This window comes from Pinus tabuliformis, chromosome 9, assembly GCF_031772625.1.
Source record: "Pinus tabuliformis cultivar Carrire ecotype Pingquan chromosome 9, CPIR1, whole genome shotgun sequence".
NCBI classification, from domain to species: Eukaryota; Viridiplantae; Streptophyta; class Pinopsida; order Pinales; family Pinaceae; genus Pinus; species Pinus tabuliformis.
In genome coordinates, this window is record NC_142307.1 from 124305129 (window position 1) to 124449307 (window position 144179).

Below are 144179 nucleotides of genomic sequence, written 5' to 3' on the forward strand. Positions count from 1 at the left end.
CAAGGCTGGTATCTGGGATTTTTGCTCCACGATATAGGGTCTAGGTAGTTTTGGAGGTGGTGTTGGTTTGGTTTGGGCTTCATCCTTCCCTTTGACCGCATCTTTAAAAGATCTTGTGCCCTTTGAGATGGTTCCAGAGCATCCACCATGCAATCGCAGATTGAGGATGATGGTCGAATCTAAGGCAATGCCATAATCTTGTAGTGTGTGATTATCCTGCAAAATTTGTCCTGAATAATTCAAGCTTTGCATACTTGCTAATATGCCTAGATGAGTTTAGATTTCACACTTTAATTCTTGAATCCACCTCCCCTTCTAGATCCGCTTGCAGATAGTCCTTCCTTGCAAAGTTTTGATAAAAAATTGTATAAGATCCAGAGCTGTGTGAGTGGATCTGTCCGTGACAGAGGTCGATCTGCTGTAAGAGACTCTGGATCTGATAGATCTGGTTGAAGTGGATCCCAATCCATTGCTTGAATCACCGATCTGGGCCAGCATAATCTTGCATCATGGGATCATGAATATACTCTATTTGTGCTTGTTTTCTGCCAGGAGGGGAGGCATTGGAGGTTTCTTATCACCCGATCTATAAAGTCCATCATCATGTCCAGTCACAATGCTTTTTGTTGTTTCTTTATGCTTTCGCTTGTTTTCGGCCTAGTGGGGACGTGGAGAAAATTTCTCGTTGCCATATCTAGAGCGGTTATCATCAAATCCAATAGCATAGACTTGTGGTTTAGAGATCAGATTCACGAAATGCATGAGCAAGCCATTGGAAACAAAGATAGAAGAGGAAAGTTCCTCCTCAGCGAAGCTCTATCCTTTTTCGGCTGATCTGTGCTAGATGATAGATCCAATGAAGGTGGTGATACAAGGGCTCGATCCAGAGTAGGAGGTGAGACGTAAGCAGACCTTTAGATCTAGCCAGAGTGAAGGCCGATTGCTTTCTGTGAGAGCGGATTTGTTAGATCTTTGTCGGATCTGTAAAGGAGCACGCATTTAGGAGGGGGAGGGATTTTCCCAGATTCAAACAGAAACTGTTCAATTGATGGGAACTCGTACACTAGTTCATGAGAAGAAAGCATGGGTAATAGTCTGGACGAGATCACAATGATGATGACAGATCTGATGTGTAAACAATCAGATCCTGAGCTCTATGCATCAATGTTGCCTAGGAGGCTAGACTGGGAAATCGCATGCAATACTCCTGAAAAAATCCTCTTTTCCGCCATCGAGATCGCTCCACAATTTCTAAGTTACTCGGTTGCATAATCCTTGTTTCAAGGATTGTTTCTCCTTCTAGTATGATTTCCTCCCCTTCATTTATCTTTGGTACACTTCTCGGTTGCAAATGAATGTAGAAATTTTGAATAATATGATACATATTCACAGAGATTATCTTGATTATACACTTATAAGTGGAACATGCATAATACATAAGCTCCTCTATGTTTATCATCAATTTATAGAAGCAGAAACATTCACAGGCATACATAGAAGCATCAATCACACATATCAACACAGTATTTTCCTGGGGAAAGCATCTCGCTAGAAAACCCCAACTATCTGTATATTATAGTGATTGAATCATGTAACAATACATAATACAATACTCCTCACAAGTACTCAGTACTATCTCCACATGCTACACACAATACAGCTAAGATCTGATCTCCAAATCTCCCCCGCTGCTTGCTTGCCTCCACAGCTAAATACCTGCTCAAGAATGAATGAGAATGGCTGAACCAAACTCGTTTTTACCTCAAGAGAATCACCCACACTGGGAATCACGTGATTAGAGGCTATATTCACTTGGTATTGGCCCCATACTGTGCAATTTTCATTGGCATTACTCGATCCATGCATGTGCAAAATCTCATGCGCAACTGATAGCAATCTCAACCTCTAACACCTGTCTCCACTGAACTGTACATGCACTGAGTTAACTGATGTATTCTTCAGTTGCATTATGAGTTAATAATTAGTGAATTAATTAATAACTAATTCACACAACTCATCACTTAGTCTATTGATCAGTTAGACTAAATACAACTAGTTCAACTAAGTCAAATTGAACACAACTCCATCAACTCTACAATCAACTCCACCAAACTCAACTGGTTGAGTTCTAACTGAAGTCATGCATGCAACAACTCAACTGACCCACAAAGAAATCATACTTCCTTCTGACAGCTGCATGTGCCACATCTGTAGCTCAAACTGAAGTGCTCCAAGAGAATAAGATCAAGTTTATAGTCCAAATATTATTATGAGACAATAATATTTGACTTTTCTATTTTTGACAGCCAGTCTAAAAATAGACTTTGATCACTCCTGCTGTGATCACTCCTGTTGTGGTCACTCCTGTTGTGATCATCCCTGCTGTGGTCACTCCTGCTGTGATCATCCCTGCTGGGATCCAAAAATAGAACTTGCACCATAATTTTCCTACGGGCCCACTTAGTGAAGGCGACTCCTTTCCACTAAGCTCCATCATCTTGTTGCATTCTCAACAAGCATTTCTTGTTGCACACTTTTCAACACTCCCTCTCAACAAGAAAGGCTTCCTCTCAAACTGGATCCTGTAACTCTGGAATGTTCTCCATGCAACACATCTGGCTGGTCCACTTGCTATGTCATCAAAGTCTCTGATTGCTATTGCCTCTGTCGACTGAAAACTCTGCATCTCTGTGCTCTTCAGTATCTGACTGCTCTAGCCTCTGTCACTTTGATCTCTGACTGCATCTGTGCTGCTGCTAGTTCTATCTCCCAGCATTGCATCTGCATTGCACCTCCCAACTGACATCCCTATTGGGCTAGAAACATCCTCTGATGCTGAAGCTCTACCTGCTGCTGACAAGTGCTCCCTCTCTGACATCTGCGCTATTACAACATCTCCATGCATCTCGCACCATTGCACACCTATCTGTGCTACCTAGCATTGTGCAAAACACTTGTGCCTCTCGCATTGCTGCAGCCTGCTAGCTATGCACTGTCTTGGGATTCCCTGCACTGTCGCTCTCTCTGCCGCTCCATCTGCATCTGTCTCTACCCAATCAGTCAGTTCCTGCTACTACACATCAAGGCTCCTGTAGCAAGTTCTCATCCAAGAGGTTGGGTACCTCAAGGACCCTGCCCCTCCTCCTTGGGACGATCAATCCACATCACCCCACCTCCTACCTGAAGGTATGGCTGCATGTGATCCCTCAGCCCACCTGGCTCAAATTTTCCCCCTACTAGAGGTCTCTGCATGAGTAGATGTCTCTACTTGATCTCCTCTCAACTTCCCTTGTTGTGGCTCCTCCAGAACCTCCTGAACCTGCTGCACCAATCGTGGCTCCTCCACATTCGTCTGAGACTTCTTCTGGCTCTACATGTTGAAAGGTAACATACCTTCCCTCTCAACCACCAAGTCTCCATCAATTGCCTCGCTGCTCAAGGATTTGCATGCATCTTAAACCTCAAGAGCATACATGTTCTTGACCTGTGAACCCTCCTCATGACAACAAAAGCATCGCACTTTCAATTTGTCAACCTTCTTCCCACCACTGAAAGAACTGGATTCGGAAAGAGAACCCTTCTCCTTCCCCTTCTTCACCTTACTCGCTAAGGCACAGTTCTCCTCATCCTGCATGGATGAAGAACTGTCTCTGGTGCTCCGTCTAATCTCCTCCTGCACAAGATCCAACCAAAGTCTCTCCCATCCTGGCAGTTTCTCCCTTCCATTCACCGAGTCCTGGTAGCTACGCCAACTCTTAGGAAGGTCAAGGAGTGTTAGACTCACCATACTCATCCGACAGTCACCCCCACACTTCCCAGCTCATCCCGGAATTGGGTGAACTGCGTGAGATACTGGGGCATACTATCTCCATTCTCACACTTAATGTTTCTGAGTTTTATCTCTTGCTTTGGAATTAAATTCGAATTCCACCAGCTCAAAAACTCAACCACTTCCGATCTAGAATTCGTGAGAACAAATTATTTCTTGTACAGAGATTGACTGTCTGGGCATTCACCGGATATCTCACCTTCCAAAGGAAGGATGAATCCAGAGGCTACCTGGCCCGATTACAGACTCTGCCTGAAGAAATAGAATGTAAACACTTCCTGAATAGTAGATCAGATGATCAACAACTCCGATACCATGTAGACATTTTGAATAATATGACACATATTCACAGATATTATCCTAATTATACACTTATAAGAGGAACATGCATAATACATAACCTCCTCTACGTTGATCATCAATTTACGGAAGTAGAAACATTCACAGGCGTACATAGAAGCATCAATCACACATATCAACACAGTATTTTCCCGGGGAAAGCATCTCGCTAAAAAACCCCAACTATCTGTATATTATAGTGATTGAATCATATAATAATACATAGTACAATACTCCTCACAAGTACTCAGTACTATCTCCACATGCTACACACAATACATCTCAGATCTGATCTCCAAATCTCCCCCGCTGCTTGCCTGCCTCCACAGCTCAATACCTGCTCAAGAATGAATGAGAATGGCTGAACCAAACTCGTTTTTACCTCAAGAGAATCACCCACACTGGGAATCACGTGAGCAGAGGCTATATTCACTTGGTATTGGCCCCATACTGTGCAATTTTCATTGGCATTACTCAATCCATGCATGTGCAAAATCTCATGCACAACTGATAGCAATCTCAACCTCTAACACCTGTCTCCACTGAACTGTACATGCACTGAGTTAACTGATGTATTCTTCAGTTGCATTATGAGTTAATAATTAGTGAATTAATTAATAACTAATTCACACAACTCATCACTTAGTCTATTGATCAGTTAGACTAAATACAACTAGTTCAACTAAGTCAAACTGAACACAACTCCATCAACTCTACAATCAACTCCACCAAACTCAACTGACCCACAAAGAAAGCGTACTTCCTTTTGACAGCTGCATGTGCCACATCTGTAGCTCAAACTGAAGTGCTCCAAGAGAATAAGATCAAGTTTATTGTCCAAATATTATTATGAGACAATAATATTTGACTTTTCTATTTTTGACAGCCAGTCTAAAAATAGACTTTGATCACTCCTGTTGTGATCACTCCTGCTGTGATCACTCCTGCTGTGGTCACTCCTGCTGTGATCATCCCTGCTGTGGTCACTCCTGCTGTGATCATCCCTGCTGGGATCCAAAAATAGAACTTGCACCATAATTTTCCTGTGGGCCCACTTAGTGAAGGCAACTCCTTTCCACTAAGCTCCATCATCTTGTCGCATTCTCAACAAGCATTTCTTGTTGCACACTTTTCAAAAATGAATAACATGGTCATGATCTCGATTAGGTGGAAGACTGTTAGGGTCCCACCATAACCCCCTTATTTATGTCATGGGATCACGTCATAGTCAAAAGTCAATAAAGCCCATATTAATATTTGTAAGTGGTTAACCCGCAATTAATGACGGGACCACAGTTAGTTGCAAATGGGCCATAGTATTAGATAGATGGTATTAATAAAACCCACGGTATTGGCCCATGGTATTGCATGTATGAGTCATATATAAAGGATAGAGACTCCCTGCGAGGAGCATTGTGTCTTATTTTGTAGTCGAGCTCTGCTCTATTGGAGGTTGCCCCCTCGAAGAGGCAAGTGAGCATTACTCTCTGAATAATAAAATCATTGCTATTCTGTGTTCTGGGTATCTTTTCTTCGCATATTCTGTATTTGGGTATCATTGTGTAGGTTAAGAGCATAACAAGTGGTATCAGAGCACTTTCTAGGGCCGGTGGGATCTCCAATTCTTAGCAAAAAAAAAAATTCGGCTAGAGACGTGTTCCGACATCTTTAAACCACGGGATCTGTCGTTGAGCGCATAAACCTGTGGATTTGGGGAGGCATGCACGCATGAAATACAAGAGGTGGTCACGTCTATTAGACTCCCTTGTAACCCCTGTGGGTACCCCTTCGAGTAGTAGCGCATTAGATAGAACCGCGCACAGACTGTCTTCCACGTACCCTCTGGGTATATCGGAAGCCCCCTAGGCTCCCTTGAAACCTCGCCATAGATAAAACGTCGGCCGTCTTGTGGCTACAGTACACCGAGAACAACACTCGGAGAGATTACTCGCCCGTATGATAGGGAAGTCGGGTTGTACGGCTAAGGGTACGGTCGATCCTCCTTAGTTAGAGCCCTGAAACATTGGGCCGAGTACTACTACCAGACCCTTATGTATATTGCGATCTGTAGCACCTGACACTCCTCACGACCACAGTTTCCTTTTCTATCGGGGGATCACACATCATCTATTCCTGATCTGTGTGTGCAAAGAGGTGCAGCAACAGCAGACATCAGTCCCGCAGATCCATCAGATCCGCCGCAGCAGTTGTTTCGCCATTCAGATCTCTCAGACCCACCAGATCGGAGTTGTTGTGAAGGGTTCCTATACCGGGGTATACTTTTCATAGGACTTTTGGCAGCATTGACATTTTGAGGATTTGGCGACTGCAGTATTGATCAAGAATGAGTAAAACTCTGTTAGGAGTTTTCAAAAAAAAAAGTCTGAGATCTTCCGGGGCGCTTATTGGTGATCTAGCCCATCAGAATCAGGACGACGAGCTGAGCAAGGTGGTACCATTCAATTTATTAGTCAATTTTTTTCGGCGGTCCCAATTTTTCATCAGGTTGGTGTATGGTAGAGACTAGAGCTCAAGTGATGGCAAATGAAAGGATGGACAAACTGGAAGACTCCGTGCAATCCCTCAAACATGAGCTTCACAGACTAAGTATCCAGATACAACAATTACTTCCGAAGGGCAAGGAGCAAGCCCACGAGGAGGCGTATAATGGAAATGAATACAATGAGGGTGAGTCTAGCCACTCTCCTCACGTCTGGCACACCCATCCACCACCTAGTCAGCGACCTCCCAAGTTGGATGAGCATAAATTTGACGGTTCTCACCCGTCCGCATGGCTAGCACAAATGGAGCAGTATTTCAAATTGAATCATATCCTAGATGATGCGACTAAGCTTATGTTGGGGAGCATGTACTTGGACAATGAACGGTGGCAATGGTGGGAATGGCATCAACGTTGCAATGGACCTTTTAGGACTTGGACCCAATTTACCGAAGCTCTTCGAGATCGCTTTGAACAGGAAGACTCTTTTTTGGGTCGTCTCACTAAGCTCCGACAGACTGATACAGTGGATGAATATATTACCGCTTTTGAAGCCTTAGCCTTCCGCACTAGGGGTCTCACTGATGAGTTCTACATGGAATGTTTTATCAGTGGTCTTAAAGAAGCCATCAAAGCTCAAGTTCTACTTCACCACCCTCCCACGTGGACGGAGGCTTGCTAGGTAGCTTGTAAGGTGGAACGTGCATTAGCAGCCCAATACAGTCGCCCAAATTTCCCCGCTAAAGGTCGTCCCCCACAGGCTCACAACACGACTCAAACACTTAAGGTCCAAAAGGTGTCACCTGCGGAAATGGCCGAAAGAAGGAAGCAAGTACTATGTTACTACTGTGATGAAAAATACTCCCAGGTCATAAATGCAAGGAGCCCAAATTTTTTCAAATAGATGCCACTGACTACAGCTCAATAGAGGAAGATCCACCACTTGAGGAACATGAGGTGCTAGAAGAAGACAACCCAAAGGAGAATGTCTCTGACGAACTAGTTATTTCGCTGCATGCGTTGGCAGGGATTTCTTCCCCTCAAACTCTCAAAATCCGGGGTTTCCTTAAAAATCGCCCAGTAGTAGTCTTGATTGATAGTGGAAGTACCCATAATTTCATCCATCAAAAAATCGCAAAAGCAGCGCATTGTTTTGTACGAGCAGTTTCTAACTTCCAAGTCAAAATTTTGGATGGGGGCACAATGAAATGTGAAGGCCGCTGTGAAAATGTCAAACTTCAAATGGGGGATTATCGGTTGAAAACCCACATGTTTGCCATACACATGGGGGGTTGTGACATTGCCCTCGGCACTGAATGGCTTCGCACTCTTGGGCCAATCACAATGGATTTCCAGGAGTTATATATGAGTTTTAAGCAGAACAACTCCACACATACCCTCCGTGGACTCCAGGCGGGAGCCCCCTCTATCATCAGCTCGCATAGGATGGAAAAATTGTTAAAAAAGGGCCATCATGGAGTAGTAGCTCAATTTAATGCCATCCAGGTAGTCGAAACCATGTCTCTGCCAATTCATCATGAGATGCAACAGATTTTAAATAACCATCGGATGGTCTTTGACAAGCCTCATGAGCTTCCACCCTTGCGAGGGGAACATGATCATAGCATCACCTTGGTTCCAGGGGCCCAACCCCCAAATGTGTGGCCATACAGATATCCGTTCACCCAAAAGAATGAAATAGAAAAAATCATCAAGGAACTGTTGGAAGCAGGTGTCATTCGTCCCAGCATTAGTCCTTATTCATCCCCAGTGGTCATGGTGCTAGAGAAAGATGGGGAGTGATGGATGTGTCCCGAATTCAGGGCCCTCAATAAGTTGACAGTCAAAGATAAATTTCCCATCCCGGTGGTTGACGATTTGCTGGATGAACTCAATGGGGCTCAATTCTTCACTAAGTTGGATCTTCGCTCAGGCTACCACCAAATTCGCATGAAGGAAGTCGACATTCCCAAGACGGCTTTTAGAACTCATGAAGGCCATTATGAGTTCCTGGTCATGCCATTTGGTCTTTGTAATGCCCCCTCTACTTTTCAGAGCCTTATGAATCACATTCTCAAACCATATCTCAGAAAATTTGTCCTTGTCTTCTTCAATGACATCCTCATCTATAGTGGCACTTGGGCTGCACATCTTCAGCATGTAGATCTACTCTTGCAACTGTTCCGCAAGCATAAATTATTTGTCAAGATGTCCAAGTGTTCGTTTGGCATGGAAGAAGTTGAGTATTTGGGCCACATTGTGGGGCGTGAAGGTGTCAAGGTGGACCCCAAAAAGATCCAGGCAATGCAAGAATGGCCTCAACCTAAGACCTTGAAGAGCTTGAGAGGATTTTTGGGTCTCACAGGCTATTATCGTAAATTTGTCCGCAACTATGGCCGCATAGCGAAGCCCCTCACTCAAATCCTAAAGAAAAATTCCTTCTTCTGGAACGAGGAAGCACAACAGGCATTTACCGCTCTCAAAAACGCCATGTGTTCCACTCCAGTCTTAGCACTACCTGACTTCACCAAATCCTCTGTCATTGAATGTGATGCTTCGGGTACAGGTATTGGGGCGGTCTTAATGCAGGAAGGGCGACCGTTGGCCTTCACAAGCCAACAACTCAGTGGGAGGAATCTGGGCCAATCTACCTACGAGAAGGAAATGATGGCCATCTTACATGCAGTCGAGACCTGGCGACCTTACTTATTGGGGCGACGTTTCCAAATCCGCAGAGATCATCACAGTCTTAAATATTTTTTGGAGCAACGCCTATCCTCCCCACAACAAAATAAATGGTTAGCCAAAATGCTGGGATATGATTATGAGATCATTTACAAGAAAGGGAAAGACAATAGTGTAGTAGATGCATTATCCCGCCAATTTGAGGAGGAAAGTACTCTGCTCGCAATTTCCCTCCCCATTCCAGACTGGATTGAAGAGGCTCGCAGGGAATGGTTTTCACACCCCAGGCTCTCCCAACTCATTTCTCAATTGTAGGTAGATCCTAATTCCACCAAGGGCTACTCGTGGCAGAATGATATTCTTTGCTACAAGGACAAAGTCGTAATCTGACCAACATCCACCCTCAAAAGTCGCATTTTGGTAGAATTGCACTCATCTCCCATTGCAGGACATTCGGGTTTTCAGAAGACGTATGCTCGCACTAGAAGATCATTTTTTTGGACACGCATGAAAAGGGACATCCTTACCTTCATAGCAGAATGTGAGGTCTGTCAATGCCACAAAGGGGAAACCGTCAACACACCAGGCACATTACAACCATTGCCCATTCCGGCATCAATTTGGACGAAGGTTTCTATGGATTTCATTACAGGTCTTCCAAAGTCAGGGAACAAGTCAGTCATCATGGTGGTTGTGGACCGACTGTCGAAGTATGCTCATTTCTGCGCCCTACCCCACCCGTTTACACCAACTTTGGTTGCTCAATCTTTCATGGATCAAATCTTCAAATTGCATGGCATGCCCACTTCTATTGTGTCCGACCGCGACCCGATCTTCACCAGCAATTTTTGGCAAAAACTCTTCAGAATATAAGGCACTCAACTCAAACTCAGCACTTCATATCATCCGCAAACAGATGGTCAAACCGAAGTCTTCAACAAATGTCTAGAAACCTACCTTAGGTGTTTCACTTCAGAAAAGCAACACCTTTGGGTACAGTGGTTACCTCTGGCTGAATGGTGGTATAACACCAACTATCATGCCACCACCAAAATGACTCCCTATGAAGCAGTATATGGTCAACTTCCGCTTTCCCCTACTTCTTATCTCAAGGGGTGCTCCAAAGTACAAGCAGTGGATCAACTCCTACAACACTGCGCAACCATGCTCGCCCATCTTAGAGAGAATCTTCATCAAGCTCAGAACCGCATGAAGCAACAGGTCGACCAGCATCGCTCAGAGCGCCAATTTCAAGAAGGGGATCAGGTCTTTTTGAGGCTGCAACCATATAAGCAAACATCACTCAAAGACAAGGGTTGTCAAAAGCTCTCTCCAAAATTCTACGGACCATACCAAGTACTTCAGCGCATTGGAGAAGTGGCTTACAAGTTGGCTTTGCCACCTACGACAAAAATCCATCCAGTTTTCCATGTATTGTGCCTCAAGAAAGTGATTGGGAACAATTGCCGAGTTCAAACCAGTCTACCTGAATTGGACGAAGAAGGGTCAATCTAGCTTCAACCCGAATAGGTTCTAGACACACGAGACAAGCACCTGCGCGGCCGCATGATTAAGGAAGTCCTCGTCAAATGGAAAGACACCTCTCCGGAAGATGCAACTTGGGAACCAGCCACTATTCTTCAGCAGTTTCCGCAGCTTCAGCCTTGAGGACAAGGCTAGTCTTAAGGGGGAGGGCATGTTAGGGTCCCACCCTAACCCCCTTATTTATGTCATGGGATCACGTCATAGTCAAGAGTCAATAAAGCCCATATTAATATTTGTAAGTGGTTAACCCGCAATTAATGACGACACCACAGTTAGTTGCAAATGGGCCGTAGTATTAGATAGATGGTATTAATAAAACCCACCGTATTGGCCCGTGGTATTGCATGTATGAGTCATATATAAAGGATAGAGACTCCCTGCGAGGAGCATTGTGTCTTATTTTGTAGTCGAGCTCTGCTCTATTGGAGGTTGCCCCCTCGAAGAGGCAAGTGAACATTACTCTCTGAATAATAAAATCATTGCTATTCTGTGTTCTGGGTATCTTTTCTTCGCATATTCTGTATTTGGGTATCATTTTGCAGGTTAAGAGCATAACAAAGACCCTTAGGTATCAATCCATATACCTAATTGGGATGATTGTTGACAAATTTATGGAGATCCCTTGACATAAATGATATTGATGTTTGAACATTTAATGAACATAATTGTGTCATTTCACTCTATGTCCCTTTTGAGTAATTTTGTCATTCTATTAGAGCTTATCACTTTAGAGGTTTTCCCTTGGATACCTCTACGCTCAATTTCCTTTCCTTCTGAGTTAAATATTATGAATAGATATTGAAAATTAAAGGTCATTGTTTTCAATGACTAATCATTGGAATCTTAATAAACATCAACACCACCCATTTGTATTGCAATCATGGTATTGTCCAACAAATACTCCCCCATATTGAGCTCAATATAATGACACTTCCTTCACCAATTTATGGTGCCTCTATCTACAATCATTACTTGAAACTCTGGTGCAGGATATATGAAACAATTGAGAATTTTTAGTAATTTGTAATTGATGAATTTATGGGTATTTCCCTAATCAATCAACATTGTTACCTTTTTATTTTTGATATATCCTTCTATCTTGAGGGTTTGTGGAGTATTGATGCTAGCTAATGCATGCCAAGATATCGTTGGAGTAGTCTCTTCTAGCTCTAGATCTTGTGACGATTCCAATTCTTGATCTTATTCCTATTCAAAGTCTGTGTAGAATAATTTATTTTCACTAAATTTATGACCCTTAGTGCACTTGTTGTCATAGTTGAAAAATAGTTTGTTTTCTCTTCTTTCATCCATTTGTTGAGGAGACAACCTTATCGATTTAGGAGAGGAAGCATGCTTCACTATAATTAGTGGTAATTGATTTTATAATGACCATAATTTTACTTCAACTTTCCTTTCAAGACTAAAAGAATGCTCTAGAAATTTAGGTTCAAAGAGATGCAACTCATGTTGTATCCCTTACTTTAAATTTCCCATAAATAGGTCGAACAAATTATCCTCTAAAATATTCTCTACTCTAAGACTCGACTTTTGGAATTGTTGAATGTGCTTTGTAATTAGACCCTTTTTTTGAAGATTTACCAATTGAATAAAGAATGCATTGCTCTTAATATCCCCATAATTTGTTATCAATTCTTTTGTAAAACTGGACGATGATATAATAGAATCATTTTTCCTTTCACAAAGCCATTGATACCATACATGTTGGTCTTATTATGAAAATAGGGATGCAATATTTACCTTTTATAAATATTCCACTTGGGTTAGATCAAAGTATTGCTCCATCTTAAATATCCATGTTACAAGATCAACACCATCAAACTTCCTCATATTGATCTTTGGAATGTAGTAGTTGCTCGGTGCTAATGTGAAGCCCTAATGATGAGGATCTTGCATTAAAAATTCATGATTAGGGTTTTGTGATTCGATATTTTTGCTCTCCAATTGTGATATCATACTCCCCCTATGAGAGTTATTCTCAACAACCTGCTTCTCCTTATATTCATGATTTCCTTGGACCTCCACATCCACTTTAGGAAGCCTAACCAAGACAATATTTTCCATGGAAATCATGGATTTTTTTCTTTCTTCCTTATTTTCATTCATCTTCTTTTCCATTTATCTTTTAATTTTTTCTTGAGAACCTAATAAATCCACCTTTTTCAACATATTACCATCTATTTCATTAACTTTCTTCTCTAATTGAGATAACCTAAATTCCGAGTCTTCACTTTCTTCATGATTCAAGGACAAGCCTTCAATATATTTAATTGGTGTAGTAGATTTATTTGGAGGCATGTTAGAAAATTATAACAATACTCTTCTTTATCATGCAAATTATACAATGGTAAGTTGGTACATTATCTTTCAATTTGGGTCAGTAGACTTATGAGGCACCATGTGTTGAAAATCTGAATTGTCCTCATTTTTACAATCCATTTTGCATTTTTCACCCATTTTGTTACACATTTTCATTTCATTCCATCTCATTTATGAATTAAAGGTTATCCAAGTGTTGTGGCCACCAACAACCCCCCTCCTTATTTAGTATTAGCAATAACACTAAGTAAGTGGGGACCCTTAGTAAAAAATTCAAAAAATTCAATTAAGGCTTATGTATTCTACTCCTTAAGAAAACATCGCATCGCAAAGAAGATAGGATATTTCCTTATGAGTAAAATGATAAACTATGAAAGTGCGACGCGAATTCCATCGCATCGCATACATGAAGAAACACTCATATTAGAATAACCTTAAAAAATCGTCGATGGCCGATATGCGATATCGCATATCACAAAATTGCATAAAAAACACACATAACCAGTTAACGATTGTAATAATCTACGATCTTGCGATAACGCGACAGTGCAATCTGCGATCACGCGACAGTGTGATAAGCGCGATCTTGCGATCGCGCGATACAACAATCTGCGATTTTGCAATAAGCACGATCGGGCAACCCTGCGATAACACATCTTAATGAAAATACGATAATGTGATACTGTGATGATGCGATGCGAATCACAAAAATTGTCCATCGCAATTTTTCCCCCACTCAACATTCAAGAAAAGTTGTCCATAAACCAAAAATTGGATACGCGCTTTAATGAAAATTAATGAATCATACGCCAAGTGTTAATGAAAGACAGTTTTGTGTTTTTCGAAGAGTTAGTTCACGTCAGGTGGCATGTTTTTGTACATCCATAGAGCTCAGAGCTTTCTTGTCGATTTTTATTATCATTAATCTCTCCTCATGTGTGAACTGCAGGAATGAAAAACAGAAACAACATGAAGCAATGTGCAGAAAGCAATTAAGGAAAAGGGTAAAGCTCCAAATGCTCAGAAAATAGAGAAGAGATGCCCTCATGAACGAATATCGCATGCAACAGAGCCAAAAATTCCAGAGCGCTGTTGAGCTATCCATTACAGATCTTTCAGTCAGAGCCATGGTTGAATGGATAGTTGAACAATGCTGATATCAACAGGCGATTTAACGCTCAAGGTCAGAAGCTCACGAAAGCAATATGTTTACAAAATTTTGAAGCTTATACCGGGTGAAGGAAAAGGCGCTAAAGGCAAAAAATGCACCAGAAAGGCCCGGATCAAAGAACGAAGGCAGTTTCCGCTGCGCGATTAGTGCCTAGCGCTAATCGTGCATCGCTGAGAAAATTGCTCAAAAAGCAAAATCCCTAACCGCTCAGTCACTCATAAGCCCCGAAAACGCAAGAAAGCAAAGGCAGAGGCAATTTGAGGATTAACCAAGTGGAATTTGGATTATTACTGAGCATACACAGTAAATCCACATAGCCAGAGGATGGTTCTCAAGTATATCTTCTATATTGCTGAAAATATGGTGCCAACTCTTGCATTTCTGTTTACTTAGCTCAACCAAAAGCGGAAGATAGTCAGCCGAATCTACCCAGGCAAATTTTGAATGCTCGCAACATTAAGGAGCAAATGCAGAAATAGTTAGATATTAGATTTAATTTTTAGAAATAGTTTTGCTTAGAAAAAGGGCGGTCATTTAAACTGTATCCTGAATTTGTGTAATTAAGTTATTTAGTTAGTAGTATTTAAACCCTTCTCATGCAGTTAGAGAAGGGTCCAAAAATTTATCAAAAACTTGTCCTCAGAACATGCACTTTTGCACCCTCGGAGGAGGTTTTGGTGAATGAATGGATCAAGATTTTTTGATGTTTGCATTTGATATCTGCTACTGATGTTGCACTTTTGTACTCTTATTAGATGTTAGAGCAAGGAGAGATAAATCATTATTACTTTAAGCTTATGAGTAGGACCAGTCATAAATGGTACTTTTATCTCTTGACCATTTCTGCTTATATGTTAAAGCGATATACAATTTTTAGTTGTTTATATGTTATTGCATGAATGTTTGAGTTATCATTTGGCACTTTTTTATGGCGGTAGCTATTTATTTATGTTTAATGTATGAATAGCTTATTATGCGATATGCTGTTCACAACTGTTTCGCCTAACTTTTTATGCGTTGTGGTTCATCTTAATTGATTTCCTTTCTTATAATCGTTGAATGATCTTTATTACCAGTTGTTATTTGAAATCTCTTTAGATCGCATAATAGAAGAATTACATCCCATGTTAGCATAGATTAGATGTGTTGTTTATTAGATTAAAATAGCATAGAATTAGATTAAAGTTTGAATTAGAATAGCTTAGATAGGAACTGTTAGATCAACAACATCCAATTCTACACACACACACCCATAGATTGGGAGACTGGTCCCATTATCCCCAGTCGGACCCGCTATACCAAACGGATAAGGAGCTGCCAACCAAGGTCCGGACCGGGCGGGTATCCCCCTTGTTGTCGACCCGATTTTCGGGGCTTCAACACCAAGTAATGTAGATGTCAATAAAAAGGTAATCATCCATAAATAGCTCAAAGTCTATGTTTTCTTTATGAAATTGGTTTAAACTATGCTATAGCTACCAAATTATGCATTTTCTGCAGCTAACTTGAATTTCCACAACCAAATCCTAAGTTCTACAGGTTCACATGTGTCAGAGGACAACCAAGACACATGAATATTTGCTAAATGTCCCCTAAATGAACATCCACATACTAGTCACAACTGGAAGCTCATTGGATGAGCGAATCTCATTGGTCAAACTTGAATTCAACATGGCTATGGAATACTGGTTTTGCGCAGAGTGTCAAGGAACCAACTCTACCATCAAGTGAGCATGGGAAATATCGGGCGAGCGAGATCTGGAAGACTATGATTTCAGCTTACGATGTACCAATAAAGAGCTCTCTCACGATTCACTCCTTTAGTAACAAATCACGAGAGAAAAAATCATATTTTCATTTAAAAACTTAGATGTCAAAATCAATACTCCTTTCTCGACATTAGTTTCTTAAAGTTGTTAATCCTGAAGACGTTATAAAAATGCTTCATTTTGGAAGAAAAAGGCATCAAATTAAGTTCAACACTATTATTATTATCATTTGTAAATTTTGTTTTCACATTTGAAGTAATTCAAGCTCTGTTCATGGCATATTCGTGATTATGTTGTGATTCAAAGTCTTATGATTTGAGGATTTAATATCTCGCACTCACCAGGAGGGCCCCCAGAGGCTGTGTGAGAGATAATATAGTTGTCTTTCGTTGTTTTTATTTAATTTCTATCGCTTTGAAACTAGATTAGAGTTCATTTCCTTCAGTTATTCAATTCAGATAAATGCTCTGTCTTTTGAATTATAATTTCACTTATTTTCCTTTGGTTCTTTAAAGGTCGAGCGCTTGAAAATAAATAAAAAACACTAAAAAAACATTTCATTTATGCTTAGTCCCATATTTATACTGATTATGATTGATTCTGGTTTTGAATACACATATTAGTAATTTTTGGATGCTTTTGCATTCAAACTATTGTTAACGGTTCATTGCTTTTCGATCACTGCTTTCTAGAATAGTTTTAATTTTAGGAATAGCGTTGCTTTTAATTTGATAGTTAGATTGCCTTTCCAATCTCTTAGATTAAATTTGTTTCAAAGTTTCAAAATATAATTTCTTCAAAGTTCTAAAGAATAAATTTCCTTTCCAAGCATGATAGAATAAACTTTATTTCTTGTTCAATAGAATAATTTTCAATTCTTTGTTCAATATAGTAGATTTCGAAGCTTTCATATTAGCATAGTTTACTTTGAATTCATTTAATTTCCAAGTTTTGAATTTGATCTAGGCCTCTAGGATGAAACATGTGCGTATCTTTACTAAGATCTTGTCATAAATATGTTAATTTTCATCTTGCAATTAGAATAGTTTCTTTCCAATTAAAATTTGATTGCCTAACATATATAGTACAAGTGTACTTTGCAAGTTCACAAACCCTGGATTGATGATTTAATGTAAGTAATTTAATTGACAATTAAGTTACCCAACATTTTGGCATCGTCGTCGGGGAAGTATGCATAAGTGTCTACTTTTAATTTACAATGCCCTTTTCATTTAAACATTTCTATTTATAGGGAGCGATAAGACGAGAGGTAAGAACTTACACATCACGATTGTGGGGTTCTCTCTAAATTAGAGCGTTGCAATTGCATTTCATAATAGTTGCATTCATTCTTTAGATGCATAATTAATTCATATTAAAATCATTTTGGATGCATGTATAGAGAACGAGATTCTAGGGGTAGATTTGTAAGTAGAGGATGTAGTTCAATACCAACATCACCAACCACCCGCGCTAGACCACATAGTGCCACTTATATTCCGACACACACATTCCATCATTTACATGTAGAACAAGACTTCCTGAAGTGCATGTTAGTCCTTACAATCTCTTAGGCTGAAAAGGAAATCGACAAGGGTAACCTCAAACCACTTCAACTCGGTAGCTAGCCCTATTGAGCATGAGAGGGATCTATCTAAGTCCCTTATTAGTGATATGACTTTAAAGCAAATGAATTTTAGGCTAGATACGTGTATTTTTTTGTGAAAATTTGGTTTTTTAAGGATTTGCTGAACTTAGGGTTTGGAGCCCCAAGTACGTCTAGGCTGTGGGAATACGGGAGCAAACATAAGAAGGAGCTAGATGTTAGAAGCCATGGTGTAATTTGAGTATTTGTCAGTGTAGTATAGAGGATATAGTGTGGAAGAAACTAATGAGCATAAATAAACATGATTTCATTAGCTTAGGAAGATAAAACACATAACTATGAAAACCAGATAACAGAGCTTGAAAAACAAGAATTTTGAGTATTTTATCACAAGGCATTCATAGAAAGAAGAGATATAATGTAGATAAAGATGTTTAGACCATGGGAAAACAAAAATAATGAAGTACAAGCACTATGAACTCATTGGGATAGAGTTCCTTGAAAATAGCTGCACCATGTATCTGTATTAGCAGAAAGATGATTACAATGCAAGCCTCCTTCACAAAAAGTTCAACCCCCTTCTCCTAAAGTGAAATGATACTTATAGAATCTCCTAGACCACTTTCCCACCTTCAGGAGTCAAATTCCTTGGTGGAGGAACTGACTCCAAGATTCTCTCAACCAACAGGTGAGAGTGAGAAGGTGCAACTCAAACACCTCATGAAGAGTTTGTTTAGGAGTTTGCTTCTTTTATGAGGCCTAATAAACATAAAAAACAACCTATGATATACATTTATTCATGCCTACATCACCTAGCCTCGTAACTTGTGCCATTACATAGAGAAGCTTAACTTTGACCAAGTCATATTAGAAACTAGAAATTTTACACAGTGAAATTTTTCAAATAAAAACACAGAAAGTGCAGAAGCACAACGCCAACTTTGAGCTGATTTTCAGGTGCCTTCCAGGGGTCAAAATGAAAATTTGAGAGAACGGTCAACTATCCCTTCAAGTCTAGTTTCCATAACAATTTGAATTTCTGAATTTTGAGCATGGGAAGACCTTCAAAAGTCCATTCTCCCAAGGTCACTCCAGAAGCGCAACGCCTATCAAAAAATGGTCCAGAATGCTAGTTTTTTGCCACTTTTTTGCACTTTTCTCCAAAACTAAGCCACCTTTGCAAAATCTGGGAAAATGGGTTTTTATAGGATGCCAAGACCTTTCCAAAAATGTAGACCTTTCCTCAAATGGATGCTTGAGGAATAAAGGCCAAATTTATGAATTTAGACCAAAATTTGCCAAAAAAACTCAAAATGCTCAGAATTAGCTCAAAATTGGAGGGAAGGTGTAAAAATGAGTTTTTTATAGCTTCATGGATGCTTCAGAAAAATCTCCAAATTTCCCTTATCCTTTTGATCTTTTTTGGTCTCCTTGAGCTTATTTTTAAGTTGTTTCACTTTGACATTGGCGATCATGTTTTGAGCTTGATAATGATGCGCCATGTGTCTGAGCATTTGATTATCTCTGTTTGCCTTCTCTAGGAGCTTCTCTAAGTGTTCATTTACCCTGTTGATCCAATATTCTTTATCTAGATGTACCTCTAGGGAAATCCTTTCTTCTGGGTCAAGGTCTTCATTAAGCAATATTTGTTTTTGTTCCTCTTGCAAAGATTCCTTGAGACCTTTGGTTCTTGGTCTTTTCCTTTTCCCTTTCACCTGTGATGCTTCAGGCTCACTTGATGTCATGACCTCCTTACCTTTGCCAATTTGTTGCATTAACTTAGTTTTTTCCTTTTCTAGGATCAACTCTTTTGCTTTGAGTTGACTGTTTTCTTGTTCAAGGAATGATATAATGTAATTTTCCCTTTCCATATTTATTGCCAGCTCCTTGATTTGGTAGTATTTGTCCTTGATAGTTTGTCTCATAATTGAAGTCTCATCTTCCTCCTCTAAATCAATAATCTCAAATTCGTGCTCCACTGTATCCTTATCCTTTGCAAAATTCCAAGCAGTGAAACATCCTCAAAGCACTGTTTGATGAAAGGACAGGAGTTGATTGTGTTGCAGTCTGATGGTTCATATTTGAGAATCCTCCCTCCTTTGTGTTGTCTCTTTCTTTTTGTGAAGATTCAGCCTCCATGATGACACGAAGTCGTAACAGCAGGAAGTGAAAATAGATGTCAGGTGTGAATGAAAATGAAGTGATATGTAGGAGACTTTGACAAAATGATGGGAGGGGTTTTATGAAAGATGAGGTGACTTTGAAAACTGATGGAAATGAGTGAAGAAAATAGTGAAAAGATGTTGTTTCTTGCAAGTGAGACCAAGAAGGTTTATAATGAAATTTGCCCAAAAGAACTCTAGGAATGAGCTAGGGTTTTGCTTTTTCATTGTTTAAACTTTGTTTGGAGGTGAATGAACTAGTCAAAATGACTCATCAAACATGTGTGCAGGTGTAGGATATCAATTTACATGTTTTTTAGATCAAAAATTATGATGGCCATTTTCACCCTAGCATTTCCCATGTAAAATTTGCTATAAACCCTAACTTGGAGAATCATTGACATGAGATGAAATTTGGAAAGCAAAAGATGGAAGATGATGGTGTAATTACTTGTCCCTTGGCTTAGAAGTCAATAAAATCAAGCTTTCAAGTGAAAAATTGAGATTTGGGAGAGTTTTGAAGGATTTCTGGGCAGTCTGTCTTGCGCACAGCGTAGTGTTCCTACGTGCAGCGCAGTTCATAGAAGCGCAACGCCATCTTCCAAACCACTTTTGGAGGCATTAAACTACTCCAAGTTGAGAGCTTGATAGTTCGTTGGAAATATCTTGAAGTCTAATATATGATGGACACTTCAAGCATGTAATTTGGACACTCCATGAGGGAGAAAATTTGTTTTTTCCAAGGCCACTCCAAAAACTCAGGGTTTCTTTGACAAAAGAGAAGCTCCAACTTGCAGAGCACTTTTGGATGCCTTTCACTAATCCAAATCATGATCTGAAGGTACCATTGGAAATATTAGGATGTCTACTACACAGCAAATTCCTTAAGAATTGCCAAAACCTGCTACAAATCCTTGAAAAACTGTCTTGAAGTCAAGTTGTCCAGAAGTGCATTAACTCTCCCGTAGCAAGTGTCTTTTGTGAATTTCATTCCAATCATAATACTTGTGCATAAACTGAAGGAGGTTTTTTTTCCTTGGACTATAATGAACAAAAACCTATTTCACTTCTGTAAAATTATTCTCCATTTGGTCAGAAACATATTTTGAATAAAACATGTTCCTATGAGGAATGATGAGGCGAGGTAGTGTATTGCAACATTGTCTTATTTGAAATTAAATATTAACTTTACCTTTATTTTTCTTTCCCTAAGCTGATAACTCCCTTTAGCCACTGAATCACATGATGGACATGTTTTGTTTTGACATATGGTATCATGATGACAAATGGAGTGAAACCTTAGACCATGACCTAAAATGGGGAATTTAACCATTTCATGACCCAAGACACTTAAATGAAGATATGATACCTCAAAGAAGACAATGACCATGATGAGTGATGAAGACCATGAGTAAGTGAAGGGAGCAGCAGTGACCTAGACACAACAACTAGTGACCAAATTTTTATTTGAAGACTCACTGAAATGACAAAAAATTGACTTGACACCCTAACACACCTTGTAAGAGCATATTTGATCACTGGTGACAAGCTGAACTAACTGATGCTAACAATGCATAGGTATGGAATTTAACCTAGGGACTCACCAACTTCATCCACTGAAGTTGCGGTAAAAGAACCTACATCCCCAACTGAAGGAGTCATATTAATTTCTTCAATAGGTGAACAACTCATAGGACAAGAGTTAGCGGTATCGAGTGAAGGAGAAGAGGAAGATGAAACCTTACTAGAGCAACCATTAGTAGAAGAACCATAGGGAGGGGAATTTAGTGATGATAATTGTATTATAGAACCCTATATAAGATTTGAGGAATCCATAATGGCAGATGAAGGGGAAGTACATAATGGAGAGGGACCTCAAATTGGTGGAGGAAGTAGAATAGGAGGAGGTGGTAGAGGAGGTTGAGGTGGGAGGGGAGATGATGGAGATTTCCATGAAGAGGATCCTTTTGGATTCCCTATTTTAGATACTGATACCACTTCTACCGTGAAAAATATTTCCCCATCTATCCTCCCTAATTTCCATGGGCTAAGAACCGAGGATCAAGAAACTTTTTTTTTTGGGTTTGAGGTATTGTGCAGATCATACGACTATCTACTCGATACTCAAGAATTGAAATTAGTTCCTACTACTTTAAGATATGGGCCTCTTAAAGGGTTCATGGGTCTAATCACACTCTATAAGGACACGGGATGATATGAAACAAATATTTTTAGAAAAATACAAAGATTATTGCATACAAGGTGATTTTAAGGATATATTTTTTAAGATGACCCAAAAAGAGGATGAAAGCCTCGAAGATTTGGTGGAGAGATTTGTCTATAATGTCAAAAGAGCTAAATTGCATAATTTAGAAGAAGACACATTAAAAAATCTCTTGCTAAAATCCATAAGGGATGAATGGATTGATCTTCTCAACCTGATGGGTAAAGGAGATGTTTCTCAATTGTCATTTCAAGAAATTTGTGAGTTATGCAAACACATTTCAAGAGGAAAATCAAAATATGGCAAGAATCTAAGAGATCTAATCATGTCAAGGGTAAGAAAATCTACATATGGAAAGGTAAGTAGAGCATAATTAGGTAATTTGCTTGATAACTTTAAAAATGATATTCTTGGAAATCTTAGTGAACAACTAGATATGTTAAGGATACAAAACAAGAAAAAAGTTGAAAATGTCGCATTGTCTATTTTTTGTCCTAGATGTAGGAAAAAGCATGCATTACAAGAATGTCCTATTGATAGTGTTGAAATATGTGTTATATGTGCAAAAAATCATGCTATAAAGGAGCACACTTAAATAATTTGTCTTAAAGTTGTTTTCCAAGAAGAGGTTGGGACAAGTCAAATTGAACTACTTTGCTATGTTGCTCCCAAAATACCTTGGCAACCTTGGCAGACATGTATGATATAAGATCCCAATGTATAATATCAAACTTATGCATAACCACAAATTAATTAGAATACACCCTTACCGTGGAAAACTTGGCCACCTCAGCCACCTAACTCATCTTGGTCACAAGGATGGCAAGGTTCTTATGGTAGGAATTCTTAGTACCCTCAAACTTTTCAACAACCATATCCTCAATACCAACCTTAGTATTACTCTCCTCCCCAACCACCACAACCCATTCAACCACAATTCCAACTTCAATTGACTTAAAGTCAACCCCTTCCATTACTATCCACTCCATTTCCTTAATAACCTAATTAACTACCTACACAACCACTCCCCAATCCAAATAATAAAACACCTCGACAACCCATCTACAATTTTAAAGGTCAAAATTTTCAAGCTTGTATGATAGCTCCTTTAGGTCTAAATGATGTCCAACTTAGATTTGGTCTAGTTTTTCAAAAGAAAACACCACCAATTATCATCCAAGAATATAAGGAGGATAAAATTCCTGAAAAGGAGACATCTTCTGATCAATAAAAGACCCCTGTAAGGAAGATATTCTTATACATTAGATGACAGTAGAATAAAATCAAGTCCTACAATTCCTATAGCTGAACAACCTTTTGTTTCCTCATAAAATCCTCCCTTTTTTGAGAGACTTCAAATTGATAAAGGATTATAAAGGCAAATAATTTTACCTGATTATAACATGTTAAATGAATTAAAAAATATTTGCATTAAAATTCATTTTCTTCAATCTATAAAGGACACTACAAGAAAAATACCTTCTAGTAGAGGTTATAACAGAGGTTTCTAGTGCTATAAAATTGGCAAAACTTGTCAAAAAAACCTTTGTTTGTGGTAGTGGATGTTTTAGTAGAGATTATAATGGAACTTCACCAAAATTGAAAAAATTTGGGTGGTCGAAGGTTTTAGTGAATGTTTTATTTTAGTGGTGTGCTTCATGGAAAAAGTAGTGTTCGTGCACTACATATATAAAAGCACCAGGGTTACATACATAACTAAAAGCACCGAGGCATTGAATGCAAAGAACACTGGTCCCTGAAGTGTATACTACCCCAGTGCATATATATCAAAAAATTCCCTGAGGAGTTCTTTTAAGGAACGACATTGGGGCAGGCAAAAAAATATTGTAGATCTCCAGTGCTTTTATTTAAACTCGCAGCGTCGATGCGTATGATTTGTATAAACACACTGGTGCACTAAGGATATAAAAGAACCAATGCTGTTAATTTTAATAATGCATCGAGACTGGAAATAATATTTTGTAGCACCGGGGCATTAGTTCTATGAAAGAAATGGTGCTTTAAGAACTACAATGCACCAGGGCATTAATTGCAAACAATATCAACAATTGAAGAACTAAATGCCCTGGTGCTATTGTTTTCCGAAAAGGAACTGATCATGCAAAAAAGATGTCGTGACGATGCTTTTATATAACATAACGCATCGGTGCATGTTTATGCCATGGACGCACCAATTTTTTGTATGATATTTTCTCTTTTTTGGAAACATTGACCTGTGATAGTGTAATTGTTATGATTTTTTAAAATCTGTTATTCCTTAAAAAAATCAGCATATATCTTATAACAATATTCATATAAATTAAAATTTGATTAGTGCATTTATATATGATGTTTCGATTAATTCGTTATATTATTAGATTTCGCATCTCTTCTTTATAATATTTAATCATCCATATATTTAACGAGTGGTGTAACATTTCACAACGACATTGGATAACACATTAGAATAAATTAAAATGTATTTTATTATATACCAATAGAAGACTCTTTGTCATATAAAATGGGATTGTTATTGGTAACCCCTTGTCTTCTAATTGTGACACTATGTCCATTATATTAAACAAAATGTTTGATTTTCACATACAATTATTTCAAAAAATACAATAGGTTGCATTGATATCCAAGTAGATCATCATTCTTCGTTGGAACTGCTGTCAGTGCTTGAGCTACTTCCATGAATTGGGTTATTTGGACGAATGTTTTGTTGATTGCATCAATTGTTTTCATCTTCTTGATCTTGTTTCATCTGCAAACATAAAAATAAAGTGTAATGAGTTTATCTACATTGGTGAGAATAATGAAAATTGAAATAAATAATATACATCAATGTAAATTGAATAACAATGTACCATAGCAAGAAGTGACTCATAAACTGTACACATGGTTTCAAAACCAAGTCTCATGCCTTGTTGCAATAAGTCTTCAGCTTGCGTAATTCCATACTTTGTTTCCTGCATGTTTTAAACCTCATTATAAATCATAGATTTAATATAAAGGATATTTTTGTTCTATTAATTATAAACTCATAGAAGTAAAACAACATAGATACTTACAAATTCCACAATTATTTTTTCATATGCCAATATATACTCACAACCCATATTTAACTCAATATCAATCAATTCTTCTGATGGCTCTTCTCTGTATATTAGTGTTGAAAATTGCAACAAGAAATGTTAAAAATAACAACAAGAAATTCCAATTTAATTTGTCCTTGAATTAAATCGAAATTCTATTCTCATAGTAATTTGTAATAGTTAACTAAGTTAAATTGACTTAGTTGACTTAGGAAATTCGAGTTGGAAGTCTATATAGAGTCATGTAGAGTGATCCCTAAATTTCGAAATTCTATTCTCATAGCAACTTGTAATAGTTAACTAAGTTAAATTGACTTACTTGACTTAGGAAATTCAAGTTGGAAGTCTATATAGAGTCATGTACAGTGATCCCTAAATTTTAGGGGCCCAGGTCGAGTTCTTTTGAGTTGTAATTAATTAACTCAGTCTAATTAAGTTATAGTCAGTTAAACTAGTTCTAACTGTTGGAGGAACTAGTAGGAGGTCTAGTAGTGGGGACAGGCACTAGTGCATCCTTAGTGCCACACCAGTTAACTGAAGATTCACTTGTAAATAACTCATGCATGTCAGTTCAGAGGAAGACCCGGTTGAGATTAGAGTTTAGAGACAATGTACTATCAGTTGTATAATTTTTCGAGTTGTACAGATGGTGCAAGCAATCAATAGAAGGCCTATGGATGGATTGCGTAGTTATGGAGAGTTGATTTCCCAATTAAATACGAGCTAATTATCTCAGGAATTGTGCAAGGAAGTGGGGGCTTGTTACACTAAAAAATGTCACCATGACCACTTACAGTTAGTATGGCTCAAATCAACAGTCATGCTACCCTCTTAGGCAAGTCTTATGCCTCTGCTATCCATCTCAAACTCAAAGAAGAGAGAAAGTCTTGTAAAAAATATGTTATATCTCTGGGGACGCAGGTTCTCTCTAGCCTTACCTGCGGGGACGCTCACCATGTTCACAAAAGCTGCGTCCATGGACGCTCTGTATGTTAAGGGACAGGTGCGTCCTTCTGTAAAAGGCAAAATGCGCGAGTTTCATCTTAAAAAAGTTACTTGTGGTTACTTCTAGAACCTTCTAGAGGTCGGTTTGATGAAATGGATGCGCCTCCAGTTGGTTCATGTATCTCTATTAAGGGGGAACTTATCCCATCAATAAGGGAGCTATCCCACCCAAAGAGGGGGATTATCCCATTGATGGTGGACCTGAATAACCTCTTTACAACACTATAAATAAAGACATTGAGCCAGAGGGAGGAGAGGTTAGAGCTATACATTTTCTTTGGGTAAACGCTGTAGGAATTAGGACTCCCATTTAGAACCTTGTGAGGAGAGATTGTCTTTGCTTGATTTTACTTGGAAGTGGGTGAGCTTTGTCAAAGTAGAGGAAAACCCTTGATGGACCCTGGGAGGAACTTGCACAACACCAAGGCCAGGTTGTAAGAGTTTCTTTGTTTCGTTATTAATACAAACTGGTTTATTTTTCTCAATAGCTTGTGTTAATGAGTTATTTCATGTGTTCCTTGGTCTGCATGTTGAATATATGTTTTATTATATGAAATACAAGTGCTTGGTAATTGTTTGATTGTTTGTGGTTGCAGGAATTGACATGAAGGAGGAGCTCATCCGGATCGGCAAGGACGGACTACAACAACAGCGTTTTGGAATAAGGTAAGCCTAAACTCTCGTAGTTTTCATATTGTAAAAGGTATATTTAGAGAAAGATCACTCCATTTTGTCTTGTTTGTCGCTAGAGAGTTTAGACTCCTAGGGAGGTCAGTTGTGTCCGCACAAACGACTTTTTCCGCCACGACAAATTGGCGACTCCACTGGGGAATCCATTAATGAGAGAGTCTTTTCCTTTGTGTGAACTTTGCTCTGAGAAAATCATTTTTATTTTCTGGTTTTTGACTGTGAGAATTAGTATTTGGGTGACTTAGCTTTAGATTTAGTTAGATTTGGTTTTTCTTCATTTTTCCAGAAGGACGCACCCTCTGAGTACTGCAAAGTGCGTCTTTGGACGCGCTGTTGCCGTTTGCACAGAGCGGGCCCGCACCTGTTATAACGGGTTGCCTGCGTCTTCCTGTAAAATTTAGGAAAATTCCATTTTTGCTTTAATTGCTTTTAGATTTTGATTTTTCTTAGTGTTTTCTGCCCAGATCCTTTAGTACCCTGTCAAAAATTTTCACCTGAACTTGTTTTGTGAGCTTTGAGTGTTTTAGTGGATTTCAACGAAGTTTAGACCTAGGGTTTGATTTTTGGATAGGTTCTGTAGTGACTTTGACAGTAGAAAGTTGTCCAGCCTTAGATCTCTCTGGTTAGTCAGCGTTCTTAGAAGTCGGGCCTGTCGTAAAGTCTCCTTGTGTGAACAGCTTGCCATTTAAGTTGTTTTGGGTCAAATTTCGAATTACTTGTTTATAAAGTGTTGATTTCCATTTTACAAAAAGAACAAAAAGATTAGAGTTTTGTTTTGGCTAGTTTTTGGTTCTGCAATAAGCTAGTCCTTGATTTAATTGTGATCAAGTAAAACACCTTAGAATAATCATTGTTAGTTTTGGCCTCGTTAAGATTGCTTAGAATAAATTTGCCTTTTAGTTTGCTTATGAGTGAATTTTCATAGATTTTAATAGTTGTTGAGATTGATTTTTGGTTATATTAGATTTATTTGCTTTATTAAAAGAAAAATACAAAAACATCTTCTTTAAAAGTCTTGTTTCAAGTAGCTTTTTGTTTTTGAAAGAGGAAAAGAGTTTTTTCGTGCATGTAAAGAGCGGTCGTGTTTTTATGCTTGGAAAAGACAAACGAATTGTTTCTTTGATTGTCTTCAATTAAGAAGTTGCTTTTATAAAGATTGCATTCTCTCAACTTTTTAGTTAAAGCAATTCATCGAAAAAGTAAAGTAGTGGGTAAACCATCCTAGGTGCATTTTGTAGTGGTTTCGAGTCGAGTCAACACACCACTGGTTTCACTTCCATCACCTTTTGACTTAAGAAACAACCTTAAAAGTAACGCTTAAATTAAAATCAATCTAGTAATTTTTATTTTCTAGGGCTCTAAAGCACCAACATAGCTTAGGCTAGTGTCTTGGAATAGGTGAGTACTTAACTCTCCAAGGCAGTAAAACAAACAAGTAGTCGATCTTGTGATAGAATCAAATCCAATTGTTACATTTACACTCTGGGAAAGCTCCTCTTAAAGGAGAAGCACGAGCTCGTGTCCGAACCAGTGAGGGGATCATTCCTCCCTCGTTGGGAACGACGCCAGACAGTACGTATTACAAACGGTAAACCTCGGATTAACCATTGTCGAGGAGCCAGGGGTCACTTATCGGTAAACCTTGGATTACTGTCAAGGAGCCGGTAAGGGGATTGGGCTTGTTACTCTGCCCTTGCGTGCTGTCGGAGTTTAGACTGTTCCCCCAGGTGTACTTGTGGCCGTTGGTAACCTTAGTGACCATAATCTCTAGGATTCTACCCAAGGTGACGGTGGAGGGAAGGTCCCACTGTACCTGGAGCAGACGTCGGCTATACTCACTTGGATTTTTTGGGGGGTTCGCTTCACTTCGAGACGGTTAAAGTGGAGGAACTTGGTCCAGTCTATTCATTAAGCAGGTTGTCGGCGTAACTGTTCCACCCGCCATTTCTGTACTGAATCCTGCGAGGTTGGACCTAATCACCAACTAGCGCTTTTGGTCCGGAAGATACTGTTTGTGTTTGGTTTGACGCTCTAGATTCTTTAGGCGTGTGCTTCAAATTTGTTTGTTTCTTTAGAAGACTTTAGGTGGTTTGATTTGAAATTTTTACTTTGTTTTCGTGTGTTGTAGTTAAAAATCATTAATTGTGGCGGAATTACCGAGACAGTCCCGTCGACTTCGGGGCAAGTCTCCTGAGATTGTTACCGGAATAGATTTGTTAAGAAAACTCCGTAAATCGCGGGGTGAATCTCCTGAAGACATTCCGGGTCAGTACGAAGGGTTAAAGGTCCTTGTAACTCCTCCTAGTGACAGTAGAGTAGGTTCACCTGAAGAAGGAGAATCTTCCTTGGTAGTCCATCCAGATTACCAAAGTTTAGAAACAGGTTACAATCCCGAAACTGTTACAGTTTCCGAGCTTGCTGGTAATTTTTCATCTGCCAGTGAAACAGGCGAAGAACCTGAAATTTCCGAACCTGTTACTCCAACTCCTAGTGTTCCTGATTCACCAAGAATAGAAAGAATTATCACCGAAAATCTTCCTGTTGGTTTAGTTGCTATAGAAGAACTTGTTCCAGAGGAAGAAATAGGCGTCTTTAATCCTGAAGATCAAATTACCCTTGATCTAAGGGAGCGTGAATCCATCTTTTACAGTCCTCCTAGAAGTGAATCTTGGTACCTTGCGCTAACCAATTTTTTAGACAACTCAGTAGGTTTTTCTACACCTCGTACTCCTTTTCCACCTAGAGGAATTCATACTCCTGTAAATATGTCGGGTCAGTCATCTGTGTTTACGCAAAGTCCTGAATCTTTTTTACATGGCGGTCCTTCTGTTCCTACTGGGTATCAATCTCTTTCTGGTACCTTTGCGGGAGCATCTCCTCAACCCATTGATCATAAGTTATTAGTTGGAAACAGTGGTAATGTACCATTGAGTATAGGTGACATTTACATGATGTCAGGTTCAGTTCCCGTTACCCAACCTCAAGGTGGCCAATTACCGCCTGGGGGGCAACCTTCGTTAATGCCTGGGGGGCAACCTAAAGGTACTTCATTCGTGTCTGGGGGGAAACCTCAAGGTCAGTACGCTCCTATGGGGCAATACATACCTCAAGGTCAACCCCAGCCTCAATATGTACCCCAAAGTCAACCTCAGTATCAATATCAACCTCAAGGATGGCAACCTCAAGGATGGCAACCCCAAGGGTATCAACCCCAAGGGTATCAACCCCAAGGGTATCAACCTCAAGGATACCAACCTCAAGGTCAAGGTCAACCCCAGTACCCGTATTTACCTCAAGGTTATCAACCTACGGGTCAATACTCTGGTCAAAGTTATCAACCACCTCAAGGGCAATCATATGGGATTGCACCTTACAATTATCAACCCTATCCTCAATCCGGCTATGGATCTCAGTATCCTCAACCTGTTATGGGTCAATACCCTGGAATGTTAGTGTGGGATCCGTCACAGGGTCAACAGATGTCGCAGCCAAGTATACAGTCGGTACCTCAAGCAGGACAACCTGTAGTTCCTGGTCCACCCCAGCAACCGCAACCCATCCAGTCAAGTGTTCAGACCCCTGTAACTTCGGTAGTTACTCAGCCGCCAGTTGCACCTGGTACTCCACCTCACACGGCTGCAGCAACTACCGCCGCATCTACCATACTTACTTCTGGAGTATCGGCAGCTCCGGTTTCTACTATCCCTGTAACCACTCCTCAGACATCTGTACCGTTGTCTGGATCTACGATTCAAACCACAGTCCAGATGCCTGTAGGCCAACCTGGTACAAGTACGGTTGTTACTACTCAACCTCAATTTGTTCAACCTCCGTACCAGGGACAGTATCAACCTGGGCAAGCTGCCCAACAACCGGTTTACCAGTATCAACTGTATCCTGGGTACACTTATCAACAACCTCAGCAACCCCAGTACGGTCCGGTTAATCCTGGTTTTCCAGGAGGATATAATATCCCAAATGCGACTCCTGTTCCTAGTTATCCTGGATATCCTCCTCCTGGGGCTGGTATTGTGACCCAGAGTTTTAGAGATCCTAACCGACAGTTACCGTTTATCGCGACTTTGGATTTACCAGACTTGACGCGCCTAACGAACGATCCAATTCAATATCTTCCGTTCTGGCCGTCAATGCCAAATAAGTTGCCCAGCGATATACCCAAGTTCGAAGGTAAGTCTGGAGAGGATCCATCCAATCACGTGATGACTTACCACCTCTGGTGTGCTTCAAATTCCATCTCGGATGATTCGATCCGTTTACGTCTTTTTCAGCGTACGCTCATTGGTCTCGCGGCCAAGTGGTACATTGAGTTACCACGGGCCTCTTTTTACGATTTTAGCCAGTTAGCTACCTCGTTCTTAACTCATTTTCAGTTACCAGTCAGATACGATAACGGTACAGAGTTATTAACTTCACTAAAACAATCGACCTCCACGTATATTTCAGATCACATTCATGAGTGGAGACGTCGAAGGAGACTAGTGAAAGTTTTTATCCCGGACCAAATCTTAGCTGAATGGTTTGTTAAATCACTATTACCAAGAATTACTGAAGATGTAGCTAAGGCCGGAGTAGTTACTGAGGAGCAAGTCATTGCTCAGGCACAATACCTTGACTTAGTTTACACGCAGTTGGGTACATTACACGAGAAGATCCCGGATCTTCCAAAATCGAACCAAATCGCTGCTGCTCCTTCGGGATCTCATGCCGCTGATGGTATGATTGGTATCGTGACTACGAAGAGCAAGAAGAAGTCTTCCAAGGCTTCAACTACTCCTATTATCACCTTGCCCGATTCCCCGACAGGAGAGTCTTCTCCTGAACTTACCGCCGATATTCACGCTGTAGAGTCATCTACGGCCAAATCAAAAAACGGTGGGAAGAAGAAAGGAAAGAAGAAGGCTAAAGCAGACAAGGCTCCAAAGGAGAAAACTGAAAAGTCGGAAACCAATGACGAAAAGCGCAAACCTCGATATCCTTGTTGGCATTATGATTCAGGTGTTGTCCTTGATGGCAAACTCATTCAGGTGATAAATCAAGAAGGACGCAGGAAATATGTTCAGCCAGTGCGTCCCCGCAGGTATACCATACAGAACCCGCGTCCAGGGACGTAGGCCAGCCGTTCAGGAGGTGCGTCCGCCCAGTGCACACATTTCAAGGCAGAGAAAAGCACGTGGGGGGTTTCTTGTGTGGTATCTAGCCGACGGTTTTGTGTTTCTATGGTGTCGGCTCATGGTATTGTTCCATGTTTTGGGGAGAAGCTTGCCTATATAAAGCAAAGGAGTTCATTTGGATTGAGTATCATCTTGGTTGAAGATCTTTTGGTGAGATCTAGTCCAGATCTATGAAGGCGAATCTTCTAATGGACTGTGATCTCTATGGCGCATGATCAGATCTGTGGATCTGAGTGTTTGGGTTGGTTCTGAAGTCCTCTTATCTTCTATATCTGAAGGGACGCAGATTCAGTGAAGGGAAAGTGCGCCGGGACGCAGTACAGTAAAGGCTCAAGTGCGTCTCTGAGGCAAAGGACGCGGCGCGACTGTGTTATTGGGTGCGTCTCTGAGGCAAAAGACGTGGTGCGACAGTGTCTTTGGGTGCGCCGGTCGCAGCTAAGCATAAAGGAGCAGTGCGTCTGCACGCAGAGCAGCGGAAGGTAGACTGCGTCCAGTCGCAGGCCACAGAAATAAAATATGCGTCCCTGTCTTGAGATGATCTGTTGACTGTATATTTCTATTCGTAAGGTGTTCTGGGTTATTTCTGTAATTACTGATCTGATATCTGTAGTGGATTGTATCTGTTGTATACTTGTTGATCATTGGATTCTTCATGAAAAGAAGTAGGGGGTTGTAGCTCCCTTCCAGGAGAGACTGGAAAACGAGAGAGAGTTGTAGCTCTCTGCAGGTTGCAGCCTGCATGCTGGTAAAGGACTGCACCAACACAAAATCATTGTAAAAAGAATTTCTTGAAAGAAGATAGAGACATATTGCAGCAGGTGGTTTTCTCCCGCATTGGGTTTCCACCTTACATCTTGTGTTCTTTGGTGTGACTGTCTATTTTCTTTATTCATGCTCATTGTTTTATGGTACTGATATGCAAGAATAATTCAAAAGATCAAATAAGGAAGATTTGGTAAATTGCTAGATAATACTGATTCACCCCCCCTCTCAGTATTATTTCCAACAATTGGTATCAGAGCAGGTCCTTCAGAAAAGCTTGATCACTTGAAGGTAGATCGTTCATCATGAGCAACTACGAGAGAGAAGCATCAATCAGGCCACCCGTCTTCGATGGGACAAACTTCAATTATTGGAAGGTAAGAATTACTGCATATCTTCAATCTCTTGGTACAGAAGTTTGGAACATTGTAGAAACAGGCTATGCCTTTCCTTCAGTTACTCCTACAGATCCAGCTGAGAAAAAGCAGTATGAAACAAATGCAAAAGCAGTCAGTACTCTATTAGGAAGTATATCCCAAACAGAGTTCATGAAGGTCATGCACTTCAAATCAGCAAAAGAGATATGGGACAAAATGATCACTAGCTATGAAGGAGATGAACAGGTAAAAGAAGCTAAACTTCAAACTCTCAGGATTCAATATGAGACTCTCAAGATGTACAATGATGAAAGTGTGGCTAATTATTTTCTTCAGGTAGATGAGATTGTTAATTGTATGAAAAATTTGGGTGAAGAAATAAAAGAGACTATAGTAGTTCAAAAGATTCTAAGATCATTATCCCCCAAGTTTGAATCTAAAGTATCTGCAGTAGAAGAAAAGGAAAATCTCCATGTTCTCACTATGTCTCAACTGCATGGAATTCTAACTGCTTATGAAATGAGAAAGGGAGGTCCATCAGACAGAAGGGAAGCTGCTTTTAAAGCATCAGGCAAAGAAGATCACTATGAAGCAAGTCATGTTCCAGAAGAAGAGGAAGAAGAATCAAATTTTGTCAGAAATCTTCAAAGGGGTTCTGGAAGGTTCAGAGGTAAGCTACCTTTCAAATGCTTTGCTTGTGGAAGAGTAGGTCATTATGCTGCAAAATGCTCTTATAAGGATAAAGGAAAGGAACCAGTTAGATGGAACAAGAAACAGAGTGCAAATAAGAAAAGCTACTACACCCATGAAGATAGTGATGGCTTATCAAACAGTGATGAAGATGAACAAGGTAATAAATATAGGTTGTTAATGGCATTTGAAGATGATGATTATGAGGATGCTGTAGATGTGGATAACCTTTATGATGAAATTACTAGACTCAAGAGATGCATAGAAGAAAAGAACATGATTATTGATACTCTACAATTCCAAATTGATGAAAAAGAAAAACATCTTGAAAAATTAGAAGGTGAAATTGTTGGTCTTAGAAAAGAAATTGAGAAAACAAAAACTATTAATCTCAAGTTTGTCAAAGGATCTGAAACTTTGGATGAGATTATCAGTGTGCAGCGGTCTCCACTAAATAAGACAGGTTTGGGCTATAATGGAGAAACTTCTCAAGCATCCACTTCAAAAAGTTATCTTGATGCAGCAAGAAGAAATGAGCAAGAGCACAAGGAAGATCATCAGGTAAAGCAGGGACAAATGTCAAACAGAAACTATCAAGGGCAATCCAGCTCAAGGGTGAACAAAAGCCACAACCAGCCACAGGTAAAATCTTCTCAATTTGGTTCAAGAATAGATGAAAATAGAAATTACAATCAGTTGGCTGGTAGATCCAATAATCGCAGAAGCTTCTTCAATGGACAATGCTTTTCTTGCCATAACTTTGGTCACAAAGCAGCTCAATGTGTTGCGTATAAAACAATCATGACTAGGGAAGCTCAAAAACAAAGAAGTATGACAGGGATTACAAAAAGGACCTATAACAACTTTTCAGCTCTTGAAAATGAAGTTGAATGTTCTATTTGCAATAATTTTGGACATAAAGACTTTGAATGCAGAAGCAGGTTTCCGGAAAGAAAGGTACAAGATCAGAAAAAGGAACAAGCCTCAGGCGCAAAAACATGGAGAATAAAGGAACCTCAAACAGAAAGATGTGGGATAGCTTTTTATGCAGAAGGACAAGAAAATCTATGGTACATTGACAGTGGATGTTCGAAGCATATGACAGGTGATAAAGAAAAACTTGAGTCTTATTCTAATTTAGAAAAGGGAAAGAAAGTCTCTTTTGGAAATGATACTCCTGCAACTATAAAAGGAAAAGGTATTGCTCCTTTAAAAGAAGATCTTAAGGCTGGAAATGTTTTATTTGTTGATGGATTGAAGCATAATCTACTAAGTGTCAGCCAGATGTGTGATCAAAGAACCGAGGTTATATTCAGATCAAATGGATGTCTTGTTCGTGATCTTGATACAGGTAAAACAGTTCTCAAAGGGAAAAGAACTGCAAATAATCTGTACATATTTGAAGAAGGACAACAACAATGCTATCTAAGCAAGGATGAAGAGCACTGGTTATGGCATCGAAGGTTGGGACATCTAAGCTTCTCACAAATAAGGAAAGCATGCAAATATCAGGCAGTTCGCGATCTTCCAGATATCAAAATTCCTGACAACACCATATGCAGATCATGTCAGTTTGGAAAACAAACCAGGACTAACTTTCCAGAGAAAGAAGGATCAGCTAGCATGCCTCTTGAGCTAGTACATACAGATGTATGTGGGCCATTCAGGAAAAGAACACCTAGAGGAGAGGAATACTTGATATTATTTATTGACGATTTCTCCAGGTTTGTTTGGTTAGGACTTATGAAGCACAAAGATGAAGCATTCGAAAAATTCAAAACCTTCAAAGCCTTGGCTGAAAATGAATCAGGTCACAAAATTAAGTGCCTCAGATCTGACAGAGGTGGGGAATTTACTTCAAATGAATTTTTCAATTTCTGTGATGAACATGGGATAAGGAGAGAATTCTCTACAGCTAGAACGCCTCAACAAAATGGAGTTGTTGAAAGAATGAACAGAACAGTCCAACAAATGGCTCGTGCTATGCTTGATGAATCAGGAACCCCCGCAACCTTCTGGGGTGAGGCTGCACATACTGCGGTTATTATTCTCAACAAGACAAATGTCCGGGTGAACAGCACTCAAACCCCTCATGAGCTCTGGAGTGGTAAAACTCCTTCGGTAAAGCACTTCAAAATCTTTGGGAGCAAATGCTATATCAAGAATACTGAGGAGCAGCTTGGCAAACTTGATCCTAGAGCAGATGAAGGCATTCTTCTTGGCTATTCTCCACATAGCAAAGCATACAAATGCTACAATAAAAGACTTGGCAGAATTGTTGACAGCATTGATGTAGTGGTTGATGAGAAGGGATACATTCCTAGGCAAATACATCGTGAAGACATCGAAGAAGATGAAAGCTACCCTCAAAGACAGAATGATGAAGAAGAAGAACCGCAAGAAGAATCTCAAGAAGAACCTCACGAAGAAGCAGAAGAATGAACAAGAATAGAAGAAAAGACTCCATCCAGATATGTTCAAAAGAACCATCCAGAATCTCAGATCATGGGACAAAAAGAAGCAGGTATACAAACTAGAAGAACAGTTGCAGAAGCTTCAAGTTATTTGGCATTACTCTCCTCTACTGAACCACAAAATGTGAAAGAGGCATGCAAAGATGAATGTTGGGTGAAAGCAATGGATGAAGAACTTGAGCAAATCGAAAAGAACAACACTTGGGAGCTGGTTCCTAGACCAAAGGATAAGAATGTTATCGGAACAAAATGGGTCTTCAAAAATAAATTGAATGAAAATGGAGAAGTAATTAGAAACAAAGCCAGACTTGTTTGTAAAGGGTATGCACAGCAAGAAGGAATAGACTTTGAAGAAACTTTTGCTCCTGTTGCAAGACTTGAGGCCATCCGAATGTTCCTTGCTCTCTCAAGTTCTCAGAACTTCAAAGTATTTCAAATGGACGTAAAATCAGCCTTTCTGAATGGAGACTTGGAAGAAGAAGTGTACATTGAACAGCCAGATGGGTTCATTCTTGGAAATGATCCAAATCTTGTATGCCGATTGAAAAAGGCTCTCTATGGTCTCAAACAAGCCCCAAGGGCTTGGTACTACCGGTTGGACAAATATCTTCATCAACAAGGTTTTTCAAAAGGTTCAGCAGATAGCAATCTATATATAAAAATTGAAAATGACAAATTGCTAATACTTGTTGTGTATGTAGATGACATTATTTTTGGCAGCAATGAAGAAGCTATGAGTCAAAGCTTTGCCTCAGTCATGCAGAAAGAATTTGAAATGTCCTTGCTAGGAGAACTGACATACTTCCTTGGTTTGCAAATCCAACAAAAGAAAGGAGGAATCCTTTTATCTCAAACCAAGTATCTCAAGCAGATTTTGAAGAAATATGGCATGGAAGATGCAAAACCAGTATGTACACCCATGGTCACAGGATGTAGTCTCAGTGCAAATGATGAATCTGCAGCAGTACATCAACCAACCTACAGATCTATGATTGGAAGTTTACTATATTTGACAGGTACCCGACCAGACATCATGCATGCAGTTGGAATAGTTGGAAGATTTCAGGCAAATCCGAAGGAAACTCATCTTCAAGCAGTGAAGAGAATTTTCAAATATCTTCAAGGGACTCAAAATTATGGCTTATGGTATCCTAGAGATACAGATCTTACTCTTCATGCCTATACAGATGCAGATTGGGCCGGAAGCGTGGATGACAGGAAAAGCACAAGTGGTGGTGCGTTCTTTATGGGTCCCAGACTGGTCTCTTGGTTCAGCAAGAAACAGAGTTCAATTGCCTTGTCTACAGCTGAAGCAGAATATGTTGCTGCTGCATCTTGTTGCACCCAACTCCTTTGGATGATGCAGAATTTGCAGGATTATCAAATCATTTGTACTCCTCCAATCCCTATCTTATGTGACAACACAAGTGCAATCAGCATCTCAAAGAATCCGGTTATGCATTCAAAAACCAAGCACATACCAATCAAGTACCATTTTCTCCGGGAACAAGTACTTGAACAGAAGGTCAAGTTGGAGTATGTTCCTTCTAAGGAACAAGTTGCTGATATTTTCACCAAACCGTTGCCCAGGGACACTTTTGAATACCTCAGGCAAAAGCTGGGGGTTGTTGATGCATCATCTTACTGTTGATCATCTTCCTATTGGTGGTATAGGCTCAGGGGGAGCACATAATGCATTGTTGGCATTATGGAGAAGGAAATCTTGGAAATAGCTGCAATATGTCTCTATCTCCTTCATGATGGATTTCTGGTTACAGATCTGGAGATGCATGAGCATAGGGGGAGCATACCCTTTGCCCTTGATGTCAAAGGGGGAGAATGAAGCTGAAGATTATGAGGTTGCCATCAAGTCCAAAGGGGGAGATTGTTGGCATTATGATTCAGGTGTTGTCCTTGATGGCAAACTCATTCAGGTGATAAATCAAGAAGGACGCAGGAAATATGTTCAGCCAGTGCGTCCCCGCAGGTATACCATACAGAACCCGCGTCCAGGGACGCAGGCCAGCCGTTCAGGAGGTGCGTCCGTCCAGTGCACACATTTCAAGGCAGAGAAAAGCACGTGGGGGTTTCTTGTGTGGTATCTAGCCGACGGTTTTGTGTTTCTATGGTGTCGGCTCGTGGTATTGTTCCATGTTTTGGGGAGAAGCTTGCCTATATAAAGCAAAGGAGTTCATTTGGATTGAGTATCATCTTGGTTGAAGATCTTTTGGTGAGATCTAGTCCAGATCTATGAAGGCGAATCTTCTAATGGACTGTGATCTCTATGGCGCATGATCAGATCTATGGATCTGAGTGTTTGGGTTGGTTCTGAAGTCCTCTTATCTTCTATATCTGAAGGGACGCAGATTCAGTGAAGGGAAAGTGCGCCGGGACGCAGTACAGTAAAGGCTCAGGTGCGTCTCTGAGGCAAAGGACGCGGCGCGACTGTGTTATTGGGTGCGTCTCTGAGGCAAAAGACGCGGCGCGACAATGTCTTTGGGTGCGCCGGTCACAGCTAAGCATAAAGGAGCAGTGCGTCTGCACGCAGAGCAGCGGAAGGTAGACTGCGTCCAGTCGCAGGCCACAGAAATAAAATATGCGTCCCTGTCTTGAGATGATCTGTTGACTGTATATTTCTATTCGTAAGGTGTTCTGGGTTATTTCTGTAATTACTGATCTGATATCTGTAGTGGACTGTATCTGTTGTATACTTGTTGATCATTGGATTCTTCATGAAAAGAAGTAGGGGGTTGTAGCTCCCTTCCAGGAGAGACTGGAAAACGAGAGAGAGTTGTAGCTCTCTGCAGGTTGCAGCCTGCATGCTGGTAAAGGACTGCACCAGCACAAAATCATTGTAAAAAGAATTTCTTGAAAGAAGATAGAGACATATTGCAGCAGGTGGTTTTCTCCCGCATTGGGTTTCCACCTTACATCTTGTGTTCTTTGGTGTGACTGTCTATTTTCTTTATTCATGCTCATTGTTTTATGGTACTGATATGCAAGAATAATTCAAAAGATCAAATAAGGAAGATTTGGTAAATTGCTAGATAATACTGATTCACCCCCCCTCTCAGTATTATTTCCAACAATCCTTGTCTCATTTGTGAAGAGGATCATTTTACGAGAGACTGCCCTCATCGGGCCGAGGTAGTGAAAATAGTCAAAGGTTCTCCCACTCCTGCTGTGTTAAAAAATCCATTTCCGGAGCAGGAGAATAAGATGATAGGTTCTTCTTCGAATGCCAGTGAAGAACCCATTTTGATGATGTCTCATGTGAGGATTGCGACTCGATCGCAAGATTATGGTAGTAAGGCTCCTGTTGATGGCAAGGAAGCAGAATCTTCTCACTCTAATCCATCAACCTCAGCTCCTGGTTCCGATCCACTACAGATCGAAAAACCTAACCCAGACTTAGTGATTAAGCCGCCCGCCAAGGGTGTACTTCGAAGGTCTGCTTTCAATCCACATGCGAGGGCAGCCCAGAATTACAACATTGTTGAAGACTTAACTGTTTCACCTTCAGCAATGTCGGCGCTCGAAGTGCTGCAATCATGCCCAGCACAACGGAAATTGCTTTTGTCGGCTATCGGAGCTGTCGATGTTCAGGACCCGAACCTAATGATCTTTGATCTAGAAAATAGTACGCCACGTCTCCCCCATGAAATGGCTTTCCAAATCCCAGTGACAGTAAAAAACAGGCCTATTCATCGGACTGTGATTGATGAGGGAGCTTCTACGTGTATTATGTCGATTCAGTGTTGGAGATCGCTTGGTTCTCCTTCGTTGAACCAATCCCCCACCATCCCTAAGGCCTTTGATGGCCGTGGGTTCCGTCCGTTTGGTATTCTACAAGAATTACCTATAGGGGTTGAAGGTAAAACCATTAGTCTGGATGTGGAAGTGGTTGATGCCCCTCTAGACTACAACCTTCTTTTGGGTCGAAGTTGGTCATATGCGATGACAGCGGTCGTTTCATCGGTCTTCAGAGTAATTAAGTTTCCACATAACGGTAAGATTGTGACTATTGATCAGCTGACATACTTTTCATCCGACCCAGCCTCTTCAGAGAGTATCCAACATGTTGGTAAGACGATAATCCCTTATAAGGACGTTGGTGTAGGTTTAGTTAAGGATTCCGGTTTACTGGGAACTTTTCCTCTCCCTCCACTCAGCGTAGAACCTTCATTTGCAACAATTCATATGATCACGTCAGAAAACATTATTTATGATGATCCTTGGTATGTTCCATCTGACTCTGAGATAGACTCATTCGGTAATGTTATGCCATTGAGTCCGTATGAAATTGCTTATGAAACTCTTATGTCTTTTACCGACTTTCATTCAACCGAAGTCGACCAAATGAATGTGGTCAGTGAAGAATCCCTTTTCACCTCACCCTTAGAACGGATAGCATTTCCCGAAGTCGTGTCATCTGACGAACAACTTCGCGAAATCCTAAGTGTAGACAATCTACCATGGGAGGATCTCCATCACAGATCTTCGTTTTTACCTAAGGATGATGCATTTGAAAATGATTTTTCATCTATCTTTACCGCTGAATATGTCAAAGACGCTCAGGATCCAACGAAACATTCTGATTCAGAGTTGAATTTAGGGAATATTTCTCGTACTATTCCCATTGATATTTCAGTGAAGCCCAAAATCAAGGAGAACATTCATATAGGTGCCTCATGTACAGAAGAAGAAATCCAAACTTACAAGGCCCTATTCCAAGAATTCCGCGATGTGTTTGCCTGGTCTTACGAGGAAATGCCAGGAATCGATCCTGCCATTGTTATTCATGAAATCAAAACCTACCCGGATGCTAAACCCATTCGGCAACGGTTGCGTCAGATTCACCCTCGAAAAGCGACTGCGATTAAAGCAGAAGTCGAAAAGCTGTTGAAAGCAGGTTTCATTTATCCGATCCCGTTAACGGATTGGGTATCGAATATTGTTCCCGTCAATAAAAAACAAGGAACAATAAGAATCTGTATCGACTATAGGGATATCAATCGAGCTTGTCCAAAAGACAACTATCCTACGCCTTATATCGATCAAATTATTGATGATTGTGCCGGAAGTGAAATGTTTTCCTTCATGGATGGTTTCTCGGGCTATAATCAAATCAATATTCTACCTGCCGACCAACCAAAAACGGCATTCATTTGTCCATGGGGGACATTTGCTTATTGCAAATTACCTTTTGGGCTTAAGAATGCCGGCGCTACTTTTCAACGGGCGATGTCTTATGCATTTCATGACATCAAGCACATTGTGCAACCCTATCTCGATGATTTGCCTGCTCATTCTTTACATCGAGCTGATCACCTTGTCCACCTACGAGCAATCTTTATGAGGTGTAGGCATTATCGAATTCGGTTGAATCCCCACAAGTGTGTTTTCTGTATAGAAACAGGTCGATTGCTGGGATTTGTTGTTTCAAAAGCCGGCATTCGCGTCGATCCCTCGAAAGTCGAGGCTATCATCAAATTGCCTCCTCCTTCGAGTTTGCGCCAACTCCAAAGTTTGCAAGGGAAAGCAAACTTTTTACGCCGATTCATCCCAAACTACGCCGAGGTCACTAAAGGTTTTACACGGTTGTTGAAACAGAACACACAATTCTTTTGGGACGAGATTGCCCAACAATCTTTTGATGCACTCAAACACGCGTTGACCCATGCACCGTTATTGCATCCTCCCAACTACAACCAGGACTACTTCTTATACCTCGCAGCTTCGCATTCCACCATTGGAATGGTGTTAGTTCAAGAAGATGAATTCGGAGCGGAGCATGTGATATATTATCTTAGTAGGACCTTGAATCCCACTGAGCTAAAATATTCGCATGTGGAGAAATTGGCCCTGGCAGCCGTTCAAGCTGTCCAGCGTTTCCGTCACTACATTCTTCTCCGCAAAACTACAGTTATTTCGGATTGCAACCCTATGATTTATATTTTGACAAAACAACTGCTAGGGGGCAAGTACTCTAAATGGATTGTCATCCTGCAAGAGTTCGACTTGGAGTTCGAGAAGTCCAAGTCTAAGAAATCCTTAGTCTTTGCGGAATTAATGTGTGATTTCCCGAGTGCTGACACAGAGACTGTGGCAGAAGAGTCCATTGCGGACGAATCTTTGTTTCTCATCAGTACTGTAGATCCGTGGTACGGGGATATAATCATTTATCTCCAAACCCAAACCTTTCGGCCTGAAGCTTCCAAAGCAGAACGTCGAAAAATTCGGTTTCAATCCCAGCCATACAAAATTATTGGAGATACACTTTATCGCCGGGGGGCAGACTTAGTTTTTCGACGTTGTTTAACTCACGAAGAGGCTGAGAGGGTTTTGAATGATTGTCACTCTGGAGCATGTGGCGGTCATATGTCTGGGTATGCCACAGCTCAGAAGGTGTTGCGCGCTGGCTATTTCTGGCCGTCTATGTTTAAGGATTGTATCATTGCAGTCAGGAAGTGCCACAACTGTCAAGTGTTTGATCGCAAGATGCGCGCTCCACCTGCTCCTCTCCACCCTATAATTGTCGTTGGTCCATTCGCCAAATGGGGTATCGACTTTATTACTTGTAACCCTCACTCGGCCGGGGGGCATGCGTATATCATCCTTGCGGTTGATTATTTTACTAAGTGGGCCGAGGCGATGCCTACATTCGACGCAAGCGGCAAAACAGCTGCAGTTTTCGTATTCAATCATATCATAACTAGGTTTGGTGTCCCACAAGCAATCATTACTGACCATGGGAGCCATTTTCGAAAGGTCATGATGACTGAGCTTACAAGCCAGCTTGGTTTGCGCCACGATAGCTCTACTCCTTATTATCCGCAAGCCAACGGTTTGGTTGAGTCTATCAACAAAGTTCTAGTTATCATGATCCGACGAACCATTGGTGTTCATCGGTCGAATTGGCACAACATGTTATTTTCAGCGCTATGGGCATACCGAACCTCAGTGAAAAATTCAACAGGGTTCACACCTTTCCAGCTAGTTTATGGCTTAGAAGCTGTGTTACCCATTGAATGCGAAATCCCATCACTTCAAATGGCTGTCGAATTACTTCCAGCTACTTCCGAAGAGGAGAAACGTTTATTATACTTGGCTAAATTAGATGAGACTCGACGTGACGCTACATTGGCAATCGAGACTCACGCAAAACGAATGAAAGCTCAGTATGATAGAAATGTAACCCCTCGAAGTTTTTTGGAAGGAGACCTAGTACTATTATATGATCAAGCTAACGATAAGCTAGGTGCCGGAAAATTCGTTCCCATGTGGCATGGGCCCTACATTGTAAAGCGAAAGCTAGCAAAAGGGGCTTATGAGCTAGTTGATTTTGATGGGGACTCTTTGGGTAAACCCAGAAATGGACTTTACCTAAAGAGGTATTATGCTTAAAATGATGGGTATGGAGAAATTTTTAGATAGGTTAGATTTTCTTTCTAGCTAGCAAGTGTGTTAGTTTAGTCAGTGTGCTTAGCTTAGAGAGTGTGGTTTTTCGTCGTTATTCTGGCTTATCTTGGTTTTACTCTTGATATTGTAGATGTCGACGCCTCTCCAAACATACATTGGATTTGCTGATGGTGCTTGTCGTAGTACACGGAATATCTCTTCCGCAGCTTGGGTTATCTATTCGCCCTCTGACGAGTTAGTTTCTATGCATGGGGTAAGCCTCGGTCAAACAACGAATAACATTGCAGAATACAGTGCAGTGGTTGAATTATTATCCGAATCTATTTCATTTGGAATTCGACGTTTGATAGTGAGGTTAGATTCTGAACTTGTTGTATTACAGCTTAATAGAGTTTATGCCATTAGAAATCCTGTGTTATTAAGGTTTTTTTTGAGAGTGCGTCTCTTGGAACGTGAATTTGATTACATTGAATATCAACATATTCCAAGGTCCTTGAATACATTAGCAGATGCAATTGCTTCTCGAATGTTGGACAGACATTTACAATAATCATGCAAGTAAATTTAAAAGCATTTCATCATACATGTTAAACAGGATAAGCCGGTAATAATGATATATATAGATAGAAGTGTGTCAAAAAATATATACATCGTCTTCGATCATAGGTTGAAAACACCTTATGATCGGCAAAATGATAGTACAAAAAGTCAAAAATGTCACATGTGACTACAAAAGTGACTAGTCAATCACTGGTGGTGCTCTCTGTATGACACCACTGCGCGGGCTACCTTACGCAAAAATCTCCTAAACGGTCCAGGGACCGCGACTACGAAACGCTGAAGCATGATAGGAATGTCGTCCATAGTAGTCTCAGGTATATCTGCCGTGAGACGCTCTAGATCATGCTCCAACTCAGCTAGTACTTCTCCTGTCGCGTCCTGTGGGGCCGGTACCGGTGCAGCTGGATGTAGTCTATCAAAAGGCCGGAGGTTGGCTGGACGCTGTGGACCAACATCTGCATTTTGAAAGTTTTACTGTTAGTTTTGAGACGATATATATGAAAATAAAAAATACATAATTAGAAAACTTGTGAAAATAAAAGTACCTCTGTCGTCCCATTGTTCTCCCTGTGGAAGAACCATGTCCGGATCACCTCTAAAATCCATTCCGGCATACGGAAAGTCCTGTATCGAAAAAACCTGGTCCTCTAACCAGTGAAAGTAACTATCTGAGAATCGAACCACTGCCGCACCCTCGTCAAGATGCCGGGCCATCACCGCAACCCATCGTATCAGCTTTGGCTCCCGAGGACCCAAGATATCAACAGTGAGTTGCTGAGGGATCAGCATTGGAACTCTCTCCAAGGCAAAGCTCACGACTATAGGCCCATATCCAAAAGTCTTTAGTCGTCCGTTCTTTGCCTTGGTCAGTTGGCTCTTCATATGAGCCGACACAGCTTCACACCAGTTGAAAATGGTGCCTTGGTAACAGTCAATTGCCATCCGCATTTGGGATCCGGAAGCAATGTGTAAAGCGGCCGCGCCGCAAATCCTGGTAACCGTGAACGCTATGACTTTGAGTTCAGGCAGAGTGATGTGTTTTATCTCTATGCCTTTTGAATGGTGAGCCCCACGTGTGCACCAATCCTCGCGGAGACTATCAAGGGATTGGCCACCCGGCCTAGTCCCCGCAAGATTGAGTTGCTCGCCTCTGTTTGGCAAGCCAGTGAGAAAGTATACATCCGAGGGCTCTATCTCGAGCTGGTGCCCTCCTATGTAAAAGCATTGTTCTTGAACGTTCCATCGCTCAACCAGCCATTCCAAGAATCTTACCTGGCCCCTCATGCCCGGTATGGTCCAATATTTGTATAATCCGCATGCTCTTAGGGCATCCAGGGAAGGTTGATGATTTATTGCAGCTTCATCTTCCTCTACATGCTCTCTTTCTCTCCAGTCTAACATGATTAATGCCCTGCATATCAAAAATAGCAATTAGAAATTGATTTGGGATTTATGGTAGTTTTTTGAGGGAGTTGGGGTTTTGAAATGCGCACTTCTCGGAAGACGCACCCCGGCTTTGTAGCACAGGGCGCCCGGACGCGGCTGGCCTGAAGGCGGGCCGCGTCTTCCGACCGTTTTCCCGTATGAGAAAAAATCGGGGGACGCAGGTCACCCGAAGGGCACCTGCATCCGCCGAGAGGCGCATTCCAAAACCAAAACCCCCCCAAAAAATGAAACTAAGACCTAAAAATTAATTCTAAACGGATAGAAATGCAGAGTAGGATGTGTAAAATACCTGGATGAGACGGCGTTCGATTCCGACGGTTAGATTTTCCGCAGCGACCACGGGAAGTTTCTTGTCAAAAGCTCCTTTTTCAACCTCCAAAGTCAAACGGTAAAAATGACATGGTAAAAGGTCTTTTTATAGGTTTTTTGGATGAATTAGTTCATTTTTTACCATGAAAAGATGTTTTTCGACGTATTTTTGCCTATTTTAAACAGGTATGAGTAATGTGTTGCTTTTGTGCAGGACAAAGGGATTTCAAGGGAAATTGTCATTTTTCACAAATAAAAATATCAGAGTCATCTTTTAAGCCCTTTTCTGACTCCTAAAACATGAAAAGATCGCCGAGCATTTCTTTTACACTCGTTAAAATGGAATTAAAAGACGGTCCCCTTTTAGCTCTTTTCTGGCCGTAAAATCAAGAAAAGATTGCCGGGTTTTTGTCGTTTCAAACTCGATAAGGAAATAAAACGACGTGTCCTTGATCGCTTTTTACTTTTCAGGTCGACGACACTATTATGAAAGTACTCCTTGGTCGCAAGATCAAGCGGTTCCCCCAGGTATTATTTTATACTTTTTCGGGCTTGAGGGACACAAATTTACGAAAAAGTTCAACGTGGAGTTTCCTTAAGTTTTTCAGACTCTCTAAAAATGAAAAACGCCGAGTTTCTCCTATACTGGGCTCGTTAAACTTTTACAGTAAAGGACCTGTTCAATTACAAACAGGAACGAACCACTCCTTCCTAGGGTTCGAATTTAAACTAGGTTGGACTCGTCCGAAGGATGAGCTTATAATCAAGCATATGTTATCCTCCTCAAGCTTGTTAAAAATAAAGAGGTACTTGCCAGAAATGGTGGGGGAAAAGAGAGAAGAATGAGCCTATTTGTTACCTTTTGTCTCAAAAGAAACTTTATTACCGCTCTTGAACACGACACTTTTCATTCACCTGGGTTGGGAAATCTTTTACCTCACAGTTGACCAAACCACTTTGAAAGTCTTTAACCGGGTTCCGGGGATTAACTTTGAGTTATTCGTCACCAAGCCATCTGTCATGTCGTTATGTGTTCAAGAGGTCTACAAGCAAAACTTTCATCTGCAAAATACTTGTCATCCATTTGACCATCCCTGAGTCAGTCCTTACAGCAACATTTCTTCAACTTGAACAATGATTTCGTGTTGCAGGCTTGCCTGCAACGGGTCGCTTTCTATCGACATCGACACATTATCTAGAAAGATGACTTAGGAATCGACAGTACCTTGAAGTCTGCATGCATCAATGGCAGGTTTCTCGCCTTTGACGTCAGTTTACATCATTGACTTTCGATCAAAGGATTTCGTGAAGTGTTCGACATCAAAACATCTATTCACATTTCACGGGTTGTGCTTGGTACTTTGAGAACCATTGACATTACTGGTGGTCTCTCTCACGCTTGTTAACAGTTTACATCATCGACTGGTAATCAAGTGGTTTCTAACATGTTCGACATCAAATCATTTTTCACATGGCTAGAATCGTACCAATTCGGGAAGTAGAAGTGAAGACCCTGGATCTAGTTTCTACCATCCAGGCTGTGAGGAGTTTTGTATTCATTATCTATGTAGACTAATCATAAACAGATGGCTGCGTCCATACTGTGTCTACAAAAGTCTATAAAAAATGATGTGCTGCAAGATCATTCCTGTATCAGAATAGTTAGTCCATTAGTTAAAGTTTTGAATCTGAGTATGGGAATGCCTACCTCAGTGATGATATAAATCTTATACATGTATTTTGTGTTGAAAATTGCAGGTTCCAACCAGGTCATCCACAAGACAATCCTTGAAATGATAAAGCGCTTCACCCTTCCTAGAATTACAAAACCCTAATCTATTCCAGGCTTCGCACTTTAGGGGGCAATCTGTTACACTAAAAAATGTCACCATGACCACTTACAATTAGTATGGCTCAAATCAACAGTCATGCTACCCTCTTAGGCAAGTCTTATGCCTCTGCTATCCATCTCAAACTCAAAGAAGAGAGAAAGTCTTGTAAAAAATATGTTTATCTCTGGGGACGCAGGTTCTCTCTAGCCTTACCTGCGGGGACGCTCACCATGTTCACAAAAGCTGCGTCCATGGACGCTCTGTATGTTAAGGGACAGGTGCGTCCTTCTGTAAAAGGCAAAATGCGCGAGTTTCATCTTAAAAAAGTTACTTGTGGTTACTTCTAGAACCTTCTAGAGGTCGGTTTGATGAAATGGATGCGCCTCCAGTTGGTTCATGTATCTCTATTAAGGGGGAACTTATCCCATCAATAAGGGAGCTATCCCACCCAAAGAGGGGGATTATCCCATTGATGGTGGACCTGAATAACCTCTTTACAACACTATAAATAAAGACATTGAGCCAGAGGGAGGAGAGGTTAGAGCTATACATTTTCTTTGGGTAAACGCTGCAGGAATTAGGACTCCCATTTAGAACCTTGTGAGGAGAGATTGTCTTTGCTTGATTCTACTTGGAAGTGGGTGAGCTTTGTCAAAGTAGAGGAAAACCCTTGATGGACCCTGGGAGGAACTTGCACAACACCAAGGCCAGGTTGTAAGAGTTTCTTTGTTTCGTTATTAATACAAACTGGTTTATTTTTCTCAATAGCTTGTGTTAATGAGTTATTTCATGTGTTCCTTGGTCTGCATGTTGAATATATGTTTTATTATATGAAATACAAGTGCTTGGTAATTGTTTGATTGTTTGTGGTTGCAGGAATTGACATGAAGGAGGAGCTCATCCGGATCGGCAAGGACGGACTACAACAACAGCGTTTTGGAATAAGGTAAGCCTAAACACTCGTAGTTTTCATGTTGTAAAAGGTATATTTAGAGAAAGATCACTCCATTTTGTCTTGTTTGTCGCTAGAGAGTTTAGACTCCTAGGGAGGTCAGTTGTGTCCGCACAAACGACTTTTTCCGCCACGATAGGGCTTCACAGGCAACAAAATTGGCTAAGTGTTCGCTTAAGCTGACTTGTAAGGCAAAGAGATAGATTGTACTAGTGCAATAATTGTTCAGATTGAAAAAGATTGTATTTTCTTCTCAGATCTTCTGTTTAATTCAATATAGATAGTCGGAGTTTTGAGCAGTTGCTTTCCCTAGAGAAATATTGTGTTATGTGCGATTGATATTCTTCCTTTTTTGCTTATTGTTTTCATTGATCAATTTTGGTTTCCACTGAAGAGTAGACTAGATTCTTGTGTTGTGTTTTAGCATATCATATAAGTTGTTGAATCTACAGTGAAAAAATCTATAGTTAGCACCTATTTGAAAACATTCAAGGATGGTTGTTGTAAAACAACTTAAAATATACAAAAATGAAATCTTGAGTTGTTATAAAGAAATATTAATAATTACTCACAAACTTTGGTATCAACTTTTTCTTCCCTGTCCTTCTGTGTTATGTGTTGAATGAGTTCCATTTTGTTTTCTTTTCTATAAGAAAATACTTGAAAACTAATATTTAATGCTAAATTATCTTTTTATATGTACATAATCAATCATGTCCATTTCTTTAACCATCTCTTTGTACATTTTTTGGACATTCCTATTGACATGTTTCGCATATCAAATCGTTGATCGTTTGAGATTTTCAAAATCTTCGTGATAAAAGTAATAAACTATTTTTATATTGATATATGAAATCTAAATATACCAAAATTGACATTAATAAATGAATGGTTTGTAGTAATATATACATATAATTCTAGAAAATCATTTAAAAAAAGAATATTACCATTTGAATGATTCTTTTATATTTTTGTATGTTTTTGTTATTGCAAGTCTGACATGTTTCCTTGACCATTTCTCTGGAAACATTTCCCGAAGTTTAGATATAATTTGGTTCTTGGAATCATTGGATTATTTTTTGTATTGTAAGTGGAAAGTATGTCTATATGTTCGTTCCACTATATCCCTCATAGTTTTGTCAAAAAATTCCCCCTTTCATTAACCTCTAGCACCACTCTAAATGAGCTAAGGACCAATTCATCATCATTTACATGTTCTATAATTCTTCTTTTCTTAGAAAGATATTGATATTTTCCTTCGTTATTTCTCCCTGTAGAACATTAAACATATATGAATTAATAGATTATTTGAAACATGTTATCTAATATTCCTAAGTATAATATTAATTATAATAATAATAAAAACTCACTGAATAGTATTTCTTCATTCACCTGATTCATCCTTCTGCAATTTTTCTATCACGCTTTTATAATCTTATCGACTTTCGTCATTCTGTGATTCTGCATGACACACACTAACCAATACATATTAGTTAAACTTTCATATAGTTCAAACATATTAATTTTGTAAAGAATTTATAAATAATTCGCATTCTCTATATTTTTCGACGTGTTATCATTGTGTCGACCAATAGTTTTGTTACTTGACAACTTCTTAGACATTTTTTTTTTAAAATCAATATACAACCTCTATCATTCAATATAGAAGTAATTAAATATATTTTATACATAAATTAAATCATTTTAAGCCAAAAAGAGCTCTAGTAACCGATGTGTTTATTTGAATTAATGTCTCGATGCGTATAAGCCATTAAACACACCGCATATTTAATTGTTTAGCACTAACAACGAAAATTAATTTTCCGAAATAATTTTAAATTATGACAACGCGATTTGTAACGATAAAAGCACCACATTGACTTATCGGTTCTATTTGGCAGAGGCATGCTAGTGCGTTATATTACACTAGGAGCACCAATATACAAACTGGACAGAGACGACAATGTTATAATACACTCGTGTATTACACAAGGCACACTGATGCGTTATATTACATTAGTGCACCACAAAACATACACTGTTACAAAAAAAAACAGAAAAAAACAATAGAGTTTGGATCTAATTCAATAAGTGATCCCCCTGTTTTACATGTTAAATGCCTTATATATAGTAAGTACACAAACTCATTAAATCTAAAATGCCTAAAATGAAAAACTCTAATTATGAAGTGATAAAGGGAGTTAAACCCTAAGGTGAAATTTTGCAATCACATAAGCAAGAAGAAGCAAGGGTTTAAGATAAGTATTTTTTTTTTGAATTTTAATTAAATCTAATCGTAAAAAAACTAGTAAATTAATAGTAATTTTTTATTATACGAGCTTTTTAATTATTATTATTATTATTATTTTGAATTTTGAATAAATCTAACAGAAAGTGTAAAAAAATTTAACAGTAAAATCCATAGTAAAATTTAAAATTTGTGTTATGCAGGGTTTTGAGTGAATCACCATATTGTTCAAATTTTGGTCTTTTTGCGGTTTCAAAATATTTTGCTGCTCCACATTGCTCCTAGTATGTCCCTCTTGCAAATGATCTATTTTTTATTTAAACCCTAACATAGATTGCAAAAATAATCATTAGTAAAATCAACAATAAAATTTAAAATTTTCACTATGCAAGGTTTTGAGTGAATCACTATACCTTTTAGCTTTTGATCTTTTGAATACTTCTGTTGCTCCAAAGTATTCTGCTAATGCATAGTGCTCCTTGTATGTCTTTCTTGCAAATCACTCCCTTGATTGGGAAAAATAATGAAATAATGAATAACTTTTTACTATTTAAAAGACTTTATTAAATTATATTTCGAACAACCAATTTCCATTCATTTTTCAATTTAAAAAAGAAAAGAAAAGAAAAACTCGTTTTTTGTTGCACTTAATTTATACAGTGCGGTTTGTATTTAAATGCATCAATGTTGTAATTGTTATAAGAGCACTGGCATGGTAGAATTCATTTTTATTTTCAAAATCCTGGAAACAGGTGCTTATTGGTGTTGTTTTTATTTAAATGCATCGATGCGATTTTGTACAAGAGCACCGATATAATAACATATTTTATATTTTCGGAATACCGAAAACTGGTGGCGGTATTATTTAAACATCCTCGTGTTATGGTTTAAACACATTGGTGCAATTTGTCATGATAAGCGAACCGATAGGGTTTACAAGCTATCTGAAATTTTGTGTTCACATAAAATGGCATATGCATTTGAAATTATCCTTTAGGACACATCCACATGAATTATAGTACATAGTATACATTTTCCTGTTAAATTCGCCTTATTCTTGAAAAATGGTTTGAAAACTATATTGAAATTCAGATTGTGGTTATACAGTCTTCAAAATTAATTTTAGATATGTACACAAAATTTTATTTCTGATTTTGCTCAAATGCAGGGAGAAAATCTCTTAATTCTTCAGAGTTCTCCCTTTCCATCTTCGATAAGTTCATATTTTATTTATATTTCAATTATCTAATAGATTTTTTTTAATCCATGTCAATTTGAATAAAAATGTATCTAAATTTGCAGGTTCCTGATTAAAAATCGAGTTCAGATGCAAAAAATATTCCTCCATTTAAAAAACATCGGAAGATCTTATCAAGAGAAACATATCACAAGAAGCTGGTAGATGAAAATGGATAGCCTTTTCACTCTACCAATTGGAACATGGCATCTTCCAGTTGCAATCTTGGATCAATGATGGTAATACTTGTTTGGTATAATGTAATTTCAATAAACCAATTTCATTTATGTGCTTACTAATATCATTGATATTGTACTACTAACGTTCAATATTTTTTGAAATTAGGATTCTAGTGATGATGAGCGACCCGCCTACCATCTTCTGGTGCACCCCTCTACAACATCAAATCAAGAGAAATTTGCATTAAGAGCAAGACTCAAAGAGGAATCATATAAAGAATGGTTGAATCAACCATTTATTCAATTCCCACTACGTTCATATTCACCAATTAGGAATGACTACAATAATAGTATTTCTTCATCAAAAGCTTGCAATGGAGGCAATCAAATAGAGGTTAGTATGGATGATTATTTATGGGATACGACTTCCACGGAGACAATGTTTTTAGATGCGTTCCAGAACGCTGAGCTAGGGGATGATGCTCATATCATTGATACCTTATTTGAAAGCCTGAAATTTGCTTCCACCACCCCTCTCTTTGGACATGGCGAAAAGTCAAAGTCTACTTAGTTGGGGACAACAATGTTGTTGTACTACTTGAAAGCAAAGTTTGGCATGTCAAATGCATGTTTCTTGGCAATATTGAGGTAATTCACCTGCATGAAGGATCAAGTCCCTTATACTTTGAGAAATATTGTCACGTAATCAACATTAAAAATAATCAATTTTACAAACGTTAAATATTGACATTGTATAATTATATTCCCCACCAACTGCAGGTTATTCAAATATAAGGTTCTTTCGAGTGATAATGTCTTGCTGGGTAACTGCGAAGAGGCAAAGCAATTGTTGAAAATGTTGGGTGTTGAGTACATATCATATCATGCATGTCTAAATGATTATATAAAATATAGAAAAGTATATGCAGACAAAGAGATATGTTTGAAATGTGGGCATGACAGGGACTGTAAATAAAAAAAAGGGTAATTCACACAATCCTCCTCAAAAGTTATTGAAGCACATGCTTATAATCCCAAGGATTCAAAGGCTCTTTCGTTGCAAAGAATTAGCTATGTTGTTTGGACATGTTTCACATACAAGTGAGTCAAGAGTTATGTGAGCAAGAAGAAGCAAGGGTTTAAGGTAAGTTTTGTTTTGTTTTGTTTTTTGTTTTTCTTTGTTTTTTTTTTTTTTTTTTGTTTTTTGTTTTTTGTTTTTGTTTTTTTTAAATCTAAATAGGAACAGAGATCATAAAGAAAATTACTTGTAAAATCAATAGTATTTTTTTTATTATATGGGCTTTTTAATTATTATTTTCTGAATTTTGAATAAATCTAATAGAAATTGTAAAAAAAATTAACAGTAAAATCGATAGTAAAATTTAAAATTTTTGTTATGCAGGGTTTTGAGTGAATCACCATACTTTTCAAAATTTTGGTCTTTTTGCCATTCCAAAATATTTTTCTGCTCCACATTGCTCCCAGTATGTCCCTCTTACAGATGATATATTTTTTAATTAAATCCTCACATAAATTGCAAAAAAAATTATTAGTAAAATTAACAATAAAATTTAAAATTTTCACTGTGCAAGGTTTTGAGTGAATCACAATACCTTTTAGTTTTTGATCTTCTGAATACTTTTGTTGCTCCAAAGTATTCTGCTATTACATAGTGCTCCTGGTATGTCTTTCTTGCAAATCACTCCCTTGAATCTTGGGAAAAATAACGAAATAATAACTTTTTACTATTTAAAAGACTTTATGAAATTATATTTCGAACAATCAATTTCCACTCATTTTTCAATTTAAAAAAATAAAAGAAAAGAAAAACTCGTTTTTGTTGTTGTTGCACTTAATCCATACAGTGCGGTTTGCATTTAAATGCATTCATGTTGTAATTGTTATAAGAGCATTAGCATGGTAGAATTCGTTTTTATTTTCAAAATCCTGGAAACAGGTGCTTAGTGGTGTTGTATTTATTTAAATGCATCAGTGTAGTTTTGTACAAGAGCATCAATATGATAACATATTTTATATTTTTGAAATGCCGAAAACTGGTGTGGGTATTATTTAAACGTCCTGGTGTTGTTATGGTTTAAACACATTGGTGCGATTTGTCCTGATAAGCGCACCGATAGGGTTTAAAAGCTATCTGAAATGTTATTTTCACATAAAATGGCATATGCATTTCAAAGTATCCTTTAGGGGACATCCACATGAATTACAATAGTTCATAGTATACATTTTCCGCTTAAAGTCACCTTATTCTTGAAAAATGGTTTGAAAACTATATTGAAATTCAAATTGTGGTTATACGGTTCTCGAAATTAATTTTAGATACATACACACAATTTTATTTCTGATTTTACTCAAATGCAGGGAGAAAATCTCAATAATATCAAATGGCTAATTCTTCAAATTCCAGCTCGTTATTACTGATCAAAGTCTTCCACAAATTTCTCCCTTTCCATCTCTGATAAGTCCATATTTTATTTATATTTCAATTATCTAATTGATTTTTTTAATCCATGTCAATTTGAATAAAATGTATCCAAATTTGCAGGTTCCTGATTAGAAATCGAGTTCAGATGTAGAAAATATTCCTCCATTTGAAAAACGTCAGAAGCTCTTATCAAGAGAAACATATCACAAGAAGTTGGTAGATGAAAATGGATAGCCTCTTCACCCTACCAATTGGAACATGGCATCTTCCAATTGCAATCTTGGATCAACGATGGTAATACTTGTTTGGCATAATGTAATTTCAACAAACCAATTGCATTTATGTGCCTACTAATATCATTGATATTGTACTAATGACATTCAATAATTTTTGAAATCAGGATTCTAGTGATGATGAGCGACCCACCTACCATTTTTTGGTGCACCCCACTACAACATCAAATAGAGAGAAATTTGCATTAAGAGCAAGACTCAAAGAGGAAGCATACAAAGAATGGTTGAATCAACCATTTATTCAATTCCCACTATGTCCAGATTCACCAATTAGGAATGACTACAATAATAGTAGTTCTTCATCAAAAGCTTGCAATGGAGGCAATTAAATAGAGGTTGGTATGGATGATTACTTATGGGATACGACTTCCATGGAGACAATGTTGTTAGCTGCATTCCAGAACGCTAAGCTAGGGGATGATGCTCATATCATTGATACCTTATTCGAAAGCCTGAAATTTTCTTCCACCACCCCTCTTTGGATCTGCAAACAAGTCAAAGTCTACGCAGTTGGAGACAACAATGCTATTGTACTACTTGAAAGCAAAGTTTGGCATGTCAAATGCATGTTTCTCGACAATATTGAGGTAATTCACCCACATGAAGGATCAAGTCCCTTATACTTTGAGAAATATTGTCACACAATCAACATTAAAAATAGATTTTAGAAACGTTAAATATTGACATTGCATAATTATATTCCCCATCAATTGTAGGTTATTCAAACATAAGGTTCTTTCAAGTTATAATGTCTTGCTGGGTAGCTATGAAGAGGCAAAGCAGTTGTTGAAAATGTTGGGTGCTTAGTACATATCATATCATGCATGCCTCAATGATTATGTTCAATATAGAAAAGAATATGCAGACAAAGAGATATGTTTGAAATGTGGGCATGACAGGTACTGTAAATAGAAAAAATGGTAAATCACACTGTCCTCTTCAAAAATTATTGAAGCGCATGCCTATAATACCAAGGATTCAAAGGCTCTTTCGTTGCAAAGAATTAGCTATGTTGTTGGGATATGCCTCATATAGAAGTGAGTCAAGAGTTATGTGAGCAAGAAGAAGCAAGGGTTTAAGTTAAGTATTTTCTATTTGAATTTTAATTAAATCTAAATAGGAACAAAGATAGTAAAAAAATTTACTAGTAAAACCAATAGTAATTTTTTTATTATATGGGCTTTTAATAATTATTATTATTCTGAATTTTGAATAAATCTAACATAAATTGTAAAAAAATTAACAGTAAAATCAATAGTAAAATTTAAAATTTTTGTTATGCAGGGTTTTGAGTGAATCACCATACTTTTCAAATTTTGGTATTTTGGGGTTCCAAAATATTTTGCTGCTCCACATTTCTCCGAGTATATTCCTCTTGAAAATGATCTCTTTTTTAATTAAACCCTAACATAAACTGCAAAAAAAATTATTAGTAAAATCAACAATTAAATTTAAAATGTTCACTATGCAAGGTTTAGAGTGAATCACCATACCTTTTAGCTTTAGGTCTTTTGAATGCTTCTGTTGCTCTAATGTATTCTGCTACTGCATAGTGCTCTTGGTATGTCTTTGTTGCAAATCACTCCCTTGAATCTTGGGAAAAATAATGAAATAATGAATAACTTTTTACTATTTAAAAGACTTTATGAAATTATATTTCGAACAATCAATTTCCACTCATTTTTCAATTTAAAAAAGAAAAGAAAGGAAAAGAAAAACTTTTTTTTGTTGTTGTTGCACTTAATCCATACAATGTGGTTTGTATTTAAATGCATCAATGTTGTAATTGTTATAAGAGCAATGGCATGGTAGAATTCGTTTTTATTTTCAAAATCCTGGAAACAGGTGCGTACCAGTGTTGTTTTTATTTAAATGCATCAGTGTGGTTTTGTACAAGAGCACCGATATGATAACATATTTTATATTTTCGGAATGTCGAAAACTGGTGTGGGTATTTTTTAAACGTCCTGGTGTTGTTATGGTTTAAACACATTGGTGCGATTTGTCCTGATAAGTGCACCGATAAGGTTTAAAAGCTATCTGAAATTTTATTTTCACATAAAATGGCATATGCATTTCAAATTATCCTTTAGGACACATCCACATGAATTACAATAGTTCATAGTATACATTTTCCTCCTAAAGTCGCCTTATTCTTGAAAACTATATTGAAATTCAGATTGTGGTTATACGGTTCTCGAAATTAATTTTAGATATGTACAAAAATTTTATTTCTGATTTTGCTCAAATGTAGGGAGAAAATCTCAATAATATCAAAAGGCTAATTCTTCAAATTCCAGCGCATTATTACAGATCAAAGTCCTCCGCAAAGTTCTCCCTTTCCATCTCCGATAAGTTCATATTTTATTTATATTTCAATTATCTAATTGATTTTTTTAATCCATGTCAATTTGAATAAAAATGTATCCAAATTTGCAGGTTCCTGATCAAAAATTGAGTTCAGATGCAGAAAATATTCCTCCATTTAAAAAATGTTGAAAGCTCTTATCAAGAGAAACATATCACAAGAAGTTTGTAGATGAAAATGGATAGCCTCTTCACCCTACCAATTGGAACATCACATCTTCCAGCTGCAATCTTGGATCAACAATGGTAATACTTGTTTAGTATAATGTAATTTCAACAAACCAATTGCATTTATGTGCTTACTAATATCATTGATATTGTACTAATGACGTTCAATATTTTTTGAAATTAGGATTCTAGTGATGATGAGCGACCCACCTACCATCTTCTGGTGCACCCCACTACAACATCAAATCAACAGAAATTTGCATTAAGAGAAAGACTCAAAGAGGAAGCATACAAAGAATGGTTGAATCAACCATTTTTTTAATTCCCACTACATCCAGATTCACCAATTAGGAATGACTACAGTAATAGTAGTTCTTCATCACAAGCTTGCGATGGAGGCAATCAAATAGAGGTTGGTATGGATGATTACTTATGGGATACTTCCATGGAGACAATGTTGTTAGATGCATTCTAGAACGTTGAGCTAGGGGATGATGCTCATATCACCGATACCTTATTCGAAAGCCTGAAATTTGCTTCCACCACCCCTTTCTTTGGACTTGGCAACAAGTCAAAGCTTACCCAGTTGGGGACAACAATGTTGTTGTACTACTTGACAGCAAAGTTTGGCATGTCAAATGCATGTTTCTCGAAAATATTGAGGTAATTCACTTGCATGAAGGATCAAGTTCCTTATACTTTGATAAATATTGTCACACAATCAACATTAAAAATAATCGATTTTACAAATGTTAAATATTGACATTGTATAATTATATTCCCCACCAATTGCAGGTTATTCAAAGATAAGGTTCTTTCGAGTGATAATGTATTGCTGGGTAGCTGCGAAGAGGCAAAGCAGTTGTTGAAAATGTTGGGTGTTGAGTACATATCATATCATGCATGTTTGAATGATTATATTCAATATAGAAAAGAATATGCAGACAAAGAGATATGTCTAAAATGTCGGCATGACAGATACTATAAATAAAAAAAGGGTAAATCACACAGTCCTCCTCAAAAGTTATTGAAGCACATGCATATAATCTCAAGGATTCAAAGGATCTTTCATTACAAAGAATTAACTATGTTGTTGGGACATGCCTCACATAGAAGTGAGTCAAGAGTTATGTGAATCCTGTTAACACTCAAGTTGTTCCCCAAAAGTTGTAAGAAAAGGGAATACGACCGAGGTAACCAATGACCAATCTTTTAGATGCAGGTTCTAGCCAATCTGCATCCAGAGAGGGCTCTCTCTTTATGATTTAGCTTTGTTTTGAGGTATATTAGGCTAGTTATGAAGTACAAGGGTTTGTTTGATTTTTGGATGGTGACATTCAATAGAACAGGGGTGTAAATCTGAGAAGTTCAGTCCATTGGGCTAATGGAGTCTATGAGGATGAATTGCTGGATATGGTTTCTTTGACAGAGGGGGTACTACAGAGCAAGGTAATCAATCATGGAACAATTTATAAGCTGGAATCAGGTGGGATGGAGTCAGTGGGTGAAGGGCAATTAAGAATCCTTCATCATGTTGACAGAGGGAAAGTGAATGATTATTGCTAGGGAGCAGTTAAGAATTCCTTAGCTATATTCAAGATGTAAGAACCAGGGGAAACATGAGTAGTTAAGAATTCCTGCTTATGCTAATTCTGAAGAAAACATTAACAATAACAGAGATTGAACACAGAGTGCAGTCAAGCAAGTTCTGAGTTATTATTTTTCACTATTATTTAGATTATGAACATAGATGATATATAAAACGCAGAAACTGTAAAACATGAGTTAAAAAGACTTATTGATCCATAAAACGATTCAGGAATTCTGTAACATAGTCCTCTGCCATCCATTCCACACCCAGAGAGTTTAGCAACAACGCATTCCAACAGCTTTTTTTATTCAGAAGGTTTTTAGAGTTACAGCGCAGTCCAAGAAATGTCTCACCAACCCCTAATACTTCGCTTGGGGAGGTATTTGTACAAAAATGTCTACAAAATATCTCAAAGGGATAATATCTAGTAATAACTTCTTCTACCTACTTTACAGGAGAAATAAATGATCTTGGAAACATGGAGAAATAAATGCAGAAGTAAATGCTGTTGTGCTGGCTGCTCAGTTGGTGAGATGCGTTGACTGTAAGCTTGGTGAGTCGACCGGTGGCTGCTTCCATTGATATTCTGCGCTGCTACCTCGGCCTCCTCGGGTTCATTTAATTTTGATTTGATACATTGCTACCCCGTATAACTCTCATCCGTTTCCTCCCTGCGCTTTATGGTATATGTTGTATCCTGGGTGAAACAAAATTTGAAACGTGCCTATAAGATTTCCAACATGCTTTGCCACCGCTGTTCTTCTGGTAACTGGTGTCTTTGCAACTTTTTGAAAGTCTCATCAGCATCTATGTACCTGTAGAACTTAGGCTGGATTGTAAAGAGATGCTTCACTTCATGCTCAATATAGAAGAGATTTTCCAAGTTGTTATAGAGAGTTTGGCCAGATGGAAGGGATTTCTCTGCTGAAGTGTTTGATGATGCATTTTTTTTATCAGAAGCATGTCTATTCAACCTGTGCATGTACTCAGCTTGTCTCAACAGGCGTTGATTGTTTCCCAACAGACTTGGCAAGCCCCTTTCATGCAAAACTGCAAATCTTTCTATAAAAGAGTCTACCTCCACTTGCATGTCCTGGCTCTTCCTCTCTAAATTCTGCATCAGGGTCTTCATGGTCAGAACTCTTTTGATTGTAAGAATGGTGCTTGTCTTGTCTTTGATGTCCAGCGTTGCTAGTTCTTCACTGGTTTTAGTATTCAAAAAATGTATCAACCTATTGGCCTGTTCGGGCATATGTCCCAATAAATTTCTGGCCTTTTGAATTTCCACCTGGGCTGCTGCTATCAAGTCAATCTGCTCATATATAATCTGAATAGATCTCCATATATTACAAATGGATTCACTGATGTTAGCCCACAAAATGCCTTTGATTTCTCCCAGAGGCTTATCTAAAGAGAGGTCTTTTTCCAATGCTTTTACCTTGTTCTCTAATGCTTTCACCTCTCTTGTTTTTTCTGCCACAGTCATTTTGGATTTATCGTAGCTTATTTCTAACTTTGCCAATTTCTCTTTGGCTTCTTTTAATTCTGATACTTGGAGTTTTATTCCTCCATAGCCTTTCTTAATTCCTCAGTGGTCATGGTAGTGTTCCTGCCTGCTGTTGTTGTTGTTGTTGCTGGAGTACCTGCTGCTGATGCTGGGCCAATGGGAGGCACTGCTGTTGTAACTGTGGGAGGAGTAGTTGTGACTATTGGAGCTATTTGAGATGGCTGGGAGGTCGACACTCCTTACTTTTCTTGTAATGCTTTCTCCAATTCCTGCTCTGTCTCACTTAGTCTTTGATTCATTCTCATTAGCAAGTCCATCATGTCCTCCTCTGCTTTTTTCTGCACAACCTCTGTAGTTTGTGGATGCATAGTAATAGGCAGCTTCAATTGTTTCCTGAGGGTAGCAATGTCCTCTTCCTTCTTTTTCATCAATGCTTTTATTCCTTTAGCATCCTTGGGATCATGTCCCAACTCAATGATAATCTCTTCCAAGGACTTTATTATATTGTCTTTGGCTAAAGAAGATGCCTTCTCCAAATCTAGTTGGGCAGATGTGTTGTTTAACGAGTTCTGTAATTTGTGACCTAACATTGCCTTATCTGCCAATGTAGAGTAGACCATCTCTCCAGTTTGCTTATGCAGCTCAATCTGATCCATAGGATGAATGTTTTTGGCAAGGACCTCTAGATTTGTTCTAATGTAGTTAGCTACTGATTGTGGCTGCTGCACTTTGGGCTTAAAGTGGCTCAAGATTATTTTTACTTGTTTAATATCATATGTAAACATTAGCCTTTGCTGGTTGGTGGGGGTCATCTTGAGAAATTGGTCATAAGGTTGCAACCTCAATGGATGATTTTTAGCCTTAATTTCTTCGAATGTTCTTTTGACATCTGAGGCCTGCTTGCTTGATGGTCTTGTGGATGAAACTTCCACACTATGCTGCCTTTCTAGGTCCTGCCTATGAGAGCTGGTGGATGTTTCTACCACTGGGGATGTCTGTGGGTTGGTTGCCCTCTCACCTCTTGGACTTTCTATGGTTTCCTCAATAATTTCCTCTTCAGGTAGAGGATTTATTCTTTGCCTTTTTGCCCCTGGTTGCTCTGCTGGTCCACTTACAGGTGTGGTCTCTTCTCTGTCCCTTTTCTTGCCCCTTTCCTCATTTAGAGGAGTCTGTAATGCTGGTATCTCTGGTGCTTTGGTCTAGACAGGAGGAATTTGCCCTTGGCCCTGTTCCTTTGATGATGCTGGCTAATCTGTCATTATGTGCTGCTCTGAATCCAGCACTTCTTTGCCCTTTGATGTCCCTGCAGCTGGTGTAGTGCTCTCTTGTGTAGGTCGTCGAGAAGTTCCAGCAGCGGATGTGCCCACTCTGGTTTGATGAGGTAGTTTGAAAGACACCTGTCCAAAAGAGTTCAGGTCAAGGGTCTTTTCAAGATTTTTCATAGCTTGTTTCATCTTTTCTTCCTCAGTGAGTTCTTCAATTAATGTGCCCTCTACCCACTCATCTTGATTAGCAAATTGCTCTATCTCAAGGATCCTACAATGTTTGTAAGCTGATAGCCTATTTTTTACTTTTCTTTCACAGATAAATCCATTTGGGTCATAGGGTACCCACCAAAAGCTCCTCTTTAATTTGAGTTGTTCACCCAATATCTTGTCAGCATCTTGCCATGCTTCCTTTTTGTTAATGATAAAAGGGCCTAACTAGTTTCTCAATTTCAGCTAGGCTTTTTTCTTTGCACCGTAAAAATGAGTCAAATCTGAGTTGATAAATTGCCTGAAATATTCTAGAGCAAACAATCTCATAGGCACATATTTTGGCAGTTTATAGGGGCACAACTCACAGCCATATATCCTGATCTCAGTGTGATTCTGGTAGAAGTACCAGTCACCTATTTTGTAGCTTTTGGAGAGCTGTAAAATTTTCTGCATATCACCAGAGAGTCTAGGAGGAGGAGTTCTCATCAGTAGAGAGGAGACTGGATGTATAAACAAATCAATGAATTCATAGTAAGTGTAAGGAGAGTTATGGACTTCATGGAAGACTGAGGTCCAAAAGATCATAGACCTCCTTTCTCCTTTAGAATCCAATTTTTTGATGGGAAACTGAAAACTATCTGTTTGATAGTACAAGAACAGATGATATATATATATATATATATATATATATATATATATATATATATATATATATGTACTTAAAGACTCCTTCTCTGTCTAGATTCATGAATTGGTCATGGATCTTGTTGGCAATGAAAGTAGCAAAGTCATATTTGGCAGCAGGAGGTTGTCCTGGAGTAAACATGGACAACAAAGCTAAGATGGTCTCATCAACATATTCACTTGTCTTAAATCCTAGGACATAGGATATCATATCAATAATGAATCTTCTAGCTTCATTGAACCAGACATGGTGAAAGGGAGGAGGCTCTTTGGGCTAGCAATCCAGTCTCACAAATGTTTAAACAACACTGGTTATCTCTACATTGGTCAGTTTAGAGCCCTGCTCAAGCAAGAATCCCATAGAAAGAGGAGCCAGAGGCTAAGTAGGTTTGAAGTGTAGCATTTCATTTATGGACTCAGGAGTTATATAAAAGAGGACAGTTCCAGATGGAGTCATAACTACTCTTTTGATAGGTTCATAATTGGCACAACATAGGTGGATAACATCTGTGAATACATTTACTGAGGGGAGGTAGTACTTGGGTAGATTGGATTCCCATATCCCATAAAAATCAGTTTTACTTAGGTGACTATTCCTAATTTCACAGAATGCTTGGAGGTGGTTTTTGTAACCAATTAAGTCTTGTATTTGGAAATCCCTATCAGCCAAGGGTAGCCACTCCAGGTCTTTATGAGGTGCATTGAGGGGAGCAATGTTCAGGGCCACCAGAGCTTCCATTGCTCAATTTTCTGTGATTTTCAAATTGGAATTTGGGTTTTTGTAGAAAAAGTAAGCAAAATAACAGTTCTGGGGCTTTTCTTCGGGAATTGTAGACCAAAGTCGATTTGAATTTAGCTCACAGGGTGAAATTTACAGAGGAAAACGAAATTTGCAGGGTTTTCGATAAAAATGGGTAAAAAACAGTGGTTTTGGTGCGCTTATTTGAGGGTAGTATGGTGAATTGACCTCGAATTTGGGTGCTATGGAAAATTTTGCAGAGGAAATCTAAAGAAACACGGTTTGGAAACGAAATTGAGGTAAATATCTGTCTTTAACAGCGCACTATGCGGATTGCAGGTTGCGGGACAAGCTGGAGAATAGGAATGTGGACTTGAATTGGCTGGGTGGCGGACTGTATGGTCGAGCAGCTGCTGGGACGTAAATAGGCATGCAATAATCGCACAGAGAAAACAAGTGAAAATGAGTGAAAATGATGCTTTCACGTATTTTTTAACAAAAAATTGACTTTGGCAGGCTTTTGGTGCGTTTGGGTTAGATGATGTCAGCATGACGGAGTATTTTGTCGTGTAGCGGGGTGACATGGCGCTGACAAGGAGATGACGTAAGCGGGTGACGTGGTCGTGACATCAGCCAGGGGGAGGGGGGAGCGGGGGCAGTAAGCGGTTTTGGCCCCACATCGCTTTACTGGATAGGGTGGTATTGGTGGAGGGGCAGCGAGCAATGCAGGAGGCCGCCACCTGTCCCATGGTACAGCGACAATACCACCGTTCCTCGGGTGCTAAAGTTTGCTGTGGAAGGGTGCCGCGATATAGATTTGGGCCGTCCGATCTGCGGGCCCGGATCCGACAGTCAGCGCCTAATGGACATGGCGAAGGGCTATAACGCGAGGGCCCATGTATTAAATCATTGTTTTAAATGTTTTTGGGGCTTGATATGATTGGTGCGCGGGGTGATGTGTTAACCAATTAACATGGGGTTAATTGGTTTCATAAACAATGGGCGGGGTGGTTATTACATGGTTCCGGGTGAACCCATAATTCCAACAAAATAATGAGGTATAACTATAGTTAGCCGGTGCGGGGTATTAAATTTTTTTTGGGGTTTTTTCATATATTTATATAATACGAGTAGGGGAAAAATATTATATAGGAACTATATAATAAAGTTAAGGGTTAATATGGGTTTATGGAGGGTAGGCGCCAAGTTAACATGGTTGAACAACTTAGGCTTAGGGAACAATAGGATTTTTACACAAGAAATGTGGCTTTGTGCCTAAGCAAAGTTGTGACTTCACTTGAACTTTTTCATGAAATGAAGTGATCTAGGAGTATTGAGCAGATCCCAATCTCTTTAGGGGAGGTTAGTAAGTGTTTTTTGGAGAAATGTGGAGGCAAGTTAGTCATGCTTCATCTGTTTTGTATCCAAATCATTGCCATTGTGCTTATAATACCAAATGAGATGAATCGCCTTTGAAAGACAAAATTGCTCATAAACCTGCTTCTGCAACATCAAAACTGCCTACCCAGCCTATTATATCTAACATTTTTTCTTCCTTTTTCCTTGGGTGCATTTAAACTAGCAAACCCTTACTCTTTTCTTTTCTTTTAACTGCCATCCTATCTAAGTCTGCCCTTATTTCTTCTAGGGGCTCAGATTTAGCTATTGAGCACCTTTGCTTCTCTACCTATTTACTTATCTGCCAAGATTGAACTGTTTGGACAGATTTTACTCTCTATCTCTAAAACAAGAAATTTAAAACACAAACTGGCCAAGATTAAGCTGTTTGGCCCTCCATCAAATGTGGCAAGAGTCAACCAACTGCACACATTGAGATTCTTATGCAAAAATAGAATAGTAATGGCATTTTGGACTAGCACACTTTCCTAGTCTTCTTCATTTGGGGTTCATTTCTTTTCTTTTGACCATTTCATTCTTTTTGCCCTTTGATTTTTTTTTTTAGGGCATACCCTCTTTTAATTTTTTGATTTATTCAAAATATGGAACCTTTGCAGCATGGAAAGGATGAACATATTTGGCATTTTACCAGTCAATCATAAAATATGACACCTATTGGTATAGGAACATAACAAATCCTTCAATAGCCATGAAGAGTATAGAAGATACATGGCCTGAAAAATTCCAGGATGAAGTATGAAGTCTATGCATCAATATAGCCATGGATGATGTCAACCCATATTCCCTTCAAAACACCAACTATTCTATTTGGCACATAGTAGTGATCAATAGCAATATCTCCCCATGGTTGTCTGTTAAGAATGAACATATTATGTTGGCTCTCATAGTCCCTGATAGAATACAAGTGAAGAATATGGATGTCTAGTTACAACCATTGGTAGATGAATTGAAGGAACAATGGGAAGGGATACATGTGTACGATGTATCAAGACCCATCACAACAAAGAGGAGTTTTACATTATTGGCATATGTTCTTACACCACACATGATTATCCAGGATTAGGAGTGTGCTATGGTAAATTACATTTTTATTGATTTGTTTATATACGTAACAATATTGTTTCACATATTAATTTAATTCGCTGCAATTATTCTGATCTTCATGGTCGCTAACGTGTCGACCTGTATACAATAATTTTGCAGGTCTTGTAACAAAAGGGTGTCATGGATGTAAATGTTGTGGACCTTCTCTGAAGGCTAGGTGGTACAATCACCTACAAAAGCTAGTGTATGACTGCTCCAGGGTATTCCTCCTAGAAGGATGCCCTTACAGAAGAGCAACATATTGTTTCAATGTTTAACCAGAGAGAACCCAAAGGCTTGTAATAATGACACCAACTAAATGACTTAGAGCATATGAGAGAGAGAAGGAGAAGGAGTTTGCATAAATGTTCGATTCAAATGGGCAGCCTATGTTTGATGATCCAAAATTCTTCGACACCTATGTTGTGAAATTTCCCATTGGGATGAAAAGGAAAATTTTCTTTTATGAGCTCCCACATTGATAGCATCTTAAGATTGCCCACTTACTAATCCCATGCATATACTGAAAAATGTTTCAGCTTCTTTATGGAGGAACATATCATCGAAAGAAAATGATACATTGGTTGTTAGGATAAATCTTGTTTCTTCAAAAACTAAAAATAAACATTGACCAAAACAAGAAACTAGAGGAGAGGTTGGTCCCTCTTGGTATTTCAAAGAAGGTGATGTCCCATGGATTTTAAAGAAAGATGATATTTCTTTCGCAAAGGAAGTTATAATGAGTGTGAAGGTGTCTTCTTTATATGGGTCTTCACTACGACACTGCTTCACTGTGGAAGACTTTTTGTCGGGGTTGAAATCGCATGACCATTTGAACTTTCTAAGAGTACGTATGTAAAAAACATGACTTTTTTATTTTTATTTTTATGCAATGGGCTATTTTATAATTACTTTTTGTATAATGTACGTGCAATGTCATTATCCTCTACCCGTGTGTGGGTGTGTGAACCATGACTTCCCCCAAGACCTACGACATGCCATATCTAAATTATCTACATTTGTACATTGGATCACATTAAAGGAGATTCATATGGCTAGCATTCCATGGTGGTATCAAGAGATAGCTGAGATTGTTTGTATGTTTGAGAAGGAACTACTAACAAGTTTCATGGACTTGTAGGTTCATATTCTAATTCACCTAGTAGATGAGGTTGAATTAGTTGGGGTGGTTTCTTGTTGTTGGATGTTCTTCTTAGAGAGGTACATGAAGAAATTGAAAGGTTTTGTTTGATAAAGGGAAAAACCCAAGGGGTCTATGGTAGAGGGGTATATATTGTATGAGTCTTTCTATTATGCTAGTGAGTAGATCAAGCATATTAACAACACATAAAGTGCGGCAATTTGGGACGACGAAATGGATGAAAACAAAAGAGAAGGGGATCTTCTTGAAATGAATGGAAAGAGATGCATGATAAAGAGTAAGTGGCTTATCATTTGTCAAATTTATACACAGTAACTATTCACACTGAACTTCATATTAATGCATATTATGACCTCATACGTACTATATATGTTAGTTTGATTTCATAAAAAAATTCAGAAATTGAAGCCATCAACAAATTCATTCTTTACAATATGGAAGCGACACAACAGTGGGTCACATTGTACGAGCTGAAGAGGAGGAAATGAGACAGTGATAGGAAAGAATTCAAATGGTTGAATGGTAGAAGCGTGCCTTATCCTGATAATTTAAAAGAAGATATTCAATGACATTCCCTAACAGTTGGGTTATTGATCAAGCCAAAGAGAAATACAATGCATCTAGTTGTTACCCGCATGCTGAAGAGGATGCACTAAACATAGTGTTTGGGTGCAACAACTCAGTAATAATATCTTTATGTACATTTTTAACTTCACACTGCACCTTTGAATTATAACATGTATATATATTTTATATTTTTAATTATGTTGAGGTTATTATACACATGACACTTTGATTTTTTCATTTTTTTTTTATAGGTGCATTTGTTCCCATCTATGTGGGAATATGGACATCATTTTCGCACAGAGGATGTTAATGATGGATGCATGCCACAATATTGTGGAGTGGAAATTGAGTTCGACCAATCTAGTCATGTTGGCCACCACGATCAAAACCTAATGCAGGTGATGTTAGGTTAGAATGGAAAGATATAAGAGATCATTCAAGTGGACTTCTCTTCGTTCTAATGTGCTATTTTTTAGGTGCAACTAGTGGGACATCTTTGATCAGAATAATGTAAAGGAAGTTTACGATAGTGGGATGATATCTATCAACTCTAGAAAGATGTGGCATGAAGCTAGGGAGCCTTATGTTTTCCCAAAACACTACAACCAGGTGGTTTTTTACCCAGATGTGTTGAATAAGGATTGGTGGTTCGTATTAAGACACGACCCTAGATCAAAACATATTTGTGAGAGCAACAATGTTATCATGCCAAGCAAGGAATATAATCAGGGTGATGACAACGAAGAGTGATATCTACTTGTGTTATTTCATCATTTATACTATTGTTGTAAGTTTTTGTTTTCTTTATTTCACCAATATTTTTTTTTATTCATCTTGTTGGAATTTTATATAATTGGTAAGATTCACAAACACTTTTACATGTTTTGGTTTTTTTTTTTTTTTTTTTGTTTTGTTTTGTTTGTTTGTTTTGTTTGTTTGTTTGTTTGTTGTTGTTGTTGTTTTTTTTTTGTTTTGTTTTGTGTTTTGTTTTTTTGTTTGTTTGTTTGTTTTTGTTGTGTTTTGTTTTGTTTTTTGTTTTTTGTTTTGTTTTTTGTTTTTTTTTTTGCAGTGGAAACATTTTTACACTTAAAACTACGTATTTTCAATTGTGTACAATATCTATGATAATAAAGATTCAAGATATTAACCCTTCTCAAATAGGAAAATGAGAAGAATATAACAAGAATGAGAAAATAGTGAATTTAGAAACAACAATGAAGATTTATTCTCGATTTAGATACTTATTGGTTTATTAATTAGTTCACATCTTTTTTCTTCTTTTTAGGTCAAAATTGATAGAAATCATGTAGTGATAACTCTTTTTCCAAGGAAAAAGGTGCAATTTTCATTAATATATTAAGAAAATTACATGTTGTATAATGCTGCATGTATGAGATGCATTCACTGTAGAGAGCAGTTCAGAAGAGTTTAGGAAAAAAATGTATACAAATTTACATCATAGTAGCCCAGGTAGTTATATCCACAATGATAAACAAAAATACTAAGTCACTGTGCCAATAGTAATAACAAGACTGTAGCAAAAACATAGAACGAAAAACCGAAAAAAAAAAGAACGATCTGTGAGATCACTCCGAGAGATGCCCATTCATATCAATGAATGAACAATGGAAAAATGGTAGAAAATGCCCTCCCTGAATTCCTGAATTTGCCATTGTCCCTGTTCAGCTGCGCGACCACTTTGGAAAGACGATCAACGATCTCATTCCTTTCCCTGTATATATGTGAACATACAATAAAGTCAAATTGTGATTTTAATGTAATGATATCATCCAACGTGTCTCTGAGTGTGTGCAAGTGACAGTGATATACATCATTTATCCAATTTATAACAAGCTGTGAATCCCCATATATTTGAATCTTTTGGCAATTTAGTTCCCTCGCAAAAAGGAGAAGGTGTTTTAGACTGTTTAGTTCTACAAAATTATTGGTGCCCCTACCCAGTCCGACTTGGATTCTGTAGGACACAAGATTATTGATGTGCAATATAAACCCCCCCCAGCCCTCGGCTTGGGCCGAGCCATCAAAATATCCCCAAGGATAACTGGTGTCAATGCATTCTGGAATGATGGCCGAGGAGGTTTGCTGTCAGGGTCATCTGGGATCAAATTATAAATGGCCACCGAATTTATACAAGAGTTTAACCAGTTGATCGGGGTATCCAGAAAGATATTTCTGTTCCGGTTGATCTAGATACCCCAACAAACGATCAAGGGCATATTCCTGGATTTTTGAGATTGTGCCCCAATCCACCAATTATGCCAAGCATCCCCAACATTGAGACCAGACCAAATTGTTGGCAGATTCAGACTAGTTGTAATACTTGACCAGAAATGGGTCTTCACCGGACAAGAAAGAAACAGGTGGTTTGTGTCTTCCACATGCGATTTGCAAAAACAACATCTTGAGGGCCCATGAAAATCCCTGTGCATAAGGTTTAACTCATTTGGGGCCTTCTCCATGAGTATGCACCACATAAACAATCTGGATTTTGGGGGAGCTTTTAATTTCCAAAGGTGGTGCCACCACCAATTGATGTCACCATTTTCCCGGGCAGCCATAGCGGCCGCATATCCAGCTTTAGGGGTGTATTTGCCATGAGGGTCCGAGGCCCATATGAGAACATCTTCCTGATCAATTAACTTGACATTAGCTTCCTCGAGGGCCCCAATGTATCGTTGCTAGTCCTCGAACCATCTATTTGGAATGTTTAAGACCCTGTGATCCTTCCAGTGTCGAGGCAGCCATTGATCTTGTCTAGCTATTGAAATCTGAGCGATATGAGTGATACCGGACCTGGAGAGGTGATTACACAGGTCCCTTGGTAGTATATGTGCATTCCCACACTCACCCCAGGCATCTGTGCCTAATCACACCTGATCGCCTTTCCCTATTTTCCATACCAGCCCGTTCTTTATGAGGGGAAGGGATTGGGATATCGCCTTCCAGATAATGGAAGCACCAGTCGAGTTATTGATAGGACTGCGGATCCAATCCATTACTAATAGGGGATGAATATATTTGTAGTATATGACCTCCTGTCAAAGGCTTCGAGATTTGACGATGTGCTAGCCCATTTTTGCTGCAAGTGCCATAGCAAAAAGCTGAAGGTTTTTATGCCCCATCCACCCAATTTTTTGGGTTTTCCAATCCAGTCCCAGCTTACCCAAGCAAAAGCACACCTTGTTTTTTGACCCCTCTAGAGGAAGTGGCAACAAATTTGTTGTATCCTTTTTAGGATGCCTTTGGGGATCCAAGCCAGCATCATCCAGTAAACTGGGATAGCCTCGAGGACTGATTTTATCAGGGTGAGCCTACCCGCTCTGGAGAGCCAACGTTGCTGCCAGATGTTGATTATGTTTTCAATTTTTGCAATGAGCCAAGCCCAGTCAGCTATATGGTATCCATTTGGTTTCAATCTGAAACCCAAATATTTTAATCCAACATCCAGATCTTGTCTAACATAGGCAAATTGTTGTGTTGCATATCTTGCCTCGTTTTGCAGGCATGTCACAAAGATGATTGAGGACTTCTCATAATTTGGTTCCATACCTGTAGCTTTGCAAAAGAGAGATAAGATGTTCTTGAAAGCATGTGAGTCACGAAAGGAACCATTTAGAAAAATAAGTACATCATCTACAAACAAAAGGTGTGAGAGAGTGGACATATCCGATATCTGGACACCCCCCAGATCTCCCACCTCACGAGCTTTTTTAATCAGTCTGCTAAAACCTTCCATAATGAGAAGGAAGAGTAAAGGGGAGAGTGGGAACCCCTGTCTGAGCCCTCGTTCTGCATGAAAGAAACCAGAGGCAACACCATTAATAAGAATACTATATGAGGTAGATGAGAGACAACACATAATCCAAGATATGAAAGCATGTGGGAAGCCAATATGAGTGAGAGTGAGCTGGAGGTAAGACCAACTAGCCCGATCGAAGGCATGTAGTGATAACTCTATGAGGACTTTAACAATGAAAAAATGGTGCATTAATACGTAAGATTAAATTCTTGACATGAGAGGTAAAGTCATGTTTACTATATTTAAATTCCAGTTCTTGCAACATTATGTAAACTAAAAGGAGGTTTTATGCATATATAAAATGTTGATTACACATTTTTATGGGCCATAAGAGAAACAAATGGGCTTACTTGGATGCGTAGGAGGTTTTAATTTTTTCTTCATGAATAATGGAACAATTTTGACTTTCTTTTCAATGGTAATTATAAATAAAATTTGAATTAATAAATATTTTATGACTAATTCCACGGGGTTGTTGAGCCTAGGAATTATCCTTAAAAATACATCCACTTTCACTCCATTCACACATTTTCTCACCTCTATTCCACCACCATGTCACCACATCAGCTTCACTTTCATCATTAAATGGGTTACCAGTGTGTTTTCCAAAACATTATTAATTATTAGTATTTTTAAGTGAATTTATGGTTAAACTTTAGAAAATAATCTCCATATACTTATACCTAACAATTAGAATGAGTTTGTTGACATGTGTAGGTACAAAGGAAGCTTCCAAGGCATCTTTATGTGGCACTCTATGTTCAAATTAAAATTTGAGGAGATCATGGACCTCATGGAGGATAGGGTTATGTGTCACCATTGGTTGAGAAATATGTGGGTCAAAGGAGGGAATAGTGGATTTACATTTATGAGTTTGTTATCATAGCATTTGTATAAATAGGAGTGTTATCTCCTTCATTTGTAATCTTAATTTTTAGAATTTAGAAACTTAATTATTCATTTGTAAGCGTAGATTTTAGAATCATTGTGATGTAGAGTTTAGGACCTCTTGGAATGTAGAACTTGGAGCTTGTAATTGCAATTTGCAATTGATGATAAATAAAGTGGATTGGATTTTCTTCTACATTTGACTTCTTTCTAAGCATGCTTGTGGAGCTATGGAGGGCCCCCATTGCCTCACTTGCATACTTGTTTTGGTATAGTAAGATTTCTTTCTTTTATGTTTTTAATTTCATTAGTTTAAAGACCTTGATGCTAGAAATATAAATGAATAGTATCTTGTAAGAGAGCTTTAATATTTCCTGTAATCAATTTGAATTATGTTTAAATGCCTTCATTTCTTATTTAATTGGTTAATATGTTATAAATATTAATGAACAGTCTCCTATAAGGGAGCTTTAATATTTCTTACAGTTGTCACAATGTCTTTATATTTCATTTTAATTAAATGACTAAATAGGTGTTGAAATCCTAATGAAAGACCTCCTGTAAGGGAGCTTTGGCATTTCTTCACCTCGATTAGTTTAATTTGTCTCTAAGTCCATATATATTGGATGATCCTTGAAATTTACTTACCCGGGTTGATAGTAAATGAAACTCTAATTTGCATATGCATTTTAGACCAAACATTTTGGCGCCGTTGCCGGGGAGGATGATTTAGAGATAGACTTAGGAAGTTATTTTTATTGCAATTTCTTTTTATGGACTAACTTGTGAAACCTGGTGATAGCAGGATCTTCATAAAGGAGTTCAAGTTTGAGATTTTTGATTACTTTTTTTCGTACTAAGTTAGTTTCAAATTCAGTTTTTAAACCCCCCATTTCTTACTAATTCATCTACCGATGAGAAATTTGCAGATGTTAAACAAGTACATCTTGGAGAGCAAGGATAATATCAAAGACTGGTTTCAAAAGAACCTTGTGCCAAATCTAAGGATCAAACATGTTACTCACATCCTTGCAAACAATCTGGTAAAATTTTTAAATTTAGATGTGAGCATTTCTGAATTTTTAGTTCATAGATGGCTTCACTGGAAGCATTCTTTTACCTAAGAGATAAAAAAACTTTCAAGTTAAAATAGAATAGATTAGCAAAATAAAACCAGATCTGGTAGAGTTTTCTTTTAGTCTTGTTTAAAAAAAAAAGCATAAAAAAAATCATCATCATTTCTCATAAATAAATTTACATCCACGCTAACCTGCAAAAATAAGAAAATAAAAATAAAAATCAATATGTTAGTATGCTCTCTTCCTGTGCTTCGAGCGATCAGGAAGATTAGAAAATATATTGATTTATTTTCAAAATTAAATAAAAAAAATTTTCTTGCTGGGAATGTGCTGGAATCATTTCTTCAAACAAGCCAAATCTGCATATAAACAAATCAAAATCAGTGTTTAAGGAAGAAATTTGCAAGAAAAAAATCCATTTGACTTGATCTAATTGCAAAAAAATATTTTTGAAACCAGATAAGAGAAGTTTTACATGACTACACTATTCTCTGTCTCGCAATTTCAAGTTAAAACTGAAAACAATTATAAAGAAATTGAAAGCAGCAAATAAATGTACTTAGAATCAAGTATCACAACAGGAGTTTTCTGCTATTGCTGAAGAGAACGTGTTTGATCCTGGCTAGCCAGATGAGCCGTAATACAGACTTGTAGAAGGAGGCAGCGAGTTCGAGTCATCGCATGAGTACATGAAGCATACTCATGGTCACAATCAATAAGGTTGCGCAGATTCACCTAGATCTGTTGTGTTGATTTGTGTGGATCTGACATATGGTTGAGAAAGTGAATATCTCATAGAACACTCTGGTCTTGTAACTATCAAGCACTTGGAGCGTGTGTGGAATGTAGCCCTCACCTAAAAAAAATGACATTGATATCTGAGCTAGATCAGATCGGATTGGGACTTGCAAACGTTTTGAGCTACGCAAGACCATGGTGGAACTTTGCAAAACATGTCATAAGGCTTGGCAGAGTAAACAGATGAACGAGAGGCTCCAATTCTCAACTTGAAGAAGTATAAGCCATTGATTCTTGTAATATGACCATATGAATAAATTCCGACATGAAATGTTTGATCATTAACCTTGCTCACGTTTACATTAAGGCATTGCCAGAAGACGCAACAGTTTTGATATGTCGTGTTGAAACATGTTTCTTGATCAAACCAAAAAAAATCAGGAAAAACGAAGACATGGGTTTTTTCTAAAATGGAATAGATTACATAACCCAGAAATTGTTTCCTCGGATTCCTAACGGTTTGAGAGGAAATCACGGTTCTTCAGGACCCTTTCATTCATGCTCGGCTTACGCTTTCTTGCAATAGAGTGATCGCCAGCCAGCTACGCGAGAAAAGGCATTGTCACTTTGACGGTGATTGAAGGGCCATTGCTAAAGGGTGTTGAGATCAGAGGCAGTGGAGCTTAGCCAGAAGCTCGAAGAGCTTACGCCACACAATAAATGTTCAGTATCATGGTGCCTTTAGAACTATGAGTATTGAAAACGGGAATTGCAGTGTTGCACATCTGAGCTCAGAATCAAGCACCATTGCTCAGTCCCTGTTATCTCCCGATCTCTTGTTATGAGGCATAGAGCGTTTTCAAAGCTATCACGTCTGAATACTGTTTTCTAAATAAGGGATTAGATATTTGGTTGGATTTTGTACGTAGGACAACCTCGTAAAACCCTATGGCTTCATACATGTTGAATTAGATGGATTGAAAAATTTATATCATACGGAAAGAAATGGCCAAATCCTTCATAAGAATCAATGGTCAACCCTAACGTGCCAAAATAGCACTCTGAACTTGAGCGATTTGAGTGATTTTAGCGGCAGATTTTGTGACCTCAGTTTGCTTGAAATGTAAAAGATATTTCGAAACCTCAGTTTGCTTGAAATGTGGGATTTGAGAAATGGTTGCCAGTAGATATTTTGTAAACGATTTGATTTTATTATGTTTTTATTTATTTTTAGTTTTTTTTTAATAACCAAAGAAAATAAATTTTAGATTCAAATTTTAGTATTTTTAATATAAAAATAAATCATTAAAATACAAAACATTTTTTTTTTACTTTTATAACAATACAATACAAAGATATATATATATATATATATATATATATATATATATATATATATATATATATATATCAAAGCAATTAAAAAAAAATCAAAATAACTAAAAAAAAAAATCAAAACCATAAGAAAAAAATAAATAAAATCACAACAATTAAGAAAAAAATTTAAAATCAAAACAAATAGAAAAAAAATTCAAAACAATTAAAAAAAAAACATTTGGAGGATTATGCTTAGAGTTGGCATTAAAATCTATGCTTTCATCATGGTTGTATGCGTTTATGAGACAAACTAATCTGCAGCATATGCTCTTTGTCATGCACATTCGAGGAGACATCTGACACAAAGAGGGAGATGAGTTAATTTTCATGGTTATTTTTATCAAATGGATTGTTATCAACATAAGGAATTGGACTAAAATTATGCTTTTGATTATCCATAATCCGTTTCATTTGGCATTAATTTTTGTGTAGGAATCATCAAGGAATTGGCCATTCCTTGTTGAACACACTAATGTTTTTTTTATGCCAAGTCTTTTTTAGCAGGTTTCAGATGATCAACTGAATATTAAAGAGATTAAATTGTGATGACAATTGGTCTTCAAAAGACTAATTTTATGAGAAATCCTAAAGAACAACTCCATGAACATAAACAAAATTTCCAGAAAATTACAAGTTCTTGAACTTCCAGTAATAGTTTAATGGTTTCAAATGTTGCATGACAGACAAGCAAATTCGAAGAATTGGGGATTGTTTGTAAAGGTACAAGGATGGTGAAATACCTATCCACACTTGAATTCGACGTGAAGATTTGCAATATTTGAAAGTTTACATGCCATAAATCATTTTTTCCCAGCAAGAGTCATTATCCATTCCTACATAACACTTCATTGCATTCCACATACACCTCATTGCATTTCCTTCAATCCAAACCCATCAATAAAACCAACGAAGCTCATCTACAAACTTTTTGTCCCACTTTACATATTCATTGTCAGTTTCCTTTTACCTACACTTGCAAATAAAACCTTGCTTCCATACACCATTGAGTCCATAGTCCTTGAGTCTAAATATTTTTCTAAAAACACCTTGAAGCTTACATGCCTTAAGGGCAAGCTATCATGCCGATAAACAAGGGAATACATCAATGTCCCTTGTTCGTCAGATCTTCTGAGTATTCGACAACAACAAATTCATTCATACTTAGAAAGATGTGTTCGGGGCATCTCGACTCTCATTCACATCAAAGATGGGAGCTCTTGTGTTGATTAGTGGCATCCATCAATGCCCACGAAGTTAACAATTTCTTGTTATGTTCGACACCGAAACATTTAATCACATGACAAGAATCATGCCAACAAGCGTTGAAGACTTGAAGACCAATCATTTTGTAGCAGAGGAAGTAGATTTACTTCCATTATTGTTCAGTTTTTAATAAAAATGACTTGAGGACAAGTCAATCAATAAGGCTGGCGGGGAAGTGTAAATTCTAAATTTTGTATACCTTCCAAGCCTTATACATTTTCAGCCGCATTTATTAGCAGATTCCGAACTTTCAACAGAAGATCCAACAATAGATTCCGAACATTCAACAGAAGATCCAACAACAGATTTAGCAGCAGATGCAACAATAATAAAATATTCTCATTTTCGACTTCATCCACCACTTTCACAGCTAAGTAAAGAAGACTATGATCAGAACTTTGTAGCCACACATGCACAAGTCTCGTCCATTTTTGAAAGCATAAGTTGAGGTATGATATTTTCTAACTTTTAACCATTTAATTACTTGAAAGCTAGAATGATAATTTTTGGAAAAAAATTCCTTTCCTCATTTCATAAAATTGCCAAAACCATCAGTTTGGGGGAGGGATACATTTACATACATACTTTGTCACCTTCATATTTTTCCATATTCTTATATCACATTCTAAAACCCACATACCGTCAAAATATATTCACTATTACATGAGCATATAAATGGCTTTGTCAAAAGTACTTAAAAGCTAATTGGATGCAACACAATCATGGTTGTTACACAAGAACCAACCATGATGCATTCCAACAAAAATACTTTGTAATAAAAATCACATTATTATTATGCAAAGATCATACATTGAATTTGCATGCAACAAACAAAATACGGTTGAAACACAAGAACCAACCAAGTTGCAATTCAACAAACACACTTTGCAAAAGTTAAGCAAATAATATCATGCAAAGTCTAAGCCAAAGCTCAAGTATCGAAAGTAATGTAATAGATTGCATGAGGACATGCAATACCTTTAGTTTGGGGGTATGTCAGGTCTATGAATTATCCTTAAAATACATTCACTTTCACTCCATTCACACATTTTCTCACCTTTATTCCACCACCATGTTACCACGTCAGCTTCACCTTCATCATAAAATGGGTTACCATTGTGTTTTCGAAAACATTATTAATTCTTAGTATTTTTAAGTGAATTTATGGTTAAACTTTAGAAAATAATCTCCATATACTTATACCTAACAATTAGAATGAGTTTATGATCCAAATTGGATTCTTGAAAATTATCCAAGTTTCTATGACTATTTCAAATCATGACAGAATTCAAAAATCTTATGAACAACGAGCTATCAGGAAGGACCTCTAGACAGTGGCAGTTTGTAGCCAGCACAGAACAATGAGGACCTCAATCAAAACGCGCTGACCGTTGGCCCATGGAGACCACATAGTGGTGCAAACTAGCAATTGGGAAGACCAGATCAGAAAACGGAGGCTGTTTCTAAGCACTAACCACGCATCACTGGGAAAAACCCCTTGAGAAGGAAAAGCCTCGGGCACACGGTCACAAGGGAAGCCAAGAAACTATGGGAAAAGTGCTAAAACGATAGGTGGCTCCTGCACTCCAAAACTGGTGGAATATCGGAGAAATTTCGGGCGGTAAGTGGGTTTGTCAGAGGACCAAGCGATTCCATACATTGAACGATGTGTGTCCAGCGGATGAGATAGAAAACCACCCTCATCGTAGGCTAATGGTTGAGCAAGTCAACCACGCGATAAGAGCAATAACCGTAGGATCTGGAGGCCCCAGATCTAACGACGGAGATTGCACCCGATGGGAAACCGGATTTGGAGGGGGGAATAAATTACGGCGCATAAATGTTTGAAGTCTGATTTGACCGCTGAGCTGGCAGATGAATCATTTCACAAAGTAACCGAAATAACGAACTGTTTGAGGAAGAGTTGGCGCTCAGTTCATGAGAGGACAAGTGGCCACCTCCTGTGAAACGTTACACAGTGGCGATGACACAGAAGCAGGGAATTCCAAGCAAACAAAGGCAGGCGAACCGAAGGGATGGAAGAGGAAGCAAACAGTCAAGGGACGGACTGGCTTTAAGCCATGAACAGACAGAGAACAGAGACAGGGAGACAGTGAGATAGAAGAGCAAGAAGCAGAGAACATAGGAAGTCGAGATGACCTGCAGAGCTAAGCCAACATCGAGCAGACAGAACCGAGAAGGTTTGAGAGGTTCAAGAAATCCCTATGGGGATATCAGTTGGGAACTGAGTACTAAATTGGACTCATCCCATTTAGACCAGTTAAGTTCGAGACTTGGTAAGGGGGAGTCTGTGTACTCTAGTGGCTTGGGGAATCCAAGTACCACCCTACTAAGCATCATCTTCTACAGGGGACTCAAATTGAGCTCCTCATTGTAAAAACTCTGCTTAAAGACACAATAAAAGAAGGCCACCATTGAAAGTTGGACCAAGAGATGTAGCCCAGGAGGATTGGGTGAACTCCTTATTAATTTTTTGTGTTTTTGCATTTGCTTGCTGTGTTTCTCTTACTGTTTTCTAATGCCTGTGTATTTCGCAATCTTATCGATCCTTTGCTTAAAATAACATAGGCACACTAGCACATAAGTATGTAATACCTACATTAATTAACTGAGATCATACATAAGTGATTTTCAGATCAAGTGGTATCAGAGCTTTAGGCTGTGAAGGTTAGACAAGCTTGTGCTGGATTTAGCTGTTGAATGCTAACTAGATCAAAGGTCAAATTAGGAAAAGGAGAGTTGGTTGAAACTAATCTTGAGATTGGAAGAGTCTATCCTCAGAAGACAATGTTAGAGGAAGGTTTTGTGGGGCCAGACCATCAATTTATAGATAGTTTCTTGGCCATAAGGTCCATGGTATAAGAAATGTATAAGGACTTTAGAAAACATAAAGATGAAGGCTCATCAGGCTCTAAACAAGATAAAGGAGAAGAAGAGTCTCTCCTCCATGACCACTCAAAAGGCAAGGGGAAAGAAGAAAGCTTTCTCACACCTCCTAATAGCCCTGAACATAAAAAGAAGACATCTTTGATTAAACTAGATGTTAAATTTGATTTACCAATATATGATGGAGAGTTGAATGCAGAAAAGTTGGACAATTGGATCAGAAAAATTGATGTTTATTGCAGAGTGCAAAGTATTGATTCAGACAAGAGCAACATTCAACTGGCCAGCCTACGCCTTGGAGGCACTACCTTGGTTTGGTGGGAAGGCAGGGCCCAAGCTGACATGAAGAGACATGGTAAGACTCTTTTTGTCTGGAGTGAATTCGTTTCTGCAATCAAAAAGCAGTTCTATCCACTGGTCTACATGCAACAAGCCATGATGAGCTGGCAAACTCTTCGTTAATTGAAAGGGCAAAGTGTACAAGGTTACACCTAAGAATTTAGGAAGAGAGCATTGATTCTAAGAATCTCATTAGACTTACCTAAGACTCTGTTTAAGTACATCGGTGGTCTACACAGCTACACGAGGCACACTATCCTTATTATTAATCCCACTAGTATAGATGAGGTATCTGTTCAAGCTACGCATCTAGAAGCTAGAGGAAAGAATGGAAACCTAGAAGTTAGGGGATCATCCCAACCCACTGCAAACAAGAATAAGGAGAAAAGAAAACAGAAATGGAAAGCAAGGAAGGCCAATACTGCATAGAAAAGCAAGTCTTCATGCAGTCATTGTAAGAAGGATGGGCATGATGATGAGCACTGTTGGATTCTGCATTCGGAGTTGAGATCAAAGAAGTTCGAGGGCAAGAAGAAGAAGATTGCTGCAGCTATTCAGAAAGATTTGGGGTCAGACTCAGAGATGAAACAACCATTGCAACCACAAGTATAAAAGGTAAGAATTCTGAAGCATCTACTAGTAATTCTGCACAATCTACTATTGATGAAGAAAATTAGAGAAAAAGACATGAGCTTTTCCCTATTCGAGTTATTTCCAAACATCAAAAGATTGATACTTTGTTTGATAATGGCTCACAAGTAAATTTAATTTCTGAAGCAATTGTAAAGAAGTTGGGATTACTGACTACACCTCACAAGAAACCATACCCATTAGGATGGTTAAGTGATAAAGCACAACTACAAGTGACTAGACAATGCAAACTCAAGTTTTCTTTTGGGTCAGCATTTGTAGATGAGGTTGAGTTAGACATAATTCCTTTGGATATATGTGGAATAGTTTTAGGAAGTCCTTACTTGTATGACAGAAAGGCTATTTTCTATAGAGCCGAGAACAAGTATCTACTTGTTAAAGATGGAATCAAATACTTTGTAAGAGCTCATAAGCTCAAGAATAATTACACTCTCATAAACTGAGGATAGATGTAACAAATGAAAAATTCATGCAAACAATTTTTACTGATGGTTGTAAAGGAAAAAAAACCTGATAAAACCAATGTACTTGAGGGTTGTGATGCTAAACAGCAAGCTGATTTAGAAAAAGTTGTTTCAGAGTATGATATCTTGTTTCAACAACCTAAAGGTATGCCACCCAAAAAGGAAATAGTGCATGAAATTAATTTGTAGCAAGATGCTCCGTTGCCTAACATTGGAATGTACAGGTTGTCCACTTTAGAGAATGCAGAAATCAAGAAGCAGGTGCAAGAGTTGCTCAAGAAGGGGTTCATCAGATCTAGCACATCACCATGTGGATCTCCAATCGTTTGGTGAGAAAGAAAGATGGCTCGTGGAGAATGTGTATTGATTACCGAGCATTGAATAGGATAACAATAAAAAATCGTTATCCCCTTCCTCGCATAGATGATCTATTAGATCGATTGAACGAAGCTATTTAATTTTCCAAGTTAGACTTGCATAGTGGATATCATCAGGTTAGAGTTGCAGAAAAAGATGCATGGAAGACTACTTTCAAAACAAAGTAGGGATTGTATGAGTGGCTGGTTATGCCTTTTGGCTTAACTAATGCTTCTGCTACTTTCACGAGAATAATGAATGATGTACTCAGACCTTTTCTTGATGATTTTGTTATTTTATATCTGGATGACATTCTGATATTTAGCAAAACATGGGAAGAACATTTAAATCATGTTAAGTAGACACTAGATGTTTTGAAAAGAGAAAAACTTTATGTTAAACTCTCAAAATGTGAATTTGGAAAAACATCTTTGAATTATTTGGGACATATAGTAGGGGGTGGTGAATTGAAGATAGATCCCTCTAAGGTGGAAGTCATTGTAAAATATCCTAAACCCAAATCTGCTATAGAAGTTAGGAGCTTCTTAGGAGCAGAACAATATTGGAGAAAGTTCATTTCTAACTTTTCCTTAATTGCAACTCCCTTACATGCTTTAACAGGATTGAACAAGGTGTTTCAGTGGGGAGGCAAACAATAGAAAGCCTTCGACACCTTGAAAGAAAAGATTAGTACAACACCAGTACTAGAACTGCCAGATCGTCAAAGACCCTTTGAGATCCAAACGGATGCCAGTGACTATGCCATGGGAGTAGTGTTGATACAACACGGTAAACCCATATGTTATCATTCTGAGACATTTAATTCTGTAGTAGTTAACTATCCTACATATAATAAAGAATTGTATGCATTAGTACAGAGTGTGAAAAAGTGGAAACATTACTTAATGGGAAAAGAGACAGTAATACACACTGATCATCAACCACTTCAATATCTTCACTCCTAAACTAAGTTGCAACAATCAAGACACTATAGATGGATGGGTTTTCTACAATAGTTTCATTTAGTCATCAGATATAAAAGGGGCATATACAATAAAGTTGCAGATATGTTATCTAGACCCATTATAAATGCATCTACCATACTTAAGCATAATTCTCTGTTACAGGAGAGCTACAACGAACAATATGCTCAAGATATAGACTTTAAAGATGTATATGCAACTTTAAGTCAAGGAAAATGAGGAGAAGAATTGGATTATCATATTAAGGACCGACTCTTATATCATTGTGGGAAGCTATGCATTCCACAAACTGAAAGAGTAAAGATAATTCGAAAGGCACACACTTCTCTAATATCAGGTCACTTTGGGGTAAGTAAAACAGTTGCACAGCTACAAATATTTTGTTATTGGCCAAAAATGAATGAGACAGTTTCTAGATATGTAAGAGGGTGTACTATGTGTGCTAAAAGCAAGCCCAACAATAGAAAACTAGTCTTGTACACTCCATTACCAGTTCCTTCTCATCCTTGGGAAATTGTTTCCATGGAATTTGTTGGAGGACTGCCCAAATCTAGGAAAGGTCATGATTATCTGTATGTTGTTGTGGATAGGTTTAGCAAAATGTGTATTTTGATACCTTGTAATAAACAGATTACAGCTGAAAAAACTGCAAAACTGTTCTTTCAACATGTATGGGTTCATTTTGGATTACCCACTTCCATTATATCTGATCGAGACACCCGATTTGTGGGAAAGTTTTGGTCAAGTCTGTGGGAACTGATGGACACAAAACTGAAGAAAAGCAGAGCTTTCCATTCACAAACTGATGGCCAGACATAAGTAGTCAACAGGACAGTAATCCAGTTACTCAGAGGATATTGTAGAAAGCATCCTAAGCTTTGGGATGAACATTTGTGTTATGTGCAACATGCTTACAATCGAGCCAAACATTCTTCCACACAGAGATCTCCTTTCGAGGCCTGTTTTGGTTTCACACCAAGGTCTCCCTTGGATTTTGTCTTTGGTAAGGACACAATAGTTGAGGGACACAGTGATGTGGACATGGCAACTAGGTTCATCGAACAAATCCAAGAGATCCACCAGGCAGTACAAGAACAACTAGAAAAGAGCCAAGCCAAATACAAGGCAAGGCATGACAAGCATCAGATGGAGCATAGTTTCCAAGTTGGTGATCAAGTCTGGCTGTATATCAGCAAGGACATGATGTAAGGTGAAGGTAAAAAGCTAAAGCCTATTAGGTATGGAGCTTTCAAGATACTTGAGAAAATTGCTGAGAATACTTTTCACCTTGATCTACCAGCTTACATGCACATCTACTTAGTTGTAAATGCAGATAGCTTGAGATTGTTTTAACCTTCACTAATTGAGGATCCCAAAGAGCAGAGTCAAATGCGTTCTATTGATGACCTGCTATCTGAATATCTTAATGAATTGTAGGAAGACATAATTCTGGACAGGAAGGTGAGAACAATGCTCAGGGGAGATGTTGAGTACCTCATAATTGGGCTCAGGGGTTCAAAGCCAAGCAGGGAAAAATGGATAGAGATTGGACAAGTGAGAAAGTTGTACCCTCACTTAGTCGATGCTTGAAAACCAACTTTTGGTGGTCCAAAATCTTTTTTCAGTCGGAGGCCGGTGATCCAAATTGGATCCTCGAAAATTATCCAAGTTTCTATGACTGTTCCAAATCATGACAAACTTCAAAAATCTTATGAAAAACGAGCTATCAGGAAGGACCTCTGGATAGTGGCAGTTTGTAGCCAACACGGAACAATGAGGACCTTAGTCAAAGTGCGCTGACCGTTGGCCCATGGAGACTGCGCAGTGGCACAAACTAGCAATTGGGAAGACAAGATCAGAAAACGAAGGCCGTTTCCAAGCACTAATCGCGCATCACTGGGAAAAAGCCCTCAAGAAGGAAAAGCCCTGGGCGCACGGTCGCAAGAGAAGCCAAGAAACCGTGGGAAAAGCACTAAAATGATAGGTGGGTCTTGCGCTCCAAAACTAGCGGAATATCAGAGGAATTTTGGGCGATAAGTGGGTTTGTCAGAGGACCAAGCGATTCCATACGTTGAACGTCGCGTGTTTGGCGGATGAGAGAGAAAACCGCCTTCATCACAGGCTAACGGTCGAGCAAGTCAACCGCACGATAAGAGTGATAACGTAGGATTTGGAGGCCCTAGATCTAACGGTGGAGATTGCACCGGATGGGAAACCGGATTTGGAGGGGGGGATAAAATACGGCGCATAAAAGTTTGAAGTCTGATTTGACTGTTGAGCTGGCGGATGAATAATTTCACAAAGTAACCGAAATAATGAACCGTTTGAGGAAGAGCTGGCGCTCCATTCGTGAGAGGACAAGTGGCCAACTCCTGTGAAATGTTAGACAATGGCGATGACACAAAAGCAGGGAATTCCAAGTGAACAAAGGCAGGCTAACCGAAGGGATGGAAGAGGAAGCGAACAGTCAAGGGATGGATTGGCTTTAAGCCATGAACAGACAGAGAACAGAGACAGGGAGACAATGAGATAGAAGAGCAAGAAGCATAGAACAGAGGAAGTCGAGCTGACCTGCAGAGCTAAGGTGGCATCGAGTAGACATAACTAAGAAGGCTTGAGAGGTTCAAGCAATCCCTGTGAGGATATCGGTTGGGAACCAAGTACCAAGTTGGGCTCATCCCATTTAGACCAGTTGAGGCCGAGACTTGGTAAGGGGAAGTCTGTGTACTCTAGTGGCTTGGGGAATCCAAGTACCACCCTACTAACCATCATCTGCTACAGGAGACTCAAATTGAGCTCCTCATTGTAAAAAATCTGCTTAAAGACACAATAAAAGAAGGCCACCACTGAAAGTTGGACCAAGAGACGTAGCCCGGGAGGATTGGGTGAACACCTTATTATTTTGTTGTGTTTTTGCATTTGCTTGGTGTGTTTCTCTTATTGTTTTCCAATGCCTGTGTATTTCACAATATTATCGATCCGTTGCTTAAAATAACATAGGCACACCAGCACATGAGTCTGTAATACCTAAATTAATTAACTGAGATCATACATAAGTGATTTTCAGATCAGTTTGTTGATATGTGTAGGTACAAAGGAAGCTTCCAAGGCATCTTTATGGCACTCTATGTTCAAATTCGAATTTGAGGAGATCATGGACCTCACGGAGAAGATCATGGACCTCATGGAGGATAGGGTTATGTGTCACCATTGGTTGAGAAATATGTGGGTCAAAGGAGGGAATAATGGATTTACATTTATGAGTTTGTTATCATAGCTTTTGTATAAATAAGAGTGTTATCTCCTTCATTTGTAATCTTAATTTTTAGAATTTAAAAAATTAGTTCTTCCTTTGTAATCTTAGATTTTAGAATCATTGTGATGTAGAGTTTAGGACCTCTTGGAATGTAGAACTTGGAGCTTGTAATTGCAATTTGCAATTGACGATAAATAAAGTGGATTGGATTTTCTTCTACATTTGACTTCCTTCTAAGCATGCTTGTGGAGCTATGGAGGGCCCCCATTGCCTCACTTGCATACTTGTTTTGGTATAGTAAGATTTCTTTCATTTATGTTTTTAATTTCATTAGTTTAAAGATCTTGATGCTCGAAATATAAATGAATAGTCTCTTGTAAGAGAGCTTTAATATTTCCTGTAATCAATTTGAATTATGTTTAAATGCCTTCATTTCTTATTAATTGGTTAAGATGTTAGAAATATTAACGAATAGTCTCCTATAAGGGAGCTTTAATATTTATTACACTTGTCACAATGTCTTTAGATTTCATTTTGATTAAATGACTAAATAGGTGTTGGAAATCCCAATGAAAGACCTCCTGTAAGGGATCTTTGGCATTTCTTCACTTAGATTAGTTTAGTTTGTCTATAAGTCCATATATATTGAATGATCCTTGAAGTCTACTTACCCGGGTTGATAGTAAATGAAACTCTAATTTGCATCCGCATTTTAGACCAAATAGGGGTCTTGGATAAACGGTGATGAGGTGCTTTGTTAAGGCACTCCTTGATGTGAAGTCACCAGTTCAATTACTCACCCCAATCGGGGTGATATATTGGCAAGTGCTCTGTTAAGGCACTTCTTGATGTGAAGTCACCAGTTCAATTCCTCGCCCTAATCAGGGTGATATAAGGAAATTATTTAAAGTAGACATGTCTTTATCATTGTGAATATGATGTAATATTAGCTAGGAGAAATGTGAAAACATGAATTTTAGTGACTATCTCGTGATAATATGCGGAAAAAATAATATTTCTTGAGTTTCTGAATTCAGGCTTCTGTCATCCATAATGAATTGAGAAAAAGTCTTTCGGTAGAAATCGCATAGTAGAATTTTTGTTGATTCATTTCGAACCAACTAGCGTGGTTCATCATCAGAACCATATGAAGAGGCAAATCATGGCCAAGGCTTTAAATAAAGAGCAATTAGAGACCCTAATATCATGTAACAACTATATTAAATGACTAGTTATTGAAAAATAATAATTAATTTATGATATTAATATATTGAAACCAAATATTATTAAATAAATTCTATTAATCGATAATAATAAAAAAGTATATAACTAACAAGAATCAAACAAACCAAGTCAAACTCCAAACAAGGAGTAAAGTAAAAAATTATAAAAAGGAGTCGTCAAAAACTAATGGTAAATAATTAAGACAAGGTCCTTTCATAAAAATAATATATAAAAATAATAAATAATAAATGGAAAATAAATAAAGTCAAATGAAAATAAAAATTGATTGAAATTAAATAAAATAAAATTAAAAACAAAAATGTTCATAGGTCGAATAAATATAATAAATTTAAAGAAAAGAAATAATCAAATATATTATTTGTCAAAAGTTTAAATCGAATTTGTATGATTTTTGTATTATTAACTCATATTTATTATTAAAAAAAGTTAAATTTAAACCAGTGCAATAGCAAACAAGGCCGCATAGCTAGCATTCCTGCCGCCTAGTTTAGTAAAATATTTTAATGTCATGATGTGTTGTATGCACTCCAAATAATAATAAAATTGTAAAATGAGTTATACGAATATTTGCTTAACCTTTTTTTATTAATTTTTTAAACATAATTAAACACGTTTTTGGTAGATAAAGGTTATATATATATATATATATATATATATATTGAAGAGAATGATAACAAGTTATTAATTATTTATTTGATATTGAATGATGGCAATTTTTTGATATATATAATGCTCATATTGTAGTACATATGTCATGTCATTAGAGTATAGATTGATATAATGAGAGTTGTAAAAATTGTATACATATTATTTTTACATATTTTTTTTTCAAAGTTATATTTTTTCATTTTTTTTTTGTTAATTAAAAAATAGAACCCATAAAAATTGTCTATTCAATACTTTACATCAATGAAAAAATGGAATTTTTGAATTTAATTACAAACCATTTGTGTTTATGGTACATAGTAATTAATATATAATGTCATTTTTCAAATTATTTATATTTATTGTATATATTAATTAGTGGTCCATATCATAACATAGACATGTCCAAACAACATCATCTCTCCCAACGAATTGGAGTCCCGACAACTTGACGGAAGATGGATCTCCCGTACGTGCCGCACTGTTTAGGGTTATGGTAACTTGCAGGTTTACTGCAGTCTCGACAGGTTTTACCATGCAGTCTTCCGGCTGTCTATCTGTTCGTTTCCATCTCCGTTGTAGCTGCCCACTATCGCCGGTTGTCTTTGGTATCGTTTCTCTTCTATTTGGGATGGATGTTGACATGGATCTTGAGGCGGTGGACTACTTGCCAAATCCATTTCCTGTCCAACCCATATTTGGCAGCCCTAACCCTAGCCGGTCATCTTGAGCCAGTCTTGTGCCTTACGTATCTGCTCCATCCTGCTCCACACCGGTGGTCACTCTCCTGGGCCTCTCTGCTTCCTCTTTACACTTCGGCACCCTTTCCATCGATTTCCTTGCATTAGATTGCCCACCGCTTTCTCCAGGCACCCTCCATTTGCTCTCTGCGATCTCTCTGCCCTCCCCATCCTTCGAACCAGACCCTCCGGAGGACGCTTTCCAACAGCATACCTCCCCTCCGCTCCGGGAACAAGCTACGTCTAGTGCTGCTGAAAACCCTACTGTGGGGCCTTCTCTTCAGGGTTTCATCCCGTCCTTTTCAGCTACCAATTCACCATCTGGTTGTTTTGAAACCCCAGTGATCATGGATAAGTTGATTGCATAGACCCAACAGGAAGGGATTTCTACATCGGATCCCTTGCAAGATCATCCCACCACATCGCGGACCTGCAAAAGAAAGGTAAAGTGTATTAGAGCCACATTAAAGGATTTCACAATTAATTTTGGCGAGGGTTTATCAATGGGAGAGGTTGCGGATAAGGCAGGCACTGTCCTGGTCGATCATGTCTGGGGAAGGGCTTACTCGGCGGTGCGTTTAACTCTCTGGGTCCAAGAATTTCGGGGCAATACTCTGAAGGAGCTGCTGGAGGTACAGATCCTTCCCCACGGATGGTTTGCATTGCATTTTACAAAAGAAGAATTCACAAATTTGGTACTCACCCGCTACTAGCATATTAAGATGGCCCCGATCCTTCTCAAGTGTTGGAGCCCGATGTTTGACCCAGAACGGGAACAGATAGGCGTTGGACCACTCTGGGTTCATCTACCGAGGCTCCCTCTACAGTACTAGTCGGAGGATGTCTTCGTGCGGATTGGGAACACGCTTGGTACCTATCACAACTTTGATAGATCTTACATCCAAACAAAGAATTGAACCCTTGCTCACATTCTTGTCCATTTGGACACTCAGGAGGGTTTGGAGGAGAAAATTACACTGCAGTGGAGAAATGTCACTCGGGTACAGATCCTGGACTATGAGCGAGTCCCGTTCCGCTGTAGGAGGTGTCACAAGGTTGGTCACATTTTCAAGGAATGCCCTCTGGTGAAAAAGTCTCCAAAATCTCCGATCATATTTAAAGGCACTAAGGGAAAATCTTCTCCTCACTCGGAATGTACTCCCATTTTGACTACCAGGGCTTCTGTTCGTGCAGGCTTCTGTTCGTGCAGTCTCCCCTCAAGCAGCAGCATGCTCACGTAGAACACGTCACCTCCCATGACGCGATCCAGGGCAGCTGTTGAGGCCGTGAGGAAAGCGGGTACCTACTCTTACCCTACCTCCTCTTACCCTACCTCCTCTGTTTCTGTTTCAAGTATTACTTCACATGTTTCATCATCTCCTCTGCATTTCATCCCCTCCATTCCATGTTCCCTCTCTTTCCCTCCGCCTTTTTTCTCTACAACCTCTCCATCGTTCCCATCTGCCTTTATCTCCTCCCCTGCATCATCTAAGGATGGGCCTGAACCCTCGCACTCAAACAATCTTCGCTCATGCTCTCTCGAGGACGACTCTTCTCTATCCATATCTAGGCTAGGTCTCTTTTTACCTAGTCCTTTCACCAAATCTTCTCGTGCTTGTAAATCTTATCTCTCCAAAGCCATCCAAAAGGCAGAGGCTAAAGTAGTAACAGGAAGACAATCCTCCATTGATCGATTACTTAGAGCTTTGAATACCCAGGGATAGTTCCCCACATGAAGTGTCTTTCTTTTAACTATAGGGGTATGGCTAGTGCCTCCAAAAAACTAGCCATGAGGAGACTCTTCGAGTCTGAGCCTGTCGACATCATCATGCTACAAGAAACCTTGGGGGAGGCCGATATCATTTCTAGTTCCTTGGTATCCCTTAAACCTAGCTGGCATTTTCATTCTCTCGACGCCTCGAGATGTTTTGGTTGTCTTGCCATTGGGTATAATCCCCGAACCATCAAAGCTCTCTCAGCCTGGGGTGGTCTTGGGTTTATTGGGCTGGACATTTTTCTGCAAAATTAGGTTTGGAGCTCTGCGTTATTAACATTTATGGGCCTTTCCATAGACGAGAGGATTTTTGGCTCAAGTTCCTTAACCTTGCCATTATTTCTGCCGATCATATTATTATTAGGGGGGATCTCAATTTCTCTCTGGGGTTTGGAGAATCGTGGGGCTCACAAGCACAAGTGGATCCTCTATCAGATTTCATGATGAACTTATTGGAACTTCACAACCTATCTGGCATTCCTATGAACAAACCCCTATCCACATGGAGGAACAGAAGGATTGGGAGGCAACATTGGCCAAGAGGCTTGACTGTTTCATGATCAAGATTCCCTTGTTGCAGATCCTGCACAGATATAGACAATGGGTGGGTGTTGGGGGCATCTCAGATCACTCTCCTATATATATGGAGATTCTTGGCCCCCATCCAAAGCTAAAACCTCCCTTTAAATTCAATCACATTTGGCTTCAAGACCCTGGTTTCATCAAGCTTGTCACTGATTTCTGGAAAGGTAATCCTATTTCGGGCCATCGATCCCTGGCCAAGGGTTTCTGCCACAATCTCTCCCAGCTGAAGAGGTTAACTATTGTTTGGGCCAAAGAAAAATCTTAGAGGGAGGATCATATTCTCTCTTAGATTGAATTTGAATTGAAATGTCTCTTGGATGACAGTAATAGAGGTTTTACATCTTGGCATGACAAATTGCACCTCGATGAGCTCGAGAAATCGAAGGAAAATATTCTAAAGGAGAGAGAGGAAACCTGGAGACTAAAGAGCAGAGCCCTGTGGCTACGTGTTGGGGATGACAACACAAAGTTATTTTAGAACTATGCCAAGGGCAAAAAGGTCTCAAATACTATAGGGAACCTTCCCTTACCTGATGGAGGTGTGGCAGATACTTACAACAAATTATCTCAGCTGGGCACCTCTCACTTTCAAAACCTTTATAAATCCCCTCTTGGGACTAACTTAGTTGATATTATCCAAGTTGCCAACCATTTTCCACGTTTTGTGGATGAAGATATGGAGGCTGAGCTCACCTCACCTGTTTCGTCCGTTGAACTAGAGGGGATCCTGAAGTGGTTCAAGAAGGACAAAAGCCCTGGGCCGGATGGATGGATGGTTGAATTTTATCTGGCATTTTATGAATTATTTGGACACAACCTACTTCAAGTGATTGAGGAATGCAAAACTACTAGAAAATTATATGATGCCATAAACTCTACTTTCATTGCTCTTATCCCTAAGACAGATACTCCCTCATCCTTTAACGATTTTCAACCCATCTCTCTCTGCAACTATCTATACAAGATCATTGCAAACATTATCGCTAATAGGATCCGACCCATCCTCTCTTAGCATATTTTCCCTGAGCAATTTGCTTTCCTGGAGAATCGTCAGATCCATGAAGCCACTGACACGGTCTAGGAAGCTATTCACTCAATTCGGTCGAAAAAACTTAAGGGCATCATATTGAATATTGATTTGGCCAAAGCATTTGATCGTGTCAGCTGGTTATACATCAAAATGCTTCTTATGCATCTGGGCTTCCCCCAAAATTTTATCATCTAGATCATGTCCTACATCACATTGGCTTCTTTCAGTGTTCTTATTAATGGATCAACATCACATTTTTTCCATGCAGAGAGGGGTCTTAGACAAGGATGTCCTCTATCTCCCCTCCTCTTCCTTATCGTCATGGAAGGTCTCAGTAGACTCCTTATCCAGGAGAAAAGGAATGGTAGACTTTTTGGGCTAAAAGTAAATGATCACTGTTACCTCACTCATCTTCTATTTGTGGATGATGTCCTCATTTTCCTCGATGGTAGCATCAAAGACTCAACATCTTTTGCAAATGCTCTCTCTCTTTTCTCTAGGGCTATGGGTATGTTGGCTAATCAGGGGAAATCCACTATCACCCTAGCTTTAACTTCCATTCAAGAGTCTCATTTTGCCCAACATCACTTTCCTTATAACATCCTTCCACTTGATCAGGGCTTCAAATACCTGGGTTTCTAGATCAAACCGTTGAGTCAAAAAATAGCTTATTGGATTTGGTTGGTCATCAAGCTGGAGAAAAGGTTGACTCATTGGAGCCACCATTTTTTATCTCGAGTAGGTAGATTGGTCCTCATCAAATCTGTGTTGGAGGCCACGCCTATATTCTGGATGTCTCTGGCTTGGATTCCTAGGAACATACTTTCCCGTCTTCAACAAATCTGCAACAAATACCTATGGAATGGGCACCAAGATAAGAAGATATTTGCATGAGTGAGTTGGAAAAAGATCGCATTACCAAAAAATGGGGTGGCTGGGGTTTAAAAGACCTTAGCCATTTTTTCTAGGCCTTGGTTGCGAAAATGGGGTGGACTCTTCTCACGAGACATAATCTCTGGACCACTATCTCTTACCACAAATACATCTTGCCTATGCAGATCATGGATTGGGTGCATCCACCTCAATGGAACAAATAAGGCATCTCCTCTGTTTGGAAAGCACTGCTACATTCCCTACCTATCATTCGCAATCATCTGGCCTGGTGGATAAGAAATGGATCAAAAGCTCGTATTGGAATGGATCCTTGGTTAGGAGGGGGAGCCCGCTATATTATTCTGAGAGAACTTATTCATCATTTAAATCAGAGGGACATATTTGTCATCGCACACATTGCTGATCATGATAACACATCCATCTTCTCCCAAGGATGGAAGTCTGCTCACTCCCTCGATATTCCCCCACAATGGCACCATACCTGGCAAGATTACATAGATGCTCTGACAGAATCCCATATCAGAATCATGGAGGGTCCTGATGAACTTATCTGGTGCATTGCTGATAATGGTATTTATTCGCCAAAAGTTGGTTACCTTGCTATCAGCATTAACAGGCAGCCAACAATCACACTTGCTTGGTGGCGAATGATTTGGAAATTAAATGCTCCCCCGAGGACCAGACTCTTTTTCTGGTGTGTGCTCAGTTACAAAGTTCCTACTGGGGACCAATTATCTCATCGTGCTTTCCATGGCCCGAGCTGGTGTGTCCTCTGTAAACAGGCCTCTGAATCCACAGATCACCTCTTTTTAAAATGTGATTTCTCCAAAAGTCTTTGGGAATCCATCTCAAATTCATTACAAGCTGGTAGATGAGATGCAGAAAATGTAAATAGCGCTTGGTAAAATCGGTGTTCTGTTCATCATGGCTCCAAACTGCCAGCCTCCCCCTACTCTTTTGCTAGTCCATTTGGCTGACGAGGAACAAAATTATTTTTGACGAAGGGGCTGCAATTGGGCCTGTCATGGCTGCCAAGATCTTATCAGCCTATCATGAATTACCTGATAACAAATCTCCCACACTTCGCCGACCTCTTGCCCCCACTCCTATTGACAAAACCATCCCTTGGGCTTTTTTTGATGGGGCTGCACAGGAGCACGACTATGGGGGTGGTTTTATTCTGCACCTAAATGACCAACATTATTACAATGTCAAGCTGGGACTTGGAGGTGGAACTAACAATTTTGCTAAACTTATCACCCTCCGTCATCTATTGCATTTTTCACCGGGACATGATTGCATCAATCTGCAGATATTTGGCGACTCGAAAATCATTATCAACTGGTTTAATAATCTCTTCGCCTGCCATGCACACACTCTTAGACATATTCTGGGTGAAGTGATTTTACTCAAATCTCAATTTAACAGAATCTCATGTCATCGCATTTACAGGGAATATAACCAAAGCGCTGATAGGATTTCCAGTGAGGCCTCGATACTACTTAGAGGTTAGTGGTTGATACAGGAGTAGAATGGAGCTGAACAGTACCAATATTATCACCGACCGTACATAGATCAGGCATATTATAGGGCAGACAGACCCTAGTCTTTTTGGTTTTTGTTCATACAATTTTTGATCTTTTCCATTGTATATATCATTGCAGTTACTATCTACAGACTTTTATTTCGCTATCGCCCTGCGTGGTGAATGTCATTGTAATTATTTCAGTTATGTTTTTATATAGACTATATTATGCTACTACCCTGCGTGGTATGAGATTAGCACTTAGCACCATTTTTTGTATAGTCATAGTGACAAAAGGATGTATTTATTTCACAGACATGGCTACAAGCCAATACTGCATATGCCTCTAGCATCTACTATATGTAATTTTTCAAATTTTAATGAAAGATTATGATTTTTCCTGGGGGAAATATATATATATATATATATATATATATATATATATTAACTAGTGATATAGTACATAATAATTAATAATAGAGTACACAAAAGTCAATTCTTGTCATTATTACACAATAAGAGGGGAGACATTTCAACCAATCATATTTGAGATAAATAGAAATAATTTTTATTTAAAAATAATAAATTTAATTTCATAATGTTAAACTTTGGATAGATTTTAGAAAAATTTAATCAAAGAAAAACTAATAGCAAGTCATGAAAAACTGAATATGTTATATCTTGCCAGCGACAGATATAATAAAGAACCAAAATAGCATCAAAATGTTATATAATTATTACTAGAAAAAGCTCACTTGCCTCTTTAAGGGAGAACTTCCAATAGAGCAAATCCCCAACTACAAGTAACTTCACAAACCTTATTTTACATTTCTTGATCCTCATCTTTAGAGAGAGAAATTTCTAATTTAAATTGGTAAGAGTTGCTATAAATATTAAATTTAAATTGCTTGAAAATCTCATAACTTTAGTGATAAATAAGATTTTATTAAAATAAATAATTTTAAGTTATATTTATTGGAAATGCAACAATAAATTCCTATTTAATTTTGCCTTGATTAAATTAGGAGAAATTCGAATTTCAATTTCAGCAGAATACTTGGAGGTAGTTAATTGAGGTGACATGGCTCTTGTCACTTTGATAACTCAGTGATAGTGGAGGTTCAGTCAAGGGTGTGTAACTTTTTTCGCACTTAGTGACAAGGGTGTGAAAATTGTTTCACACTAAGTGGTCATCCAGTTAACTAGTCAATCAACCTAAATGAACTCATGCATGTAGAAAATTCGAGTTACCCAATTGATATTGGAGTTCAAGGGCAATGTACTATAAGTTCCAAATTATTCCAAGTTGTACAAGTCATGCATGTAATCAGAGAAGGACCTATAGGAATTGCGCAATCCAAATTGAGGAATTTTCCTAACTAATAGGGGGTTAATTCCTTGAGGAACAATGCAAGGAAATATGAGCTTGTAGGCTTGGAAAATTGGCTAGTATTGGCCAAGGTCAATTAGTCAGGTAGAGGATATAATATACATGTCAGGGCCTTCGTTTTTGAGGAACTAAGGAATTTTGGTGATAATCTAGAAGGTCGATGACAAGTGGTGGAGGTAGTCGTTGGAAAGTTGCTGAAGAGATAGATGGGAAAGAGGAAGGAACTCACTGAGGGCTAGAAGTTGTAGAGGAACAATGGAAAGAAGCAACCACAATCGAGTAGGAAAAGAACAATGAAATTTGAGCAAGGAAGAAGGTAGAGGCCCGAGAAAGAACTAACAGTCCAGGATGGCGCATAAAGATAAGGAAGAACGAGTGAGAAGGCAGAGAGGAGAGAATACTAGAATGTTGTTGCGGAGCTAGTAGAGCCACATTGTGTCTGCTATTTTGTATGATTATGTATTGATATGTCTTGTGAGTCTGTACTATGGAAAAGAGGCCCTAGAGCCCGATGTAACTATGTTGCTGCATAGATTAATGGTGAAGAAGACTTACTGGTAAAATTTTGTGTTAGCCTAATGATTATTTGATTCTTTAAAATTTGTATATGTGTGTATCTAAGTAGTATTTCCTTTACAAGTATGAATGACTTATTGCGATCAAGCTTTTGTGTGGTATGATTTATTGTTCTTTGATTCTTGTCTCTCTAATGTGATTCCTCCTAATACTGGATCCTAGTCCCCATCTAACTAAGGTCGCGACACACCTCATGTGAGACTTCTTGACCCATTTTGGGTTGTAGAATTTTTCTACAAATCAGCTAGCTCTGATACCATGTAGAACCTTTTCTACAAATCAGCTAGCTCTAATACCATGTAGAAATTTCCCACCTGTAGATCAACCTGGTAATGCAATGTACTAAAGCAAAACACTTGATCTACTTCTACAAACAATTTAGTGGAAGCTTAATCAACCATGAGCAACATAAATAAGAACAAATATAACTGATAAGAAGGAATTAATCACACATAACACAGAAGAATTTACCCGAGGAAAACACCTGCATAAAACCCCATCTCTGTATTATCATACAAATGGAAATATAGTCCAGATCACAAAAAACCTTAGCTCGGAAGCTATCCAGCTCTTAGTACAATCCCTCTGCTGCTCATAGACAGTCAAAGGCTTCTCACAATCCTTCTCCTCTGCCCTCCAAGCCTCCTATTTCTATGCACAGTTTTTCTTGGGTCCTCCAGCTGCAACCTGTGCGATTCTCACCTCACACACAACACTGACCTCTGAAATAACTACACAAACCTGAAGGAGATAAATCCTCATCATGGATGAGCTTCCTTTATAGGAAAAATTTCATCCAACTGATAGTACACTGTCCCACATCTGATCTTAACTAGATCTCTGACAGAACTGACATGCATCAATTATCCATGAGTGAATACACAATTATCTGAAAATAATAATTGTCACATGCATTCAAGCATCAACAAACTATATCTCATTAATTTAACAACTTGTTAAATCAATCTAACTGAACTTGACAAAGTTAAACTAAGTCAATTGTTTCTCTCAATATAGAACTCATCCTTAATTCCTCAACCAGTGGAGCAAATCAAGGGCACATTCCCCAACCAGTGGAGAAATAATTGCATGTTCTCACAAAGACTTCAAGTTTTCTTTTCCTTAACTAATTAACTCATGGAGATTAATTAATTAATATTTTAAATTGCTGTTAAGACCAAATTCATTTTTACTTCCTATAGTTATACCAGGGATTTCTAAAAATAGGAAGGGACCCAGAAATGCTAATTTTAGAAGTTTCACCTCTCACCCAAGGTGGCCAAAATGCTCATTGGCCAAATTTCTATTTTTAGACATGTTATTTTTAGCAGATCTATTTTTAGCACTTTCTAAATTTAACATTTCTTGTTGCACATTTTTCAACATGGGTAAGGTGAAAATTTTGGCGTTGTGCTAGACTACAATGGAGCTTTATCCTGTGCCTGAACTCGGGGTCTCAACCCTGTTACTATTTTTATGCCAACAAATGGTTTCATTGTCGGGACCGTAAAATTTCAAAAAGGGGTTTGGAATATGGTATCGAGGATCTTTAAGGAGTTGCAAGATTGGTGGCATGAGCAAGTGGACTGGTTCATCTCTCAACAAGCTCAACTCCACCGACAAGGCGTAGGGAAGTTGAAGGAAGAGATCCTATATTCAAAACCAGCTAGTGATCAATATGAGATCTTCTGGTGCAAGTTTCCAAAGGAGATTTACAACTGGTTGCGAAGATTGCAAGTAAAAGGAAAAACCAATGGAAAAAACCCATCTCGTTGTGCCTGGACTCGAGCAGATCTTATCAAGCTACATTGCATTGACACAAATCTGACGTGAGCTACGGATTTTTGGTTGCAAACCAAGCTAGAGGGATACATTATTGAGTTCGCAACACAAAGTTATCAATATTTTTTTAATGTTGAAGATTTTTTTAGGTCAAGATTGTGAGGGAAGCTATAGAGGGAGATCCCTCTATGGATTAAGGTTCTAATGGTGGAATAAAACTTGTCGGTGTTCCAGAACCCGAACATGGCAACTTAAATGCCTAATACTGGGGGAAGGACCTAAATGGAGGGATGCTACTGAGCGGGGAACTATGATAATGTCACAAGAATGGACGCAGATGACTTTCGAAAGGCCAAGGATCTGAGGGCACAAAGGAGAGCGTGGATAGCTGAGAAATGGTAGGAGAGGGATCTACAGGAAATTAAGAGGCGACAAAAGAGTTTACACCAAGTAGGGGTGGTGTTAAGATATTCGGAAGAGGAAGAGAGTGTGGAAGTTGGTCCAGTGGGAAGAGCAGAGACAATCACAATGACTATGGGTCTGGAAGGTAACAGGGATCCACCCCTGCCAGTATAAATGGAAACGTTGGATGGAATGGGCTACCTAGGCTCTAAGGAAGGCCTAGATGATGACATGCACTTTTCTATAAGGAGAATATTTGTTTAAAATGATGCGTCCAACGAAATTAATGATTTTCCTTCCCAAATATCAGGTAGTATCTCCCCCAACCTTCCCCTGGTACTCTATCATAATCCTGATAAATTTCTATCTAAGTTAATCAAAACTATAAGAGTTCACAATGTGCATGCTAATTACAAAGCTAGTGCTAGTAGCAGTGGAACTAGTAATAGTGGTATGAACCTGCAAGGATCATTGCATCCTGGGTTGCGGGGATTTGTACTCCTTCCACAAGTTCAGTCAAATATGGTAGGATCATTCACTAGGTATCTCGAGTTCTTTGGTAAAGGGAATGATGATGTAGAGCAGCATTGGTACCTGTGCAAAGCCATTTGGAGGGCCCACCAAACACCGAATGATGTAAAGTTAATTGAATTCCAAACCACTCTCAGAGAAAGAGCATTGAGATGGTTGATAAAGTGGTCCGAACTACGCTAGAATCTAAATGTAGATGATGTTAAGAGGGAATTTTTGCAGGAATTTAAGCTTTCTCAGATTAATCAACATGGGTTGTTTGGACTATGGGAGATAAAACAATAGGAAGGAGAGATCGCATGGGAGCTGATGCAAAGATTCAAGGATGCGATTGGTAAATTGAGCTACCTAATAGACCCAAATCATCAACAAGACTGGTTCATTAAAGCATTATTACCCCTTACCCAAACACTGTTGACTTAACAAAAAATTGACATGTTGCAAGATGCTTTGGAGCAAGCACTCAGATTGAGGCCATGGTGGGATATACACATGAGTATTGGGGGTAGCAACACTTCATGATTCGTCCATATTAGGTCTAAAACGTCAAATGGTGAACTTGACAAAGAATGTGAGGGATCTACAACCGACACGCCTGACGTGACCAAATGTATGGTGTACTAATTGTTTAGTGGAAGGTCATGTTGCTACGGAATGCCCAAGGTTGCAGGGCCCAAACACTACACCTACACCAGTGGGACCACCTGTATCTACATCGACTGTAGGAGTTGTGCAGATAGGGACACAAGGATTGTACATAGGGCACAACCAATTTCATGCATTCACGAATCAACAGAATTCAGCACAAACTGAGTACTGTGAGATATGCAGAGGATATGGGCATCCCCCTCGTCTTTGTCCGATACTATAAAAATACTCCAATGTTCCAAACAACACCTTTTATGAATTATGTGCTTCAAAAACTCATCATACTGATCAATGTAGGGCTTTGAATGCCCTAGCTGACTGGTTGGACTGATCGACCTTTCGAATCAATGGGACTCCTTGAGGATGAGGAGGAGGAGGAACGAGGGGAGTTAGAATAGGAGGCAGAGGCCCAATTCATTATTAAAACTATGATCAAGAAGGGAATTTTGTGCGAGATTTCACTACCCAGAAGACCATGGTGCTCTCAGTGCAGGGTCAACACACATGTAATAGAGTACTTTCCAGAGTTGATTTCTAGATGGCAGGAATGCAACCGCCAACAGGGGGGAAAGCTTAATCATTGCAGAACTGAGGTTGCTAGAGACAACTACCCTCTCAAGTATCAACATAGCTGCCTGTAGAGGCAAAAAATACTGAAGCTAACATAGGAGCCACTAAACATCCCAATATTAGAAGACCGACTTCTCCAAAGCACTCATATGACCTTGAACAACAGAAGTGATATTACAAGGAATCCAAATATACTTTCAACAAATTAACGCTATGCGGAGGGCTGTAGGAGGAGTAGTCAGGATCCCTTAAAGCTAATATCCTAGACCCACTGAAATCCAATGATCGACCCATAGAAGAATGGTTCGTATTTTTTTTTGCAAATCGTGAATAACAATCAGATGTTGGGACAGTTGTGGAAAACCCTGAAATTTGTTATCACGGACCGGGTAGCTAAGGGATAAATCATCTCTGCCAACCTACCTGAAAGACACACTAGGAGGGTGCGAAGGAAAAACAAGGGAATGGGAAGGGAGTTCCAGATCAGTGCTCAGATTGCGGGTTTCCAAATTAAGGACACCATGTTGGATGTAGGCTCATATGTCAACATTTTACTAAGAAAGACTTGGGAAGCCCTAGGAAGGCCTAAGTTGACATTTTCACCAATCCAACTACATATGGAAAATCAATATTGTATCCTCCCGGTCAAATGGATGGAAGATGTGGAAGTTGATATAGCGGGGGTGAAGACCTATGCGAACTTTGAAGTGATAGACATCATGGGGGACAAGGACCCCTACCCAGCGTTGCTTGGGATAAACCAGGCTTTTTAAAACTATGGCATAATTAATTTAAAGAAGGAACTGATGACTTTTTAAGTAGAAGGGGTTAGAGTGATCCAACCCCTATACCCTTATCAAGTACCAAGGTTCACAAAATCGACAGATGGCAAGGAAGAACCAGAATTGTTGGATCAACTATATAGACTAAAAACATGAAGAAGGGAGGATTACATCAACCCAAAGGCAAAAGGGTCCATCAGCTAGAAGAGAATTTAGAGTTCGAAGGTCGAATCAAAGGCTGGTTGGGATGATTGGAAGTAGGGTGGATACGAAATCAACATTGGCCTTGTGCCACAATCTGTTAGATCAACTGGATTGGCACTGAGGTGTGAGTATTCCCTATTTTCAAAGGTATATATTTAATCAATTCTTTTATCAACCAAGTTGACACAAACACAAAGTGACTCTACTAAATTTCACATTACAAGAAACACCGACAAGGTGGTGGGGAGTTCACCACAACCATATCAGAGAATGGAAGAAGATCAAAATAGTAATGGAAGTCTGTTATAGACATTTTTGGGCACTGCAACCCTAATCATAAATGTCCATAAACCAAGGGCTCTTAAGTCCCTAAAAGTGTTGTTCCAACCCCTAAAAGAACAAGGTCATGTGATTACATCATCTCCCAGAAGTTCTCCATGAAAAACTACTCAAAACTGGTCAAAACTGGACCATCTCACTTGCTCCATGGTCAAAGTGTGCTGAATCCCACCTAAATGCACACGAGAGGTGTGATGCATACTGAAAATCCCTTCTATGGGGTGCGATGGGCGAGAGTGGACAAATGGCAGGGTCAATCTGTGAGGTGGAGGATCATGGAATCTTCCAGAAACTTCTCCTGTGACACTTGCCTCTCTGCATTCGCCCAGGGATGAGTAAGAGATCATCAATCTCCAAGTGGAATCAAGAACTATCAAAGAGAGGAAACTAATCAAATCTCAAAAGCTGACTCACCCCCCTTGCAAACATCTATATATGGATCCCTCATCCCAGAGATCCAGAGGCTAGAATTTTGTATCTTGTAAAGAAGTGCTGCTGGTTTCTTGGTGTAACATCATAGTTTTGGGTTATCTAAGCTTTTCATGAGGTGAAGAAGGGCTTTCTTGCTGAGAGGATGACGCTGGGTCAGAACAATTGGTTGTAATCCTCTTTTCTATTCTTGATTATTAATAAAGCTATTCAAGTTTTCCTCCACATTCTTGTATAATTGATGATATATGCATTTGTGTGGTCAATATATATTTGGTCTTATATTGTTTATGATAGTAGATCTATGTTCTTGGATAGTGTTATGCTGTTTTGATTCTACAGGTGCTCTTTGAAGCTGGGTAGACGAAGAAGCGAGTGGCGAAGATCTATCAGAAGGGAGAGGAAGCAAGCAAGGAACCAAGCGCAAGACAGAGGTTGGTCTCCTTTGTTCCCCTCTTATCTACTTCTCATAAAGGAAAATGAAAGTGGTTTTAGTTTGTTTGTTTCTAAGGTAGCTACCAGCCTTAGTGGGACTAGTAGCTCTGCATAGACACTAGATTTCCCGATAAAAAAATGGCGACTCCACCGGGGAGCGAATAGATTGTTTGTTTGTCTATATTTTTCTGCTTTATAAACTTACAGACAGAGCCTGAAGTCAAGCCAGCTAGCCTTCGAACTGCATTTGCTATGCAAGTGAAAAGTAGATCAATGCCGCTTCAGTCTATCTCCGAGCTTTGTTTATGAACTGAACAATTGATTTACAAACTCTCTAATTTCCCTTGTGGTGGCTCTAGTAACCTCCTTAGATCTACCCCTGTGATTTATTTGCTGATTATCACTTGCTCGGCCTAAATCCCTGAACTGTGTTGCAAATTGTGATCAAAAACTGGATCAAAAGTCTCGCACTGTACCATCGCACCCTCTCTTCAAGGATATCAGTATGCATCGCACTTCCCATGTGCTGTAGGTGGGATGCATACTGGAATCCCTGTGTAACAGGTGCGCTGATAAGAAAGGGCTAATTTAGCCTTCAGACTTTGGTTTTTTCACTATTTTCAACTCTATTAAGGAGTTTTGCTATCTGTAATCAGTATACCTCTGTTTGAAACCCCCTTCCTTGCCATTATTCCACCTCCATTGTGCAAAGAACTGTAAATGTTTTTATGTATTATGAGCCATTTTCAGTTCTCTTTTACAAAGAAGTAGCGTAATTGAACTGTCGTTTCTTGATTTGGAAGTGTCGCAAGTGTCGTTTTCAGTCATAGAAGAGAATCCGATTGTTCTTGATAGTCGATTACACTGTTACTCTTGTATTTTATTTGAATTAATAGTTTTTTCAAGTGTCGAAAGCAAGTTTTCAATTCCAAATAACAAAGTGTCGTCATTGTCTTCATTTTGTCTTGAAAAGAAACTTGTTAGTAATGTCGCTTTGAAAAATAATTCAGATTTGCGCTTAGCTTTCTTTTTATCATTCACACATTAAGAAGGCTGAAAACAAATACATGCATGTGCATTTGCATTTAGACTATTTGTTGGTTTGATTTAGGACAGTGCATATAGTGTGTGCTCTCTGCTCTATGTTGAAAGAATATCGTCTCTCTTTCCTTAGTAGCTAGGATTTTCATTGCAAAAAGAAGATTAAACAATTGTTTATCATCTTAGATTGCATTTTAGGAATTGTATATCTACATCACGCGGTGAACCTGAAAGGCAAATTTCTTAAGCAAGATCAACTATAAAATAAATTTAATGAATATAAAAATGCTTTGGAACCTAACACACAACATTTAGAAGTCTAGGCTAGAGATGTATTCCGGCGTCGTAAAGCCTGATAACTGTTTTTTTCATTGCTGGTTGGGTGATTCCTCCACTTTGAGACGACAAGTGCCAGTATAGACTTGTGCTCCCACTTACCGTTGAGTATATATTGAGAGACCACAATAGGCTTTATCCTTTATCCAGAGGAAGCTGTGTCTGCCGCCCTATCAATCGCAATGCACTGAACACAGCATTCAGGAAGATTGACTACCGTACCGTAAAAAGTATTCTGCAGTTTTGCGATTGGTTTGGTAATCCCTCTGTCTAGATTTCCAGATTAGTCTCTTTCGTTCCTTTTCAGACTCCTTAAAGGAAAAGGTCCATCTGAGCACTTGTCACTTCAAGCTCATTAAAAATCGAAGGCGACTAGACTCATATTTTGTTTTTTCTCGACTCTTAAAAATTGAAAAAACAAGTTGTGTCAAAGCGTCTAAAATTTATTTTAATCGGAATAAACATAACCTTTCCTATGTTGGTCTTAGGTTGAGAAAAATGGAGTCTACCAACGAAGGATTTCCCCTTGGAGGAAATCCTAGTCCTTTCTCCTCTTGGGGAGATGTTGGTGCACCCCATATGGCCACATTGTCACTTCCAGGATTGACAATCGGCTTGCCCATATGGCTCTTCTCGACCTCTGTCGTTCAGAACACCGTGATTCCTGAACAATCAAGTCAGCAACTAAATGATACCAGGGTTACCCCCTAACCTTCTACTTCACCAATTGTCGCTCTCCTCCTACCTCTTCGCTTGATGAAGCTGGTAAAGCCAAAAATCAAGTAACTGAGAAGAAGAAGGAGAAAAAGAAGAAAGAGAAGAAGAAGAAGGAGCCAAAGGCGAAAAGGGGCAACCAGGCATCATCTAGCGAAAATCCACACACTGCACCGTCCAGGCCTAAATCGCCATGTGTCATTTGAAAAGGAGACCACTATCATCGAGATTGTCCTTGCATCCATCAGATATTAAGGGACTGGTCTCCTCGTTTTCACAATCCGGTGTCATCAACCTCTGACGATCATGTTGAGAATACACCGTCAACTAGTGAAAGTGAAGCCCCTGGACAAAAAGGAAAATGTAAATTTCCTTGTAAATTGTGTGAAGGCGATCACGCCGTCCACCGTTGTCCCTTCTTAGACGAGGCTAAAAGAGTTTTGGACGACCATCTAGTTTCTTCGTTACGACTTCCTCCTAAATATAAGAAACTCTTGCCGAGTCCGTCACTAGTTGAAAATCCGGCTGACACGCCATTGTGGTCGGCTGAAGCATCTATCATTGAAGACGAACCCTCTGAATCCAAACCAGACGAAAGTCAAAATGTCGAGGCGGCAGTTGACCCGGTCTTGCCTTCAGAAGGACCATCTTCAGATGATACAGTCACCGGAGAGAACAAGAACGACACCATTCAAATTTCTCTTCGTAAGCACAGACTCCAATGAACATGGGGGTAGTCTACTCGTTCCTTTACCGTAGGAAGGAAGTTCGTCAAAGTCATATCCGGTCGTCTATTCGGTCCCACCTCCAAGCAACCTAGTTGTTTCCTTCGATTGGAATCTACTAGGTAGACCCTGTTTACTGGCCAGTGTACCATTTCGAATCATTGCTCAAATATATAGAATGGTCATGGCCGGTACCATCATAGATGAAGGGGCTTATGTGAGTATCCTTTCCTCAACCGCTTGGAAAGCGCTTGGTTCCTAAACTGCTTGGAAAGTGCTTGGTTCGCCATCGCTTTTGCTTGAAATGAGAAATCTAACAGGCTTTGACAAAGGAACCAATCGACGTTAGGGATCCTTCCCAATGTGCCGATAATATTGAGAAGGAAAACCGTTCACATGAATGTAATGGTAGTCCAAGGACCCCTAGATTATAATCTACTCCTTGGACGCGACTATATTTATTGCATGGGAGCCATTGCCTCCTCACTCTTTAGAGTAATGTGTTTTTCGCATGAAGGAAGAGTGGTCAAGCTCGTAGACCAACTTTCATTCCCTAGCTCACACATAGAAAATAGTCAAATACCATCCTTGAATGGTCTTTTCACGCAAGGAATGTCTCATCAATCCCCAGTCCGCCCACCTGATGAGCGCGAGTGATTCGGAGGACATGACTGAAACCCAGGGGGCATGCACCCTGGTTTGTTTCGATAGGAAAACCTTGGGTATAGGGTAGGTTTCCGCGAAGGATATATGACTGGTTTATGAGATTAGACTGGAATAAGATTCCTTCATAAAAGTTATGTGAATGGAGCCAATTGCGCCACTTACCTTTGTTTATTTCGGCAGACATCGCTGAGGATGTGTTTTGTCTGAGGTGCAGATAGAACAATCTTTGGTAACCTGGAAATTTTTCGCAATACCTGGGGGCATGCAAACCTTTTGGCGTGCAAGCGAAGAGCGACCATTTATTTTTTAAATTTGTAGGTTCTCTAACCCTTTAAACTCGTAGGATTGGTCGTTCCTAACTTGCATAAAGAAAGGATGCGGGGCAAAGCTTTGAAAAAATGCCGTTTTAAATGAGACATCCTTATTATACGACTGGATCGAGCAGTTTTAACGCGGAATTCAAGCTCGTTAAAAAATAAACATAAGAAATGAGAAAACGTTCCCTCAGATTTTAAGCTCATTAAAAAATGAACCAATTTCCGGTAAATAACCATTGTGAATGCATTATCATCAACCTTTGAAGCCTTGGTCGTGTTCTCATCATCACCTCCACTCTGTATTGGCTGATCATTCACCTCCATTTGATTGTTTACCCTTTTGAGGAACAGCTGCGAAGAGTGATCCTATTAGCCATCCTTGTGACACTGCCGTGATTGGAAAATTCCAAACCTTACCATGAATTAGCTGCTACCCGAATTTATCACTTGTTCCTTGAAAAACGAGTCTCCTTTAAGCTCTTTTCATCTGACTCGTAAAATATGAAAAGATTGCCGAGCAATTGGCCTCTCCAGCTCATTAAAGTGACCGGAAGTGTTATCCCTCCTTTAGATTTTAATCTTTTTGGACCTGAGGGATTATTACACAAAAAGATCGAGCGCTTGTTTTGTTCGGCTCGTTAAAATTACCGAAAATTCATCCCTTTTGTATTATTTTATACTTTTTCAGACTCAAGGGATTATATGACGAAAAAGGATTATTGGAGTTTTCTTTACGTCCCTTTTCAGACTCTCTAAAATTGAAAAGGACCGAGTTATCTTTGTCATTAAACTTGTTAAAACCGAATAGCGACAAACTCGTCCATACAGACAAGAACGGGTTTCACCATCGCTAGGCTCGTTAAAACATAGCGATGGGTTTGCCCGAAGGGCAAATTATAGAACAAGCATATCTTATCCTCCTCAAGCTTGCAAAAAATAAAGAGGTACTGGTCAGAAATCACTGGGGAAAAATTGGGAAGAAAACTTGAAGAAACTTTATTAGTAGCAAGTCGCTCTTGAACATGACACTTTCACTCCGCATCCGAGTTGGGATGGGTTGTTCCGTTCACTAGTCATATCACCATGGGTCTGTCACACCATCCATATTTGGGGTTAACTCTACCAATCCATCATGTCAGTGTCGTCGATATGTTCAAGAGAAGTCGCTCAGAGAATTCACTTGTGTCTCATCTACTACAATACATTTACTCTCCATTCTTTCATGACCGCCACCTTGAACCTTATGTCATCAAATCGTTTTCACCTCCATTAAAATCATTTGCTCTATTCCATGTCATTGATGTGGGATTCACTAATGCCCTCCTATTGACGGATTTCTTCTTGTCGACATCAACTCATTATCCAGGAAGTCGATCTAGGAACAACCCTTTCAGTACTTTGAAGCTTGCATGCCTTAATGGCAAGCTTCTCACTTCTGGCGATAGGTTTACATCAATGGCCTTTGACTGAAAGATTTTGCGTGGTGTTTGATGCCAAGTCCCTTATTCACACCGCGTGAATTGCATTGTAGTACCTTGAGGGTCATCATCGTTATCGGTGATTCCTCTCGCACCTATTAACAACTTATATCATTGGCTGGTAATCAGGCGATGTCTCTCCATGTTCGACTTCAGAACATCTCTCACATGGATCGAATTGTACTTTGAGTGAAGATCGAACGAGATTGAAAACCCAGGATCTAGTTTCATCCATCCAGGCTACGATATATATTCAGGAAAATAAAGACATCAAATGTACATCATTGCTGCACAAATAATCATCCAATCCAAGGGATGATGGCTCTACCAGAATCATTAGTCTGCACACAGACGATTGTCTGTCTTATGTACATGAAAATGAATTTATAAAGCTGAGCATGGGAATGCCCGCATTAGCTAGATCATGAAAATGTTATGAAGATAATGTGTTGTATTGTATCTTATTACAGGTCGCCTTCCAACTCGAAAAAACTTCGGATCCTCATGATAAAGAATTTCACCTGACATCAAAAGATCAACGACCTCATGCTTTATGGGGCAAATGCTATAGAAATTTTTGGGCACTGCAACCCCAATCATAAATGTCCATAAACCAAGGGATCTTAAGTCCCTAAAAGTGTTGTTCCAACCCCTAAAAGAACAAGGTCAACTGATTACATCATCTCCCAGAAGTTCTCCATGAAAAACTACTCAGAACTCGTCAAAACTGGACCATCTCACCTGCTCCATGGTCAAAGTGCGCTGCATCCAACCTAAATGCACATGGGAGGTGCGATGCATACTGAAAAGCCCTTCTATGGGGTGCAATGGGCGAGAGTGGACAAATGGCAGGGTCAATCTATGAGGTGGACGATCATAGAATCTTCCAGAAACTTCTCCTGTGACACTTGCCTCTCTGCATTCGCCCAGGGATGAGTAAGAGATCATCAATCACCTATCAGAGAGAGGACACTAATCAAATCTCAAAAGCTGACTCACCCCCCTTGCAAACATCTATATATGGATCCCTCATCCCAGAGATCCAGAGGATGGAATTTTGTATCTTGTAATGAAGTGCTACTGGTTTCTTGGTGGAACATCATAGTGTTGGGTGATCTAAGCTTTTCATGAGGTGAAGAAGGGATTTCTTGCTGAGAGGATGACGCTGGGTCAGAACAATTGGTTGTAATCCTCTTTGCTATTCTTGATTATTAATAAAGCTATTCAAGTTTTCCTCCACATTCTTGTATGATTGATGATATATGCATTTGTGTGGTCAATATATATCTGGTCCTATATTGTTTATGATAGTAGATCTATGTTCTTGGATAGTGTTATGCTGTTTTGATTCTACAGGTGCTCTTTGAAGCTGGGTAGACGAAGAAGCGAGTGGCAAAGATATATCAGAAGGGAGAGGAAGCAAGCAAGGAACCAAGCGCAAGACAGAGGTTGGTCTCCTTTGTTCCGCTCTTATCTACTTCTCATAAAGGAAAACGAAAGTGGTTTTAGTTTGTTTGTTTCTAAGGTAGCTACCAGCCTTAGTGGGACTAGCAGCGTTGCATAGACACTATATCTCCCGATAACAAAGTCAGCTTTCAATAGGAAGGGGAGTACCCTCAGGATTTTGTGAATTACAGGGGAGACTTTGACCCTCGGCAACATTTGCAAGAATGTAAGGACAGATGGAACATGGAAGGAGTTCCAAAGGAATTGTGGGTGCATGGTTTTATACACACCCAGGGGACCTTTCCAAAAGCATGGTATGTAAAGGAAGAAACAAGGAGACAAACTGGAGATTGGGATTGCTTGGCTGATTAGTTTTTCATCAACTTTTCCTTCTCAGACAGTGACAAAAGGCTGACTCAGGTGTTGTAGGTTGTCAAGTGAGTTCTTCTTACAATAGGCCAGCTAATGGAGTGATGCATATATCAGAGCACTCTAGAGCATATATATGAGTTTGGATATCATGAGACCGTAGTATGTGGGAAGGTGGACAAAGAATTAGACAAAGATGATCCAGAGGAATTATGACATCTGGAATTCAATTAAACTGAGGGGGAACGAGACATCAAGGATGGGCCTGTGACTGATGCTCCACACCTACTCCCATTGAAGTTGCGAAAACATAACATCAGGACAGATGACAAGTTGAAGTTAGCCTCAATTGGATATTATTAGGAGGAGAAGACTACAAGAGATATATTTGATCTCTTAAATGAATATGAAGATTTGTTCCCATCGTCTATTGTGGAACTAAAGGGGATTAAGGGGGAGTTAGGGGAGATGAAGATCACACTTAAACCAGATGAAAAACCAGTAAAGCATCAACCATACTAACTGAACCCGAGAGTTAAGGAAAAAGTGAAAATGGAGATAGATAAGTTGTTAGCAATAGTGATTTTATTCTCGGTTGATGAAGCATAGTGGGTAATCCCGATCGTTATACAAAATAAGAAGGATGCTACAAAAGGGTTTGTGTGGACTACCGTAGTCTAAAAAATTCCCGTGTTCATGATCCTTTTCCCACTTCGTTCAATGATGAATTTTTAGACAATGTGGTAGGGAATAACGACTATTCATTTATAGACAGATTCTGTGGTTATCACCAAGTCAGGATCCTAGAGGAGGATAATAAGAAAACCACATTTAACAAGGAATGGGGATCCTATGCGTATCATGTTATGTCATTCAGACTAAAGAATATACCCACGATGTTCTCAAGGATTGTAATTGTTTATTTTAGAGATTATATCCACAGGTTCTTAGAAATTTATATGGATAATTGGACAATATACATTTTGTTGAAGAAACACTCCAGTTTTCTTAGAATCATGTTTGATCGATGTAGAACCCTGTAGATCTCATTAAAATTGAAGAAGTGCATATTTGCAGTCTCCTTTGGCATGCTCTTGGGCCATATAGTATGCAAGGAAGGAGTGTGGTAGATCCCTCTAAGGTTGCGACAATTGTGAGCATGTGTTGGCTTGTTGGGGCCTGACCCAGGTTCAGAGGTGATTTAGCCAAACAAATCCCGGTACTACTGGCCCTTTCGGCAATAGTCCGTGGAGCGTGGATTGAGATCTCACCCAAAGTAGTATGGGAGGGTGCTAGAACCAGGTTTCCGCACCCTAGAGATGTTTGATGAGTTCAAGTGGTCTGTGGTTCGACCTTGCGCGCACGTTGCTACGCGCACTTACCCGTACCTCACAGCCTGAGATGCTGCCTTCACGTAGCCCTACTCGGGGGCTGAACGCTGTTATTACCCAAGTCCTTACTAGTATTCCACTGTTAGTTGATTACCTCAGCTTACTTGTATGCGTTAAGTTGTACTTAGCAATATCAATCATTCATATAGGTGCGCGCATTAAATAAACAATATAATTACAATTCATATCAAACAGGTAATAACCTAAGAACAGATACACGAAATTAAGATAAAACTTCTCTTTATTACCTTCTTCCTTGGTTATAGACTTGACTCCACCCTGCGCACTCAGCTGTAGGGGTCTGCACACTCAGCTGCGGATAATTAGGCCTCCGCACACTCAGCTACAGAGCCTTCTCCTACTCTACAACCCAAGACACACTTTACACTTCCAACTCAATCCCTTAGACTTGTTCTTCGCTTCTACTTTTCTATCCCATACTTAGTTGTCTTTTACACTTAGAGCCTCACTCTATTTATACAACCCCATGGTCCACCGACCATGGGTAGGTCGACATTACATTAAAAACTTGGGCGGACAACCCTATGACTCTAACATACTTCCGTGCCCGCAATTCACAAGGATTTACAACATCATTTGGTCAAAACATGGGCTTTGAGCCCCAAAACATGACTGGGGGGATTCCATGCCCAATAGGCCCCCAACAAAAACATCGTGACTCGCCCTTGAGTCACTCTATCGGTGCGACGATCTTGGCACATAGTTTCTCCAACTGTCCTCGAACTGTGCTGATGTCGGGAATGCATTGAGCCACTGCTTGCTGAATCTGTTGCATCCTCTATTCTGAAACCTCTGTGTCTGAATTGTTTCCATACATCTGTACTGTATCTACTACATATTTTTATAGTCCTGGGCCTTTTTACAACTCCTCGAAGCGTGAAGACTGTGCTTCGACCGGCTAGTTAGATAGCTGGCCCACCCGTGTAGGGCTTCAAGTGGCTGCCATTCACTTTGCCAGGGAAGGGTTCTCCATTTAGTTTGATTAGCTGGGTCATGCCTCCGTCTATGACCTCCTTAACCACGTATGGTCCTAGCCAATGCATTCTGAATTTTCCCGGAAATTTTTCAAACTTAATGTCATATAGCAACAGTAAGTCATTTACCTTGAAGGTGCGCAACTTAATATGGCGATCATGCCAGGCCTTTTCACACTGCTTTTGTACCTGTTGATGAAAACTATCCAAGAACCGTTCCTCCTCAATTTCTTCCAATTGCATGAGCCTTTCCTCTAGAGCTTTGTGGTTCTTCATCCCTATGAGCGCTGTTATGCATAGACTAGGTATGATATATTCCATCGGCATGACAAATTCCACGCCATAAACTAACCGGAAAGGTGTTTGACCCGTCAGTTTCTTGCACGTTGTCCTGTAAGCCCATAGCATTACAGGGACGTGTAGGTTCCAATTGCTTCGCTATGCGTTTCACACTTTGGTCAGCGTAGTCTCCAGTATTTTGTTGAATGCTTCTACAGTTCCATTGGCTTGTGGGTGATACGGTGTACTTTTTTAATGATACACCTAGAACTCTTATGTGAGCGCGTTGATGGTTTCATTCAGGAAATGTGTTCCGCGATCACTCATTAAGATTTTCAGACAACCAAATTGGGTCAACATGTTTTCAAACAAAAACTTCGCAGTTGTAGTGGCCGTGTAGTCTTTGACCGGCTGTGCTTCCACCCATCATGTCAAGTACTCCGTCATGGTGATGATGTTGCGTGCCCCCGTCTTTCCCTGAGGGTTGATAGGTCCCACAAAGTCAATTGCCCATTTCTCAAATGGCTACAGTGTCATTTGTGGATTCAACGACATCTTGTCCCTTCATGATGGTTTTCCAGTCCTTTGACATATGTCGCAGGCCTTACAGTGTGCTTTTGAATCCTGGTGAAGGGCTGGCCACCACAACCCTGCACAAAGAATCTTTTGTGCGGTTGTGCGTCCTGCATAGTTTCCTTCTGTAGCACCCCCATGTGTTTCTACGAGGATCTGACTTCATTCAAATTCAGATATGTATCTTCGCAATATCTCATAATTTCCCATTTTGTATAGGTGCCCTGCAATGACAGAAAATCCACCGCGCACACCACCAATTCCTTCTTTTGTTAGATGGAGTATTCCTTCGACATAGTCCCTGTTGTTAGAAAGTGGATTATATCTTTGAAGTGCCCGTCTGCAACACACACTGCAAAGAGATGTGCATCAGGTAATACTTCTTCCAAACTAGTAGGCTCTTCGCCTGTCTCAATACGTGACAAGTGATCCAGTCCTGTGTTCAGGCGTCCAGGTTTTACCATGACCTCAAAGCCATATTCTTGGAACAATAAGAGCCACCTACATATGCAACCCCCCAACACAGGCTTATTGACCAAGTACTTTAGAGCGGCATGGTCTGTATACATCTTGAAGTGTCCTCCTAGCAAACCGTGTCAGTATTTTTGGAGCGCATACACCATCACCAACCCCTTGCGCTCGGTTGTGGAATAGTTCTTCTCAGCTTTGGACAATCTACGACTTGCAAACGCGATAGGATGATCCAAGCCTTCTCCACCCTTTTGTGTGAGCACTGCTCCCAACGCGATACATGACGCATCAACATGGACATGAAACTCCACGTCCCATTTTGGGAAGACCTGGATTGGAGCGGGGGCCAATTTCCCCTTTAGGACATCTAGGGTCTTCATGCAATCATCATTCTAGAAAAATGTGACATCCTTTTTCAATAGTTTCTCCATCGGTGTGGTGATTTGGGCATAGCTTTTGATGAACTTCCTGTAGTACCCTGTGCATCCCAAGGTAGCGTGTAATTGTTTAACACTTCGCGGTGCTTCCAAATTTAGAATCACCGCAATATTTGCGGGGTCCACCATTGTCCTTGTTTGCAGACCACATGTCCCAACAGGTTCGCAAAGGGAATGAGGAAGGTGCACTTCTTAAGGTTTAGCGCAATCTAGTGTCGTAGGCAAGTATCAAGCATCAAACGTAAACTTGCTATGTTGTGCTTAACCAATCCAAAGACAGTCCAATCATCCAAATAGACCTTGAGGAACTTATGGATGTATTCTTTGAATGTGGAAACAATGATGCGCAGAAAAATGGCTGGCGCCTTCTTCAAGTCAAAAGGCATAACGGTGTATTGGAAGCATCCCCATGCCATCACGAAGGTCATCTTGCTCCTGTCTTCCAGCACGATTTTAATCTGGTGGTGTTGTGGGGAAAAATGCTTATGCAGGACGATCCTATCCACCTAAGGTGTGACAGTGCCTTAGCAACAAACAGAGATAGCTATTCTAGTATTCTTCCTTTATGAATTAAGAATGAAGAGAGATGGATGGACTAACCGGTGTCTTCCGTTTGTCCCTCGATCCGGTTTCTCTTCTCTTGGAGAGTTCCCAGCTACTTGCCTTCTCGCTCGCCTAGCTTCAAGAGGTTTCTGCAAGATCACAAGAAGAGAACACTACACAAGACATGGATTCATATTCATAACTAGTTCAGGATTAGAAGTAAACTAAACATACTAATGCAATCATACATCAAAGATACACCAGTATATAGGAGAAACCAAGATAGATTTATTGATGAATAACAAGGTTCAAGAAGAGATACAACCCAGAGGGCTCCAATCCAGCATCTCCTTCCCAGCAAATGGAATTCCTATCTTCACCCCCTTTCAAAGCATTAAGCACCCAATGATTCCAATCTCAAACCAACAACAATTCTTTGCAATAACAAAATTCCAGCCTCTAGATCTCATGGAGGAGAGATCCATATATAGATGTTCGGAGAGAGGATGAGTCAGCTTGAGATCTGACTAGTGTCCTCTCCCTCTGTCAGTTCTTGATTCCACTTGGAGGTTCTTGCTTCCACTTGGAGATTGGGAACCTCTTACTCATCACTAGTCGAATTCACTGAGGCAAGTGTTATTGAGGAAGATTCTGGAAGCTTCCTGGGTCTTGACACCTCTTGGAATGAACTTTCCATTTGTCAACTCTCGCTCAGTGCACCCTGGTAGTGCTTCTACTTGCGTTGCAGTGCAGGTAGCCAGTGTTGGCTTTGACATTCAGCGCAGATAGCTAGTGGAGCCACTAAATTGATCCTGAATTGACTTGTTTTTGAGCAGTTTCTGGTGGAGAACTTCTGTGAATTGCTGTGGTTTGTTAGCCTTGTTCCTCTAGGGGTAGGAACAACATGTTTAGGGACTTTGGATCCCTTAGATTATGGACATTTCATGCTTATAGCTGTAAGGCACAAAAATGTCTATAACAGTTGCCCCCTAAAGTATGAGGCCGTTTATCGGGTGAAATGCTTTATCAGGAGGATCCGAAGTTCATCCAATGCTGGGAGGAGACCTGTAATAAGATACAATACAATAAATTATTTTTCATACTGCTTTCATGATCTAGCTGAGGCGGGCATTCCCATGCTCAGCTTTATAAATTCATTTTTCTGTACATAGAACAGACAATCGTCTGATGGTAGACTGATAATTTTGATGAAATTATCATCCCTTGGGTAGGATGATTATCTGCTGCAATGATGTACATGTCAATGTCTTTATCTTTTCTGAATATATATCGCAACCCGGATGGATGAAACTAGATCCGGGGTCTTCAAACTCGTTTGATCTTCACTCTAAGTACAAGTCGATCCATGTGAGAAATGTTCTGAAGTCGAACATGGAAAGACATCGCTTGATTACCTGTCAATGAGGTAAACCGTTAAAAAGCGCGAGAGGAATCACCGATAATGATAATGACCCTCAAGGTACTGCAGTACAATTCACGTGGTGTGAATAAAGGACTTGGCGTCGAACACCACACAAAATCTTTCGGTCGAAGGTCATTGATGTATACCTGTCGCCGGAAGTGAGAAACTTGCCATTGAGGCATGCAAGCTTCAAAGTAATGAAGGGGTTGTTCCTAGATCAACTTCTTGGATAATGAGCTAATGTCGACAAGAAGCGATCCATCAAAGGAGGGCCTTAATGAATCCCACATCAATGACACAGAATGGAGCTAATGATTTTGATGGAGGTGAAAACGATCTGTGACATATGATTCAGGGTGGCGGTCATGAAAGGATGAAGGATAATGTATGGCAGTGGATGGGACACGGTTGACTTCTCTGAACGACTTCTCTTGAACATATGGCGACACTTACACGATGGATCGGTAGCATTACCCAAAATATGGATGGTATGGCGAGACCATGGTGATGTGACCGGTGAATGAAACAACCCAACCCGACTGTGGTACGGAGGAAAAGTGTCATGTTCAAGAGCGACTTGCTACCATCAAAGTTTTCTTGAGTTTCTCCCAATTTTTCCCCAGTCGTTGCTGACCAGTACCTCTTTATTTTTGTCAAGCTTGAGGAGGATAACATATGCTTGTTCTATAACCTGCCCTTCGGGCAAGCCCATCGCTATGTTTTAACGAGCCTAGCGATAGTGAAACTCGTTCTCGTCTAAAGACAAGTTTGTCGCTATTTAACAATTTTAACGAGTCTAACGACAAAGATAACTCGGTCCTTTTCATTTTTAGAGAGTCTGAAAAGGTACATAAAGTTAACTCCAAAAAGTCCTTTTTCGTCATCTAATCCCTTAGGTCCGAAAAAGTATAAAAAATACAGAAGGGATGAGTTTTCGATAGTTTTAACGAGCCGAATAAAACAAGCGCTCGATATTTTTGTGCAATAATCCCTCAGGTCCAAAACGATTAAAATCTAGAGGAGGGATAGCACTTCCTATCCCTTTAACGAGCTGGAAGGCCAAGGACTCGGCAATCTTTTCATATTTTACGAGTCAGATGAAAAGAGCTTAAAGAAGACTCGTCTTTTGAGGAACGAGTGATAAAACGGGTTAGCAGCTGATTCCAGGTACAGGTTGGAATTTTCCAATCACGACAGTGTCACAAGGATGGCTAGTGAAATCACTCTTCGCAGCTGTTCCTCAAAATGGGTAAACAAACATATGGAGGTGAACGATCGGCCAATGGAAAAGTGGAGGTGACTGTGCAAACACGACCAAGGCTTTAATGGCTGATAATATTACATTCACTGTGGTTATTTACCGGGATAGTTCATTTTTTAACGAGCTTAAACGCGGGTGGAAACATTTGCTCGATTTTATGTTTATTCTTTAACGAGCATGAACTATACGATAAAACTGCTCGGATCTTGCGTTTATTTTTTAACGAGCATGAACTGTGTGCTAAAACTGCTCGAAACTTGCGTTTATTTTTTAACGAGCATGAACTGTGTGCTAAAACTACTCGATTAACCCAGTCATATGATAAGAGTGTCTCATCAAGATCCTATTTTTTATGGAGCTTCATCTCAAGAAGCTTTGCTCCGGATCCTTTCGTTATGCAAGTTCGGAAACGACTAATCCTACGAGTTTAAAGGGTTAGACCTACAGGTTTAAAGGGAGGACCTAAAAATTTAAAAAATAAATAGCCGCCCCTTGCTTGCACTCAAAAAGGTTTGCATGCCCCCAGGCATAAAGTACGATTTCAAAGTTACCTCTACTTCATTTCCGTCAAAACATTTGTTTCACCGAGAGAGGTCTACCTCTTTCAGGTTACCCAAAGATTGTCTCGTTAATCTTTCAAACAAAACACTTCCTCGGCAATGTCTACCGAAATAGACAAAGGTGAGTGACGAAGCCCGCCAACCCACATAACTTTGAAAAAAGAATCTTATTCTAGAACAACCCCTCTTCCACTCACGGACGGGGTACGAACTAGTCATATTCTCCCACGGAAAGCTACCCTATACCCAAAGTTTTCCTGCCGAAGCAGACCAGGACGCATGCCCCCTGGGTTCCAGTTATATCCTCCCGGATTACTCGCGCTCATCAGGAGGACGGACCGTGGGTTGAGACAATTCTTGCGTGAAGAGACCATTTAGGGATGGTACATGACTATTTGCGATGCGTGATCCGGGAAATGAAAGTTGGTCCACGAGCTTGACCACTTTTCCTTCATGCGGAAAACACATTACTCTAAAGAGTGAGGAGACGACGGCTCTCATGCAATATATATAGTCTCGTCCAAGGAGTAGGTTATAATCCAAGGGTCCTTGAATGACCATCACGTTCATTTGAACGGTCTTCCATTTCAATGTTACGGGCACATTGGGGAGGATCCCTAAAGGTCGACTGGTTCCTTTATCAAAGCCTGATAGATTTCTCATTTCAGGCAAAAGCGCTGGCGAACCAAGCGCTTTCCAAGCAATAGAGGAAAGGATACTCACAGATGCCCCCTCATCAATGATAGTGCCAGCCATTACCATTCTGTATATTTGGACGATAATTATGAATGGTATGCTTGCTGGCAAACGGGGTCTGCCTAGTTGGTTCCAGTCGAATGAGACAACTAGGTTGCTTGGTGGTGGGACCGAATAGACGGCCGGGTATGACTCTGACGAAGTTCCTTCCTGCGATAAAGGAATGGGCAAATTGCCCCCTTGTTCATCGGAGTCTGTGTTGATGAAGAGAATTTGGACGGTGTCGTCTTTATTCTCCTCTGTGATGGTATCATTCGAAGATAGAGCCTCTGAAGGCAAAACCGGGTCAACTGCCGCCTCAACCTTTTGACTTTCGTCAGGTATGGATTCAGACGGTTCATCCTCAATGATAGGTGCTTCGGCTGACCACCTGAGTGGGCCAGCCGAGTTCTCAACTGGTGAAGGACTTGGCAGGAGTTTTTGATATCCAGGAGGAAGTTGCGCTCGTAAAATCGGGCGATCTTCCAAAACTCTTTTAGCCTCGTCTAAGAAGGGACAATGGTGGATGGCATGGTCGCCTTCACACAGTTTGCAGGGAAATCTAGTTTTCCCTCTCTGTCCGGTGACTTCACTTTCATTAGTTGACGGTGAGCTGTCAACATGGCTATCAGAGGTTGACGCCACTGAATTGTGGAAACGGTGAGACCAGTCCCTTAGTATCCGAGGGATGCAGGGACAATCTCTGTGGAAGTGGTCTCCCTTGCATATGACACATGGCGATTTAGGCCTAGTCAGTGATGTGTGTGGATTTTTGTCAGACGCCACTTGTTTGCCCCCAGTCGCCTTTGGCTTCTTCTTCTTCTTCTCTTTCTTCTTCTTTTCCTTCTTCTCCTTAGGAACTTGGTTCTTTGTTTTACCAGTTCCGTCAAGCGAAGAGGAAGGAGGAGAGGAAGAATTAGATGAAGTAGAAGGCGGGTGAGCAACTCTGGTCTGGTCTAACTGTTGATTCGACTGTTCAGGAATAGTGGTGTTCTAAACGACATTGGTTGAAAAGAGCCAGACCGGCAGGCCAATTGTCAGTCCTGGAAGCGACAATGTGGCCATATGGGGCGCACCAACATCTCCCCAAGAGGAGAAGGGACTAGGATTTCCACCAAGGGGAATTCCTTGGTTGGTGGGCTCCATTTTTTCAACCTAAAGATCAACGCAGGAATAAAGGGTGATTGTTCCATTTAAAATAAATTTTTAACGACGCTTAGACACAACTTGCTTTTTCAATTTTAAAGAGTCGAGAAAAAGCTAAAGATGACTCTAGTCTCCTTCGATGTTTTAACGAGCCCGAAGTGACAGATGCTTGGATGGACTTTTTCCGTTATAGAGTCTGAAAAAGGCCAAAAGGAACTGCTCTGGAGTTCTAGGCAGATGGTGTGCCAAACTTCTCGCAAAACCGCAGAATACTTTTTAAGGTACGGGCGGTCGATCTTCCTGAATGCTGTGTTCAGTGCATTGCGATCAGTAGGGCGGCCGACACGGCTTCCTAAGGATAAAGGTTTTATGCCTATAGAGGTCTCCCAATATATACGCGACGGTACGTGGGAGCACAATCCGTACTGGCGCTATCGTCCCTCAGGAGGAATCACCCACCATCAACGAGATCGACAGTCACCAGGCTTTACGACGCCGGAACACGTCTCTAGCCTAGACCTCTATGTTGTGCGTTATGTTGCAAAGCGTTGTTAAGTTCATTCAATTTAGGTTGATCTTTTTAGAAGTTTGTCTTTTGAGGTTCACCACGAGATGTATGATACAATTCCTAAATGCAGTCTAAAGATGATAAGCAAGCTTTATATATCTTTTCAACTTTGAAAATCCTAGCTACTAAGGGAAAAGAAAGACGCCATCTTTTCTCAAAGAGCAATCAGCACACTCTAAATGCACTTTTTCTAAATCAATCATGAAAACTATCAAGATGCAAATGCACAATGCAGGTGTTTGTTTTCCGCTTTCTTAGTATTGATGCCTACAAAGAAAGCTTTTTGTACAACTTTGAATTTTCTTTTAAATGACAAATACAAACAAGTTTACTTTTTCGAAATCAGAGAGGGTAGAAGAGATTACAACACTTAACGATTTTCGAAATGAATACTTGTTTCGACACTTAAAAGAGACAAACTCAAACCAATAAGCAAGAGTAAATGTATAATCAACTGTAAACAACCAATGAACTCTCTCCTAAGATCACAATCAACAGATCTGAATCAAGGGCTACAGGATGATTATTTCACTCATGCAAAGGAAAACTCTAAATGACGCCACAAACACATAAAAACACTCACAGTCTTTTTGTACAAAAGGAGGCGGAATTTAAGCAGAGAAAAGGAGTTATCAGACTGGTACCTATGCTGGTTACAGGCTGCAAAAATCAGAGATCAAAACAAGGAAAAACAGAGCAGAGAACCCCAGCTGCACAAGGCCTAACTAGATCAGCGCAACCTCAACACAGGGGTTTTGACATTCAGCACAGGTAGCCTTCACGGGACCTGTGTTGAAATGCAGAACCTCTTCACAGGGTCTGCGCTGAAGGAGAAACGAGAGTTTCTCACTGGGTTCTGGGTCACAGATTGCTGATTAATCTACTGTTTCAGGCCAAATAAAAGCAAAAAGCAAGGTACAATCAAAGGGATGCTTTGAGGGAGTACTAAGATCTATCACAAAGAATCATCAAATCATTTGTGAGTCCATTGTTCAGATCATAGACAAATCCAGTGATTGGATCAAAGCAGCAACTGTCTACTTTGCATCTGAGAATAACAGATGCAGTTCGATTGTTGCTATTGAGTCTATGAAGCAAACAATGATAGAGACACAAATAAAATGACTAAATAGATTTCCCCAGTGGAGTCGCCAATTTGTTGTGGGGAAAAATGCCTATGCAGGACGATCCTATCCACCTAAGGTGTGACAGTGCCTTAGCAACAAACAGAGATAGCTATTCTAGTATTCTTCCTTTATGAATTAAGAATGAAGAGAGATGGATGGACAAACCGGTGTCTTCCGTTTGTCCCTCGATCTGGTTTCTCTTCTCTTGGAGAGTTCCCAGCTACTTGCCTTCTCGCTCGCCCAGCTTCAAGAGGTTTCTGCAAGATCACAAGAAGAGAACACTACACAAGACATGGATTCATATTCATAACTAGTTCAGGATTAGAAGTAAACTAAACATACTAATGCAATCATACATCAAAGATACACCAGTATATAGGAGAAACCAAGATAGCTTTATTGATGAATAAGAAGGTTCAGGAAGAGATACAACCCAGAGGGCTCCAATCCAGCATATCCTTCCCAACAAATGGAATTCCTATCTTCACCCCCTTTCAAAGCATTAAGCACCCAATGATTCCAATCTCAAACCAACAACAATTCTTTGCAATAACAAAATTCCAGCTTCTAGATCTCATGGAGGAGAGATCCATATATAGATGTTTGGAGGATGAGTTAGCTTGAGATCTGACTAGTGTCCTCTCCCTCTGTCAGTTCTTGATTCCACTTGGAGGTTCTTGCTTCCACTTGGAGATTGGGAACCTCTTACTCATCACTAGTCGAATTCACTGAGGCAAGTGTCATTGAGGAAGATTCTGGAAGCTTCCTGGGTCTTGACACCTCTTGGAATGAACTTGCCATTTGTCAACTCTCGCTCAGCGCACCCTGGTAGTGCTTCTACCTGCGTTGCAGTGCAGGTAGCCAGTGTTGGCTTTGACATTCAGCGCAGACAGCTAGTGGAGCCACTGAATTGATCCTGAATTGACTTGTTTTTGAGCAGTTTCTGGTGGAGAACTTCTGTGAATTGCTGTGGTTTGTTAGCCTTGTTCCTCTAGGGGTAGGAACAACATGTTTAGGGAATTTGGATCCCTTATATTATGGACATTTCATGCTTATAGCTGTAAGGCACAAAAATGTCTATAACAGGTGGTACCCTGAGAACCTATCCGTGAAAGAGTAGGCTTCTTGTCTGCCAACATTTTCCAATACTTCATCTGTGAATGGTGTCGGGAATGGGTCGTGTACACAGGCGTCATTCAACTTCATGAGGTCCACGCATATTCGTATCTCGCCCTTCTGCTTTTTCTCCTGTACTACCATAGGGCTCACCCAATCGGATTCTTCCTACCGGCTCAATAATGTCGGCTGTGAGAATCTTGTCTAGTTCTATGTGGACCTTTTCCTTATACTTCAGATTCTAGCAGTAAGGCCTTTGCTTAACCAACTTTGCATCGGGTTTCAGGGTGATATTCATCATCCCTAAGTCACCAACGATCCCTTTTAAGTCCGTAATCTTGGTCGGGAATAAGTCTTGGTACTCGCGAAGTAACTCAAAAACCTTATCCACCGTGGCATCATCCCAATAGTCACTGAGCGTTGCGTACTTTGGTTCAGTCTCTGTCCCAATGTTTTCCTGCTTTGTTTTTAGTGGCGCGGTGATGTCAAGATCTTCAATAAATGGTCCTCACACCTCATGACAGCCTTCAGTTTCTAGAATGTTAATTTTCCATGGATCCTCATCATCCTCCTCAATATTTACATTGTAACACTCTAGCGCATAGCTCAGCTAGGTCGCCCATTCCTGCTGGAGAACTTCCATTGGTTCCTGGGGTATTTTGAAGATAGCTGCTTTTACTTCTTGTAGCACATCATCAACAGTGTCCCACCAACGATATTCAAACGTGAAGGTTAATAGGAATCCTTCGCGCAAGATATCCCATTCGCTCGTGCCTTGGCAGAGCTATGTCTCAGTATACCAATTCATGGGTATGACATCTAGGGTATGACTGAACAAATGTACCCATTCAGTTTGTGGCTCTTCCTTGTAGACCTTAGTCCATTTAGCGAGGTGTGCACGTGGATCACCCCGTCTGTCATATTTTTCTATTAGCCACATCTACGGTTTCCCAAATCGTAGGCACATCATCCTTCTGCATCCCTGCCAGTAGTTAAAACTCTGCTGGTGCGTACCCCACCACCTTGCAGACGTAGCGCGAGTGCCCATTTCAGAGCGTCAAAACACTGTTGTTCCAACACCTCTCTTTCAAATTTGTTCAAGAAATCATCCACCTCGCTCAACCCATCATGCATAGGCAGATCCCTTACCTCTGTTGTCACGCAATGCAATGATCTTACCATCATGTTGTAATTGAGCGTGGTTACCTCATGTAACTAGTTCTGCCATTGTTCTATTTCCTCATCCGAATCTAAGGTGCAAGAGCTTTCGTGCTCCCACGAAATCCTACCATCCACTGTTGGATTAACCCAGTCTTGCTCCCGCATGGTGATTTTGTTGATACAGTCTAGATCATCTTCGCTCTCGTCATCGCGCACTGGCTCTATGTAGCACAATCCTTCCACAAGGTCTAGAGGTACCACTACGTGTAGTGAATTTTTCTCAAAAATCATCTTGCACTTCTTTAGATTTATCACTCCATTCATATCAGTGGCCCAATCTATTCCTAGTAGCGCAGGATAGGGATTGCTGTCATCGACAATATCTATCACTTCAAAATCTGCAAGCGTGCTCGCACCTTCGATATCTACCGTTATTCCCTGCAATCTTCCCATCGGTGGGATCTTTTGCTGGTTCTCCATTTGCAATTGAATAGGAGACCATTGCAATGCAGGCCTGCCCATACGCTCCCATGTCTTCTTTGGCAGGATGTTCGCATCCGATCCTAGATTCAGAATCACTTGATCCATTTCATATTCCCTGATTTGCGCAGTCAATCTCATCTCCCTTCCTGTTCGTGTTGTGTGCTTCCTGAGCTTCCAGACTACGCACGATTCTCCTGACCTAGCGCACCTAGTGATGAGTTCTTGCAGTCCCTTCACAACCTTGCTATTGCGCAGGAGCTTCATGCATGTCTCCAGAAAGGTAGTAAGCATTGATAGGTCCATCTCCAGTTCTCGTTTGTCTTTACTACTTGAAGTGGAGGCCTCCATGAAGCTCTTCTTAGCTTCCATAAATGTCTCCTTCACACGCTCCAAATCGAACTTTGGTTCCTTTGTTGGAGCCTTGTGAACCCAGGCACTCTCTTCGGGTTGTTTTCCCTTGTCATCTCCTGTCGTGATACCACTTTGGATCCCGATGTTTACATTCTGGTCCTCTTCGCGCGGCTCAGACCTCATCATTTGCAGGTTCTAAGTTGGTGGAAGTTGGAGTGTTCCTTTATCGTGCAACCTCACTATCAACGTGGCGCAGTCCTCTGTCTCATGATCAAAGTAGGTACAATATAAACATGATGCTCTCGTCAGATTTGTATAATCACATGCATAATGCCCTGGCCCTCTGCAATTGTAACAAATTAGCTATCCGCGACCCCTTCCTGGTCCCATTCCACCTCGACCTCATCCGCGCCCCTAAAATCCAGTGTGTGCCATCCCTGCATTTTGATCAAGGGCTCACGTTTTAGCATGAACTCTGTAGGTGGGGGTTCGGTCCATCATTAATTCATAACTTCTACAAGTGCGCTCATCACGGCCTACTGATCTGCAGATGTTACAGAACAACTACTGGGACATCTGTGTATACTTCTGTAATAGGTGGTAGTTATCTGTAGCATGCTTCCCTCCTATTTGACAAATCACGCACCATAGTGCAGGTGCCGTGCTCGGTCCTACTTGTGCCTTTGGTGTCAATGGCATTGGTCCTCCTCCCGCTAGGTAGTTCGTGAAGACTGGACAATGGTCCTTGTCATGTCCCTGGCCTTTACACTTTATGCACCATACCTCCTCGTGCGCTTGTGGGTGAGTTGTCCTATCTTGCTTCAAACTTTGCATCTCCAGACACAAGTTTTTCAACTGCACGTGGATCTGTTGCACTCCTAGACTAGGATCTTGTATCAGGGTCTTATGCAGTCTTATTGCGATCTCCAAATCTTCGACCTGAGTGGATAGCTTCTACTATGACAACGTGGTCCTTAGATGTGGCGTTGGTGACGCTACAAACCATGCATGGTGTTGCCCATCTGTCAAGGTCATGTTGGCGTCACGAATCATAACCTTCAGTCTCTGATCCAGCTCCCAGGGGTCTCGCTTGGAAGCATTGCGATTTTCTTAAACCCGAAAATCGACTCTGTCTCTGATTTTGGCTTGCCAAATTCCCTATTTAGCGCAGCTTGGATATCCACGATCCCCACATTTGGATTGTCATTAGAATGCTTAATGTACCACATCAGTGCGTGATCCTGCGATGTGCTTACCAACATTGCCTTCTTTATGTTGTCATTGGTTACTCCTTGTGCTTCCCGTACAACCTTTACCACGAATCAAAATTGGTCCGGATCTTCGTTCCCTACTCCTTTAAACACCGACAAATATATTGTGCTCGCCATATTGAGCTGTGGTGGTGGCAGAGGTGGTGTGGGAAAAGATGGGGGTGAGGATGGTGAAACTGGTGGTGGTGTAGGTGGAGGTGGTATGCGCAGAATTCGTTGCCTTATCAGACTGATCGCACTTCTTGGTGAAACTTTCGTGAGCACTTCCTCGCTTTCTCACCGAGGTGAAATCAAGGGGCTAGTTTCTATCTCTGCCCTACCTTCATTTCTATAGATCCCCCCACTTCACGTAGCCCCAAACATCAATTTATTCACATAACCTGCGTTTCACACATTAGCATTTCAATCCAAGTGTTCAAAGATTTAACGTACTTACCTCATGGCTCTTTGAGGAAGCGTCGTTCCACCTCGCTGTAGCTGACTGAAGTATCTATCATGAACTCGGTGATAAATCCTCCTATAATTCAATTGAGCCAATGGTCCACAGTGCACACGATCTTATCTTTCGAGGCTTCTAGTCTGTGCACCAACTCTGGAGTCCACACAATAGGTTTGTCGAGCCTACACCTTCCTTGACTGTCTGCTAGCTTCGCGATCCACTCATACAACTCAGAGGGGAAGGATGCAAAGAAAATTTCATGGATTTCCGTATATAAGTAGCGCTCTAACCACTGTTCCTTCGATACTCATGGATTCCTATTTTCCTGCGCTGCGAACTCGTGAATCTTTCTGTCCAGCCACTCTTCAATTTATTTCTTTGTCGGATTCTAGTGACACGACATTAGACATCTCTTATGTAGATCCCAGTCCCGGCAATGGAACCATTTGTTGGCTTGTTGGGGCCTGACCCAGGTTCAGAGGTTATTTAGCCAAACAAATCCCGGTAACACTGGCCCTTTCAGCAACAATCGTGGAGCACGGACTGAGGTCTCACCCGAAGTAGTATGGGAGGGTGCTAGAACCAGGTTTCCGCACCCTGGAGATGTCTAATGAGTTCAAGTGGTCCGCGGTTCGACCTTGTGCGCACGTTGCTATGCGCACTTACCCGTACCTCGCAGCCTAAGATGCTGCCTTCGCGTAGCCCTACTTGGGGGCCGAACACTGTTATTACCCAAGTCCTTACTAGTATTCCACTGTTAGTTGATTACCTTAGCTTACTTGTATGCGTTAAGTTATACTTAGCAATATAAATCATTCATACAGGTGCGCGCATTAAATAAACAATATAATTGCAATTTATATCAAACAGGTAATAAACCAAGAACAGATACACGAAATTAAGATAAAACTTCTCTTTATTACTTCTTCCTCGGTTACAGATTTGAATCCACCTTGCGCACTTAGCTCAAAGGGTTCGCGCACTCCGCTGTGGACAACTAGGCCTCTACGCACTGAGCTGCAGAGCCTTCTCCTACTCTACGACCCAAGACACACTTTACACTTCTGACTCGATCCCTTTGAATTGCTCTTCACTTCTACTTTTCTATTCCATACTTAGTTCTCTTTTACACTTAGAGCCTCGCTCTATTTATACAACCCCATGGTTCGCGAACCATGGGTAGGCCGACATTACATTACAAACTTGGGCGGTCAAACCTATGACTCTAACATACTTCCGCGCCCATAATTCGCGAGGCTTTACAACATCATTCGGTCAAAACATGGGTATTGAGCCCCAAAACATGCCTCAGGGGGATTCCATGCCCAACAACATGGACCCACCCGCAAGTGTAAAATAGCTCAGGTCCACCTTGGGCCACATATGATACTACAGGAGGTTCATCCGCAACTATGACTCAATTACTGCACCAATGGGGAAGTTGTTAAAGAATACTGAATGGTTCACATGGTAACAAGAATGTGATGTTGCACTTAATATAATAAAAGAGAAATTGGAAAGTGCACCAATCATGTTTTATCCAGATTGGAACAAACAATTACATGTTCACATTGATGCCTTAGGTATTGCATTAGGAGCCGTCTTGGCTCAGCCCAGGGAGAGAAATCTTGATCACCCCATTTATTTTTCTAGCAGAAAGTTATCTACGGTAGAGAAAAACTATACTACAACTGAGCGTGAGGAACTTACGATGGTATATTCGCTTCAAAAGTTCCGACATTACTTGCTGGGAGGTCCTTTCAAGTTTTTCGATGATCATTTTGCTTTGAATTATTTAGTGAAAAAACCTATACTTGAAGGTATAATTTATATATGGCTTATATTATTCCAATAATTCACATTTGAAGTAATTGTTAAGCGTGATCGACTGAATGTGGGGCCCGATCACCTCTCACGGCTAGAGTCAAGTGAAAGTGGAGGATCCCTTGATGATCAACTACTAGATGCTGATCTATTTGAAATTGAAGAAGTACTAGACTACTTGGAGGATATCACAAAATTTATAGCTATAGGTAAATATTCGGAGGAATACACAACAACACAATGAAGGCATATGGTCTTCTGGGCTACAGGCTATCAATTGATTATGGGACAGTTGTACAAATTGGGCCTTGATCAAGTATTTCATAAATGTGTCCTCAACCACGAGAGATAGGATGTATTATGGAAGTGTCATTTAGGAGTTACAGGAGGCCATGTTGGGGGAAAGGCCACCGCAAGGAAATTACTACAAGTAGGGCTATGGTGGCCCACAGTTTTCATGGATTTGTAGGAATATGCTAGAAGATGTGTTGTTTGTCAAAGGGTTGGGAGACCATCACACCGAGATGGAATTCCCTTGCAACCAGTATGCACACTGCAGATATTTGAGAAATGGACAGTCGACTTTATAGAACATATCAATCTGCCAACATGCCACTCCCACGCCAAATATAGCATCACTGCCACAAATACCTTACCAGATGGGCGGAGGCTGCACCGGTTAAGAATTGTATTGCGGATATGACTGCCAAAATTATTTTTGAGAACATCATCTCCAGATTTGGGCACCTTTGGAGTCTCACTAGTGATAAGGGGAACAATTTCATAAATGAAACAATTGCCTCATTACTTCAGAACTTCATGACACAACACCATAGGAGCAATCGATATCACCCTGTTGTAGCATTCAACAACCCCCCATTATTATACTTATCAATAAATAATGGGTAGCCTTCATTTTATATATTTTAATTTCTTTTAATAAAATATTTGATTTTAATAAAGTTAGAGCATATTTGAATTAGTTGTAAAGTTTAATAGGCTTGAAGTCTTTCCTTTATTGGAACTTTACATATCAAAGTTGCACCTTAAATAAGTTATGATAAACGTAAACTTCGATAGGCCGCACTAATAAAGTCAAAGCTATATTGGAAGACTTCCATTAGAACTCTACTATATCATAACTTCCTTTTCCAGAATGTTATGATAAATCTCCTCTCCTATGTCTTTCTCCTTGATGCTTAATTTATTAAAACAATCATATAAAGGGTTTTCAACAATATTTACAAAAGACTTATGTGCTTTTGCATAAATGAATATTATAATCATTCGTCGGCCCCATACTTATTGCTTATTATATCGACGCATTTGATATCGTAACTTCTATCATGTTGCACCTCTGATATCCCTATCCTCCGATATCCAATATCTCCTATATCTCCATCGAAGCTCTTTATCAGAACTATTTCATCGAAAGTGTTTCTTTAAAACCCCCAATATGAAACCTCCGATATGACTTCCCTAATATGCTTCATGCCTCTTTCATCGAAGATTTTTATCTGATATCTGTCATGATCGTTATTATATTGGAAACCTTACACATTAGAAGTTTGGATTATCGTAACTTTCTAATGTAGTCCTTTGATATATTTCTCCAATATAATTCATGCGATGTGCTTATTTGGAAATACCACGTGATTTCACACTCACACACTTAATGTTTGATAGTGGAGATTTATTGTTTTCGAAATTTTAAATGCTTTCATTCATTCCACCTCGATTTTATGAAGATCCACTTTAAAGAAAATATTAGTATTGTAAAATTTCATTCGCCAAGTCCTATCTGAAGATAAGTGTTTCACTCATCTCTGTGTTTTCTACTACAAGCTAACTCTGATCACCCTAGCAATGAAGATATGTTGAAAGTAGGGAAGGGCAAGAAGAAAACTACAATGCAACAACAATCCGTCGATCCTTCAATTGAAAGTATAGAAGAAAATATTGCTATGTTGGGGCTCTTCTCTAATACAGTTTGTTCTAAAGATTCTAAACAATCTTCATGGGAAGTGATATACAAACTCTTTGAAGATGAAGGACCCAGGGTTACTCAAAGGAAAGTAATTGCTAATGATTCTACTCCATTTTCAAACCAACCTACGATGATGTGGCAAATTCTTTCTTACACAGAACTGCAACCATACCTAAAATTCTTCCCTATATTGATATGGTTTGGTGGGTTGTAGATAATCTAAGTATTGTTAATAGGAAAGATGTTACAAATAAAAAATAGTCATCGGATCTTTTGCCAGTGAGGACTTGCGGAGGATGTACCATTTGCCTGAGCCACAATGAAAATATGATAAGAAATACATTGAGCCATTTCTTAAAGAGCATGAACATGCATCAAAGCCACTTAAAGGGTGGAGAAAGGATCCAAACAAACACAAGCAAGAAGAAAGCAGTAAGTATGTTGTAGATTCCCTCGTTGGTCCTTATTATTAGATAACTGCTATGATGTGTAGGCTTTATGCATGACCTAAAGTACAAATTTTTTTCGAACAATGTGTACCTCCTATAGGCAGGGGGTTTAGAGGGGTATATTTTTTATTGGGATACTATATTTTCAGATAATTTAGCTGCCCATATCTTGGATTTTAGGAGTAAAGGCAAAGTTTCTGAGAACATAATCCCACCTTTCTATATGAGTGCTTATATCATGTATGCCTTGATTTTTCCCATGGAATTTTCATCTATGGGTTGAAAGTGGACTCTGGAAGACCCGACTCCTATTCATATTTATCACGATATTCTTTTGGATTCAAAATATCAACAACGTTTCTATAAAATATTTCATGGGGTCGTGTTACCAACATATCAGATTGTATTTGATAAAAGGGCTCCTCGGATGTCTCCAGAGGTTGAAACAGATCTACCCTGAGTAGGAAATTGGTTTGGTGAAGAATCATTCACCTATATTAAAGTTTATGTGAGTTTAGCCAGTCCTCATGTTTTACCTTTGTTCATTCATGATAAAATTATTACTAGGGAGATAACCTATTAGAATATGGGTAATGTTATTTCTAATGTTTTGAAGGAATCCAATAAAAATATGTGGCCTATATTTCCGTCCTAGTTTGGTATATCTGCCTTAGATAACTATAAACATGCAATGATTGAAATAAAGGCCATTCAGGGTCTCGTTTTTTCTACTATACCCAATAGACATTATGATCCTCATCAAGTGGTTAGAAATATTACAGCGCATCAAGTATCAGACAATTTTCCCATGAGCCCGATAAGTTTGATGATTTGTTAGAGGAAGCTTCTTCTTATTGAATGGTTTCACACAAAGTAGAGCAATAATTAACTCATGAGGAAATGAGTCAGTTCACTCAGTACATGGCCTCTAGGCTAGTAAAACTTCCCATGGATTCATTACAAATTTCCCAGGAGAAGAATGTTCCTAATGATGTTGTAATTATTGGTTCTACAAAACGTGTTGATACTCTCAACCAAGAGAAACAATAGCCTATTATTCATCTCAGGAAAAGGGTTTTGTGCCTAATTCTAGGTTAGATGAAATTTGGGAAGAATAAAATCAAGATCTTAATTCCAAATATGGTGAGTCTCAGGTTGCTAAGACTCCTCCACAATTGAAGGTTCAAGACACTCTCAAGAACCCTGAATAGTCTCTGATAACAACAAAGGTTCCTAAGAAACCTTTGGATGATAAAGGTATAGATATCATACTGACATTCCCTTCTTTTGAGGTTGTTTTAACAATCGAGGAGATCTTCCACTGTACATCTTTTACAACCCTCAGCACAAAGTTGTGGTAAAGAGGGAGAGAAAGAAAATAAAGATTGACCAGTCCCAGGCACTAGTTCATGGAAATGCATCTTTTGAAGTGTTATGTAAAGGCTCTTTAGCAACCCCTATAGTGGAATTGTTAGGATATTCTGACAGATAGGAAATAGTTAAGTATAACTTGGTCTAGTGTGGATTTAGGTAAAGTGTGTTTCTTTAATATGTACTTTTGTAACTTACAATCTGACGGTCATGATATGTAGTGATCCGATGGTTCATTCTCTCCTCGGTATTACCGACACTTGATCCGTGGCTTAACACCCAATTGGTCCATGATCTCTATTTAAAGAGCACAGAGGGTCATTTGTAGGGTAACCGTTCATGAGAGAAGCTTATGTAAATTTTCATTCTTTTATTGATAAATTGCCTGAAGTGGCTGTGTTGGCTCAGGCCATGGACTGTTTCCCTCTTAGGGGGTTTTAACCACGTCATCAATATTGGTGTATTGATCTGTGATTTGTTTGTGAGTGGTGTCCTTTGGTATTCTGTCTGAGGAACTTACCTTGTAAATTGCTACATGGTATCAGAGCTATTTGAGGGCTGCATCTGTTGGTGATCCAAATATGAAGCTGGTAGAACTGCATCCGACTGCCGTTTCCTAGATATATTGTTCTGACTACTTTAGAGCCGAGAGGATTGCTCTATTGTGTTAGGAGCATCTGTTCCAGTCAGGAACCCCTTTCGTTTCACGCGAAAAGGTTTCTGGTAGCCCTAGCTATGTCATTTTTAAGATCTGGAGGTATACAATGTTTATTTGCAGTTTCTAGTTATTTTCTCTCTATTTATTTCGGTATATTTAGCTCTTTGTTTTTTTATTACCAGATCTATACCCTTCATTTCTACGTATGCTCTTTGCCCTGCGACTCTGTGTGATCAGGGCAAATTAGAAACAGAGAGGAAGGTTTTTTCTCATGTGTATGCTCTTTTCCGTTGCACCTTAGTGTGATCTCGGAAAATCAAAAACATTGAGGAAAATATTTAGTTTCCGGCTAATGCTAACTTCAAGCCGTAAGGTTTGTTTTTTTTTGTATGTCCGTGTTGGGTTTTTGTATTTTTTGTTTTGTAGGGGAAAAAGAGATTTCTTGAGTAAGCACGCAGCCCAAAGCTTCAGTGAAAAAAAAAAACCCTTCCTCTTTTCCAAAAATTACTAACCTTTTAATCTAGCTCACTTGGTCCAAAGCTACTTTATGAGAATAGAGGCCTTGAGTTCAAGTCTTTCTTGGTCCAAAGCTACTTTATTAGATTAATTTTGGAAAGGGGGGCAGATTTTTTTTTAATATAACATTATCATTCATTTCCGCATATTCCCGCACTTTGTCAGCATCTTCAAAAAGTCATAACTTCTTCATCCGGAAGCCGTTTTCAGAGCTGTTTTTTTGAATCAGCCTATTTTTTCGAGATCTTTCCATTGGAACACTTATTTTTAGCAATTATAGCTTCAAATTCTATTAAAAATGGAAAGTCCATGCCAAGTTATTCTTGACAACACCAACTACTTCTAATGGTGGTCCTACATTGTGGAATTACTTAGAAGTAAAGGTATTTACCGAATAGCCTCAGGCCAAGAAACCAAACCAAAAGATGAAGATAAGGTAGCCAAATGGGAAAATAGGTAAGATCAAGCACGTGGGTTAATAGGGATGTCTATTTCTCCAGACCTTAGATTCCATATCGCAGAATTTGATACTCCTGATGAAGCAATGAAACAGATCACTAAAGTTTTTGGAATTAAGAATGAACTTAGAGCCCATTAACTTGAAAATGAGTTGCTTACATTGGACCCCAATAATTTTCCTTCCATTGAATATTTTCTGTCCAAGTTCAAGACCCTTAGACTTCTCTTGGAAGGGGTTAAGGTTAAGAAAGAAGATGGTAACCTTATTTATTCCGTTCTTACTAAGTTTGGACCAGCCTACTTTGTGTTTGTTTCCACCTTCCATTCTACAAGAGAAGCCTTCATTTCTCAAGGACAAGCCTACAAGTCCCCTTCCTTTGATTCCTTTTGTGATTCTTTAATAAGAGAACAAGAAAAACTTTACACCTTGGTCTTCTTAATCTTGGAAACTCTTCTAAGAAAGCCTTAGCCGCCCAACAACAACCAAATTAAAAGAATCCTAAGAAGTCGTATCCTAAAAAGAATGGTCCTAAACCAAATAAAGGTCCTAAGCAATTTCAGCCTCAAAATGAAAAATCATTTCAAAAAAATGATAAGGAAAATAAAAATAAAGGGAAGAAGACTAATAGACATTGCCACTTTTGTAATTGAGATGGCCACATAGAATCCAAATGCTTTAAGAAGATGGAAGCCTTGGAAGCAGCAATGAAGAAGCATAACATCCATTTGGAGCACTCTTCAACTTCAACTTCATCTTCATGAATAACACTTTCTGCATGTGGTTCTCAAACATCTCGGTCTGGATATGCACTAAATGTATATTCTTCTTCTAATTCTGATGAGTGGCTCATTGATTCTGGAGCTTCTTATCACATGGGCAAAAACAAAGCCATGTTTTCTTCTTTAAATGATTGTGACACCAAAAATATATATGTTGGTGATGATAGATCTCTTAGTTTTGTAGGAACTGGAACTGTTCATATAGACAATGGTCAATTTAATGATGTATTATGTGTTCCAACCTTATCCTGCAACCTTCTATCTGTATATCAGATAACTCATTTAGGTGAAGGTAAAATCGTTGAATTTCCACCTCATGATGTTGTAATTAAGCACCTAAGAGATCCTCGACAGATTTTTAGCCACTAGCATTGCTAATGATTCTACAAGATTGTATAAGTTTAACAACTTTGGGTCATCAAATCTTCCCTCGGTATTTGTTGCTCATAATGATGAAGTGAGCAAACTTTGGCATGAGCGATTTGGTCACTTAAACTATCGCTCCCTTCAGAATCTATGTAAAGAAAATATGGTGACAGGTCTTCCAATGGTATCTTGTAGAGATGGTATTTGTTCCAGATGTGTACTTGGAAAACATCATCGAGATAGTTTTGAAAAACGTGCCTCTTGGCACGCCTCAACCCCTTTACAGCTTGTGCATAGTGATTTATGTGGTCCACTTCCAGTTGTTTCATTCTCTGGCTACAAGTATTTCTTAACTTTCATTGATGATTTCTCCAGACGCACTTGGGTATACTTCTTAAAACTCAAGAGTGAAGTATTTAACATGTTTTTGGCCTTTCTCTCCTTTGTTGAAAAACAATCTAGACATCAAATTCTTAAGCTAAGATCTAATAATGGCGGAGAATATGTTAACAAAAAATTCATCCACTTTTGCACTGAGAATGGAATTCAAATGCAACATACTATTCCATATACTCCACAACAAAATGGTGTAGCTGAAAGGAAGAATTGCACCTTAAAGGAAATGGCTAATTGTATGCTTCAATCTAAAGGACTTAGTCTTAATTTTTGGGCATAAGCAATTAACTGTGCAAATTACACAATAAATCACACTCCTACTAAGGTTTTAAAGAATACCACTCCAGAAGAAGCATGGAGCTCAATTAAACTAGATGTAAGTCACTTTCATGTTTTTGGAAGTGAAGCATGGGCCCATATTCTAGATGAGAAACATAAAGCTTTAGAACCCAAGAGTGAAAAATGTATTTTTGTTGGATATTCTGAAGATGTCAAAGGATATAGACCTATTCCACTTAAGTCTAAGAATGTTATCATTAGAAGAGATGTAAAGTTTGCTGAAAATATATCGGCCTACGAGCCTAGTTCGGCAGATGTGCCACCTCTCTCTATCTCTTCTACTTTTGAAAATATTTCTTCTTCAGATGATGAAAGCGAGGATGACAATCCTCCCCCACCTTCTCAGGATCCTCCTTCAACTCCTCAGCTTCCAAAATGGGTCCATGCTACTCGGGATGTAGCAGGTGATCTTGCCAGTGATCTTATAGATCAGCGACGTACACATTATCAGTTTGATAGAGCCTCTTCTTTATTGGCTCAAGCTTCAGTGAATTATGATCCTGACACCTTTGCAGAAGCTTTAGGCGATATAGATTGGGATGCAGCTATGAATGAAGAATATCATTCATTATTAACAAATGATACGTAGGATCTTGTTCCTCTACCAAAGGGACGAAAACTTGTTAGATGCAAATGGGTTTACAGAACCAAGTATGGACCAGATGGGAAAGTTGATAAACATAAAGCTCGTCTTGTTGCTAAGGGTTTTTCACAAGTTGAAGGCATTAACTATACTGAAACCTTCTCCCCTGTTGCAAAATTGAACTCTATCCACCTTGTTCTTTCCCTTGCTACCTCTTTCAAATGGGAAGTCCATCAGATGGATGTTAAATATGCCTTCTTGCATGGGGACTTGCATGAAGAAATCTATATGGAACAACCTACTGGCTTTATACAAACAAACTCCAGCCTTGTATGTCGGCTTAAGAAATCCCTTTATGGTCTCAAGCAAGCTCCTTGGGCTTGGTATGCCAAAATGGATAGCTTTATTTTAGAATATGGCTTTTCTAGGTGTCATTCTAACAATACTGTCTACACCAATAAAGTGGGCAAGTCTCTTATCATTCTTGTTCTTTATGTTGATGATCTTATCCTCACTGGTAGTGATCCCAACCTTATCAACCATGTGAAGTCCAGCCTTAAAAAGAATTTTGAAATGAAAAACTTAGGACACTTGCATTATTTTCTTTGTCTTCAAGTCTTGCAATCCAAGGAAGGTATTTGCCTTTCCCAGTCCAAGTATGCCTGTGATATTCTACTCCATTTTCACATGGAAGACTGTAAGCTAGCCCCTTCTTCCTTTCAGTTTGGAGCTAAACTTTCAGTCACTTGTACTTCCCCTGAAGTTGATGCTACCTTATACCGTCAACTTGTAGGGAAACTTTTGTATCTGACCCATACTTGTCCTGACCTTTCCTTTGCTGTTGGCCTTCTTGGTCGGTTTATGAAAAACCCACATGAAAGTCATTGGAAAGCAGCTAAAAGAATACTTCATTATGTTCAAGGTACAGTCCAGTTTGGGATTCATTATGGTGTAGAAGCATCTTTGTAGGAATTTACAGGGTAAGTTCCACAGAAAGAATACCAAAAGGACACCGCTCACAACCAGATCTCAAATCAATACACCAGTATTTTTGACGTGGTTAAAACCCTCAGAGTGCAAGGAGGGAAACAGTCCACGGCCTGTCCCAACGTGGGTACTACAGGGAATTTATTAATCAAAGAATGAAAATTTACATAAGCTTCTCTCATGCACGGATTACCCGAACAATGACCCTCCATGCGCTTTAAATAGAACTCATGGACCAATCGGGTGTCAAGCCACGGATCAAGTGTCGGTAATACCGAGGTGAGAGTGAACCGTCGGATCACTACATATCGTGACCGTCGGATTGTAAGTTACAAAATGTACAACGGTAAAGAAACACACTTTACCTAACTCTAACCTAACTCTATACTAGACCAAGTTGAACTTAACTATATCCTATGTGTCGGAATATCCTAACATCCCTCCTTAAGAACAACTTGGGATAGGATTGAAGGATTTACAAATATGACACAATAGGAGAAGGAAGGAGGCACTAGAGCCTATCCCCCCTTAGTGACAACTTCCTGAACTCCAAGCATATATCGAAGTTTAGTGAAATTCGCCTCTGTGAGAGCCTTTGTGAAGATGTCTGCAACCTGATCATCTGTTGGACAATATCTCACTTCAAGAACATGGTCATGAATGAGCTTTCTGATGAAGTGCATGTGTAGTTTAATGTGTTTTCTGCGCTGATGCTGGACTGGATCTTTGCATAGCTGAATGGCACTTTGATTATCACACCAAAGTGTGGTTGGATGCTGCTGCTCAAAGCCAAACTTTGATAGGATCTGACGAAGATACAGAGGCTTCCTTACTAGCTTCCACGGCACCACGATACTCTGCTTCTGCTGACGAAAGAGAAATGGCAGCCTGTTTCTTACAAGCCCATGTAATAGGTCCTGAACCAAGAGTGAAGACATAACCGGCAGTAGACTTCCGATCATCAGGGTCACCAGCCCAATCAGAATCAGTGAAACCAACTAACAGAGGAGCTGCTTTGGCACTGTAATGAATCCCAAACTGTACTGTACCTCGAACATAACGAAGTATTCTTTTAGCTGCTTTCCAATGACTTTCACGGGGGTTTTGCATAAAACGAGCAACAAGGCCAACAACAAAGGGAAGATCAGGACGAGTATGGGTTAAATACAAGAGTTTTCCGACAAGTTGACGGTATAAGGTAGCATCAAATTCAGGAGAAGTACAAGAGACTGAAAGTTTGACTCCAGAATGAAAGGGATAAGGGGCTGGCTTATAGTCTTCCATGTGAAAATGACGAAGAATATCACAAGCATACTTGGACTGGGAAAGGAAAATACCCTCTTGGGATTGCAAGACTTGAAGACCGAGAAAATAGTGTAAGTGTCCTAAGTCTGTCATTTCAAATTTCTTTTTAAGGCTGGACTTCACATGGTTTATAAGGTTGGGATCACTACCAGTAAGAATAAGATCATCAACATAAAGAACAAGGATGATAAGAGAGTTGCCCACTTTCTTGGTGTAGACAGTATTGTCAGAATGACACCTAGAAAAGCCAGATTCTAAAAGAAAGCTATCCATTTTGGCATACCAAGCCCGAGGAGCTTGCTTGAGGCCATAAAGGGATTTCTTAAGTCGACAAACAAGGCTGGAGTCTGTTTGTATGAAGCCAATGGGTTGTTCCATATAGATTTCTTCCTGCAAGTCCCCATGCAAGAAGGCAGATTTAACATCCATCTGATGGACTTCCCATTTTAAAGAGGCAGCAAGGGAAGGAACAAGGCGGATAGAGTTCATTTTGGCAACAGGGGAGAAGGTTTCAGTGTAGTCAATGCCTTCAACCTGTGAAAAGCCCTTAGCAACGAGACGAGCTTTATGTTTATCAACTTTCCCATCTGGTCCATACTTGGTTCTGTAAACCCATTTACATCTAACAAGTTTGCGTCCCTTTGGTAGAGGAACAAGATCCCATGTATCATTTGTCATTAATGAATGATATTCTTCATTCATAGCTGCTTCCCAATGTGGATGGCCTGAAGCTTCTGCAAAAGTGTCAGGATCATGATTTACTGGAGCTTGAGCCAGTAAAGAAGAGGCTCTTTCAAACTGAGAACGTGTACGTCGCTGATCTGTAGGATCACCGGCAAGATCACCTGCTGCATCCCGAGTAGCACAGACCCATCTTGGAAGTTGAGGATCCTGAGAAGGTGGGGGAGGATTATCATCCTCGCTTTCATCATCTGAAGAAGAAATGTTTTCAAAAGTAGAAGAGATAGGAAGAGGTGGCACATCCGCCAGACTAGGCTCGCAGGCCGATTTATTTTCATCAAATTTTACATCTCTTCTAATGATAACATTTTTGGACTTAAATGGAATAAGTCTATAACCTTTTACATCTTCAGAATATCCAACAAAAGTACATTTCTCACTCTTAGGTTCTAAAGCTTTATGCTTTTCATCTGGAATATGGGCCCATGCTTCACTTCCAAACACACGAAAGTGACTTACATCTGGTTTAATGGAACTCCAAGCTTCTTCTGGAGTGATATTCTCTAGAACCTTAGTAGGAGTGCGATTGATTATATAATTTGCACAATTAATTGCTTCGGCCCAAAAACTAAGACTGAGTCCTTTAGATTGCAGCATACAATTAGCCATTTCATTTAAGGTGCGATTTTTCCTTTCAGCTACACCATTTTGTTGTGGAGTGTATGGAACAATATGTTGCATTTGAATTCCATTTTCGGTGCAAAAGTTGATGAATGTGTTTTTAACATATTCTCCACCATTATCAGTTCTTAGCTTAAGAATTTGATGTCCAGATTGTTTTTCAACAAAGGCTTTGAAGGCCAAAAAAGTGTTAAATACTTCGCTCTTGAGTTTTAAGAAGTATACCCAAGTGCGTCTGGAGAAATCATCAATGAAAGTTAAGAAGTACTTGCAGCCAGAGAATTAAGCAACAGGAAGAGGACCACATAAATCACTGTGCACAAGCTGTAAAGGGGCTGAGGCGTGCCAAGAGGCACGTTTCTCAAAACTGTCCCGATGATGTTTTCCGAGTACACATCCGGAACAAACACCATCTCTGCAAGATACCATAGGAAGACCTGTCACCATATTTTCTTTACATAGATGCTGAAGGGAGCGATAGTTTAAGTGACCAAATCGCTCATGCCAAAGTTTGCTCACTTCATCATTATGAGCAATAAATACTGAGGGAAGATTGGATGACCCAAAGTTGTGAAACTTATACAACCTTTTGGAATCATCAGCAAGACCAGTAGCTAGAATCTGTTTAGGATCTTTTAGATCCTTGATTACAACATCATGAGGTGAAAATTCAACAATTTTACCTTCACCTGAGTGAGTTATCTGATAGACAGATAGAAGGTTGCAGGATAAGGTTGGAACACATAATACATCATTAAACTGACCATTGTCTAGATGAACAGTTCCAGTCCCTACAACATTAAGAGATCTATCATCACCAATATATATATTTTTGGTGTTACAATCATTTAAAGAAGAAAACATGGCTTGGTTTTTGGCCATGTGACAAGAGGCTCCAGAATCAATGAGCCACTCATGAGAATGAGAAGAAGAAGAAGATACATTTAATGCATAACCAGACTGAGATGATTGACAATGAGATGCAGAAAGTGCCATTCCGAAAGTTGAAGTTGAAGTAGGCTCCACATGGATGTTATGTTTCTTCATTGCGGCTTCCAAGGCTTCCATCTTCTTAAAGCATTTAGATTCTAAGTGGCCATCTCGATTACAAAAGTTACAATGTCTATCAGTCTTCTTCCATTTGTTTTTATTGGTCTTATCATTTTGCTGAAATGATCTTTCATTTTGAGGCTGAAATGGTTTAGGACCATTCTTTTGAGGATATGACTTCTTAGGATTCTTTGAATTTGGTTGCTGCTGGGCGGCTAACACTTTCGTGGAAGAGTTTCCAAGATTAAGAAGACCAAGGTGTAAGAGTTTTTCTTGTTCTCTTATTAAGGAATCACAAAAGGAGTCAAAGGAAGGGGCCTTGTAGTCTTTTCCTTGACAAATGAAAGCTTCCCTTGTAGAATGGAAAGTGGAAACAAATACAGAGTAGGCTGGTCCCAACTTAGTAAGGATGGAATAAATAAGGTTACCATCTTCTTTCTTAACTTTAACACCTTCCAAGAGATATCTAAGGGTCTTGAATTTGGACAAGAAATCTTCAATGCAAGAAAAATTATTAGGATCCAAAGTAAGCAGCTCATTTTCAAGTTGATGGGCTCTAATTTCATTTTTAATCCCAAAAACTTTAGCAAGTTTTTCTAATGCTTCATGAGGAGTCTCAAGTCCTGCAATGTGGAATCTAAGATCAGGAGAAATAGACATCCCTATCAAACCACGTGCTTGATCTTGTCTATTTTCCCATTTTTCCGCCTTGTCTTCATCTTTTGGTTTCTTCTCTTGGTTTGTGGCTATTCTGAAGAGACCTTTACTTCTAAGTAAATCTTCCATGTATTCTACCCATTGGAAGTAGTTAGTGCTGTCAAGAATGACTTGGCATGGACTTTCCATTTTAAAAAAAACTGAAGCTGAAGATGCTGAAAGTAAGTGTTCCAACAGATAGATCTTGAAAAAATAAGCGGTTTTAAAAAAAACGGCTCTGAAAAAGGCTTCCGGATGAAGAAGTTATGGCTTTTTGAAAAAAAATTGTTGACGTTGCCGGCATAGTGCGCGAATGTGCGGGAATGAAAAAATCCGCCCCCACAAAATGGAGACTTGAACCCAAGACCTCTACTCTCTTAAAATAGCTTTGAACCAATTGATCTATACAAAAAATTTGAGAGAGAGAGAGAGAGAGAGAGAGAGAGGGGCCTTGGTTTGCGTGCTTGCCTTGAGAAAGCTCTTTTTCCCTACAAAACACAAAACACAAAACCCAACACGAATATGCAAAGAAAAACGAACCTTGCGGCTCGAAGTTAGCTTTAGCCAAAAAACTAGAAATTAAAAAAAAAAATCTCAAAGTTAGCTTTAGCCGAAAAACTAAATATTTTTCTCAATGTTTTTGATTTTCCGAGATCACACTAAGGTGCAGGGAAAAGAGCATACGCATGAGAAAAATCCTTCCTTTCTGTTTCTGATTTGCCCAGATCGCACAGAGTCGCAGGGCAAAGAGCATACGTAGAAATGAAAGGTATAGATCCGGTTAAAAAAAAAGGCTAAATAAACTGAGACCGAAATAAGCAGAGAGAAAATAACAGTAAACTGCAAAAGAAACACTGTATACCTCCCGATCTGAAAAATGACGCAGCTAGGGCTACCGGAAACCTTTTCGCGTGAAACGAAAGGGGTTCCTCATTGGAACAGATGCTCCGAACGCAACAGAGCATTCCTCTCGGCCCGAAAGCAGTCAGAAACAGCAGATCTAGGAAACGACAGCCGCATGCAGTTCTACCGGCTTCAGATTTGGATCACCAACAGACGCGGCCCTCAAATAGCTTTGATACCATGTAGGAATTTACAGGGTAAGTTCCACAGAAAGAATACCAAAAGGACACCGCTCACAACCAGATCTGAAATCAATACACCAGTATTTTTGACGTGGTTAAAACCCTTAGAGTGCAAGGAGGGAAACAGTCCACGGCCTGTCCCAACGTGGGTACTACAGGCAATTTATTAATCAAAGAATGAGAGTTTACATAAGCTTCTCTCATGCACGGATTACCCGAACAATGACCCTCCATGCGCTTTAAATAGAACTCATGGACCAATTGGGTGTCAAGCCACGGATCAAGTGTCGGTAATACCGAGGTGAGAGTGAATTGTCGGATCACTACATATCGTGACCGTCGGATTGTAAGTTACAAAATGTACAACGGTAAAGAAACACACTTTACCTAACTCTAACCTAACTCTATACTAGACCAAGTTGAACTTAACTATATCCTATGTATCGGAATATCCTAACAATCTCCTCTATTGGTTGGTTTCACTGATTCTGATTGGGTTGGTGACCCTGATGATTGGAAGTCTACTGCAGGTTATGTGTTCACTCTTGGTTCATGACCTATTACATGGGCTTGTAAGAAACAAAGTTCCATTTCTCTTTCTTTAGCAGAAGCAGAGTATCGTGGTGCAGTAGAAGATAGTAAGGAAGCCTTGTGGCTTCGTCAGATCCTGTCAGAGTTGGCTTTCAGCGGCAGCATCCGACTACACTTTGGTGTGATAATCAGAGTGCCATTCAACTATGCAAAGATCCAGTCCAACATCAACACCTCAAACACATTGAACTGCACATGCACTTCAACAGAAAGCTCATTTATGACCATGTTCTTGAAGTGAAATATTTTTCAACAGATGATCAAGTTGCAGACATCTTTACAAAGGCTCTCACAGAGGTGAAGTTTACTAAACTTCAATTTATGGTTGGAGTTCAGGAAGTTGTCACTAAGGGGGGATAGGCTCTAGTGCCTCCTTCCTTCTCCTATTGTGTCATATTTGTACATCCTTCAATCCTATCCCAAGTTTTTCTTAAGGGGGGATGTTAGGATATTCCAACACATAGGAAATAGTTAAGTATAACTTGGTCTAGTGTAGAGTTAGGTAAAGTGTGTTTTTTTACTATGTACTTTTGTAACTTATAATCCAACGGTCATGATATGTAGTGATCCGATGGTTCATTATCTCCTTGGTATTACCGACACTTGATCCATGGCTTAACACCCGATTGGTCCATGATCTCTATTTAAAGAGCATGGAGGGTCATTTGTAGGATAACCATTCATGAGAGAAGCTTATGTAAATTTTCATTATTTTATTAATAAATTGCCTGAAGTGGCCGCGTTGGTTCAGGCCGTGGATTGTTTCCCTCTTAGAGGGTTTTAACCACGTCAACAATATTGGTGTATTGATCTGTGATCTATTTGTGAGCAGTGTCCTTTGGTGTTCTATCTGAGGAACTTACCCTGTAAATTCCTACAGGAATTGGGTAGGCTTACCGAATTTATAGGTGCCTATGATTCAACTACTATTGACAAATCCACAAAGGTTTAACAGTTGCTTAAGGAGATAATAAACAATTTATATGTTAGAACAGAGCATTGAAACTGAAAAGAAAAAGATCACATAACGTTGGCAGGTACATGTCTTAGAGCTTCAGCACAGGTTCAACTCTCTCAGAGTCTAGTATGATGTTGATATACAAGCACAAGATTCACAAATTCAAGAGTGGCAAAGTAAGATTAAACATCTGAGTGTCAATCTA